The following is a 144,179-nucleotide window of genomic DNA, read 5'->3' as shown; positions in this document are numbered from 1 at the left end:
AAAAAAGGGAAACACTACAGAATGTTCAAACTATCGAACAGTGGCACTCATTTCACATGCCAGCAAGGTAATGCTCAAGATCCTGCAAGGTAGACTTCAGCAATTCATGGAGCGAGAATTGCCAGATGTACAAGCTGGGTTTAGAAAAGGCAGAGGAACTCAGGACCTAATTGCCAATATCCGCTGGATAATGGAAAAAGCCAGGGAGTTTCAGAAAAAGATCTATTTCTGTTTTATTGACTATTCTAAAGCCTTTGACTTTGTGGACCATAACAAATTGTGGCAAGTTCTTAGCGGTATGGGGATACCAAGTCATCTTGTCTGCCTCCTGAAGAATCTGTATAACAACCAAGTAGCAACAGTAAGAACAGACCACGGAACAACGGACTGGTTTAAGATTGGGAAAGGAGTACGGCAGGGCTGTATACTCTCACCCTACCTATTCAACTTGTATGCAGAACACATCATGCGACATGCTGGGCTTGAGGAATCCAAGGCTGGAGTTAAAATCGCTGGAGGAAACATTAACCATCTCAGATATGCAGATGATGGCTGAAAGCGAAGAGGGACTGAGGAGCCTTATGATGAAGGTGAAAGAAGAAAGTGCAAAAGCTGGCTTGCAGCTAAACCTCAAAAAAACCAAGATGATGGCAACCAGCTTGATTGATAACTGGCAAAGAGAGGGAGAAAATGTAGAAGCAGTGAAATACTCTGTATTTCTAGGTGCAAAGATTACTGCAGATGCTGACTGCAGTCAGGAAATCAGAAGATGCTTAATCCTTGGGAGAAGAGCAATGACAAATCTCGATAAAATAGTTAAGAGCAGAGACATCACACTGACAACAAAGGTCTGCATAGTTAAAGCAGTGTTACTGCTTTACATACTACTAGGTAAAGCAATGGTGTTCCCTGTAGTAACATACGGCTGCGAGAGCTGGACCATAAGGAAGGCTGAGAGAAGGAAGATAGATGCTTTTGACCTGTGGTGTTGGAGGAAAATTCTGAGAGTGCCTTGGACTGCAAGAAGATCAAACCAGTCCATATTCCAGGAAATAAAGCCAGACTGCTCACTTGAGGGAATGGTATTAAAGGAAAAACCGAAATACTTTGACCACATAATGAGAAGATAGGACACCCTGGAGAAGATGCTGATGCTAGGGAGAGTGGAAGGCAAACGGAAGAGGGGCCGACCAAGGGCAAGATGGCTGGTTGATATTCTAGAGGTGATGGACTCGTCCCTGGGGGAGCTGGGGGTGTTGACAACCAACAGGAAGCTCTGGCATGGGCTGGTCCATGAAGTCACGAAGAGTCGGAAGTGACTAAATGAATAAACAACAAAATAGTAATAAAAGACTATCAAGAGATTCCACATTTCTTTGTTGTAAAGAGCCTCTCCTTAATAATAATTTTTAAAAATGGTGTTTTAGAAATGGGGTGGGCAACTTTTGAGTCCGTTTGAGGCTTCAGCATAACTTGGGAAAAGATGGCACCCCCTGCCTCCCAGCTGCTAGCTTACCAGTTGATCACAAAACACTATTTTGTGGTCTTCTGGCTGCTTTCAGCTGTCCAGAGGACATATGGGGTGATTCCTGGGGTTCTCCTTAATCTGGAGAACACTTCTGGGCTCTAGGAAGACTGAGACTGCCTTAGCCCAAAAAGTCGTATTGCCCAGTCAACCACAGAGATTGCAGAGACATATCTCAAGTTGCCAATCCCCCACCGGAAGTCCATAGTGAACAATTTACATATTTGTGGAGCTGCTACAGTTGCAATACTCCAAGGAATATTTCAATTCCATTGCAATTTAGGATATTTGCAGCTGTTCCCAGCTACCCTTGGTAAGTCAGAAGTGAGAAGAGAGGATAAGCCTGAGATCAATATATTTCCATATGGAGTGAACAGTCAACTCATCATTTAAGGCAGAGATGAATAACGTGATTGTGTGATTACAGGAACTCTACCTGGCATGCAATGGGACAGAAAAGGTGGCGCTGTAAAAGTTGGAATGCTTATGACATTATCATCCATCATGGACAATGATATTATTAGGGGCATGTCATGCATAGTGCCCATGTCTACATTCCTGTGGTTAGAAGGAAGAGTTAAAACCTGACTAGGTTAGCTCTGTAGCTCTGTTGCTACAGGGTTTTGAAAAGGTGGATTATTTGTTGCACCAGATGATTGATATAGAGATACTGTGCTGTAATTCCTATCACTGAAAGCAGAAATATGGGGGGATTGTCATAGTTTTTGGCTCACTTTCCTTCTAGGAAGCCTGGTTTGAGGTGTAAAGAAAATTGGATCAAGTTTTGCAAATTGGATCATATTTTCCATTTGATTGGCTTTGCATGCGGTCTGGTCTGCTTTCCTTAGTGGCAGAAGTTGCAGAGGTCAAAATTCCTGCCACCTTCTGGTTTAAGTGTCACAATGGGTATTATTGATGTATTATTCTAGAGCTGTCTGCTTTACCTGCTGAAACAATATATTTTACAAAAACAACCATTTGTGTTTGGTTTTTCCCCCTCCCCATACTGGTGGAACAAATAGAGGATGTCAGTGTACTAGCTGTGACTTTTAATTTACCAGAGATGCACAATCTGAGGATCTAGGATTGCACATGGTACTCAACAGTTTCGAGTGTGCTGTTCCAATAAATACTGTAAAAATGGCCACCACCTTTTTTTAGGTATTGGTAATTAATTATATTAGTTGTATTAAACTTTTAATTAGAAGTACATTTAAATTTAACATCAAGGCCAAAGAGCACAGTTTTATTGGCATAACTAAGCTTTGAGGTGGGAAAGACAAGAATTTTGAATTTCAATTATTTTGATGGGCATTTATCTATATTACTAATTTCTTCTTGTTCATTTGAACAAATACTGATGTTTGGCATATCTCAGATGTGTGTGAGAGGGTATGTGTGTTCACTCTCAGGATATCTAGTGTGCTATCACAGATTTTTCTTGATAGTGTCAGCCCTATGAGGTAGATCAGGAAACTGACTTCAGGGAAGATTAGAGCTATATTTTATGAGATTGGCTGTAGTAACAGAACTTGCAAGCTTGATCGTGCTTTACCTCCTCTCCCTGTTAGTGAACAGGAACCTGCCTGAGACTCTTCCAAACACTATCTTGCTCCCCAGGACTTAAAGAATGTTTCAGCCCTCTTTTCTTATGCAACAGTTCTTACCTATTTCGTAGGGAGACTCCCTATTTGTAGAGAGGGAGTAATCTCCCCCCTCTCTACAAATAGTAGCTTAAGCCAAAACCCATTTCAATAAAAATGAAAGAGGAAGAGGAAATAATCTTTAGATTAGGGGTATACAACTTACTTTGGTCCAACGGTTTCTCTTAGTCTTTGAGTGACACGCCTACCTTCAGTAATTTGAAGCAGGTTAAAAACCAATTTTGATCGCATTTAGATTTCAATGTAATTAAAATGAAAGTAACCCTATTAAGCCTCTTAAGTATATTATATACTTTCCTGCTTCTGCCACAATTTGGTGGCAAATTTTATATGTATTCTTGTCAACTCTTCGTGATAGTCCAGACAAGAAACATAAACCATGAATACTAACACTACCTTTATTGTAAGATTGCAGTAAGAGAATCTTGGAAAGTATCTTTCCTGAAAGTACCTTTCTCCTCCTTTACTTTTATTTTCCAGAAAGTGGGGAAGGTCCCTTCTGAGATGCTTCTCATGGCTCTTTTCCTTCTGTGGGCTGAGATATCATTTGCATGGTGGTTGCTTAGCCTGCAGTTCTTCCTCCTGTGTCCCAGTGCCATTCCCACATACCATTACAATTCCTGAGGCTGCATCCAAAGTTTTTGCACCTCTGTACTAGATTTAGGTGCCTAAATTTATATAGAAGATTTAGAAAAATTCACCATTCATGGATAAACATGTGTAGCACCATTCATCCATATATCCCAGTGGTAGAATATATCTGATATTTATTCCATGGCAATTCCAACTGCAATGGGAAGAAAAAAGACTACCTAAATTTTGGAGAGCTTAATCACTTCAACCTAAGTGGACCAGGGATATGACTCAATTCAAGGTAGCTGGATTCTGCAAAGTAGTGCTATATCAATGCACTGTATCTCCTCAGTACAGACTGTGGCATTGATCTAATCTGAAGCAGCACCTATATCTAGAGATAAGCTACTCTGTCTTTACAACTCAAAAAAACATAGAAGCAGGCTGGCATTTGAGTGCTTGTATGTCTGACTTATCATTTAAAACTAAGTCAACTCTTAAGATTTAGGATTGATAAAGGGAAACAGTTCTTTATGCAAAATATGGTCAGATTGTTGTATTTGCTGTCATTACATTCACTGACAGCTATCAATTTAGGCAGTTAGGCAGAGAGGTTTCAGCTATCAGGGGATACTGACCTTGGTGACTATTTCCTATGGCTAAAATCCCAGGTAGAATGCTTTGAATATCAGGAAATAACAGTGGAAGAGGACCTACACTCTTCTGTCCATGACTATGAGCATCTGAAGTCCATCTTCTTGTCCAATGGGTGGTACAGAATGCTGAACTAGATAGGCTGTTGGCCTAATCTAGCAGAGTTCCTTTTTATGTTCTTAAATATGCCATCATTTAACTAGTCAACCTAATGACTTCTGTACAAGTCTTATATATGTATATATACTGAAGTCTATGTACTGCACAAGCATCTTGCTGTAATTTAGATATTAATATTTCTATACCAGCAACCATTAGAATGAGTGTAAATGACTTTTTTCCAATTTTTAAATGGATAATATTCATCAAATGTTTATGAAGATACTTAACCCATAATGAGGACAAACATTCCACTTAATAAAGATGGAAGTTAAGAATCTCTTTTGGAATATGTAATCAGAAGAGTAAAGAAAATTGCATTAAAAAGATTTCATTATCCCATTAAGGATGTGAAATGACTTTTTCTATTCCATTTTAATTTTAGCATATTTCTCTTTTAAATTTCCTCGACACTTTTATGAGACGGGTGTATAAAAGCGACTTTGGCTGCGGTACCAAGAAGATTTCTGACTTTCCACTTTCCCAGTTTCAAATTTGTCTATTTCATTTATCATTGAAGAAAATCAACATTTTATCTGACTGTACATTATTGCCATGTTTTTTTTTTTGTATTTCACCTGAGGAAGAGAGAGATCTGCATGATCTGAACTAAAAGCTGTGTCCTTTAAGCTAATAGCCTAAAGCTTTTCAAGTCTATTCCCTCCTCTAATTACAGGGACTAGAAATTGGATGAACCAGTGCCACCACACTTTCTCCTTCCCTTATGTATTCCTTAATTGCCATTATCTACAGCTCCCCAATTCATCCCATTATGGAAAGAACTCAGAGTTTCATGAATGAATACACACACACACACACACACACTAGATCTTTCAAAAGGTCATACTTTTTTCCAGAATAAAAATCTTTGAGTGGTATGATGGGAGCTGTCCTCCAAAATGTGGGTTAATCTAAGGGCAATTCCACATGACAGTGTAACCTGCTTATCTCCTGGCCTGCTTCTCTCTTTCTGATTCTATTTTGCTTTTAAAGTCCAGCCTGGATCACAGCGCTATGGAGTCAGGTTGGTTTAGACTATAGCTAACACAAGCCCTGTTGGCCAGGCCTTCATCCTTCCGTCCCTTCCCCGCTTCCTCTTATTCATGAAGAGAAAACAAACCTCACTGGCAGCCCCTGTGTGGGCAGATCTACCAGCTCCTGCCTTCCCCTTTTGGGGGATTCTTCTTCTTTTTCCTCCTCCTCCTCCTCTTCTATGCTATAATATTTGAAACAAATATTTGTTTTCTTCCTTTGTTCTTCTAATCCACTGTGGCAAAACTGATGGCTTAGTTACACAGAAGCACAGCAGCATACGCTGAAACTTTGTAGTTTTATTCCAACCTGCCTAATCTGAAACTTCTTTTTAAAAAAAAGAAAATTTTATTTGATTCAATGGTGGATGGATGGATGGATGGAAGAAGGGAAGGAAAGAAGGAAGCAAGGAAGCAAGGAAGCAAGGAAGGAAGGAAGGAAGGAAGGAAGCAAGGAAGGAGAAGAAGGAGAGCAAAAGGGAACCACTGCAGTACTTGATGTGGGAAAAAAAATGGTTTTATTAAGCCAGGGCAAAAACCAAAAGACTGTCCACAGGAGATATAAAAGTAGAATGAAGGTGTGCGGGCAGAAGAAATGGGGAAAACATGGTGGCCAGGACACTTTATTGGACTCCATGGTCTTTGAATTGAATAGAGGGGTTGTGAAAGAAGCTGCTGAGTAGTTCAATCAATCAATCAAAATTCATTGATTAGCCCTTAGGCTGCTGAGTAGTTGAGAACATAATAATTCAACAGCCAAGGATGAAATGGTCATACAAGGCAGAGACCAGCTGTTGGAGGGGAGAAGGTATGGCATCTTCTGCCACCAATGAAATCTGGAAATGGTGCTAGACTGGAATGAAGTATGGTAGACTAACTGCTCAGAAAGACTTAAAACAATTTAGGATTAAAAAACAGTAGTTTTGAAGGGATGCATATATGATGGACTAGTTGCTGGTGGAGGATAATATCATCTGTTCCTGAAGTCAAGAACTAGTGGGCAGCTCATCCTGGTAATGGAGCAAGGAGAAAGTGTGGTCCTGGACTAGGAGAAGTCTACATCTAAATTTGATTATTTATATTTATGCTTACATTCAATCATATTTCATTTATATTAATATAAATAAATGTATATATTTACACTTATTACCCTAGTGACAACAATATTAGTTATTGTATGACTGATTACAGAAGGTCTTTACAATAAAGCATGAAACTAAAACTAAAAACAGAGATTCTATAAACAGTTAAAATAAAAAAATAATTAAATTAAAATAACCCCTGAAAAGCTTGTTTTAAAAGAGGCTTTAGTGTCTTTTTAAAAGCAAACAAAAAATTAGATGATATATCCATCCATCTGCCTGTGACAAATCCGTAGTTTTTGGAGTGACCCAATAATGTCCCCTAATCAATCCTATGCTGAGAGGTCTGAATAAATGGAATGCGACATATGTCTCTTCCTGTGCAAAATAAAACAAAATGAAACAAAAAACTCTCTTATAATGCTATTTATACAGCCCAACTTGTGAAAAATAGATTGTATATTTATCAATCAACTAAACAGTATTCAGAAGAGTGCTTAGTCAGCTAGATAATTTTTGAGTTCCTGGCTTTGACCCAGGACATGAGCATTTTCCTAACTTGGGGGTAGGGTGACCAAATAGTTTCCCCCCAAAAGCTGGCTTTTGATTATCCTGCATATTCATGTGACTAAATATAGTGCTCAGAAAGGAGGGTTAGATAATTTTTCCCCACTATTTATTTATTTATCTATCAAATTTGTCACCACCCATCTCCCCCGAATGGAGGGACTCTGGGAGGTTTACAGCCTAAAACAATAACTATACAATAAAATTCCAGTATACAATATAGACTAAAACAGTTTTAAAAACTACCAAATATAATAAAATCCCAATGGCTATGGTCTAGGAGGGGCACTTCAAGGCACTAGCCAACCCCAAGTATGATTATTCTCCTCCCTGTCCCAAGCCCGGTGGCAGAGCCAGGTCTTCAACTTCCTCTGGATGGCTAGGAGCGATGGGGCTAATCTCACCTCTGGGGGCAAGATGTTCCTGAGGGCGGACACCACTGCAGAGAAGGCCCACCTCCTGGACCCTGCCAGATGGAATTCTCTTGCAGAAGGGGTCCGCAGCATGCCCTCTCTGCATGACAGGGTGGGACGGGCTGATGAAGTGGGGAAAAGGCGGTCCCTTAGGTAACCCGGTCCCATGCCATGTAGGGCTTTAAAGGTGATAACTATCACCTTGAATTGGACCTGGAAGCAAACTGGTATCCAATGCAGCTCACAAAGCAAAGGTGTTATATGCGCCCTTCTAGGGGTACCAAAAATAGCCTGCGCAGTGGCATTCTGGGCCAGCTGAAGCTTCCGGCTACTCTTCAAGGGTAACCCCATGTAGAGTGCATTGCAATAGTCTATATGGGAGATAACAAGGGCATGAGTGACTGTCCAAAGGGCCTCCCGATCCAAGAAAGGGTGTAACTGGTGCACAACATGCAGCTGTGCAAAGGCCCTTCTGGCCACGGCTGCCACCTGCTCTTTGAGCAGGAGCCGTGAGTCCACAAGGACCCCCAAGTTACATATCAGGTATGTCTGGAGCAGTGCAACCCCATCCAGAACCAAAAATGACAAGGTCCTGGATACGGCAGGGCCCTTAACCCACAGCCACTCTGTCTTACCAGGGTTCAGCCAAAGCCTGTTGTTCCCCATCCAGACCCGCACAGCCCCCAGACACTCAGGGTGGTCACAGCATCACTTACTTCACCTGGCATGGAGACATACAATTGAGTATCATCAGCATACTAATGATACCTCATCCCATGGTGATGGATGTTCTCAACCAGCGCTTTCATGTAGATGTTAAATAGGAGAGAAGAGAGAACCAAACCCTGCGGCACCCCACAAAGGAGGAGTCAAGGGTCGGATCTCTCACTCCCTATCACCACCGATTGGAACCGGCCCTGGAGGAAGGAGGTGAACCAGTGCAGAACCACGCTGCCCACCCCCAACTCCCTGAGCTGACCCAAAAGGATACCATGGTTGATGGTATTGAAAGCCGCTGAGAGGTCAAGAAGAGCAAGGATGGATGCACTACCCCCATCCCGCTCCTGCCAAAGATCATCCATAAGTGTGACCAATGCCATTTCCATCCCATATCTGGGCCTGAAACCTGACTGAAAGGTCTCTAGATAATCCGTTTCCTCCAGAACCCTCTGGAGCTGTAATACCACCACTTTCTCAACCACCTTCCCCAAAAAGGGGAGGTGGGAGACTGGACAAAAATTAACCGGTACAGTAGGGTCCAGCGGTGGTTTCTTGAGGAAGGGTTGTACCAGTGCCTCCTTAAAGGCCATTGGGAACACCACCTCCCTCAAGGATGTATTGACCATCACCTGGACCCAGCCACATATCACCTCCCGAGCTGCCTCCACCATCCAGGAGGGACATGGGTCTAGATGACAAGTGGTGGCATTTACTGTCCTGAGGAACCTGTCCACTTTCTCGGGTCCAACAGGATCAAACCGTTCCCAGATAATATGGTAAGTACGCTCCCTTGGTATCTCCACAGATCATGTGTCACTCTTGGAGTCTAACGTAGAGCGGATCTGAGTGATTTTGTCTTGCAGATGCTCTGAAAACTCCTCTGCATGGCCCTGTAGGTGGGTCACTGCACCCACCTTTCCCAAAAGGGATTGAGTAATCTTAAACAGGGCTGTTGGATGGCATTCTGCAGATGCAATAAGGGCGGAGAAGTATTGGCGCTTCACCACTCCTATCGCCACCAGGTAGGCCTTAATAGCGGCTCTAACCAGTGTTCGGTTGGATTCAGTCTTTGTCTTCCTCCAGTGGTGCTCTAGACATCTCTTAGTCCTCTTCAAAACCCTCAGCTCCTCTGTAAACCACAGGGAGCATCGGGTACAATGAGGCAAGAGAGGTTGCATAGGCGCGATCCTGTCCAAGGCCCCAGCTGCCTCCCTATTCCAGGCGGCAGCCAGGGCCTCCTCTGGACCATGCAGCAGATCATCGGGTATAACCCCCAGCTTCCTCTGAAACCCTACCGGGTCCATCAATCACCAGGGCCGTACCAATCGAATGGGTCCTGCCTCCCTGCAGAGGGACGTGGCATAAGAGAATCTCAGGGCCACCAGGGTGTGATCTAACCATGACAATGGGGATAGCTCTCTATCTCCCCTCAGGTCACATTGCCACTGCTCCAACAAGAAAACCAAGTCTGGGGTGAGGCCACTGTCTCAAGTCAGGTCCTGAATAATCTGAGTCAGGCCCATGGCTGCCATGGCAGCCATGAACTCCTGAGCTGCCTCTGAGGTGCGCCCCAGGGATGGCAGGTTGAAGTCCCCCAGAACCATAAGTCTGGGGAACTCCACTGCCAACCCCGAGACAGCCTCCAGCAGCTCAGGCAGGGAGGTTGCAATGCAGCAAGGGGTCTGGTACAGCAGCAACACTCCCAACTGCTCTCGGACACCCAACTTGAAAAACAGGGTCTCACAACCAGCCACTTGTGGAGCGGGGGCCCTGACGGCCACCAGAGACTCCCAGATGACAACTGCCACCCCTCCTCCCCTGCCCTGGTGTCTCAGCTGGTGCCATGCCATAAACCCAGCTGGGCACATTTCCAAAACGGGCACCCCCCTTTCAGGTCCCAGCCAGGTTTCGGTAATACATGTCAGGTCTGCCCCCTCCTTAGTGATCAAGTCACATATGAGGGGGTCTTTGTTGTTAACAGACCTGGCATTGAGTAACAGCAGCCAAAGGCCAGGGCCCCTATAGATCTGCTGACCAGGTCCTGGGTCTGAGCACAGAGGGCCAGAACACGCCACCAGTAACAAACACTGGGGGTGTCTTCCCCATAGATGGCCCACCCTCTGGCTCCCGCCATAGCGTTCCCTACCCGTCACCATCTCAATAATATGACCTGCCCTGCACCCCCCGGAGACTCTCTTCAGCCCTACGCCTGCACTTCCAGAGTCCCCAACTTGGAATAGAGGTCCTTCCATTCACTTTACACACTCTTACACAAACACAATTATCCACAGGGCAATGGCAGGCCCTCTGACACACCAGTTCATGCTCTCAGCACCATCCGGACCCAGCCATCACCCACCCATTCACTCTTCAGTCATTCACTCTTCAGTCACAATGCTCCCTGTTCGGCCTCTCTCACTGGTTGGCCAGGGGCATCTCATTCCCTCCCCCTCACCTCCTGCCTCTCACTCAGGAGGTGAGTGCTCTCCCACACTGTCAGACACTACCAGACTCCCCCCTCATCTCTCACCGTAGGAGGGGGTCCTCATTCACACTGGAGGGGCCCCCACAGCTCTCCACCTCTTCCAGGCAGGTAGTAAGGGGATGGCCAAGGTCTCCGTGCCAAGCCCACTCCACATCCCCGAGGTCTGTTATGCCAAGGCCTGTGCCCCTGGGTCTATCCTGGGGTCTCCCTGGTTGGTCTATCAGTTTGCCGTCTTGCTGGTAGTAGACCCACTCCACCAGGCCAGCCGTCCAGGTCCGTTCTGCTGGCTCAGTGTGCTGCTGGTCCGCTGAGCAGACACCCCCCCGCTCTGCCTGGCTGGTCATCCAAGGTGGGTTCACAGGTCTATCTTTCTGCTGGTCTGCTGCACCACCAAACAGCTCCACCAAACTGGCCCTCCAGAGTCGGGCTGTCACGCTGCCAAGCCGTCCATCTGCTGTGCCGCTAAACTGCCCCACCAGGCCAGTCCGCAGAGGCTGGTTGGCCAGTCCGCAATGAGCCCGGTCCACTGCACCACCAGGCTGCTCCACCACGCCTCCAGGTCATCAGGCCACCACAGGCCCACCATCCAGCATCCCTGGGGGTCACTACGCCAATGCTCCCCATACTGCTCGAGTCCCAGCCAGGGTCAGTGCACCACCAATCTGCTGCACTGCAAACCTCACTGCCAAACCTCCGGGGCTCACTGCGCCACTAGGGCTCACCCAGACCCATCGCTCCATGCTGCTCCGCACTGGGCAGGGAGCTCCATCCAACCCTGACCCATAAGATATGAGGGCCGGGGATCATAGAAGTCCCCCTCCAAGCCCCAGCCAGCAACGGGACTTGCGGGGAGGAGGTGAGACCCAGGGGTTTTCCTTCAGAGCAGTGACTGACGTCGGTGTCTGCTCCCGATTGCTATCTTGGATGAATTCATAGTTGTAGTAAATATTCTCTTTATCTATACTCTCACGAATAAACTCTGGGCATATACCAAATTCCTAGAACTTATTCTAGCAGATAATATATAACTAGTTTGGATGATGTTACTGCTTGATTAAGATTTGGATATGAGCATATGTTCTTTCCTGAAACTATAGTTATATTGATGAGCTCTGACTAATGTCTTGGTACATTGCATATAGCTACTAATTGGTGAGATGCACACAACAAACAGTACATTGGCTTGTGAAATAGTCTTGCTATTAGAAACATTAGCTAGCATAGAATATCATGATCATGGTAGGGGTAAAACTGGACTTTGGTTGAATTTATGACTTACTGGCTAAAATGTGCCGAAGTTGACAGATACTGTCCTTATTAGCAGGTAATGTGGCACATGGATATGACTAAACCTGGTAATACAACTTACTCTTTCTCTAACTTACTAAAGCATTATGGAAATGCCTTGATTGGCCAAAGCCATGATGGGCAGTGGGTCAGTCTTTAATGGGACCATTTGATGACAACTGTGACATATGGAAGATGGTTACTTAGAATTTAAGGAGTAAATGGTGAACAACATGAATTACTGAATGAAATAAAAGAAAGAAAAAAAATGTGTGTGTATATATGAGAAACTAAGGGAAGGAGAAATGATGCTTAAGATATGAATGGTGGTCTAATCTTGTGGAATGAAATTGATGAGTACATTCATGGAGCCAAAGGTGCAGAATTAATTATGAATGAAGGGGTTAAACTATATGTAAGAAAGCTTGAACTTGTGTCATCTAGATTGTTGTGGGTTCTACGAAAGTGGGAATTAGATTGGTTCTTGTTTAGGTTTCACATTATGTTCCAATACAACTTTTTAAAACGAGTTCCAGAAGTCTGCAGATTACCTTGTGTTATATCTAAACCTATTATTGAAAATGTTATTGAAACATTCTATAATATAATAAAAGCAATATAATGTATGGGGATATGTAGATCTAATCAAATGAAAAATATAGATGAATATGATTAAAGTAAATACATGTAGTCAGAGAGAAAATGGAATGATTAAGATTAAAAGAAAAGAGACAAAGAAAATGCAGTGATTTTGATAGAAATAACAAGCTTTTCGGGCATTGTGTGAAGAGAGCTAAACAAGGAACTCCCAGCAGGGTGATTGGTATTAAAAATAAAACGTGATGAAATTATTTGGGATGAATCTGAAGTGAGGGAATGCTGGAAGGCGTTGTTTTTAGAGATTTGTGTGGGAATGACAGTGATGTGTCAAAGAAGAAATTAACAAATGTTATAAAGCTTAATGCCCAATACTGAGAATGTATCTCTACCTGATCACTGAAAGAATGCCAGTGTTGTTCCCCTATATAAAGGGAAAGGTGGCCAGAGTGAATGTACATATTATAGGTATTGAGTATACCTGAGAAGGTGTTTGTCATAATCCTGATTGAAAGGATATAAGAGACAGTAATGAGCAAAATTTGGGAGGTGAGGTACGGGTTTATGGCAGAGGATATGGTCACCAGATTTTGCTCTTCAGTAGGCTGTTGAGGAATGCATGAACATGAGAAAGAAGGTTTATTACAGATTTGTTGATTTAGATGAAGCATATGATAAAGTTAATAGGCTTGAATTAGGGAAGGTTTTGCACAAAAATGGAGTAGGGGCCTGAAAATTAATTTATCAAAAACTAATTGTATGAGAAGAAAAATAAAATTTACAATTGCAAGTTACACTAAATTGTCTTTTTAAAAAAAAAAAAAAAAAAAAAAGCAAAGTAGAATAATTTTTGTTCATTGGTAGGATGTTTATCAAAGATGAGAAACTGAATGGAGACATTTTAATATGGGGAAATGCTGGTACAAATGTTGTTGGTGTTATGTAGTGTGTTGCAAGGACTGAATGACTGTCAAAATATACTTCTGCCCAGTTTTTATATTTGTCTGGAAATGTCAGGAGAAACCTGAAAGTAAGCTGAATTAAATGGGAATGGGTTACTTAGAATGGAGTACACGTGTGTTTACAACAAGAAAACATAGGATCAATAATGAATAGGTGCTGGTGAATATGTATTGAATACAAAGGTGAATGGCTAGTATTCAAAAGAAGTACATTGAGGAGGGTTGATCATATACAAAGAATGAATGAGAATCAGATTGCAAAACAAATGTAAATAGAACAAATGAAGAGGTTGAGAGGAAGGGAAAACAGAAAAGGAACTGATGAGATCTTCAAAAAGTGAAAGGTGAAAATAAAGAATAATTGTGTGTCTGCCTGTCTTTGAGTTGCCTTCCTTTTGTTTTCCCTCTATGTCTATTTCACAAATAAGAACTTTCTATCTAGAAATGTGGAAATATGAGAATTTCTCATTATTATCTTTTTACCAATTAGACAGTTGCTCCAAATCTGTTATGCTGTAGATAAGAAGCTCTAAAACATCTTACTTTCTATTGTTCCTTGGGCTTCTATGAAAGGAAGGACTAAAGCTCAGGTTAGACTATGGGGTCTCTAGAGATTCAGCCTGACTGGTGGCTGCCTCCTGTATATTTTACAGGAGAATCCTTGGAGAGAGGGGTCTGCCACTGAGGTTTTAAATTGTCTCTTCTCCCAGTTTTTAACACTTCCATATTAACAATTACAAACTAAATCTTCAGGTTCTGCATCTTGGACTGAAATCTTCTCATGTAGCATAAAAGCCTGAAAGGAGCATTAGCCCAAATTCTAGAAATCTGTTAGAACAGCCAGTGCTAAATGAACCAATATCAGTACATGGCAGGTCCTTACATTAATCTGCAGTCATTCTCCATCTCCATCTCCATCTCATAATCAAAATATGTTTTATTAATTTTATTGGTATTTCAGAGAAAATGTTATTGTACTTAGAAATGTTCAAAGGTCATTTGTCAACCAAGCAAGGAAGAGTTTAGAAGAAAATAGCAACCAATTTGACCATTTAATATAATTTCTATAATAAATTGTCTATGATTTTTGTACACCCTGTGGATGTTTGTGTGAATGAACGAATGAATGAATGAATGCATGAATGAATGAAGTGTGTGAGAGTCAGTGTTGCTTTGTATATTTATTTATTTATTTATTTAATTTCTATAGCTGCCCATCTCAACAAGTGACTCTGGGTGGCTTACAACTGTAAAAACCATAAAACAGTTAAAATAATTAAAAACAATTAAAAGTACAAAATAAATACAGTATATATGGTCACCAAGTAAACAATGCATGGATGTTAATAAAGCCAAGAAATGGGGCCCTTGACACAATGCATTTGGATACACAGACGAGAAATTGTATTTGATTAAAAATACATGCTAATTTGATGATCTAAAATCCTCACTCAAACTGTGTAGTATATTCAATTATTATATGTCACCCCATGATTTATACATGCAGCAAACTAAAAGAATGATAGCAAAATGTTATCTGCAGAATATAGTTCCTTGGGCTGCCTGGACACCCTGATGTTTAGCCCTTTTCAAAGATTTACTTTAATATTAAGAATGTAAAGAATACATTGGGAAGGGTAAGGATTAAGCAACCACTTACAAGCCTCAGGATAGTAGCTACGCATAAGTGACATATGTGTTCTTCAAGTTTTTTTTTTTTTAATGTCCAACAATCTATCAGGAGTTCCCAATTGGATTCAGAACTTAGCTCAATATCAAGGTTCCCAGTTATGTGGAATTCCATTTATGTATTCTTTGATTCATTTATTTGTTTGAATTATTTTTGTCTTTCTTCCAGAATACAGTGTGCTTATCCTGACTACAAGCCTGTAATGTACTTTGGGTAGGGAAGCAGAGACCAGTCCCAATTCACCCAGTAAAGCTTCATAGCTGAGAGGAATTTGAATCTGGATAATTCCTGGTTCTAATCCAATATTCTAACCACTGTACCACACACATTTAGAATTTCAGATCTTTGATAATGAAGGAGGCAATTATTGGTCTCTACAAATATATTCATATTACCTGATAAAACCATTATCCAAACATGAAATGATATGGATCTATCACAATTATCAAGTACTTATTGGCATTAGTACCTTCATATAGCAATGCAATTTTTTTGCTTATGATAGGCAATGAAAGGCTAACATGCCTAGGACTGATCTTACTGAAAATGCTGCTTGATCTTTTAGACAAACATTATAAATTTCATGCCAAAGAACACTGTCAATTTATGCAATTCATAATTGCTTTTGGTACAAAAATACATTAATATTCACCTTTTCTGTAACAGCACTTCATTAAAAATAAACTAAAGCATGCTAGTCTTTTATCATTCATCACCAAGGTAACCACACACCAAATCTTTTGCAGCCTGAAACAGACAGATTCTATTATCAGATCATGAGACGGTACCTGAACTGATGCAATCCTGTCCTCACAGTATTGATTCAAACCATGTATGATTCAGTTTAGCTCACCAGTTTAGGGTGTGGCAAGGAATCCACAGCCAACAACATTCTCCAAATTGTGTATATCATTAAGCAGATTAGGATCAGATGTAGCTGTGGAAGGACTCCAGTTGAAAATACCTATAACATGGACTTCCGGTATGAATCGTGGCTGACTGAAGATGTCTCCACAAACTAGTGGAGATGACGACTGCTGTGTAGAATGAAAGCTTGGTGAATAGACCAGTCCTTTGAATTTCACTGGAGAAGGAGAGATCAGGAGATTGCCCATAAGTGCTCTGAATGGCTGTGCTTCATGAGAAGACCATAAAACAGTTGTCTCCCATGGGTTTGTATCCCAGGAACTGAGGGAGACAACATCTTTGCTGCAGCAGTGGTGGAGCCTTTCATAAGGAGACAAAGCCAGTCAAACTCACTTTCTAATCACTTTTGGGAATGTTCAGTTTAATCACTTTATGGATATTAGAGACCGTCAAAATGGTGAGCTTAATTTGACACCTGATGAGTTTTACCTTCTTCTTCAGATTTAAGAAATTTTAAATAAAGTCTCAAAATGTTAAAATAATATACAATTGACAAAAAGCAGGGGAAAAGAGCATTTTGATTTAAGAAAGTTTTAAATGGGTTGGGAGACCAGAGAGATTTGGATTATTTATTTATTTATTTATTGTTCACATTTGTATGGCCACCCATCTCACACAAGGCAACTCTGGGCAGCATACAACATGGGTTATTTTTGCTGTAAGACTTGAAAAACAAGTAGATAATTAACTAATATACTTGTGGGAAATGACTGAAATGGAACTGAATCCATAGTATGAACTGAGACTTAATAAAGGTTGCAAATAGACACTAGAGGGACCAGGCAGAAAAGAGTTAAAATAGCTAAGCTGGCTATACATTTTCCATATCTTAAAGAGTTTTTTACATGGGCTGAAATATTTATAATATCTCAGAAAGGATACAGATTTAAATGGATTAAGTTTTAGAAGATTATGAGAAAGATTAAAAAAAACACCTTTATCTGACATACACATTATAGAGTTTGAAGTCATGAAAGACAAGAAAATCAAGATTACCAAAATGGGAATACAAAAGACAAACCAAGAAAAAGACATGGAACAGTTGTGACAAGAAATTTTGGGTGATGAGTCTTTATGGGAAGAAAAAGATCTGGATATGGAACAGCTCCAACAAGAAATCCTGGATGATGCCTCTTTATGGGATTTACAGAGTAGGCTGGTGAAAGCTTTGAAGACTTTTTTTAAATATGAAAGAGTGAAGAAAGATCAAATCCTGCAATGCCATAGGAAGGATTTAAAGGACAAGATTGTGCAGAGCAAAAAGAAGGAATATAAAGTTGGATTATTTGACAAGGGATAAACAATTTGTTTGATAAATCTGGTAACTCCGAATGGACTTATTGCTGAACTAGGATTGAAAAGATGATGATTTCTTGATTACATATAGATAAAAGTTAGGCTATGGGGAGAAGTGTTTTTTTTAATTATTTGTAACTTTAAAAGAGGGTGCAAAGTTAATACATTAGCTTATGCTCTGTGTGGTGAAGGTTCAAAGCCACTTTTTTATTACTGTCTTTGTTGTCTTGTCTTTTACTTTTCTCTCTTTTTTTCTTGTTCTTTTTCTTTCTTCTGCACTTTCTGCACTTTTTAGATTTTTCTTTTAGTTTAGTTTGTATTAGTTTTTACTATGTTTATTAATAATAATAATAAAGTTATCTTTATAAAAGAAAATACTTATAAAATATGGAAATTATCAACTAGGAACAAGAGCCATTTTGTTCCTAAGAGGGATGGTTTCTCTTTATTCAAGAAGCTGGGCAGTTCACAGATCCCAGATGGTGGGGGAGAAGATACATAATATCTGCTGCTGCCTTTGAAAGTGGAGTTTTCATGGCTAATAACCAATAATAGATCTATTGGCCGTATAGATGATCAAACTTCATTTCAGAAACACTACATTCAGCTTCATACAACACATTCTTCAAAGCTAAGATAGGATCAAGTAGTTTGTTGTTTAGTATATTGTGTAAATCAGACCATCATGTTAAAAAATGTTATATTAACCCAGCAGTTCAGATTTTAGCCATAATTTCAAAGTGTAGTTGAAGAAAGGGAGGAAGGGATTCTTTAATGCTGTTGCTTTCAGTTATTGAAAAAGAGAGGTACTTTTATAACACTTAATGTGTTTAATATCTCAATCTGGCAAGGTAGTAACCAGTGGTTCCCAGTCTAGAAAGAATGGTTGTGGATATCAAGCTGCCCAAGACCATCAGGAGAACCATCTGTTTAACACTGGAATTCAGTTTTACATAGTTTTCTGCACCTGTAAACTTATAGACTATAGGGATGAGAGAGAAAGAGAGAGAGAGAGAGAGAGAATAGATAGCAGAAGGACTCCACACCTTTATCCCCTTTTTTGGTTTTTGGCTTAATTTGCATGTAATACTGTATATTTCCTATTGATTAGAATGAAATTTTCAAGGTTTTCTTCACGACCTTCCTCTCTCAATTCAATCTCCTTTGTCTTTTGTCTCTGACCTGTACAGGTCAAGTACTTACCTGACTCACTTTTTTTCCATAATGGAGGAGAGCATGCTACAGACTCATAGCTATAGATAGACATAAGTAACTCAGTCTTTCCTTTTACCACATTATTTCCAAAAAAGTTCCTTGAAACTTGTCATTTTTTTCCCTCTCACACAAGTACTAGCCTCAAAAATAATTTCTTATAAAAGTTATTTCCTTAACTTTAGTGTTCGTCCTTTCAAACATTTTTCCACTGTATAAAACTATCTGTAGTCGAATTAACTTAGAAAAGCAGGAAGAAAAAGGCCAGAGTTCAAACTCTGGAGCATGGAGTTATATGAAGGTACACATGACTTCATTCTTTTCTGCATTAAAGAAACTAATCTAGCCAAGTTGTGTCTGAGAGTCTTCTGCCAAGCAAGCCTATTCCTGAATAAGGAGTTAAGTGTCTGGAGACCCAAGATTTATTGCCAAGATCTGGTATGAAGCCCAGCAACAGATATATGTACTGTAAGTAATCACCCAAAGTAAAACATTCTAAGCTTATTCCAAGTACAAGCAGGATTTTCATGATACCTAACAACAGAACTATCCAATATGCATGAGTAATGTTATGTATTGGTCATGATGTGATCTCAAGACATAATAAAAAGACATATATTGTTTGTAGTTGTTGTTTATTCGTTTAGTCGCTTCCGACTCTTCGTGACTTCATGGACCAGCCCACGCCAGAGCTTCCTGTCGGTCATCAACACCCCCAGCTCCCCCAGGGACGAGTCCGTCACCTCTAGAATATCATCCATCCATCTTGCCCTTGGTCGGCCCCTCTTCCTTTTGCCTTCCACTCTCCCTAGCATCAGCATCTTCTCCAGGGTGTCCTGTCTTCTCATTATGTGGCCAAAGTATTTCAGTTTTGCCTTGAATATCATTCCCTCAAGTGAGCAGTCTGGCTTTATTTCCTGGAGGATGGACTGGTTGGATCTTCTTGCAGTCCAAGGCACTCTCAGAATTTTCCTCCAACACCACAGTTCAAAAGCATCGATCTTCCTTCGCTCAGCCTTCCTTATGGTCCAGCTCTCGCAGCCATATGTTACTACAGGGAACACCATTGCTTTAACTATGCGGGCCTTTGTTGTCAATGTGATGTCTCTGCTCTTAACTATTTTATCGAGATTTGTCATTGCTCTTCTCCCAAGGATTAAGCGTCTTCTGATTTCCTGACTGCAGTCAGCATCTGCAGTAATCTTTGCACCTAGGAATACAAAGTCTTTCACTGCTTCTACATTTTCTCCCTCTATTTGCCAGTTATCAATCAAGCTGGTTGCCATAATCTTGGTTTTTTTGAGGTTTAGCTGCAAACCAGCTTTTGCACTTTCTTCTTTCACCTTCATCATAAGGCTCCTCAGTTCCTCTTCACTTTCAGCCATCAAAGTGGTATCATCTGCATATCTGAGATTGTTAATGTTTCTTCCAGAGATTTTAACTCCAGCCTTGGATTCCTCAAGGCCAGCTTGTCGCATGATGTGTTCTGCGTACAAGTTGAATAGGTAGGGTGAGAGTATACAGCCCTGCCGTACTCCTTTCCCAATCTTAAACCAGTCTGTTGTTCCGTGGTCTGTTCTTACTGTTGCTACTTGGTCGTTATACAGATTCTTCAGGAGGCATACAAGATGACTTGGTATCCCCATACCACTAAGAACTTGCCACAATTTGTTATGGTCCACACAGTCAAAGGCTTTAGAATAGTCAATAAAACAGAAATAGATGTTTTTCTGAAACTCCCTGGCTTTTTCCATTATCCAGCGGATATTGGCAATTTGGTCCCTAGTTCCTCTGCCTTTTCTAAACCCAGCTTGTACATCTGGCAATTCTCGCTCCATGAACTGCTGAAGTCTATCTTGCAGGATCTGGAGCATTACCTTACTGGCATGTGAAATGAGTGCCACTGTTCGATAGTCTGAACATTCTGTAGTGTTTCCCTTTTTTGGTATGGGGATATAAGTTGATTTTTTCCAGTCTGATGGCCATTCTTGTGTTTTCCAAATTTGCTGGCATATAGCATGCATTACCTTGACAGCATCATCTTGCAAGATTTTGAACAGTTCAGCTGGGATGCCGTCGTCTCCTGTTGCCTTGTTATTAGCAATGCTTCTTAAGGCCCACTCAACCTCACTCTTCAGGATGTCTGGCTCTAGCTCACTGACCACACCGTCAAAGCTATCCCCGATATTGTTATCCTTCCTATACAGGTCTTCTGTATATTCTTGCCACCTTTTCTTGATCTCTTCTTCTTCTGTTAGGTCCTTGCCATCTTTGTTTTTGATCATACCCATTTTGGCCTGGAATTTACCTCCAATGTTTCTAATTTTCTGGAAGAGGTCTCTTGTCCTTCCTATTCTATTGTCTTCTTCCACTTCCGCGCATTGCTTGTTTAAAAATAATTCCTTATCTCTTCTGGCTAACCTCTGGAATTTTGCATTTAATTGGGCATATCTCCCCCTATCGCTGTTGCCTTTTGCTTTCCTTCTTTCTTGGGCTACTTCTAGTGTCTCAGCAGACAGCCATTTTGCCTTCTTGGTTTTCTCTTTCTTTGGGATGTATTTTGTTGCCGCCTCCTGAACAATGCTGCCAACTTCTGTCCAGAGTTCTTCCGGGACCCTATCTACTAAGTCCAGTCCCTTAAATCTATTCTTCACCTCCACTGCATATTCCTTAGGAATATTAGTGAGCTCATATCTAGCTGATCTGTGGGTCTTCCCTAACCTCTTTAGTCTGATCCTAAATTGTGCAAGAAGAAGTTCGTGATCTGAACTACAGTCAGCTCCAGGCCTTGTTTTTACCGACTGTATAGATGACTGCCACCTTTGGCTGCAAAGGATGTAATCAATCTGATTTCGGTGTTGTCCATCTGGTGAAGTCCATGTATAAAGCCGTCTCTTAGGTTGTTGGAAGAGAGTGTTTGTTATGCAGAGTGAATTGTCTTGGCAAAATTCTATCAGCCTGTGTCCTGCTTCGTTTTGTTCTCCCAGGCCATACTTATCTGTAATTCGAGGTGTCATTTGACTGCCCACCTTAGCATTCCAGTCTCCTGTGATGAAAATAACATCTCTTTTAGGCGTGTTGTCCAGTAGGTGCTGCAGATCCTCATAGAACTGCTCTACTTCAGCTTCTTCAGCATTTGTGGTTGGGGCGTATATTTGGATCACTGTGATGTTAGATGGCTTGCCCTGAATTCGAATTGAGATCATTCTGTCGTTTTTTGGGTTGTATCCAAGCACTGCTTTAGCCACTTTACGATTAATTATGAAGGCTACTCCATTTCTTCTGTGGTCCTCTTGTCCGCAGTAGTAGATCTGGTGGTCATTTGATGTGAAGTGGCCCATTCCAGTCCATTTCAGTTCACTGACGCCCAGAATGTCTATCTTTAATCTTGACATCTCACCAATAACCACATCCAATTTGCCCTGGCTCATAGATCTTACATTCCAGGTTCCGATGGTGTGTTGATCCTTAGAACATCGGATTCGCCGTTCACCACCAGCACCGTCGGCCGCTAGCCGTCCTTTCGGCTTTGAGCTAGCTGCGTCATCACGTCTGGGGCTAGTTGAGCTCATCCTCTGTTCCTCCCCAGTAGCATTTTGACCATCTTCCGACCTGGGGGTCTCATCTTCCGATGGTATACCGACATATCTCTGGTTGTACTGATCCATTTAGTTTTCACGGCAAGAATACTGAGGTGGGTTGCCATTACCTTCCCCAGGGATCGCATTTAGTCTGACCTCTCTGTCATGACCTTCCCGTCTTGGGTGGCCCTTCACGGTTTAGCTCATGGCATCATTGAGGTGCTCAAGCTCCAGCACCACAACAAGGTAACGATCCTTTGCTGAAGACATATATTGTAGCTATCCTAATTAAGCTAATTTTTTTCCAGAGGGAAATAAATAAATATATATATATATATATATATATATATATATATAGAGAGAGAGAGAGAGAGAGAGAGAGAGATGGTTCAAGACAAAATCCACATAGGAAAAAAGATATGTATTTAAATACAGTCTTTATGAACTTTTAAAGTAAAAAAAAAAGTAGCAGATGAAGGCAGAAGCTGGATGGAATGGACAAAAGGTGGGGGTAGGGATGTAAAATAGAAATGGCTGGATTCTTCCATCCCTCACTTTTAACTACCACTGAAGTATAGTTATGATGTCAGGATAAAAACAAGTAAGTATAAAAATGTACTGTTGTTCAGTCCTAAAGTAGCAGCCCCTTAATAGCAGCTTTATAGGTTAATGCAGTTTAATTCACTTTCTCCATTAGTTTGGAGAGTAAACAACATTCCAGGACTAAAACAAGGGAATAAGTAACACAAATGCTCTGTCAAATAATGACAAAATAGGACAACTCAGCAACTTTATGTTACATGAAAAGAGAACCAGCCCCTCCTGGGCATCCATATCACCAGAAAGACAATGAGAAAATGATACTTAAGACTTCAGATCAGAAAAAGTGACATCACTTAGGGCTAATGTGAAGTGTGTTCTCCTGAAGATGTCTCCTGTATAAGTCTCATGAAAATAAATGGCACAATACAAAAAGTGGACTGTATTTATACAAATAATGCTATTCATTTGCTTTTGGATGGAGTAGGCCAAAAGTAGCAAAGGTACACATTGGACAGGGAGTTAGTATATGGCAAAATGAATTAGTTGAAAATTAAAAGTCTTCAAACTAAAATGATATAATCATTATAAATGCTAGATAACTAAGTCTAGATCTGTAAATGATAGTTATACATTCAGAGATATAAGAACATTAGGACAGTACTACAGAATGGAAAACATTTCCTGTGTAGACATTTATAAGGCTGACTTATTTTGACTGTATTGCAAGCTGATACTTTGATGTATGACACAGAGGATCAGTCTAATTTCACAATTTTTCCTTTTCATATTTTTTCTGGCCTCAGATGAAACTATACAGACACACACACACACCCCTTAGAATGTTCTGGCCTTATAATTCAACTTTTCCTCCTCCCAGGTCTCTGGTGATTCCATCTTAATTGTCCATGTAAATTGCTTTCTATTTTGGACATCATAGCTATCTTGGCTGTCTTTCTGTTTTGCCCTTCTGGGCATTTCCAGCTGTGTATGAATATCCCCTAGAGAGGAAAATAAAAACTCTTTCCAACTTTTGAACATTGTGAATGTGAAATGGATGGTACAATAAGACCAGCAAACATGCCATGCTTTGGCCATGAGAAAGAAGGATCTAAGTCAAAGTCATTCAATCTGTTCCTAGACCATCTTCTTTTACAAGGCTGCATGAGCTTGGTGCTCCATAGATAATTTTAGTTTTCAATGTTGAATAAATTGGAATAATCAATTTAGTCAGGAAGAAGTACAAAATGACACAAAGCACTGGTAACTGAAATACCACCCTCACCCCAGAGAGCTCAGCATAAAGAGTTCAGCAAAGCTAAATACAGCTAAACCTCCTTTTGTTGTTTTGAAACTAGCTGATCCAAAACATAGAAAATTCTTTTACAACTTTGAATGTAGGCTGTCTTTCACACTGGGTTGTATCCAGCCTAAGATAATACTACAAAACTTTCCTAGGAAGTATCACAGAGTTCCATGGGATTTACTCCCAAGAAAAATTAGATTGCAGCATTGTTCCCTTATTAGTCTCACTCAAGTTAATAAGAAGTAATTCATGGCTGGCTCTTGTTACATATTTTACAATACCTGTTGTTGTTGTTTATTCATTCAGTCGCTTCCGACTCTTCGTGACTTCATGGACCAGCCCACGCCAGAGCTTCCTGTCGGTCGTCAACACCCCCAGCTCCCCCAGGGACGAGTCCATCACCTCTAGAATATCATCCATCCACCTTGCCCTTGGTCGGCCCCTCTTCCGTTTGCCCTCCACTCTTCCTGGCATCAGCATCTTGTCCAGGGTGTCCTGTCTTCTCATTGTGTGGCCAAAGTATTTCAGTTTTGCCTTGAATATCATTCCCTCAAGTGAGCAGTCTGGCTTGATTTCCTGGAGGATGGACTGGTTTGATCTTCTTGAAGTCCAAGGCACTCTCAGAATTTTCCTCCAGCACCACAGTTCCAAAGCATCTATCTTCCTTCTCTCAGCCTTCCTTATGGTCCAGCTCTCGCAGCCGTATGTTACTACAGGGAACACCATTGCTTTAACAATGTGGACCTTTGTTGTCAGTGTGATGTCTCTGCTCTTAACTATTTTATCGAGATTGGTCATTGCTCTTCTCCCAAGGATTAAGTGTCTTCTGATTTCCTGACTGCAGTCAGCATCTGCAGTAATCTTCGCACCTAGAAATACAAAGTCTTTCACTGCTTCTATATTTTCTCCCTCTATTTGCCAGTTATCAATCAAGCTGGTTGCCATAATCTTGGTTTTTTTGAGGTTTAGCTGCAAGCCAGCTTTTGCACTTTCTTCTTTCACCTTCTTCATAAAGCTCCTCAGTTCCTCTTCGCTTTCAGCCATCAAAGTGGTATCATCTGCATATCTGAGATTGTTAATGTTTCTTCCAGCGATTTTAACTCCAGCCTTGGATTCCTCAAGCCCAGCATGTCACATGATGTGTTCTGCATACAAGTTGAATAGGTAGGGTGAGAGTATACAGCCCTGCCGTACTCCTTTCCCAATATTAAACCAGTCCGTTGTTCCGTGGTCTGTTCTTACTGTTGCTACTTGGTTGTTATACAGATTCTTCAGGAGGCAGACAAGATGACTTGGTATCCCCATACCACTAAGAACTTGCCAGAATGTGTTATGGTCCACACAGTCAAAGGCTTTAGAATAGTCAATAAAACAGAAATAGATCTTTTTCTGAAACTCCCTGGCTTTTTCCATTATCCAGCGGATATTGGCAATTTGGTCCCTAGTTCCTCTGCCTTTTCTAAACCCAGCTTGTACATCTGGCAATTCTCGCTCCATGAATTGCTGAAGTCTACCTTGCAGGACCTTGAGCATTACCTTACTGGCATGTGAAATGAGTGCCACTGTTCGATAGTTTGAACATTCTTTAGTGTTTCCCTTTTTTGGTATGGGGATGTAAGTTGATTTTTTCCAATCTGATGGCCATTCCTTTGTTTTCCAAATTTGCTGGCATATAGCATGCATGACCTTGACAGCATCATCTCGCAAGATTTTGAACAGTTCAGCTGGGATGCCATTGTCTCCTGCTGCCTTGTTATTAGCAATGCTTCTTAAGCCCCATTGAACCTCACTCTTCAGGATGTCTGGCTCTAGCTCACTGACCACACCGTCAAAGCTATCCCCGATATTGTTATCCTTCCTATACAGATCTTCCGTATATTCTTGCCACTTTTTCTTGATCTCTTCTTCTTCTGTTAGGTCCTTGCCATCTTTGTTTTTGATCATACCCATTTTTGCCTGGAATTTACCTCCGATTTTTCTAATTTTCTGGAAGAGGTCTCTTGTCCTTCCTATTCTATTGTCTTCTTCCACTTCCGCACATTGTTTGTTTAAAAATAATTCCTTATCTCTTCTGGCTAACCTCTGGAATTTTGCATTTAATTGGGCATATCTCCCCCTATCACTGTTGCCTTTTGCTTTCCTTCTTTCTTGGGCTACTTCTAGTGTCTCAGCAGACAGCCATTTTGCCTTCTTGGTTTTCTCTTTCTTTGGGATGGATTTTGTTGCTGCCTCCTGAACAATGTTGCGAACTTCTGTCCATAGTTCTTCCGTGACCCTATCTACTAAGTCCAGTCCCTTAAATCTATTCTTTACCTCCACTGCATATTCCTGAGGGATATTAGTGAGCTCATATCTAGCTGATCTGTGGGTCTTCCCTAATCTCTTTAGTCTGATCCTAAATTGTGCAAGAAGAAGTTCGTGATCAGAACTACAGTCAGCTCCAGGTCTTGTTTTTACCGACTGTATAGATGACTGCCACCTTTGGCTGCAAAGGACGTAGTCAGTCTGATTTCAGTGTTGTCCATCTGGTGAAGTCCATGTATAAAGCCGTCTCTTAGGTTGTTGGAAGAGAGTGTTTGTTATGCAGAGTGAGTTGTCTTGGCAAAATTCTATCAGCCTATGTCCTGCTTCATTTTGTTCTCCCAGGCCATGCTTACCTGTAATTCCAGGTGTCATTTGACTGCCCACCTTAGCATTCCAGTCTCCCGTGATGAAAATAACATCTCTTTTAGGCGTGTTGTCCAGTAGGTGCTGCAGATCCTCATAGAACTGCTCTACTTCAGCTTCTTCAGCATCTGTGGTTGGGGCGTATATTTGGATCGCTGTGATGTTAGATGGCTTGCCCTGAATTCGAATTGAGATCATTCTGTCATTTTTTGGATTGTATCCAAGCACTGCTTTAGCCACTTTACGATTAATTATGAAGGCTACTCCATTTCTTCTGTGGTCCTCTTGTCCGCAGTAGTAGATCTGGTGGTCATTTGATGTGAAGTGGCCCATTCCAGTCCATTTCAGTACACTGACGCCCAGAATGTCTATCTTTAATCTTGACATCTCACCAATAACCACATCCAATTTGCCCTGGCTCATAGATCTTACATTCCAGGTTCCAATGGTGTGTTGATCCTTAGAACATTGGATTCGCCGTTCACCACCAGCACCGTCGGCCGCTAACCATCCTTTCGGCTTTGAGCTAGCTGCGTCATCACGTCTGGGGCTAGTTGAACTCATCCTCTGTTCCTCCCCAGTAGCATTTTGACCATCATCCGACCTGGGGGTCTCATCTTCTGATGGTATACCGACATATCTCTGGTTGTACTGATCCATTTAGTTTTCACGGCAAGAATACTGGGTTGCCATTACCTTCCCCAGGGATCGCATTTAGTCTGACCTCTCTGTCATGACCTTCCCGTCTTGGGTGGCCCTTCACGGTTTAGCTCATGGCATCACTGAGGTGCTCAAGCTCCAGCACCACGACAAGGTAAGGATCCTTTGCTGAAGTTACAATACCTAGTCTAGATTTAACTCATGACTTCAACACAAAATTACAGGAGAAAAATTAATTGAAGGTTTTTAAGAAAATGGAGGTTCAAGGTAAGTTGCTGTTCAATTAAATATTAAATTCAAAAGAGATCCTAGCAGGCCTCCCCTCAGAATGGGTAAAAAATAAAGATGGTGGCTGTGACAAAAACATTGAACACCTGAAGAAATCTTGACTTTTTGACCCACCCTGAGGATACCCCTAGATCATAGGTATATTGAAAAGGTATGATTTGTTATTATTGTATAATAATAGAAGCTTTCCTTTGCAGCATGCCGTCTTTCCATTTAATCATCATTATAATGAGTGGTGTCAACCCATGGATACTATATAAGGACAGTATAGCTCAGCTTCTTCTTTCACTGTTTCCACGGTACAGTAAGTAAAGTGATGCTGCTGATTTCTGGTGCCTAGAAAATGAAAATGAACTGTATCACTTCTTTATCTTCTAAAAGATGTTAAGGGGAATATCAGTCGAAATCTGACCTTTATTTTTTGAACTGATGAAAAATTTAGCCAAATTTTTTAATAATGAGTATTTCCTCTTATGCTAAGCATGATACAATGCAAAGTATTAGGCTAGTTATCTCCCTGTTTAAATGGAATTGTCTAGTTGTATTTTTGTGTTGACATGGAATTTATAATCAGATCTCCTGTGCTGTGTTTTCTTGCCTTCCATTCACAATTCCAATTATGGCAGATATTCCTGTAAAATATGACTTTGACAACAATTGCCTAGAATTCTTAGACATATTTATGCTTGATTCAGGAAAACAAACAAACAACAAGAAGAAGAAAACCCAGGGTGCATTTATTACTATCTTTGAGAAGAGAAGATTAAGAAAAGCTATGATAGCTGTCTCCAAATAACAAAAATGCTGTCATATAAAAGATGAAGTTGACATGTTTTCTGCTGTTCCGCAAGGCAAGACTAGTACAAGTCCATAGATATTGAAGAGAAGCAGACTTCAGCTAAGCAATGAGAAAGACTTCTTAATGATAAGAGCTGTTCATCAGTGGAACTGAATGCCTTGGAAAGTAGTGAGCTGTCTTGTGCTGGAGGCATTTATTTAAGCTGGACAGCCATCTCTCAGGGTTGCTGTAGCTCCATCTTACGCACAGATCCTGTATTGGGGGAGGGGGGTTGTCTCTCTGTGGGCAAGAAAAGCTTCAGTATTCATTTTGATGATGAGGAGGACGATGTGTTAACTTTTAAGGACCACATGGATAGAAAATATAAAATTCCTTGTACTACTATGCTAAAATCTGCACTGCAGGTTCCAAATAAAAGTTCTTCCTATACAAATGAAACTCCTGTTTTTCTTCATTATTCTCAGTGGCATTTTTTTTTTTAATTCTTTATTGCTGGAGGTGGCAGATAGTATTTTACTGATGTTATTTTCTGTTACACATCTTTCCATCAGACTGAAACTTCTTTGGCTGCCCATACTTTCCTCCTGATGCCTTTCTTTGGGAAGTTATAAGAGAGACATGAATTCTTTGGGAACTTATAAGAGAGACATGAATTTAGACAGTTATATAGAAATATAGTTCAAGACAGGGTCCATCAACTTATATTTAATTAGATGTCTATTAAAATATTAACGATGTGCCCTTAAATAACAAATATATCAGGATGAATAATCAATTATTGACATATTGAGAAATAAGATTTTTAAAGTAAAGTCTGGAAACAAGCAGATCCATAATAATAATAATAATAATAATAATAATAATAATAATAATAATAATAAGGCTGTGAAAGTCTTTCAAGGGTTGTTGCTTCACTGCAATGAATGTCTGAGTAAAGCACCCCTTTAAATTGTTTTACAAAGCAAATTTCTAAGAGGATAGCAAAGGGACCATGTTGCTTTGCATTGCTATGGTTTGCCGATCCTCCCAACCATCTGCTGTAGTATTAGCTGAAGTGCCTCCAGGCTGGAGCATTCTTGGCAGAAGTCTTTCAGACTGAATTCTGCTGTTTTTTGTTTTTTTTTCCTTCCAAGTGATTTTCCCGCAGGTGCAGGGTCCACTTTGTTTTGGATCAACCAAATGTTGATCCATTGGTTGTGACAAGAATTGACCAACTGGCTTGTTGCCCAGGCCTGACATCAAGGGCTGAGAGAGAGTGACTGGCCCAAAGTCACCCAGCTGGCTTTCATGCCTAAGGCGGGACTAGAACTCTCAGTCTCCTGGTTTCTAGCCTGGAGCTGCAATCACTAACCAAACTGGCTCTCCAAACTCTATGGCATTTGGATTCCACAGTGTATTCCAAAGATACCCAACCTGGAAGCTTTTCAGCCAGTGTAGGAGGACAAAGGTAAGAGAAGCCTTCTCCTATAACACCAGCCCAAAGCAATTTGAGGAAATGTGATCTCCTTTGTCAATGTGACTTTATTTATTGTATTTATTTGGAGAAGAAAATCACATTGCCCCAATGGCAGAAATCTTTTAATCAAAACAAATCTAGCCCTGTAATATGCAATAATATATTTCTTTCCATCAGAGGTACCTTTTTCCTTTTAGATGGAACATGCGAAGAGAAAACTCAAAGAAGAATTTCTTTGTATATTATAATTAATCCCTTCACTGCAGGGGCAATATGGTGTGACTGTAAGGGCAATCGTTTCCCCCTCCCTTTTGCCTATAGCCTTTTCCCTGTTAAGTCTCCTTTCCAAGAAATCAGGAAAATGAAACTCTTACAAAATTGCCTTTCCATGCTGGGAAAAAAGCCCAGATGGCAAAGCATGTGATTGGGGTAGCACAGATGAGAGCTATATGTGGCCAGGAAGGATGAATCAGAGAGCAGAAGGAGGAAAGAAACAAAACGATGCCTGTGGTTGTTCATAGAGGTGGATGCTTTCCAAATTTCAAAAGAAGAAGAAGAAGAAGAAGAAGAAGAAGAAGAAGAAGAAGAAGAAGAAGAAGAAGAAGAAGAAGAAGAAGGAGAAGAAGAAGGAGAAGAAGAGGAAGCAGCAGCAGCAGCTTGTATGTCCTTCTTGGAGCATACTTGTGATAGATTTAAATAAAAGGCCTCAGTAACGTCATTAAAACAATTTTTCATATGATAATTCTCCAAGAAAGGAACATTCTAGAAAGCTTAAAAGCTACGTTGGCCTACCAACATAGAATGAATGATATTTTCTTTTTAATGGCAGATGAAATATAAATTGGATCATTATAAAAATGGTTGTTAGAGTGACCCTCTCAAAAACTGATTCAAGGGAACCTAAGTATTTCAGACAGAAATAAGAAATGGACACAAAGTATACGTTGCAAAAAAGGTGGTCACAAGTAAAAAAAATTACATTGGGTCAGTTTCATTAAAACAGGATTTATTAGGAAAGGTTGTGTACACAACTACCAACTACGAAGAATGCCACTTATGACCTTCCTTCCTTCCTTCCTTTCTTTCTTCCTTCCTTCCTTTTTCAGAAATGTGGGTGGAACTGAATATTAAATAAATCACTGAGGCAGTGATGTGGATTGAATGTAGATGGATCTATCCATCCCAATTAGCTATATAAGATGAGCTACTTTGAAGTGTCATGTATTTTAATGGGAAGCATAAATATCCTATTATCCTTTTCTGGGGAGGGGGGAACTAATATAATAGACAAAATGTATTTTATTGTTATATATTGATGTCAACATGCAAGCTTAGCAGAACTACAATAGCTTAGTATGACTAGTATGACCTTATCCTTACACAGTTACAATATGGTTCAAATCAGATGGGTTTCCTAAATTCATGAATTCAAGTTTAGTTATTAACAAGACACATTTAATTTGGGCCAGCCTATTATCAGAGAACAGACAGGTACACTTATCCACTTTGCAGTCACTATACATAAACTTGAATGAGAACATACTGAACATCAAGATTCATAGTGTTCATAGTTCCACAGTGAAAAAAAAAGTTTGTGTCCATGCATGTGTGTATAAAAACTACTTATGTTAGAGAAGCACATTAAAGTGTACACAAAAATGCATTGCAGTACTCAAAAACCCTTGTAAAAAGTGTTTACATGAAGGAAACATGGATACAAGTATGCATAAGTTAAATACGGACTTCTTAATGCAGAATGAATAAATCTACTGCTGGAAAAAAATTAGAAAATGAGCTTTATGAAAATTGATAGATTACCTCATGCTGTCCTTGAGCAGTTTTACAAAGTTGTACACTGTCATTCAAGAAGGGAAATGCTGTGTCAGAAAATAATTGTTATTTTTACTTACTATATTTAAATCTATCATCATTTCAAAAACTTAGGACTAAGCTAGGTCAAAAAGACAAATAGATTGAAGCCACTGTTTGCATTACTACTATAATCTAAACTTTTCCACATGATCATCTGATATAAGACAACTTCCCTTTTAAGCAGTGCTAGAACCCTGATCTGTTCAGTGAACAATATAATTACCCCAAAACTTAGTAACAGTTTAGGTTACAGCATATGAACTTCTTAAAAAGGGAAAAGTTAAGAATTATTTCCTGATGCTTTACTCAAGATCCTACATAGTTAGGACCTGGGTGCCTTTGGGATTGCCTGCTGCCAGTGGTGTTCTGCCCACCAAGTAAGAACAAGGAGGGAGGACTCTTTCTTGTCCCTACTTTGAGATAATGTTACCATCAGGGAGCTTGGAATTGGGCCATTTCTGCATCCCTCATATGAAACAGGATTCCCCCTGTGATTAGAGCAGCTCCAACCATTTTGGGATTCAGGAAGCCTTTGGAGAGTGAAATGGAGATAACACCTGTGGAGATTATTTTTGTCTGTTGGAATAATGTTTTCTTGGCACATTAGGGTGTTTGATTATTACTGTTGATGGTTTGTTTGTACTGTTTTAACCCTGTTTGCAGAGATGGTGTGTATTCCAGACATGACTATGTCAGCTGATAAGACCGAGCAATCAATCAATCAATCAATCAATCAATAAAATATTGGCTTTGGTCCATCCATTTCTGACTTTGGCTTCATACACCTCTGGCATGTGGCCAGTGGCAGATTGCCTTCAGTGAATGAAGCCCTTAAAAAGAAATGTTTTTCACTTCTAGCATATAGATTCTGAATGGAATGTCACATGTCCTCATGCTGTGCATGAAGCTGTTCATAACCTTTTGAAATTCTCTATCCAACTAATGGGCAGAGAAAATGGTGGATATTTACTATAAATATCTTGAGAGGAACTCAAAGTTTATAATGATGCCTCAAGAGCACAGCTACCCATTAGTGGTGATAATAGCATCACTACTGAAAAGGCTAGTGGGAGGAATTTCTTCAATATATCTTCCTTGAGGCTTAATGGAAGCAATGAAAACCAGGAAGCTGCATATTGCTGGGAAGATGTTTCTGCAATGAACAAATCTTTCACATATACCCCTTTGGTCAGCTCATAACCAAATAACTACAAGAACACTTCATTCCATCTTACAATCATTTCTCAGAAATTCTTTCTATTTGAAGGAATATATAAAGCAAATTTATTTCATAAAATTGAATAAAACTTGGTAGGAAAAAAATACCAAAGAATTAACATATGTGAAAAGTGAGAACTGAAATTGCTTTTCAGTGACTCCTACCACATGCACATTTTAATGCATCACTGTAGCTGCACATAACCTTGCCTAGCACACAATGCTGGTAGCAACCCCCAGGCAATGAGATGCAAAGCTTAAAAACCCTCTTTCTTTATCATCTCCTGAGATTCGGACTCAGGTGAAAGCTGTCTGCCACATCTCTCAGTCTATTACATAGGCCAGCAGAAGAAAAAGCTATTTGAACTTAGAATTTAAAAAGTAGACTTGCCAGCTTGTTGGCCTGGAGGATCTGCTGGACTAAAACAATTCACAAGGCTTGCTAGAATGATGCCATGGTGAAACAAAAGGGTATTTTCTCCCTTCCTGGACTGTTGGAGAAGGTGAACAGCAACTGGCAGCACTGATTGGCTTATTCAGGCTGTGGAAGACTAGGCTAGGCTGAAACTCCTCCCTGTGAGTTCTCTGCTATGTCAAGTATATTTGGGGACCACAGATGGTGTAGGGGAAATGTGTGTTGGGTTTAATGTGTTTTCAAGGTGCTTTGCAAACAAAATAATTGTGATATAACAGATCTCAGTTTATAAAATGCATTATAAGTCTTATTTCATATTACCTTAGGAGAATACATTTATTGTTGTTGAAAGAACATCCCATTTCTCATAATGCATCTTCTGAGAAACACAAGGATTTTATCTTCTATCTTTCAGTGAGCATTCACATTAATTAAAGATGGTGTTAAAGTAATGCTAAGGAACATGCCGATGTCTCAGTTTCATACTACCCTTTTGTCTCATGATTAAAATGAAGAGATTTCCGTTGAAAGATTTGTACCAGGTAAGAAAAGGTGATGGCTATATTGCTAAACAACTCAGTGAAAATGTTATCTTAATGGTCACAAAATGAAAAAAAACCACAGACTTTCAGATTCAAATAGGTACAGTATCTTATTTAATTTTAAAAATATCATAAAGACATGCAGTTGCGTTTGTTTGCTCCTATCCATGCTTTTGATTTCTTGCTTCTATGTCAATATTTTTTATTCTCATGTAATGATATTATATTGAATGGGGAGAAAAGGTTCCCAAGATTCAGTTATGAAATAGTCAATTGGTCAATCAGTCAATCAAGATAATGGGCAGAGCCCAGAAAAGCCCTGGGCAACTCAAACTCTAAGCAACCAAACAACAGCAGAAACATTTTCTCTCTCCTTGGGAGCTTTGAGGAAAGGAAGAACCATCTTCATTTTACCTTTCGTCTTTATGTTCCATCAAGGAAGGCAGGACTCTTTCCCAGTTGGTTTGCTGGAATTAGATAGATGAGAGAGAGAGGGGGGGGGGTGATAAATAGATGATAGAGATAAATAGATGATAGACAGACAGAGAGACAGACGTTAGATAGTCCTATTTTGTTCTACCTGTTTTGTGTGTGTCTAAATGCATATTCATGCTAGCAAATAACTCTGGGTTAAAGCCTCCTACAGGATACATGAGACTTTCCCCTTCATTTTTCCCACTGTGTTCAATTATCAGTTAGCTTTATAGCATTAAACTACAAAATAAAACAACTTTTTCTGAACTCTGTGTCTTGCTTTGACAGGGAATTTAGTTTATCATGCATCCCAGCTTCTCTGTTAGCTACTGAAATCCAAGAGTTTAGAGGAGGTCCCACTCATTACCTCCTAGTAATGGTAGATTGTGAAATTTCTCTGTAAAGAATTGTGATGGTAGTCACTAGACAGACCCCACTCCCTAAGTGTTGCAGCAGGAAAGGTTGTGTGGAAAGGGCCTAGAGATTTCCCCTTGAGGAAGCCAGAGGTGCCACACATCACATCCCCATGCAAGTGTGTGTTCTATTTCAGTTATATAATACCACTGATCTTTGAAAATGGTGTCACTGTTGGAGGGACAGGAGCAGATCTAAAGTTTTCTCCCAGATCAGTTGGCAGTCCTATTTCATTTCCCTTTCTTTTGCCATTTGCATTACTTCTTTTTCTCTGAGTTGCATACAATCTTTTACTTTCATCTAATTTCCTCATACCCTCTAATTTAGTTTACAAGATCTTTGGAACTGGGCCCTGTTCCTTTTACTTATGATTTACTTAACTTTGTTAATCAATAATAGTATAAATAATATAACTGTGATCTGGTGTGCTCATATATTCTTGGTTAATCTTTGGTCCTTATCTGCTGCCTTCTTTGTCGTTCTGACTTCTGGCTTGCTTTAACTCTGCCTCCTGGCTCAACCTCTACAGCTCTAGTCCTGACTACTGACTGATCCCACAGCTCTGGTTTTTGGCTCTGGATCATTATAATTTGTTGCTCAGAATATCTTATAACCATGTAAGAAGAAATTGTGATGGTGATTATGATACTCTATATTTCAATTCAGTTTTGCTTTCTATAGTTTGTGTTTTACATAATTTGCTATTTTTCCCTGCCTAAATGTGTTCCATACTTCATGGTGTTTTATGACCCTTAGACTGAATGTTACAGAAAATTAAGAACCAGAATTTATGAAGTGCTGAGTCCCCAGTAAAACCTGATATATTGGCTAGGAGTCTCCGATTTGCAGTCAATTTCCCAGTAGAGCAGGAGATATCTAAATTTTACACACCACTCTCACAACCAGTGCTAATGATCTCATCCATTGTCTGTTTTAACAAAAATGTTAGTGAGTTCGAATTCATCCCTACATAAAATCCCTGAAGAGCTATACTGGTGTGGATTGACATATATAAATCAACACACACAGACACAACACCACACACACACACACACACACACACTTAAATCTGTTTCTTTACCATAGCAGATATTAATTTTTTTGTGGAAATTGTAATGGGAGAAATAGGGAAAAGATATGAATCAATTACAGAACCCAAATTTTACATTCAGGAAGTTCCAGGGAAAGATTCTGCTAATCTGTAATGCTCTCCTGATATTTTGACATGAGAAATGCAATACATTGGGAAGGTGCAAGATTCTTATTGCTGGTATAGAATATACTAATCTTGATAGGCCAATGGTCTGGCTTGGGTGGAAGACTACTTGAAATATGATCATACAGATCGTTTCTTGTTAAGTAGCCTAAGCCAGAAGTCCCATTGCTAAATCATGGAAATAGTTACATTTGCAGGATTTGATATTTATGGAATTTCAAATGCATGTTTATTATACAAAAATAACCACACTATCCCAAACACATTGGTTAGGAAATAAGATTAAAAAATAAATATTATTACATGAATACCAATAGCCTGTAAGGATATTGCCATCTTGGTTGTGAGTATATATTTAGCTTAAAGGTTAATAGAACTCAATCAAACCCATGTTGAATAAACTTCCTTGGCTTCATCAGAGCTATGAGTTTGTATCAGGAGAGAATTTAGTAGGGCAGGACAGTGATCCGGATTTGAAGGGCAAAATGTAATTCAGAGTGCATGTGGCCACAGATGTAACAGCTGTCAAGAATACCTTAAACCAAATACTTCTTTTCCTGAGATGACACCGTACAATTTTACTGAGACCCCACCATTCCTCCTGTCCTCAATCTTTCTTGTGTCACTATTGAGTGTATTTAATGTGCACTATCACGCACACACACGCACACAAGGAAGGCTAAAATCAAATGTGGATGGCATTGTTTACAAGGAAAAAAAGAGGAGAAGAAAGCGAATAGAAATTATCTGCACTGTTCAAAAATAGAAGCTAATAAGTAATGACTAATTTGCAAGAAGGTTAAATGAACAAGGGAAGAGGATTAAGCAAAAAGAATTACTGCACCTAAAAATCATCATGTAACACAAAGAAATATTAGACTTGGTTGTGAAAGGGAATAAAGAAAACAATTGGAACAGAAAAGAGAAATGGCAAATTGGATAAAATTGGATAAAAAACTAAAATGGGAATGAGCATCATCATCATCATCATCATCATCATCATCATCATCATCATCAATTGGTTGTCATAATTGAGACTGCTGCTAAACACAAGCACATAAAAAGAAATCCTGAGCAACACTAAATTGTAACTGTACTGACAACAATCTATTTCCATCCTCCACAATATTGTCATCTGCCATGTATCTTTTAGTCCTCAAGCTTGCCCTCGCTATTGTGAGTAAGGGGAGAGAGGTGATCACCTGGATTAGGGATCCCTCTACATTAGGGGGAATTTCCATCAGTCTTAAAGAAGGTTCTGATACACCCCCTTCTGGAGCCAGAGGTTTGGGACATTTGCCATCCAGTCTTCAAACTTCCTTTTTTAGGGAAAATTGTTGAGGCAGTGGCATCACACCAGCTTTGCAGCACTCTAAATAAAACAGATTATCTGCACCCTTTTCAGATAGGAATCAGGTCTGGTTATGGGATAGAGATGGTGTTGGCCACTCTTCTTGATGATCTAAACTGGATCTTGGATGGGGGTGGTGCTCCCTTCCTTATCCTCTTGGACCATTTGGTGGACTTTCTGGAACCCTTATGAGGAATCGAAGCACTGTTTTGCAGTGGTTCTGCTCCTTCCTTAGTGAGCACTTTTAGTCAGTGATGGTGGAGGAGGGCAGATCACCCAAATGGCTTCTAATATGTAGAGTGGCACAGGGTTTGTCTCTCTCCCTTGCTTTTAAATATCCATATGAAGCTGCGGACACATTGGTTCAGGGTACAGGGTACAGCATCAGCAATATACTGAGGATACCCATCTTTACAATACTGCCACAGGCCATAAGGGAGATGCTGTGATGTCCTATCCCAGCGTTTGGAGACAGTAAAGGTCCAGATGGGACAGAATAGATTGAAGCTGAACTCAAGTAAGACAGAATTACCCTTTGTACATTTGGGTTCTCTGTTGATGCTAGTCTTGTCTCTGGATGGGCAGGCAGTACTCATGAAATAACAATTTCATCATTTTGAGGTCCTTATAGACACACAGTTCCTGCTAGAACAGTAAGTGGAGGTGATAGCTAGAGAGGTCTTTGCTCAGCTGTGGCTGGTGCACCAACTGCAACTCTACCTGGAACACTACCTGGTGCAGGAGGACTTTCAGCACCACCTGGCTGGTCTACTGCAATGAACTTTACATGGTGGTGTCTTTAAAGACTATATGGAAACTACAACTGCTCCAGAATGCAGTAGTCTTTTTTTAATTTTAAGTTTGAAACAAATATAAAAACTACAAAAAAGCAAAAAAACTACAAAAAGAAAAAAAAAGAAAAAAAAAACTAAAGAAGTGTGAAACACAAGAAAAAAGAATTTTGAAGATTGCATAAAGAAGTGACTTCTGACTTTCAACAAGAATATACAGCAATTTCCATAATCAATTCCTTCTCTATATCAAACCAATATCAGATTATTTCTATAAATCCTTCCATTAGCACATATACAAATCACTAATGCAATTGCTCCTTCCCCTTATATATTAAAAAGAATATATATATATGAATATGAATATGAATATATATATATATATATATATATCAACTTACTTCTCCCATAAAACATTTATTTAGTTATTTCCTTCCTACCACTATTCTATATATTTCTGTCCACTATAATAGAAATCAAATTATAAAAACCTATAAATTGTCTACTTTTATAATTAATAATACTACAGCAATCTTAACCCTATTAAACCTAAAATCAAGCAATTATTATTATACCTTATAGATACCTTATAAATCTTACAAATCAAACAAACCTTTAAAAAAGTCCAGTAAATCTTAACGCAAATCATTAAGGAGAAATGGAATCATAGTAGCCTCATTATCAATCCAATTATGCATTCTTAAATTTTTACCCTATTTCATAATATACCAAGATTTTAAAAAAACATATCTCCCTATTGCACACAAGGCATTTTTCTTGCAAAAATAAAACAGCCCAACTGCCCCCTTAAAAACTCAGACTTCTCAGCAAAAAAAAAAAAACCTCCCACAAAGCAGATTATTTTCTGTCCCATAACATTCCCTCAGAAAAAAACAACTGCCCTTATAATCTGCAGCTCAGACTGTCACTTTAACCCCTTTCGCACCAAAATGTACTCTTCGTCTGGCATTACTTCAGTCTCACTGACAGTAGAAGGATCTCCATCCTTGTCAAAACCTTCATCTTCTTCCATAACATCTTCAGCCAGATGATGCACTTTAGAAATAATATCTTCCCCAAAGTCCCGAATATTCTGCAGAATAGCCTGACAGGAATCTGACAAGACCTGTTTGTAGGTCTGCTTAAGCTCACAACGGAACTCTGAAAAAACCTCTTTGAAATCCTCCATGTTTCAGGCAGTAGATTATAGCACCCCCTAGATAGTTAATTTGTGCAGATAAGAGCTAATGAGTAAAAAAAAAAAACTTCTGAGTGAAATTGAAGCAAGAGAAAGTGTGCTAACAAGCAGGCGTCAGGGAAAGTGAACAGACAGCTAAAGATTCAAAACAGCAAATTCAACATGTAGGAAAACGTTGAATCTTTCAAATTCAGTACAAAAATAATAACAGGGAGGCAATTATTTATTCTCAATTCTCCTTAGTCTTCAAATGGGAAAAGAAGCCAAAACTAAAAAAAAAAACAATTAAAATTTTAATCCAGAAATAATGATAAGCACCAAGAGAGTCTGCTTCTTCTAACTGTAGAAAGCCACTCATAGAGTACAAAAATGTTTGTTGTTGTTTATTCGTTTAGTCGCTTCCGACTCTTCGTGACTTCATGGACCAGCCCGACCCAGAGCTTCCTGTCGGTCGTCAACACCCCCAGCGCCCCCAGGGACAAGTCCGTCACCTCTAGAATATCATCCATCCATCTTGCCCTTGGTCGGCCCCTCTTCCTTTTGCCTTCCACTCTCCCTAGCATCAGCATCTTCTCCAGGATGTCCTGTCTTCTCATTATGTGGCCAAAGTATTTCAGTTTTGCCTTTAATATCATCCCCTCAAGTGAGCAGTCTGGCTTTATTTCCTGGAGGACGGACTGGTTGGATCTTCTTGCAGTCCAAGGCACTCTCAGAATTTTCCTCCAACACCACAGTTCAAAAGCATCGATCTTCCTTCTCTCAGCCTTCCTTCTGGTCCAGCTCTCGCAGCCATGTTACTACAGGGAACTAAAACTATTGCTTTAACTATGCGGGCCTTTGTTGTCAGTGTGATGTCTCTGCTCTTAACTATTTTATCGAGATTTGTCATTGCTCTTCTTCCAAGGATTAAGTGTCTTCTGATTTCCTGACTGCAGTCAGCATCTGCAGTAATCTTTGCACCTAGGAATACAAAGTCTTTCACTGCTTCTACATTTTCTCCCTCTATTTGCCAGTTATCAATCAAGCTGGTTGCCATAATCTTGGTTTTTTTGAGGTTTAGCTGCAAACCAGCTTTTGCACTTTCTTCTTTCACCTTCATCATAAGGCTCCTCAGTTCCTCTTCACTTTCAGCCATCAACAAAAATGTTTAAAAATATATAAATTGGGTGATTTAGAAATAGGGTGGCTCAACCTAATGTCTCTTTAAGGCTACAATGAGGGTTGGAAATGGTGATGTCCTTGCCTCCTGTCGTCTCTTACCAGGTCATCACGAATGCTGTTTGTGTTTCTCTGGCTACAAGACAGAGTTTTGGAGAGCAGATGGGCTGTTTCCAAGCTTTTTCTTTATTCATGAAAAACCTCTGGGCTTCGGGTAAAAACTTGCCCAAGCCCAAAAAAGACACTGCATTGTCAGTTCTGTCCATGGAGCTGATGAACACAGCTGTTCAGTCAGCTATATTCCCCACCAGAAGTTCCAGAATGCAGTAATGTATATACTTGCTGGTCCCGCTGATGGGAACATAAAACATTAATTCTATGGGCTCTGTACTTGTTAGCAATAGACTTTGGATACAATTTAAGGTGCTGATGTTGATGTACAAAACTGAATGTGAAGCAGGACCACCTGCTCCAACCTGAATTGGCCCAGCCTATTAGATTTTATAACAAATAGCTGCTAGTGATCTTACACTTCTAGAAGGTGAGGGAACCAAGACTAGGAGGTGCTGCTTTTCTGCAGTGGCATCATTGCTTTGGAATGTTTCCCTTTAGAGATTAGACTCACCCAATTCCAGCTGGCTTTCAGGAAGTTACTGAAAACCACATTATTTCAGAGGGAATATTCTTGACCTACAGTACTGCCCTATTTTTTATTTTATTTTATTTTATTTTATTTTATTTTATTTTATTTTATTTTATTTTATTTTATTTTATTTTATTTTATTTTATTTTATTTTATTTTATTTTATTTTATTTTTATTGATACTGGTGTTTTTACTCAGGATTTTTAAATTTTATTGCATTGTAAGCCACTGACCTTCAGCAAAGGATTGTTACCTTGTTGTGGTGCTGGAGCTTGAGCACCTCAACGATGCCATGAGCTAAACCATGAAGGGCCACCCAAGAGGGAAGGTCATGACAGAGAGGTCAGACTAAATGCGATCCCTGGGGAAGGTAATGGCAACCCACCCCAGTATTCTTGCCGTGAAAACTAAATGGATCAGTACAACCAGAGATATGTCGGTATACCATCGGAAGATGAAACCCCCAGGTCGGAAGATGGTCAAAATGCTACTGGGGAGGAACAGAGGATGAGTTCAACTAGCCCCAGAAGCGATGCCACAGCTAGCTCAAAGCCGAAAGGACGGCTAGTGGCCGACGGTGCTGGTGGTGAACGGCGAATCCGATGTTCTAAGGATCAACACACCATTGGAACCTGGAATGTAAGATCTATGAGCCAGGGCAAATTGGATGTGGTTATTGGTGAGATGTCAAGATTAAAGATAGACATTTTGGGCGTCAGTGAACTGAAATGGACTGGAATGGGCCACTTCACATCAAATGACCACCAAATCTACTACTGTGGACAAGAGGACCACAGAAGAAATGGAGTAGCCTTCATAATTAATAGTAAAGTGGCTAAAGCAGTGTTCGGATACAATCCAAAAAACGACAGAATGATCTCAATTCGAATTCAGGGCAAGCCATCTAACATCACAGTGATCCAGATATACGCCCCAACCACAGATGCCGAAGAAGCTGAAGTAGAGCAGTTCTATGAGGATCTGCAGCACCTACTGGACAACACGCCTAAAAGAGATGTTATTTTCATCACGGGAGACTGGAATGCTAAGGTGGGCAGTCAAATGACACCTGGAATTACAGGTAAGCATGGCCTGGGAGAAAAAAACGAAGCAGGACACAGGCTGATAGAATTTTGCCAAGACAACTCATTCTGCATAACAAACACTCTCTTCCAACAACCTAAGAGACGGCTTTATACATGGACTTCCCCAGATGGACAACACCGAAACCAGATTGACTACTTCTTTTGCAGCCAAAGGTGGCGGACATCTATACAGTTGGTAAAAACAAGACCTGGAGCTGACTGTAGTTCCAATCACGAACTTCTTATTGCACAATTTAGGATCAGACTAAAGATATTAGGAAGACCCACAGATCAGCTAGATATGAGCTCACTAATATTCCTATGGAATATGCAGTGGACGTGAAGAATAGATTTCAGGGACTGGACTTAGTAGATAGGGTCACGGAAGAACTATGGACAGAAGTCCGCAACATTGTTCAAGAGGCAGCAACAAAATACATCCCAAAGAAAGAGAAAACCAAGAAGGCAAAATGGCTGTCTGCTGAGACACTAGAAGTAGCCCAAGAAAGAAGGAAAGCAAAAGGCAACAGTGATAGGGGGAGATATGCCCAATTAAATGCAAAATTCCAGAGGTTAGCCAGAAGAGATAAGGAATTATTTTTAAACAAGCAATGCGCGGAAGTGGAAGAAGACAATAGAATAGGAAGGACAAGAGACCTCTTCCAGAAAATTAGAAACATTGGAGGTAAATTCCAGACCAAAATGGGTATGATCAAAAACAACGATGGCAAGGACCTAACAGAAGAAGAAGAGATCAAGAAAAGGTGGCAAGAATATACAGAAGACCTGTATAGGAAGGATAACAATATCGGGGATAGCTTTGACAGTGTGGTCAGTGAGGTAGAGCTAGACATCCTGAAGAGTGAGGTTGAATGGGCCTTAAGAAGCATTGCTAATAACAAGGCAGCAGGAGACGAGGGCATCCCAGCTGAACTGTTCAAAATCTGGCAAGATGATGCTGTCAAGGTAATGCATGCTATATGCCAGCAAATTTGAAAAACACAAGAATGGCCATCAGACTGCAAAAAATAAACTTATATCCCCACACCAAAAAAGGGAAATACTACAGAATGTTCAAACTATCGAACAGTGGCACTCATTTCACATGTCAGCAAGGTAATGCTCAAGATCCTGCAAGGTAGACTTCAGCAATTCATGGAGCGAGAATTGCTAGATGTACAAGCTGGGTTTAGAAAAGGCAGAGGAACTCAGGACCTAATTGCCAATATCCGCTGGATAATGGAAAAAGCCAGGGAGTTTCAGAAAAACATCTATTTCTGTTTTATTGACTATTCTAAAGCCTTTGACTGTGTGGACCATAACAAATTGTGGCAGGTTCTTAGCAGTATGGGGATACCAAGTCATCTTGTCTGCCTCCTGAAGAATCTGTATAACAACCAAGTAGCAACAGTAAGAACAGACCACAGAACAACGGACTGGTTTAAAATTGGGAAAGGAGTACGGCAGGGCTATATACTCTCACCCTACCTATTCAACTTGTACGCAGAACACACCATGCGACATGCTGGGCTTGAGGAATCCAAGGTTGGAGTTAAAATCGCTGGAAGAAACATTAACAATCTCAGATATGCAGATGATACCACTTTGATGGCTGAAAGGAGAGAGGAACTGAGGAGCCTTATCATGAAGGTGGAAGAAGAAAGTGCAAAAGCTGGCTTGCAGCTAAACCTCAAAAAAACCAAGATTATGGCAACCAGCTTGATTGATAACTGGCAAATAGAGGGAGAAAATGTAGAATCAGTGAAAGACTTTGTATTCCTAGGTGCAAAGATTACTGCAGATGCTGACTGCAGTCAGGAAATCAGAAGACGCTTAATCCTTGGGAGAAGAGCAATGACAAATCTCGATAAAATAGTTAAGAGCAGAGACATCACACTGACAACAAAGGCACACATAGTTAAAGCAATGGTGTTCCCCGTAGTAACATATGGCTGCGAGAGCTGGACCATAAGGAAGGCTGAGAGAAGGAAGATCGATGCTTTGGAACTGTGGTGTTGGAGGAAATTTCTGAAAGTGCCTTGGACTGCAAGAAGATCAAACCAGTCCATACTCCAGGAAATAAAGCCAGACTGCTCACTTGAGGGAATGGTATTAAAGGCAAAACTGAAATACTTTGGCCACATAATGAGAAGGAGGACACCCTGGAGAAGATGCTGATGCTAGGGAGAGTGGAAGGCAAAAGAAAGAGGGGCCGACCAAGGGCAAGGTGGATGGATGATATTCTAGAGGTGACGGACTCGTCCCTGGGGGAGCTGGGGGTGTTGACGACTGGCAGGAAGCTCTGGCGTGGGCTGGTCCATGAAGTCACGAAGAGTCGGAAGCGACTAAATGAATAAACAACAAAGCCACTGACAGTTGCTTGATTGCAGAAGAATATAAATTCAATCCTCCAGTCAATATTTTGACTCATTTTTAATGTGCTCAGTTGCCAAACCACCTGGCATAAACAGAGCTACATATAAGAATTTGAACTGGAGGCAGGTCAGAGGTAAAGCCAGTGTGGTACATTGCTTAAGTGTTCAATTAGGAAAAATCCAGGTTCAAATGTATTGTTAGCTGTGGAAGCTTTCTGGGTGATTTTAGCCCCATCAGTCACCCTCAGCCCAACCAAACCTACAGGATTTTTGTGGGAATGAATTTTAGAAATAAGTGTTGTGTATGCTACCTTAAGCTTCTTGACAAATATGGGATATAAATTTAACAAGTAAAAGTAAGTACAATAAAAACAAACTCTCCCTCATCTTTTATAGAAAGGTCCATGTTATTTTCTTAATTAAATAATGGAACTGGTATGCTATTCACTTCAGGATTTTTTTCCCCAACCTCCTAGGAATTCTACAACTCTGGCATTTCCTACCAAAGATTTAAATAGGTCCAGTCTTGGTTAGTTTTTTTTTTTTTTTTGAAATAGCCAAAATGTACTAGGTGCTTCTACCTGCTGAGACTAAGTTAAAGACCACTTCAACTCACTCCATTCCACTGTGGGTTCAGAGTTCATGCCAAGACAAGCATAGCTGTAATTATTATTACGGATTCTCTTTTCCAGAACAAAGCTAGCTCTTCAGTATACAATTGAATTTGGTATTCATTCAACTTTATGAATCATTTCTGTATATTTTATAGAAAGTGTACCATGTGCAGCAGATTGATCAAGATTTTCTTGTGAGAACAAAACAAAATAAAATATAAATCAGCTTTCCCCAATCTGGCATCTCTGGAGATGTTGAATTACAATTCCTATCATTCACGTTTTTTGTTGACTGCCATTCTGTGGTCATAATAATACAAAGATATGTGTTTACCAAAACACTGCAAAAATTGCATGTTTTAAACATAGGTCTCTGCAAGAATTGTTTATGGAATATGTCAACCTTCCTGATCCTAGTGCTGTCAAGATGTATTGGGCTACAATTCCCACCATCCCTGGCCAGCTTCTGAAATTTAGATTTAGAAATTTAGCTTTCATGGGTATAATTGAAATGGACTGAAACATGCCATGGAAGGAGTCCCACTTTTGAACAGCTTCCTCATACAAGTGTGTTTGAAGCTAAGTAACATGATAATAATGTAATATATATATTGAATAATACTATACATTCATCATATGTGCAAAATAGCTCTGGCTATATAAATCAAAATGCTTTCAATAGGTCTAGCAGGTGTGTTAGGATTAAAGCTCATAGAACAGCCATAGTCCACAATGGATGTGAATTGTAGGAATTGTCCAGGGATTTGTCTCCTCCCCTATTCATTGTAAAGTTTTTAGACTTTATCATGGTTTGTAGAAAAAAAAAAAAAGTTTTAATCCCTTGTGGAGTGTAGGTAGAAGTAAATTCTGATACTGAAATCCAAATCCTTTTCCTTTTCATGTGCCATTCCTTTCTTTGATGTGTGTTCAGTAGACATAATTCAGGGTTTCTGATCACACATTTAAACTGTAAAGCCCCCTCAGAAGAAGTCTCTCTGCAGATGAATGTGAAAATAACAGTTTCAGGTATTTTTATTACAGCTTTTGTAGCAAGGGTGATGTTTTCCTCTCCTCCATGCTATCTTAACAAAAATTGATGACTTTCAACTCAGGTATGAAGTTTCTTTGGAGTTCATGGTGTCTTTTAAGTGTTTCAGTCAAGTCTTCACAACAGATGCACATGGCTCTTGAGGGAAACATCATTCTTTCAAGCATGTGAACATCTTTTCCTCCACGACCAGATTAAGGAAAATCAATGTTTTCTTTATAGCATTTTAAAAAAAGCAAAAAAAACTGGTGTTTGCTTTCCAATATACCTTTCATCTCCTAACATTCCTCTTTTAAATAAAGAAGTCTATTTTATTTTCTCTCTTTTTCTCTTTCCCCATTCCTTTATACTGTAGCTAATTAATACAAAAGGGTACCCCCAGCTTTATTCTGCTTCAACCACTATTTCTCATCTATATATCTCAATTCAGGAAATGTATATAATGTATATAAAAAATAAAGACGATCAGGGGAATAAAGATCGGGGGATTTTTTTTTGTATCTTTTGTATCTACTAGGTATATACAACTTTATAAGAATAAAAGGAAATAGCAAGTAAGAAGGTAGTTTAGAGAATCATCTTCTCTCTCTATAGAAATAAATGAACTAGAAGGAATAAAGAATTCACATTCTTAGTGTTAACAATCCAGACTTAAAGCAAAGTATGTAAAATATGCTTCAGTGCAGGATGGGGAACTGCTCTAAAGAGATAAGCTTTATCTTTTGGTTCTGAAAACTGTAAGTTATTGAAAATTGTAGTTTGTTCCTCACCCACTATGTTTAAAAAAGAGTTCTCCCCACTCTCATCATACACACACCAAAATACTTTTTTTTTCATAGTTTGTGAATGCAGAAAGATCTTGGAAATAGCTTCTGCTTTGGCATGATTGCTGTTTCCCACATTTCCTCTCTCACTTTGGCTGCATCAGGAAAGAGTAGGAAAGGTGAACTTGTTGTACAAAGATGGGTGAAGACAGGGAGAATATTGGCTGTTACAAGCTGAGATAAGTTTCAAAGAGAGGTGAACTCTGATTTGTAACAGCTGGGAATTTTCAAATCCTCCCATACAAAATATGATGTTGCAAACTCCTCCCCCCACCCTGCCAAGACAGCACTTCTATTTGAATGCTTGCAAACAGGGCAAACACCGATCTCCTTATGGTCTGTATTTATCTCAATCATTAAGTTACTTTTCCTGTTTCTCCTTTTCCTATGGTACTGGCCTGCAGGACAGATGGGGTGGATCCATCTTGCAGAGGAATGCTCCTTGGTGAAGTCATTCAACCCTGAAGCTAAGGGTTGTTTTCCCCCTTTTTATTGGATAAGTATGGTATTGCATTTGACATTGTATTACGTTTTTTATTTTTAATTTGATTACCGAAGGAGGCATGTGAGCCACTCAGTCACTTGTTCCTTAAAGCAGCACAGCATATAACAACAACACTAAGAGATCTCCAGACAAAGAGAAAAAGAAAGAACGAAGAGTTAGAAGGATATACAAGCTGTAGGTGCACGAAAGGGAGGGAGGGAGGGAGGGAGGGAGAGAAGGAGATAAGACTCAGATGTCCAGCTTGACAATGGTGTAATGGTTAAGAAAAACAAGAAAAGGAAGTCTAAAAACAAGGAGTTAAAGACTCAAACTGGGAAGTCTTTTGTATCTCTGAAACAAGAAGGAAACAAATGTGGATAAAGCAAATGGGAAAAGGAGAAAGCACAAGCTTTTCTCACTGCAGCATTCTGCTCAGCAGGGGTTCTCCTCTCTGCAGCAAAAAGGAAAGAGAGAGCATGACAGGCTCACCCCTGAGGAAAGGGCCTGTTGGATCAGCTGGAGGATCATAGCTAGAAGAACCAAAAGAAGTAGACTGGATCTGATGGGCCCAGATGGAGAAGATCCAACCCATTAAGCAGGATAGAGCAAAGAGAATAGAATCCAAGAATGAGAAAACTGCTACAAGAAACTTCTGCAGAACCAGCTTCTGATTTGGGAAGGGTTGGTTTGGTAATATGTCCTGGGCTTTTAAAATCTGGGGTTTGCAGAGGTGCCATGTGTGCATGGCTGGCACCTAAATCAACAATGTGTCAGCTAATCTCTGCATCAACTGAAGCTTCCAGACCAACTGCAAGACTAGGCCCATAGTGAGTTCATTGTAGTAAACTGATCAATGTTCCCTGGGGTGGGCGGGATATAAGAAGGGGAACCACCACTGAAAAGGTTCTCCTCTTCTTTATTTGAAGTCCTTGCTCCATCCAAAGCAAGGAGTCATGATAAAGCAAAATAAACAAGCCCATGAATACCTTTAAAACAAGCACTTCAGGGCCTTCCAGTGGGAATGGCGGACTGAATGGCTGTGCCCACTGGTTCAGCGGGCAGAGCTGACAAAGCAGTAACTTTTCGGGGGCTCAGGTAGGTTTTCCTGAAGCCAAGGAATGTTCTCTGGATCAAGAAGAACACCTGAAGTATCTGTCCTCCAGACTGCTGCTTGTAGCCACAAGATTGCAAACAGTGTTTTGCTTTTGACTGGTAAGAGCCAGCTGGGAGGCAGGGACTTCATCACTTTCCAAGCCACTCTGTAGCCCTAAAGGGACACTAAGACCAGCCACCCCATTTCTAAATCATCAATTTGTAACTTTTTAAAGTATATGTACCCCAAGAGAGGCTTTCTACAGTGAGGAGCAGCTGGTTCTCTTGTTGCTTAATGTTATTTTTGGGATTACCTTTTTGTTTAAACAAAATTCTTTTAAGTTTTGGATTTCATTTTCCTTCCAAAGGAAATTCCAAAGATTGAAACAATTGTCTTCCTGTTGTTTGTTTTGTATTAAATTTGAAGATATTAGCATTTTCCTACACCCTGAATTGGCTGATTTGAACCTTCAGTTTTCTGTTCTCACTTTCTCTTGAGAACTGTCTGCTATCTCACTCTCACCTTATGTAAACACACTCTGGAACTCTTCCATATCTTCCAGTTTTGTTGGTTAAGTTCCTAGGGGCCGCAGTAACCTGCTGTGTGAGACATGGAGGATTTCTAACAGATTGTTTCTGACTTCCACCAGGATTTTGAACAGAATTCTTCTGACTTCTATTAAACTTTTATGCAAGATATCCAGGACATTGTGGAAAATATGAGATCTAAATGTATCATCAGGTTGGGGATGTGGTGGATGAAACTGAGGAATTTAAGAGTGATAGAAAGGTTTTTTTTTAAGACCGAGATTGGGATTTTTATCAAGATGCTGTATGAAGATTGGATAATGGAGTTGGAGAAATCAAAGGGAGAGAGTGATCTTCAAGCCATAAGTAAAATCCATCTCCTGGCCAAATGCCATGAAAAGAACCTGGAAACTTTGAGGGGGGCAGTTGGGCTGTTTTATTCTTTCAAGAGGAAAGCTCTGTGCATATTGTGGGGATAAGTAACTGCTTTGATTTATTTTGAAGTGGGATAAGTGTTGAAGAATGTTCATCTGTTTTGCTTTAGGGATTTGATTGATGCTATTTGCCTGTAAAGATTTGGATTTACTGTTTTGAATTGGCTTTGTTTTTTGGGTTTATTAAAATGAAAATTATTAAAACTATTGTATTGGGTTTAAAGAATGTTTATCTAGTTTGCTTTAAGGATTTCATTGATGTTATTCCCTTTTAAAGGTATGGAATTACTGTTTTGAATTGTCTTTGTTTTTTGTTTTTATTAAGATTGGGATTATTAAAATTGTTGTACTATTAAGTATAATAGCAGACAACTTATGTGCTTTTTAATTTGATTCTTATTATAGCAGACAGAAATGAATAGAATAGTGGCAGGAAGGGAATAATTAAATGTGTTTTATCTTTCAGAAGGGAGAAAGATGTTTAGGAGGTTTATATAAACTTTTTTTCTTTATTTTAATATAAGGGGGAGGAGTAACTGTACTTAGTGATTTTTCTTATGTGTTAAAGTGGAATGACTTATAGAAATAATGTGGTGTTTTGGTTTAATATAGAGTAAGAGATTGATTATGGGAATTTTTGTATATCCTTGCTGTTAAAAGTCAGAAGCCACATCTTTTTGTAAATTAAAAAAAAAAATCTCTTGTTTTTCTGCACTTTTTAAATTTTTCTTTCTTTGTAGTTTTTTGTTTTTTTGTAGTTTTTATTCTTCTCTTGAAACCTAGTATAAAATTATAAATTATAAATTATATATAAATTATACTAATTTAGTATAAAAAAAAAAACCAAGGACCTCGGATTACAGTTGGACACTAACTGATTTTTTTGTTGCTTTGATCAAACATGTAGCGTTCTTGCTGACAAGTTTGTGCAAGTTTTTGAGCAAAGTGTGTCCTGGGACACCTGATTACTTACGTCTCTGAAGAAATTGCTGAAGATCCATCGCTGTATTGACACTCAGTGGATATACTAGGTCAGCCTTTCTCAACCCTTTGACCCTGGAGGAAACCTTGAAATATTTTTCAGGCCTTGGGGAACTCCTGCACATTCAGGCTCAAATATAGGCCAGAAATTACTATAAATACAAAAATTATTACATTTGTTTCTTGGGTGGGTCTGTATATACAGTATGCATGAACAGTGTTCTAAAACTGAAAAGAAAGAATAAAACCTACCTCTTTAATGTGAAGTTCCCTGAATTTGAATTTTTTTTTTAAATAAATCATGATCTACCAGGGAACCCCAAATGACCTCTCATGGAACCCTGGCTGCAAAACCCTGTGCTAGGTAGAAGTTAAAGCCAGAGGAGGGGGAGAAAATACAATGGTATAAATAATAATGTGCATAAAATACACATACTGACTGATATATTTTTTCTTCTTCTAGAAGCAGTGATTCATCTTTCTTCTTGAATTGTTCCTTCCATCTAGTTTCTGGACTTATTTATTCAAATCTCACACTTTTGGTTTACAGTATGTCAGAAAAGAAATTGTAGGTGGGTGGGGAGATGGGACAACTTTTACATCTGTGTTTCCTTTGTCGCTCTTCTCCCACCAAAAAGAATAAATATATTTAAATTATACATGTTCTACTGATATTGTATTCTTGTTACCTAGAAACAAAAGCCAATGAAAGAGTATTCAAACATATATAAAACTGATTTGTATAAAAACCCGTTTTCTTTCTTCTATACTATACTTTTTTATAGGGACGCGGTGGCGCTGCGGGTTAAACCGCTGAGCTGTTGATCGGAAGGTCGGCGGTTCGAAACCGTGCAGCGGGGTGAGCTCCCGTTGTTAATCCCAGCTCCTGCCCACCTAGCAGTTCGAAAACATGCAAATGTGAGTAGATCAATAGGTACCGCTTCGGCGGGAAGGTAACGGCGTTCCGAGTCGTCATGCTGGCCACATGACCCGGAAGTGTCTATGACAACGCCGGCTCCAAGGCTTAGAAACGGAGATGAGCACCGCCCCCTAGAGTCGGACTCGACTGGACTTTACGTCAAGGGAAACCTTTACCTTTACTTATACTATACTTTCCCCCCCATTTTTTTTTGTTTTTTGTTTTCTTTCCTTAAGAAGCAGTTTAGAAAGGTATGCATTTTTCTGTCACATCACACATAAATTACAAAAACTATTAATGGGATTTGCTCTAGGAGTAAGGAAAGTATTCCTTATCCTGTATTATTTCTGTAGCTCATTCTGTCCTAGGTAGAGAGATTTGAGATGGTTCTGTATAAATTCTGATACATGCTAACCTGATCTGTACCACCCTGCTAACATGATGATCAGAACTGAATTATTCTCAGCTTTTATAACTCTTTAACATTACAATGCAAATTTCAGATTTTTAAAAAAATTCAAAAAAAAATCTAAAACATATTTTGAGAGAAACTTCACATATAATGCAATGCTCCTTTTTTTAAAATAGAGAAATATAATATATCACTGTTGTTGTTCTTCAACATTTTTAAAAATGTCACTGACATAAATGATTAAGTGATTACCATATAGTATTTACTGAATATTGTAATTTTAAAATTTTGACATTTTTTTCTAATTTGTGTGTAAAGTTTTACTAAGATGTCCATGCTTTGTTGCACATTGATTAAAAAATAATCATAATAATCTGAGCATGCAATCATGTTAAGTTTACTTCTTTGCCTTACCTTATGACTATTTAAATGTGCTAATGTAATTCTAAAGCTTCAAGCTTCAAGCTTTAGAATCACTATAGCAAATTGTGCCATACAGGTTTCATCACAGCATAATAAAGAAAATGCCTCTTTATTGGATTTAATTTACAGATGGATGTTAATTCTTTAGACATAATCTATTCTTCGCCACTTGGATTTTATATGTATTTTATTTTTATTATGTTGGCTGTTTGCGTTGTAATTTATGTGTTCGATGGTTTTTAAATTGGCAATTTTATTGTAAACTGCCCAGAGTCCCCCTTTTGAGGGGAGATGGGTGGTGATAGAAATTTGAACAATAAACAAACAAACAAACAAATAAATAACGAAATCCAATTCTCCTTCCTCAAATGGCCCCCTGATATACATTTTTTGGGGGATTCATTCATATGACTGCATTAGGTTTTCCAAATAACAAAGGTTTCCCAAATAACTTTTCCTTTCAAAATTCAGAAGAATGTAGACTTCTTTTTTTAACATAATCACTGTCAACAGCATTTCACAAACTATAGGACGACAGGCACCTCTTCTGAGGAGTTTACAATCTAAGTTCCACTCAAGAAAATATCAGAAGAATAAAGGAATTAGGAAAGAAGTAAAGTAAGAAAGAACAATGGCCTTTGTCTCTTGCTATGAACCTCTTCTGGTTTCAGTGGAATAGGATCTCTGGCAAATTTATCTGGCAGTGGGATCCCAATGACCAATCATAGCTATTTTCTCTCATTTTTTTGTGTTATTGCTATTCCTATTTATCTTCCTCCATCTGGCCAGCCTTCCTCCAGTCCTACGCACAAGCAAACACATGCACACACCAAGCCTTTATTCCATGAGAAGAGAAATGTCATAATGACATCAGGGATGTGTGGGAATACACATTCTGAAGTCCACAACATATTGGGCTGTCATGCAACCCACAGACAGCTTTAAAGGGAGCTAGTGCACCATCTGTAGACAGTTCGACTCACTACTACTCATCTCTGTAGCCATCTGTTAACTTCTCAGTTTACCTGCTCTGCAAAGTAAAGAGATGGATTCCCAGAAATTCCAAGAAACAGGACATCCTCTGGGTCTGGGGATTAATGGACACCTTACTGTTAGCCAACAAACAAACAAAGCAACACAAAACCAAAATTGTCTTGATTAGAGCACTTCTCACATTTTTATTGGTCAGGTTTTAGATAAAGCATATGCACAAACTAGTACAAATTACATCTTCTCTTTTCCAAGGCTTAGAATTCAAAAGTACTTTACAAAAAACTCCTTTTTCCTAAATTAAAAGACATGAACCAATGGATTCAAGCCCTGAACCACAATACAACATTCTGTTAAACATGACAAAAGTCATTGAAATAAATGGATTTATTAATTGCCTTCAGCAGTGTCATTGAGTGTTTGCCCCATTTATACCCACTTAGCTTTGAATCTGCATTTACAGCTATATCTCTTAAGAGGTCTTCCAGATGATGATGTTCTAATTCTCATCTTCTCCCATCTATGATCCTGTCTAGCAGCATGTTGGCCTGATTAAGTAAAGAGCTCAAATGCAGATTTGTCAGCATGCAGGAATTAGGGGGTTGGAAATCAGATTAAATTGGTCACCATGCCGAGTACTGAAACATGGAAGAATACTAGAATTTTTTTTAAAAAAAAATGATGTTTGGTTTTATATAACTGTTGTGAGCTGCCCAGAGGTGTGGTTCTAAGATAGGCGGCCATACAAGTCTTTTAAATAAATAAAATGTTATTCTTCCTTCTTTTTGAACTGGAGGAAGGGATATGTGTTCAGGCAAGGACCCAAAGAGCTGGAATAAGAAATGTAGTTCCTAGTGGCAAACTAGCACTGACTGGCTGATGTCATATTCTCTGCTCATGGCCTGAAAAAACAGAATCTATGATTAGTGGTTCTGAGCTCAACTTGCAAACATGTAAACTAACCAGTATCAATAGTGTCTTGATGTACAGATAGATTTGAAAAGAAGCAAGTAGTATGGATTAATCCTCATGCATTTTAAACTGGATTCATAAGTATTGGAAGATGGGAAAGCTAGTTACCATGAAAACCTGCTGAGGAAGTGTGTAATTGCTAAAGCCATGTTAAAAAATTAAAATACTGCTTTTCTAAACACTTGTTGGACCACTGGAGACAAATTCAAATGATCCTGAAATCTTTAAGCCTTTTTGTTCTTTAAACTGGAAAACAAAACTCTTTTTCACTCACAGTGGTAAGAAGCTCTCTGTGCACAACCAGACAACTATATTTTCTCTTTCTCAAATGCCTGGGGAGCAATATGCCAATTTTCATTAGAGTGGGTATTTGAGGAAAGGGTCTGTCCCACCTCCAACTTGTGCACATTTAGAGCATCTGGTGATGCATGTTTTTATCTTCTGCCCTAATCCTACTTGATCAAAGATACATCACTTTTTTTCATTTTGAAGTGTTATGATATAATAGGAACTTGCTTTTTTTCCTTAGAGAAAGTTGAATATGTAAAAGCTTGGCAATTTCGCTGTACTTATAATCTGAAGTGACTGGCCCATTCAACATGTGTATTTCAAATCAAACCAGCTGTGCCCAAAAAATCCAAATGTCCTTCTGATTTCAACTTTATTAAAGACTCGGTCTTGTAGAAAAATTGATACACCTAGTTCCTGGCACTGCTGACTCTACTATGAATTACGATGAATGGCCACTTTATTGATTGATTGATTGATTGATTGATTGGTGCTCAACTCACAATTGCAACTCTGGAAAGCACACATAGGATTAAAACCAAACAACAACAGCTACAGCAACAATTAATAATAAAATGGTGTTTGAGGACAAACCCAGCACAACCATAAAAATACACAGACCCACACTGACAAACTCACACAACTCCCTACCCCCTGCCCAAAGGAACATCTGGGTCTTCAAGGGCTTGCAACATTCTAGTATACCCTCCATGAATCTCAGGGGAGTATGGCGTCCCAGAAGGCAAGTGCTGCAACAGAGAAGGCATGCTTCATGCGGCCTGTCAGATGACACTGTTTAATAGATGGGATCTGGACCTAGTGAACCTAGTGGATCTGGTTGAAACAGTTGGAGAGGAGCAATCCTGCAAATAACCTGGTCCAAAGCCACAAAGGACTTTATAGGTGATAACCAGCACCTTGAACTGTACCTGGAAGACTGCTGGGACTCAGTGCAACTCATGGAGCAGTGGTTAATATGAGTAGGAAAAGTAGATGAAAAAAAGATGTTTCACAAGAAATGTTAGTGTTGGTCCTTATAGGTCAAAGGAGACTCACACAATAGCATGCATTTACTTATTTATATTTTTTTAAAAGTTGGTGGGGGGAGTATGCCTTTCTGGGCATATAGTCCAAAATCAGATTACCCCTCCACCCATAAATTCAAATATGGTGATGATGAAAATAATTTCTTGAATGCAAATGTTGCCTGACTCCCAGTGACTATGGGAGATTTACAATTGTTAAAAGCATTTAAAAACAAAGAACAAAGAGTCCCCTTTTCAAGGGAGATGAGCGGTGATGGAAATTTGAAATATAAATAAAAAATAAAAAAAATAAACAAGACAAAAACACAAAAACAAAAAGCACAAGACAAAAGAACAAAGATGGCAAAGAAAACAAACCCGAAAGGGAACAAAGAAAAGAAAGAAAGGGGTGTAATTTGTCCTCACCAAAGACCTGGCCCTTCAAAATGCCGGGGTGGTGGTGGTGGTGGTGGGGCTGTTCAACTCTTGGGAGGAACCTCATTCCAGAGAGCAGGCACTGCTACAGAGAAGGCACTTTGGGCATCCTGATAAGTGGCCTTGTTTAATCAGAACATGCCAACCCTGCCAGATGAAACTATCTGGACAGCTTCAGTAAACATTACCACTAATTGCATGAACATCACAAATGAATTCTAGAACTGCAGCATAAATCATACTAAAAATGAGATTTTAAAAAAAATGTCTAACAATGTATGTTACATTTTCTCCTGTTTGGAGGTTGGTGACTTTCATGAATGAAGTCATGGCCTATATGGGAATTTACTGCAAGTGTACTCCCTGGTATGTCTGCATGCAGAGATAACTGTGAAAAAGATCTTCAGGGCATTACAGTACAGGATCTGCCCAAAGTGTTTTTTATCTTTTGAACTCTTGGCTTGATCCAAGTTGAGGCCTCCATGGCTTCTGCCTGAGTTTGCTATCTGTGTTTCATGTCTCCTCCCCCTTCATATACTCCAGTGAATCAGGGACACATAAGTCTGAACCACTTCCAAATATTATCTTGTTTTTCAGGACTTAAAAAATGTATCAGGCCCTTTGCCTAGGTTCTTGCATATTTCCGTCAAGGTCATCTTCCTTACTCTGTTCAAGTGCTCTCCTCCATATATTTTTATTCTGCGTGAAGGATGTGAAATGTGACCACAACCCAAAGTGTATGTTAATACCTTGCCCACTATGGCCCTTGACCCACCAAAATATGTTAAAGGTCCCCCTTGATCACTTACAAGTTGTCTATTCCTGACACAAGGAAGTATCTTTCCATAATAAACCAAGGCAATAAATTAAATTAAAAATACCTTTGCTTCTTGTTTGCTGTCTTTGCTTCTTGGCAGGAGCAAAGATGAAAACACCTGTTGGAAATTACATAAATCAGGCATGCTAAATTAACACACTTTAATTTGCATAATCACCACATCAATTTGCATGTTATATAAAATGCATTGCTTAGTTTTGAACTGTGGAAAGGGTATATGCATCAACCTTTTGATTTAACATTGTATGGTGGTGTTGTAAAAGCATGTGCTTAGTTCTTACTGTATTCTTTTTTTTCATATTGTCTTTCTGTGCTGCTCAGTGAACAAGGAAGCAACAGTTTCCAAGGCAATGTTTTCTGAGGCAGAATTAAAAATTTTACATTAAAAAAGGAGAAAAAAACCTATCAGGTGTGAAAAGTTGTTTTTTAAATGGGTTTCTTTTTGGTTTTTGAAGGTGTTTAATATGATGGGATTAGAAAAGAATTTCAGAAGATGGTATTTCAATCCAACATGCTGAACATTGAAAGCACAGTATATAAACACTGTATTGAATTCAGGACAGTTGTCAGCCTCCCAGGTAGACCAGACAGGAAAAACAACAAGATGAGCTAATTCTACTTTATGTAAAGCTACATTAACAGAATCTTGCAAGTCTGAAAGTACAAATCTCCTGCTATCTCTTTTTACAGCCTAATAAGTCAGGATGGATCCTCCCTAAGTTTCTTTTTGTGTCTGTTATGCAGCTCCGGGCTCCTCCACCTTTTATCTGATCCTTTCCTAGGCAGCATCTCTTCCCCTCGCCTCTCAAAGTATTTCCCACATGCCATTACAACAGTGTAATGGCTAGAGTAACAGCTTGGGATAAAAACATTGTAAATAAATAACATGTTCAATCTTTTCTGAGATTTTCTGAAACCAATATATTTTAAGCAATTTCAGAATTCAATTAAAAAAAAACATACCCTATAATCAAAGACTGTTTTTGAATTGCTTTTAAAAATGTGTTACCAAATGCAGCATCCTCCTACCTGAATAGGCAACTGAAAATCATTACGAATATTGGAATGCACGTTTTCTAATGGCCAAGCTATTCCACTTTTCATTAGGAGTAGACATTAGGTAAAGAGGTGCACAATACAATGATATAGTACATGTTTCTTATGTAGAAATACTCTAGTTCAAACTCTAGCATCTCCAAAGCTAAGAAATACTCTTCTGTGAAGACTAGAGAACTGCTCCAAGTAAGTGTAGGGGGTTATGAGCAAAGTGGACCAATAGTTAAATTTATTAAGCAATTTATTATTTTGCTGTGTTCTTGGGAGTTTTACAAGTATAGTATGGAGGCAGTAATTTCATCCTACGGTTTGTTCCATTCATCGTTGTTGGTGTAAAGATGATGGGAGTGTATAGGTGGGGCAACATGGGTGATTAACTTAGTATTGTGATAGCATGATGCAAGCTCCAGCCCTTTTGTCCATGCATTGTGATATCACACAGACATATTTAAGGGGTGGGGCCTGTGTCTCAGTGCTGTGATGCTCATTTTGTCATTTTTAAAATAGATCCATTCTCCACAATTCATCTTTTTTAAAGTTGCAGGCTGTGGCAAATTTCATAATTCCCTATCATGTAAAGTCAGGATATTTCATAAAATATTAATCTTGTGCTGAAACTGGTCCTCCAATTTCCTTTGCAAAATAGGCTTCTGCTCATCTACACATCTCAAAGTGCTTTAGAATTTTTTAAAGAATCTCTTAATTGTTTTTCACTTACCTTGTTGTTATAAGATAGCAAAATATGATGCTGTTGCTGTAATCTTTCTTGTCATTCTCAATCACACTGAAACAAAATGGAAATAATTCCTTTGGGATTATGCCTCCCCTTCCCTGTCCCCCTGTATTTTTGTTAAAATATTTAAGTTGCTTAAGACCCCTTTAAGACTCCTTTGGTGGCTACTGTTAGACCCAGTAGTTTATTTATTTTTAATTTTGTAATTAGATTTATAACTTCATCTATTATTACTTTTATTGTTTCTGTTCATCTGATTCCTGTCCTGAAAAAGACAGTGCTAGTGTAGGCATCTATTCTGTATCCATTGATGTAGAAAGAAACAAAAACTTGCAGTTCTCTGCAATTTCCCAATAATTCCCAGTAATTCCCAGTGGCTCAATAGCCTTCCTAAACTAGTTTCCTGATTTAACTATACTTACTTTCTATTCTTCTCTGTCTTGATGTTCATATGCTTGTCCAAGTCTTTTATGCTTGCCCTCCCAATTTCTTGCCTCTAGATGATTGCTTGCCTCCAATAGTTTTGCTGATCCTGCTTGTTAATCACTCTGATGTCCTCTCCAACTTTGTGCTACATTTTCTGATGTGAAGTATATATTCTACCTGAGCAATTTTAAATAATCTCTAAGCTTTCTGAAGAGACTTGACCTTCTTGACTCCCACTTACAAGTTTCTTTTTTCCAATCCTCTCATTTTTTGGAAGTTTGCTCTTTTGAAGTCAAGTGTAATTATGTTTGACTTTGAATTGCGTAGGCTAGCAAAGAAATGTTTGCACAGTGAAAGTTAGGACATTCACATAAAACCCCCAGCCACCTCATAAATCAGGTAAGGCAAGAAACCTATTCTCCATCAATGAAAATTTCAATGAGATGTTATCCTTGGAAAAAAATAATAATCTGGAAGCAATTTGTTTTTCTCCATATTGAAGAAAAATAGCTGACCAAAGGTGGGGGGAGGTAAGGGGGGAAGATACAGCATTCATGAAAACATGCAGTGTGACTTCTCTTACACAGTTTTAGGGCAGGATGAATCATCCATGCAGGACTATGGAGGTTCACTCAATTTTTTAAAGCTTCAGCGACATCAAAGAACATGAAAGACAACGCAAATGCAAGAGGTGTATTTGAGATTTTCCTTCAGATATTTTGCGGAACCCATGCACAAATATAGGAGGTAGCATTACATCTATAGTTTAATTATTGGATAAGATTAATAATTAATCAAATACAGAAAATTGCCCAGAAAAAGCATTTGAAGCAAAAAGGTTTCTGGAAAGAAAAAGCTTGCAAGCTAAAATAAAAAGCATCTTCCTTATTCTGAATCTGACCTTGATATCTACTGACACTCTATTAGTGGATCTCCAAACCAGCAGAGACTACAACACCAGGGGTGTTAAAATAATAAATTCCTTGTTCAATTTTTAGATAGGCAGGCTTCTGGAAAATGATAGAAAAGTTGTTTAAAAAGACATTGCACAGATAATTCCAGTTATTGGGAGGATGGGTTTATTTATGTAAACCTATCCCAGGGAGATATACATTGAGAAAAAAATTCACCTAAGATTATTTAACAATTTGGGAGAGAAGATGTTGTTATCTGAGTTTATCTGCCCATAAATATCTGTCAAACATAAGATGTGAATAATGAAGTAACTTATATATTAGGAAGAGTATAAAAGTGAGTCACTTCACTACCTGAAATGGGCAACGCAGTCATTCTTTCTTACATATGATTAATAATTTACTATACATTGTAAATGGGTTATTTGATTGTGTGAATATTATGCTATGCTAAATTAACTGTAATCTTCCGATCCTATTTTAGCCTGCTTTAATGTGTAATAAAATTATATGTTCAGAAAAAGAGAGAACAATGCCTTTTGCCTTCAATAATTATTTAAATATAAGTATCATGGATCTAAGATTCTAAGAGATTAAATTCAGTGGAAGTTTGGCAATATATAAAACCAATGGCTTAACTAAAATCAAGAAAAAAGGCACCTTCTTTGAATATAGAAGAGTTGCTCTTATGTATTCAAGTTATAGAAAGTTGTACCTGCAGAGCAATATAAGTCAGAAATCTGGTATGTATGTATGTGTGTATGTATGTGTGTGTATGTATATGTATATGTGTGTGTGTGTGTGTGGGTATGTGTGTGTGGGTATGTATGTGTGTGTGTGTGGGTATGTATGTGTGTGTGTGTGTGTGTATGTATGTATATATCTGAATATACTAGGGGTATCAGCCAAGATCTGATTCTCATTTGAGATTTACAGATGACACAACATGATTTCAATGGGTGATTTGATCTTCGAAGGCATGACATTCAATTTTAAATTATTTTAAGATTTGACAAATTGAAAAAAGATTCAGCTATAGGGTATAATGGGGAAATAGCAAAACATTTGCAGCAGCTTCATATTTTTGGCAGAATGGGATACAGATGGCAGGAATAGTAGAACTTTCAGGGGTCATTACCCCTACAAATTTTAAGTCAGATAATTTCAAGGATTGCAGTGTTGAATATATTTTTACAATCTTCTGCCTGCCTCTTTTAAGAAATAGATTATTATTATTTCATTTCATTAGTTTCATTAATTTAATGGGCTCTGGGTGGCTTACAAAATGTAATATTAAATTGAAGAAAAACACTTTCTCCAATCATATTCTTTAATGGCTTGACAGACTTATTGGCATGGCTCACTAGCAAAGTTAGCCCCTTATGGAAAGGATGAATTATATGCTCCTTGTGCAACATATAAAAAAAAAGTATGAAAAGTCTCTGTGTCATTACTACTGTTTTCATACACACACACACACACACACACACACACTACACACACTTTAAATCTAACAGCAGGGACAATTTCTCAGACTCACACATTGAATAAATCTGAGTCCTTCTTCTCTCTCCCTTCCACCAGAAAAAGCTACCTAAAAAATAATAGAAGTGTAACTGAAGAACCATCCCCCAAATACACTGAGAGGCAGGGTTTAAAATTCTTCATTGGCTGGTTGCTCATGTCAATATCAGAAAATGTATCACCCAAAGAGCTCAGCTGTCCTCAACTTTGTCCCTATGTAGAAAGAAGCTTCATTAATGTTTGAGAATCTGCCAGGCCAGATAATCCATCAAAACTGAATTGCCTTTGAATCTCTCCTAAAATATTCAAAGGCACCTGATTTGATTCAAAGCCTCAAATCAATTTGAAGGTTTGATTGAAAGGGGTGATTCAACTCTTTCTCTTTCACAGTGACTCACCTATTCAAAACTTCTACGGAGTTTTAGAATATAAGGCTATATATAAGCATCTTTAGTAATCCACATGAATGTTTTGTTGCTGTTGTTGTTGGGAGTCTGATTGTGAGTCTTGATGCTCTAGAGTACCCTTCTCCAAGATGTGGGTTCAGCTCCCAGGATTCCCAGCCATCTGGGCCATAATAATTCTGAGAGTTAATGTTTACACATATGAAAGGCAGTCAGCATGAGGAAAGCTGGAGTTCCTGATCTCCCACAGTTTTATGCTGATAGAGGCTACAGCCAACACTGGTGGACATCAGGTTACCTACCTCTGGTCTTAATCATGTCTATCTGCAGGTCAGCCTTAAATACCTGGCAGCTGTTTTTGGAAGATGGCTCCATTATCATTGGCTGTTTGTTTGTTTTATACAACTCATTTGCTAATCATGCAGTGTGTTGTGTTTCTTGATCCTATTTTATGGATTTACTGAATTCTTGATGTTTTGACTATTCAGAATGTACAACAGGAAATGAGGATTCATAGGTGCTTACTGAAAGCAATAATTTATAACAATTCAGGACATAGGAGTTGATGTTTTCAGCTAACACATTAGTGTTCCTAAATAATCCTTCACTTTTTAAAAATTTATGTTAGTTTCTCAGGATTTATGTTTGTCTTCATATATTAATGTAGGGTGGTTCAATTCCTCAATACTGAGACCCCCTAAAATGACAAATGAATTTGTGTTATATCTCACATGAACAACACAAATGATTTTACTGGGGTTTGGGTTGGGCAGGTCACTCATATTGGTGTCATGGTGTCAGAGTCTGCTTATTAAAGACCAAGGCTGCCATTTTTGTAGCTCTCAGCCATTGAAAAGTTGTTTGCCACTGGTCTAGAAGAAGATGTGCTATCATAAAATACATTTTCTCAAAAGTAAAATATATTTCCAACAGTTCTTTTCCAATACTGGAAATTACTTTAACTATTTGAAAATTTGCCAGGCTCCACAATATTCCTAAAAGTATTCTTTATGTAAAAGATGTTTTAAAGGAAACCTAGTAACTGAGGACCAGTGCAATTATAAGCATGTGTTTAAGAAGAGAGCAGTTGCATCGGTCCCAACAGAGACTGCCTATAGTGATTTGTAGTAAACAGCCTCAGGATGGGAATAGTCAAATCACTGATCCGTTCAACTCAGTAACATCACTACCAAGCCTGGTAGCAACTCTTCAGTGTTTCAGCAAGAGTCTTTCTAAGTGGAACTGAACATGTTGGGAATTTACACCGTGTTAAGTATGTGTGTGCTAATGCTACGCCAAAATTGGCTTGGCAATTTTATTCTTCCATGTGAATGAAACATCTGTTTTCTACTTTATTTTCAAAATACTTGAGAATTTCTTTCAAATTTCTTTTGATGCCTTCTTTAAACTTAATTTATTGTTGAAAGGTGGAGGATGCTGCTGCTGCAGTGTTATTCTTTTCTTTTAAAATCCTGCCCAACATTTGGAAGACTCCCTGGCTGCCCCCATTTCACATTCTGAGAAAGCCCACTGGGAAGAGTTCCCAGTTAGGATGTCTTTCCTCCATTATTAAAAGTGTAGGAAGCCAGGGAATCTGCAGACAGCTATACAATAAAAGAGAGGGGCATTCACAGAAACACCATTGGTCACTTGGTAACTAAATGTGTGCAAGAGTACTACATCCCATCTATGACAATTTCACCAAATTTCCCTTCTCCTTTGCAACATTTAAAAATAAAAATTATTTCATCAAATTGGATGAGAGCTAGTAGAACTGAAAACAAACATGCCAAATTTTCTGCATGGTGTTCCTGTTGTCCTCACCCTACACATTACTCAGGTTGTTTAATGATGTGAAACAATATAGTAATTCTGTAGGAAAGACGACTCAAGAGTTTTTCAAAAACCCTTTTCATTCAATAAAATGTTTAAAGACAAGACATACTGTACATACAGAGCCTTAAAAATGACCAGTTCTGACTACATGAAATAATTAAATCACAATGCTTTAAACTGCCAATGACTGAGCATCCATTCTTGTAACAATTGTCTAATCTGACAATATTGAGCATAGAAATATTCTGGATCTTTCCCAACTGAAAACAGTATTTTATATGTAGTACTTATTTTTGCCAGCAATGAGCAGAGCAGTTATTAATGAAATGAGAGGGAATGGAGTCAGGGACTCTGAAAAGAAACATTTCCTGCTTCACATTCATGTGGATCAGAGCACTGGAGGAGGGGTTGGCTCATCTTTCTACTCCCCAGAATTATATTGTAATGAAAAGATAAACATCTACTATAGCTCCAAGCTGCTATAAGAAGGAGGCCAATTTTTATGTTTCTGAGGAAATGAAGAAGCACTGAATCCAACATTTTTATGACTAGCTCTCTGGAACACTACATTTTGGCACCAATTAGTGGTTGTTTTTGTTGTTTATTCGTTTAGTCGCTTCCGACTCTTCGTGACTTCATGGACCAGCCCACGCCAGAGCTTCCTGTCGGTCGTCAACACCCCCAGCTCCCCCAGGGACGAGTCCGTCACCTCTAGAATATCATCCATCCATCTTGCCCTTGGTCGGCCCCTCTTCCTTTTGCCCTCCACTCTCCCTAGCATCAGCATCTTCTCCAGGGTGTCCTGTCTTCTCATTATGTGGCCAAAGTATTTCAGTTTTGCCTTTAATATCATTCCCTCAAGTGAGCAGTCTGGCTTTATTTCCTGGAGGATGGACTGGTTGGATCTTCTTGCAGTCCAAGGCACTCTCAGAATTTTCCTCCAACACCACAGTTCAAAAGCATCGATCTTCCTTCGCTCAGCCTTCCTTATGGTCCAGCTCTCGCAGCCATATGTTACTACAGGGAACACCATTGCTTTAACTATGCGGGCCTTTGTTGTCAGTGTGATGTCTCTGCTCTTCACTATTTTATCGAGATTTGTCATTGCTCTTCTTCCAAGGATTAAGCGTCTTCTGATTTCCTGACTGCAGTCAGCATCTGCAGTAATCTTTGCACCTAGGAATACAAAGTCTTTCACTGCTTCTACATTTTCTCCCTCTATTTGCCAGTTATCAATCAAGCTGGTTGCCATAATCTTGGTTTTTTTGAGGTTTAGCTGCAAGCCAGCTTTTGCACTTTCTTCTTTCACCTTCATCATAAGGCTCCTCAGTTCCTCTTCACTTTCAGCCATCAAAGTGGTATCATCTGCATATCTGAGATTGTTAATGTTTCTTCCAGAGATTTTAACTCCAGCCTTGGATTCCTCAAGGCCAGCTTGTCGCATGATGTGTTCTGCATACAAGTTGAATAGGTAGGGTGAGAGTATACAGCCCTGCCGTACTCCTTTCCCAATCTTAAACCAGTCCGTTGTTCCGTGGTCTGTTCTTACTGTTGCTACTTGGTCGTTATACAGATTCTTCAGGAGGCAGACAAGATGACTTGGTATCCCCATACCACTAAGAACTTGCCACAATTTGTTATGGTCCACACAGTCAAAGGCTTTAGAATAGTCAATAAAACAGAAATAGATGTTTTTCTGAAACTCCCTGGCTTTTTCCATTATCCAGCGGATATTGGCAATTTGGTCTCTAGTTCCTCTGCCTTTTCTAAACCCAGCTTGTACATCTGGCAATTCTCGCTCCATGAATTGCTGAAGTCTACCTTGCAGGATCTTGAGCATTACCTTACTGGCATGTGAAATGAGTGCCACTGTTCGATAGTTTGAACATTCTTTAGTGTTTCCCTTTTTTGGTATGGGGATATAAGTTGATTTTTTCCAGTCTGATGGCCATTCTTGTGTTTTCCAAATTTGCTGGCATATAGCATGCATTACCTTGACAGCATCATCTTGCAAGATTTTGAACAGTTCAGCTGGGATGCCGTCGTCTCCTGTTGCCTTGTTATTAGCAATGCTTCTTAAGGCCCACTCAACCTCACTCTTCAGGATGTCTGGCTCTAGCTCACCGACCACACTGTCAAAGCTATCCCCGATATTGTTATCCTTCCTATACAGGTCTTCTGTATATTCTTGCCACCTTTTCTTGATCTCTTCTTCTTCTGTTAGGTCCTTGCCATCTTTGTTTTTGATCATACCCATTTTGGCCTGGAATTTACCTCCAATGTTTCTAATTTTCTGGAAGAGGTCTCTTGTCCTTCCTATTCTATTGTCTTCTTCCACTTCCGCGCATTGCTTGTTTAAAAATAATTCCTTATCTCTTCTGGCTAACCTCTGGAATTTTGCATTTAATTGGGCATATCTCCCCCTATCACTGTTGCCTTTTGCTTTCCTTCTTTCTTGGGCTACTTCTAGTGTCTCAGCAGACAGCCATTTTGCCTTCTTGGTTTTCTCTTTCTTTGGGATGTATTTTGTTGCCGCCTCCTGAACAATGCTGCCAACTTCTGTCCAGAGTTCTTCCGGGACCCTATCTACTAAGTCCAGTCCCTTAAATCGATTCTTCACCTCCACTGCATATTCCTTAGGAATATTAGTGAGCTCATATCTAGCTGATCTGTGGGTCTTCCCTAATCTCTTTAGTCTGATCCTAAATTGTGCAAGAAGAAGTTCGTGATCTGAACTACAGTCAGCTCCAGGCCTTGTTTTTACCGACTGTACAGATGTCCGCCACCTTTGGCTGCAAAGGATGTAATCAATCTGATTTCGGTGTTGTCCATCTGGTGAAGTCCATGTATAAAGCCGTCTCTTAGGTTGTTGGAAGAGAGTGTTTGTTATGCAGAGTGAATTGTCTTGGCAAAATTCTATCAGCCTGTGTCCTGCTTCGTTTTGTTCTCCCAGGCCATACTTACCTGTAATTCGAGGTGTCATTTGACTGCCCACCTTAGCATTCCAGTCTCCTGTGATGAAAACAACATCTCTTTTAGGCGTGTTGTCCAGTAGGTGCTGCAGATCCTCATAGAACTGCTCTACTTCAGCTTCTTCAGCATTTGTGGTTGGGGCGTATATTTGGATCACTGTGATGTTAGATGGCTTGCCCTGAATTCGAATTGAGATCATTCTGTCATTTTTTGGGTTGTATCCAAGCACTGCTTTAGCCACTTTACTATTAATTATGAAGGCTACTCCATTTCTTCTGTGGTCCTCTTGTCCGCAGTAGTAGATCTGGTGGTCATTTGATGTGAAGTGGCCCATTCCAGTCCATTTCAGTTCACTGACGCCCAGAATGTCTATCTTTAATCTTGACATCTCACCAATAACCACATCCAATTTGCCCTGGCTCATAGATCTTACATTCCAGGTTCCAATGGTGTGTTGATCCTTAGAACATCGGATTCGCCGTTCACCACCAGCACCGTCGGCCGCTAGCCGTCCTTTCGGCTTTGAGCTAGCTGCGTCATCACGTCTGGGGCTAGTTGAGCTCATCCTCTGTTCCTCCCCAGTAGCATTTTGACCATCTTCCGACCTGGGGGTCTCATCTTCCGATGGTATACCGACATATCTCTGGTTGTACTGATCCATTGAGTTTTCACGGCAAGAATACTGGGGTGGGTTGCCATTACCTTCCCCAGGGATCGCATTTAGTCTGACCTCTCTGTCATGACCTTCCCGTCTTGGGTGGCCCTTCACGGTTTAGCTCATGGCATCATTGAGGTGCTCAAGCTCCAGCACCACGACAAGGTAACGATCCTTTGCTGAAGCCAATTAGTGGTGGTAGACCCATATCCATGGTCAGCTGTGAACTGTTGAAACTGATACATTCATTCTTTCAGCAAAACTCTTCACCAACACTTTTCAGCCAGCACTGGGGAATCTAATACCATGAAGCATCCTTTATTTTAATACATCTAGTAAATGTTTGTAATGCTTCATCTCCATTCTGTAAAAATAATAATTTTATAATATCTACCAAAGATTCATTGTCCGTAATAGACAGACAATAATAAATGTATTGTCCTATGTCCTGGTCGTAGAAGCAAATTTCAGTGTAACTTATATATACAGTCATTGTGATCCACACTATTGCAATAATAATAATAATAATAATAATAATAATAATAATAATAATAATAAAAATAATAATAATGGTTCTAGAGTTTGTCATCCAGCTTACAGCAATATTTTCCAGTGACAATGTATCCTAAACAATGCAGATCATCATTAACTAGCAAATATCAGGAAAGATTAGTGTTCAGTTGTAACATATATGCTTTGTATGTGAAAGGTATCATGGATATTATATAAAAATATGGATTCATTATCTTCCCAAAAGTATCCACAACCTTGTTTAGTATATTTTTATTTTAACATGTTGAGTCTTTCTGAACCTTGTAACATTTAGCTATATATTAAATCTCTGACTTCTAAGCCTTCCATTGTAAATTGAAGTGCCAAATTAGGTTGAACTAATCTATCAAACTCAGGCATAGAGGTTGGTTAAACCTAAAATTGGTTCAGGCAAGTGGCTACATGAAACATTACATGAGCCAACTTCCATTCATGCAATGGAAGATCTGCTTGCTTTCCAGCTGGGAACATAGAAGTATCTATTACCATAGAAATTCATTCTTCTAGGGGTTGGCAAAAGCATTTTCTAGAAATCATTTAGATTCTTGATCTAGATTGGGATTTGGTAACTCGTATTAATATTGTGGGTGGTACAAGCTAGCAGACCTGTGAGCGCTAGCAATCATATGCAGTATTGTTTTTTCATCCATTTGTTCAAATGTTGTTTTCAAACTTTCACATAACTACAAATACTGGCAAGGCAGTGTTTCTAATTATACTCTATAATGTGCTTACTGGCCCCCTGCACAGTAAACAAACTCTGGACAGTGGCTATAGTGCAGCTATGTAAAAATATTTTAATGAAATGCAGTCTGGTTTAATAAATTTACCAGTGTGGATAAATGTTCAAGACAGAGAAAAGTGTAATATTTAATAGATTTATGGTAACATAAGGAGCTCTCTGAATGCTAGCTACATTTGGATCTGTCATAGAGTAGGGGATATACCTTCTCTATAGTTTTAGTCAACATGTTTTATTAACTTCAGACCATTACCAAATTGTCTTGGCCTTACTGGCATGGTAATCTAAAATTTCTAGAAGGCACTAGAGAGCCTACTTCATAATAAAATAAAGCTCTAGACAGATATTAAGCCTCTATGGGCAAGGATTAAAAATGTGGTGTGGTGAGAGCACAGACTAGTTTCCAGTGTTTCTGAAAATCTAGTTCCTGTGCACATATTGAACATCAAGATCTACAACAGGTGTTGTAAGCAAATTCAATTAAATATGTTTTCAAGCTTTCACATGTCTACAAATACTGATAAGGCAGGTTCCACTTATAGTGAGGTTTCTAAATGTATAATGTGCCATAATCTGCCCCCCAAATAAGTGTGAACAAATAAACAAACAACCTATGAACAGTTATGTACTGTATTGGGGATGTTCTTGCTCTGGATTTCCTGGCAAATTAACCAGATTGATTCCTCCACCAATTCTTTGGATTAAATAATCCTACAATGGAAGAGTGGAAGAGTTAGAAAAATGCTTTCCAATGTTGTTTTTCTTCTCCATTCACCACACCGAGATTTTGTTTCCATTACAGGATCAATTCATGTGGAACAGTTAACTTGTGGCCAAGAGCCACATACAGCATAACCTGAGATCCCTTTTCGCACCCCTCAAAATGCCTTCTGATCGTGATTGTTGAAGCCTTAGCCTAGTTTCCTACTACTCTGAGGTAAATGGGTTTGTTTTTTGACATCTGGCTTATTAATGAAAATGGTATATCAGAATGGTGGTCAACATTTCTAATTTCAGAGAACTTTATTCACATCCACATTTAACAGAAATCCCTGGATAACTAATATTTGCAAAAGTATGCAGAAAGTGCATAGGAAAACATTTGGTAGGTAATGTGCCATGGTATAAATGTTTGAAAATTCTTGAAACCTTCAAACATGAAACAATTAAAAGATATAGCAACCATTCATAACTGGATTTCAAATTAAAACAAATATCTGAGGCTTCTTTTGGAATCACTTATTTAAAAAGATGACTGATAAATCTGAAAATGTTCACCGACTGAATATATGTGAAGATCAACTGTACTCCCTGTGAATTCTTGTTTGACTTGTGCCTTGACTTACAAATTTCCCTTAAACGTTTGATAAAATAATCCTTTGCCTGATTATTATAATGTTGAAGAATTCAGCCTAAAATAGCAAAGGATTTTTCTGAACTCAAGAAAAGGAGATGTGATCAAGTTCTTCAAGATTGTATTGTACTTTATGGTAAGGTGATGGTGTAGTTTCATGGTCTTTTTTCTTCTTCCTTCCTTCCTGGCTTCCAAAAATGTGTGAGAATGCATTTATTATGCATTCAAAAAGAGGAGACAGTCCAGATCTTAGCTGAGACAAGTAAAAAAAGGAGCAATTGTGGCCAGTGAAAAACTCTGGACTTGTATCTGCTTGTTGACTTATTCCACATCATCCTGGGCATCTTCTCTACCTACATGTTTCATTTTGAGGCTGTAATAATTTCAAAGGAAACTAATGTAAGTTGATATAAGATTATAAAGACCTAAGCAGGTGTGTGGATTGGAAGGGGAGAGCTGAATCTGACTTCATCCTGCTGCAAAACTGAATCACTTTGTATTTTTAGGTGCAAACTTGTATCTTGGTGGTTTTCCTAGCACTGGTTTTCCAGGAGGTGGAGGGACGTCTGGGCACAGAATATAAAATGGCTGATCATACAATCAGTGATTATGCAAAATGTTTATTATGTATATCCTTCTGTTTCCAGTTTCTTCATTAACCAAATCTATGTCAGAGTGTGAAAAGCTGTGATGCATTGAATTAACAGGCAGCAGGATAAAGTATGTTGAAAGTTATATGAAAATAAAACAGCACAAGGGAAATTAATTTGCAGGTTGCAGATTCTTTCATGTTGCTTTCAGCAATTGCTTCCTTTTTGCAAAAATATTTGCTGTCTCAGACATCCTGAGCTCACAGTATTGGGAAACAATCGTATATGGGCTACCTGAAGCTGTAGAATCTGGGTCCAGCTTGGCTACTGAAATTTCGACCCTAGAAACTATTTCAGAGAACAGAGCAAGGTAAGAGAAGTCCAGCCCTAGTGAAGAATAATGACAGGACCAATCTAAATTCAGTGAATAACAGATCTGAGAACACTAGAGTGCAAAGGCAAGTCACACAAATCATTTGCTAAGTGTGTAGCAACTATGAAAAGAAAAGGGAATATCCAAAATAAAACCCTCTAATTGTGAGATAAAAGTCTGCTTGAAGCCAAAATGACAGACACTTTGGTTTTGTTTTTTATTTTGTTTTTCAAACCACTTGTTCTTTTGCCTTTATTTCAGTTCTTTTTATGTAGAGGGTTTTTTTTCCCTTTGTAGTCTGTAGTCTTTTTCTGCCTATCAAACACTGTTGGTTGTCTTCACTTGGGCACTGTTTCTCTAGGAAGCTACATTTAGTAATGTAAATGTGTTATCTTTCCCGGGAGCAGAAACAAAGACAAAATTGCATAATTTTCTCTGTGCTTGCTTCAGATAAATATTAGAGCAGAACAGAAGGGCTCTGATAGCTGCAGTAAGAGAGTACCCTGAGAATGAAATCTTTTGGTACTGGATTACAACCTGCTATCTACCCTTGTGGAATCAGTTGCCCTGCTGTGCAAAACCATAATTAAAAAACACAGGCCTTCTGGGTGAATGAAGGGCATAGAAAATTGGTTGCATTACTGTGCTATTCTCTAGCTGTCAAAAAAGTATGCCAGCAAAAACTGTGCTGCCATCGTTTCTGATCTTTGTTCTGCCACTGAGTGCCAAAGGATACCATTTTGATGTAATGTGGAGCAAGTTAAGGACAACCACTGGTGGTTTGCTCTGGCTTTGTTCCTCCCGCTAAGTATCACCTGTTTGTGAGGAAAAACAAGCAAACAAGCCCAACAGTTACTCTCCTTAACATGTGGTGGGCAAGGTTAGAACATAGGTGAATGCTTAGTACCATAGGTTTAGCCACTTTTCAAGGTGTCTTACTAATAGATTGTGGGCATGTAAGTTCTCCATTAGTGTGACATATTAGTTGGGCTCTTTCTAAACATGGGATTAATACTCTTCTGAGAATGTACTAAACCCATGTTCAAATGTAACCTGGCTCACAGATATAGAATAAAGGCTGTGGGATGGATCTCCCCTGATGTCCCTGCTCCATGATGCTCATCCTCCATGCCTCAGACATGTCAGCCACACTACTTTTAAATATGAGTTTAGTACTTTTTCAGAAGAGTGGTGGATGCAGGCAAAGAGAGAACCAGCATGGGAATGAAGTGGGAAGGAACTGTCAACAATGAGCAACTCCATCCTATTGTTGCAAAGAAATGGTTATGATGGAAGTGAACCTGGTGAATCTGGTTCTGTCTTTAAGGGTGGCAGCACTTGGAAGTAGCATATTAGTGGCCATGGAGCTGGTATAGAATATGCAAAGTAGATCCTCCCCACCCTGCCACCCCTGCATGCAAAGTAATAAAATCAGAAAAAAATCTGGTCACTAAAATGTCTTGTTGAAAAAGCAACAGAAAACCTATAATGTATCACTCTCTTTCCTGGTATAAATAAATACTGTGCAGCCCAGTAGCAGCAAAGAGCTAGTTCTATTTTAAGCACAGATCTAGCACTAAACCTGTGATTATAAGGAGCCCATACAAGACCCAAGAAATGCTTCAGGCACTATATTGGCAGACATCTCTGTGGAATTCAGCTTTCTAGTCTTTTCTGCTACTGAAGTCAAAATGGGCTTGGAGACAGTTCCCAGTGCATATCTGCAATAGCCTAAAGTGGCCACTAGGACCTCTCAGATCCGATTCCTGATAAGGGAGTTCTGTCAGCAAATTAAAGAAAGGTCCTGCTAGAATTGGGGTTGAAGGGGTTCAAGTGAAAATTACCTGCTTTTACAATCTTTCTTTCAGGGACATGCAAAACTCTGTGTTTTCATCATGGATACAATAGTAATTGCTCAAGAAATTGAGAATAACTTTTGTCTTTCTATCAGAACTCTTTTAGACATTATTGTAATACTGGATATGGTGGAGTATGCTGGTGTTAGGTTACATGTTCTTCCATTACTCTGAAGCCTTGTTTACTTACTTTGTGAGCCTGAAAAAGTGTGTTTCTGCTTTAACAGATTTCTTAAATGAGTGGCATCCTTTTTTCAAGCTTATGTAGAAACTTGAAAAAAAGTTGGGGTGCTTAACTTTAACACAGAGGTGCTGTGCTCCTGTGAGGTCTGCTTAATGTAGAACGAGCATGTCAGTCACTTACAAAGCTGTGGGTGTGGAGTTCTAAATATGTATCCTGTCCTTAGATAAGCAAAATGCAATTGACATCCAGTGACTTCTCTATTATTTCTATGTACTGAAAGAGTCATAGAGAAGGAGAGAGCAGCATTTTTCAGATTTATCATGATTCTCCTCTCACCACTGTCACATGTTAATTTTGGCTATTCCCCTAAAGATTATGTTAAGTGGTTTTAAGGTCTCAGAAGTAGATACTTAATTGCACTGAATGTAGCCTAGGCAAACTGATTAGCTTTAAAATATGACTGACGAAGAAATAATTGCCAAAAGATATGCAAAAGAATTGTCAGCAAGAGATGATAAATGATATTGATTTTCATGCAGTGCAAAATTTAACGAACAGTAGAAAACAAAACAGCCACATGGATTTTGCACAACTTTGTTGTCTCATTTAATGACTCATATTTGTTATTTGCTCAGACAAAAGAAAGCTAATAATCTTGGATGGTGGATGTTATTTCAACTGCTCTGACAGTCACTCTGGATTTAGAATGAAAGTATCTACTGGCCACTGAGGAATATATAGCCAGGAGCCTATCCACTAAACTAATGCTTAAGTAGCAGATGCCGCCATGTATGTAGGAAGCAATAATTTCTATCAACTTCTACACCCATTGAAAATTGTAACATTATGCAGTATGTTAGCATTCATATGGGTCTTTGCCTTTTGTCAGGGCCCCTTAGCTAACACTCCAGGAATCATAATTTGGGCCCTTACTTCTATTCAAAGGCCTATGCTGTTTCTACGCCAGTTGTCTGTCCTAGCTATGTGGTAGATTTCCACTTATGTATCAGTTAAAAGTGAAAATATAACTCTTGTTTTGCAAATTACAACTATAGAAATCATTGCTATAATTTAAATGAGAATACAGTATATCTTACCATAATGATTAAGTGATACATAGGTAGCACTCTTTGTTAATGACAGAGTGCTTCAAAGTCCTTGCTGGACTCTTCATATGTAAACTGGAGTTGGATTTGAAAGCCTTTCAAAAGATAAGATTGTCTCTGCAAAGATGGGAATATGAACATTCTGTTATATACTTTACTCTATTCATGATCAATGGTCCATTGAGCTTTGTGATAGCTTTTTGAGTACTGTTTCTTAGAAGACAAACAGAAGGACAAGAAATGATAAATAAGTGAATCAGAGGGTGACTTCATTAAAGGCTTATTTACCTTTAAACTCATAGACCACTCTTCTGAACTTTTGTGACCACAAGAATCACACCAATTGTGGGGAATGGAGATTAGATACTACAGATATGCATGACTCATATAAACATACACTCACTGAAACACATGATCATACTTATCCACGTGCACATTGTATATTCACACACCTCTGTCATTCTTTTCCTTCTTTTCCATTATTCTTCTTCCAATAAGCCACCACAAATCACATTTTCCTACTACCATTAGCACCAAGAAACCACCAATTTGGTCTCCAATTATCTGGTGGGAAGAATTAGACTACTTGGTTTCTTGTCATTAATGGCAGCAACAAACAAACATAGTGGGGGAAATGGGCTGCACTTTTCATGGCTTATGGCTGTGAGACAGCAGAATGCTAGCCCTTGTTATGGAAGAAAGGCAGAGGCAAGTGGGGGAGAAACAATTTAAGGGGAATATCTAAGTATTAAAACATATGATATATCATGGAGTTGAGAGCTATGAAAGAACAAAAAGGCAATGGTGTAGCCATGAGAGAAATAATACTAGCAAAGAGGGGGAAATCTTATTAAATGTAAAAAGACTGAAAAGATATCCATTTGTTTCAATTGAGAAAGGAGGGTTCACTGAGTAAACCTTATCCTTGCATCAGCCAAATGCCCATGTTGGATTAGAAAGCAAATGAGATGGTTAATAGATGAAATGTGTTTTAGTGGATCAGAAGGTGAAGGTAATATGGACAAGACTGAATGTATGAGGTCAGCCACAATGAAAGCTAAAGAATGCAAAGATCTAATGGGAAAGAAAGACGGGAATACATGGAAGAACTATACAAATACACTGAAAAATGATCAATGGGCTTTTTGGAAAGTGAAATTAAATAGTTCTTAAAAAATATTGTTAACAATAAAATCTGCAGAATTTGTTAAGATATCAGCAGAATTGTTTGAAATCTTGCAAGATGATGCTGTTTAACTGCTGCTCACAGTTCCTAAGCAGGTATGAAAACCACAGCAGTGGCCAGAGGACAAGAAAAGTTAAGTCTAAATATCAGTACCAAAAAGGAAAGTCCTAATGGATATTCAGACTATAACAGTTGCACTTATCCTGCATATTAGTAGATAACGCTTAAGATTTTGCAATCCAGACTTGAACAATATATGGTAGAAGAACTATGAGAGGTACAAGCTGACAGACAGTATTGATGAACTGCTGCCCATTGAGTCATGAAGAGTCAGAAGTGGCTGAACAGCTGAACAACAACCCTAAATGACACAACTTTATTTAATGCATTATAACTCAATTTGTAAGAAGCCAAGATATCACAGACTGCAACAGAACTAGGAGTAACTTCCAGTCCTTCCTCATCTGTGTCATGGGTGATCTATACTCTGTCGTAGGCATAAGCACTTTACTTCTGCTTATGTTCAGCAGGCCAATATTTTTTTCCCCTGTGTGTGTGTGTGAGAGAGAGAGAGAGAGAGAAAGAGAGAGAGAGAACTTGCTGAAATGCAAATTAAATACATAATGTGTAGGAATATGATGTGCATAAATGTGTATGTATGTAGAGTGGAAAATGTAAGAACAAAAGATGGAAGAAGAAATTGACATCGCATTTGGCTATTTCTGCCTCTTCTCTACACTACTGAACAATCTGGGCAGCATAATCAGAAGACAGGTACTTAACTCACTTCTGTTCTCCAGTGTCTGGCACCCCAATGGAAAGTCATTTGTTTTCTGAGGTTTGATGCATGGCTCTTGCATGCAGCTATGCAAATGACCATTTTGGGAGCCTCTTGCCTCAGTGAGCTAGGACAATTATTTATTTAGATTTCTATATGCTAATTCCTTAGCTTAATTGATCCCAATTCTTTTGGCTGACAACAAAGATTAATCTGTTGATAGTTTTCTATTTGCATTGCTTTTAATGTAAGCACTCAATATAGCCTATTGGTTATCTGCTTGTGTGTAGGAGAGAGACAGCGTGTGAGAAAAGGGAGAATGCCTCTTTCAAGATGACTGATATTTGCATAATCTAAAAACAAAATACACAGGCTTCATTAGAATTATGGCAGCCTTCTCTAAATGGGTACTCTATTGAACTGCCTGCCTGAAGGTTAGATTAACAAAGATTGTCCTGAGGTGTTCCTTTTCTTCAAATATAAATGGACAAAGAATGAATTGATTAAAGACTTGATTGTCTAATACTCAGCCAAATTGGACAATAAACCTAAATGAAAACATTGTGAATCAATCTGAAATATTGTAATACTGCCCAGTTGGTAAAGTGGATGAAAAAGAATAAAATAGTAGTTTAATCCTGGTATCACAATCTATTTTATTCTCCCTAATATGTATGCATGTGCATGAAGGTAGGAAGGTTGATAGCCATATCTGTGTAAGCGTTTCTTAGTATGCATCACTAATGCTTTCTTGGAGACAAAGATTGAAAGATGTTTAAGAAATGTCTAATTAAATGAAAACTATATTTGTGTGCAGAAGCCTCAGACACTGGTTGCTATGTATCTGGTAGTGAAAGGAGAAGGGTTTTGTTCATGTTTACTTTTTCTTTCTTTCTGGTTTACACTGAAAATATGCCAACAAAACCTCATTACTCAGAAGTCTTTGAAACAGGCATGAAACATTAATTCAGCAGCTACTCAAAAGGGAAACTAGAACAGGAGAGTGTGATGTCTATTGATGAATGTATGGACAGATAAAGACATAAAAGCAGTGAGCTGTTTACAGATCTTTCTATGCACCACTGTTTTCTGAAATATTTTTTCCTCTCTAGCTAGGCTACTCCAATTAATGTGGTGGCCCCATGCTCCCTTTTCAAAAGTTCTCAGAAATTAGCTCCAGACCAAATTCTCCAGAGTACCTTTCACATTTGAATCTTGATGGCAAACTAAGCAGGCTACACCCAATGGTATAAAATATGAAAATGAACCAGAACTGGTTAATATTTTCTTGCAAAAGAAATAAGAAAAACACTGAAATTGAGCTGTGTTTTAAGATTATCATTATCTCATTAGCCTTTGTTTGGGCAATCTGAAGATGTGAGCAGTGTGGTTTTTAGCAGCCTTCACCTTTGTAATACCCTAAGGAATAATTAAGGATCTGCTGAAGATAGAAGAAAGCTATGTGAATTGTAGAAGCATTTTGAGAGAGGAATAAATAAGAAATGGAATCAGTTCAAGAATGAAGAGTACCTGCTGACAGCATTCAAACCTCTATGAATGGCTGTTTTCTAAACTTTAAATCAATACCCAAAATATCAAGACTCCTTTTAAGTGAATCTCTGAGGGAAAAACCAGTCCAGTTCAAAGGTTAAAATATCTCTTGCTGATTTTCTGTCAACACAGGGTACTTTGGAATATACTGTAATTTCCAAAATGTGGGGGCAAATTTAATGGTACTGAGGAAATCAGCTATCTAAGATAAGGCATTGTAGGGAAAATGTATTAGCCTATGGTAGCAAACCTTCAGAATTATTCTGGTAGCACTTTTCCCAACTAACAAATGTAAATTTTCCTGAGCTGCAGCTCACTTCATCAGATGCACAGAGTGGCTAGACTCATCTAAGATTTAAATTGGGCTGCGGTGGGGGAGGAAAGGGAAGGGAAGACCAGTTGGTTATACAGCTGCAGGTTTCTTGTGAGACAGATTACAAGTACCTTATTAATTAACAATTGCAATCTTTTTTTTTAAAAAAGCATTATGTTTGTTGAGATCTTCTGAAATTGCCTGAAACCATCTGATGTACATGTGAATTCAGCAATCTCTCACTCAATGTATTAATACAATTTATATTTTATTTTATTTATTCAATTTATATGACTCTGAGTAGCTAGCTAACAATACCTGAAAATAAGATAAAAACCACATAACAAACATATACTATATAGCAATTGAGAAAAACCAACCAACAACAACAATGAACGCAACCATTATATGGGTTCAGTCATACATCCAGGGGCCCAGGCTTGATAACAAAACCAGGTTTTCAAGGCCTTATGAAAGGCCAGCAGGGTCAGGGCCAGTCTGATCTCTGGAGGAATGATGTCCTAGAGGGTGGGCACCATGACAGAAAAGGCACTCCTCCTAGGTCCTGCCAGATGATCCTCCCTAGCTGACGGGCCTTGGAGCATGTCTTTCCAGCCAGATCTAACAGGATGGGCAGATACAACTGGGTAGAGACAGTCCTGCAAGAAACCTGGTCCCAAGCCTTGAAGGGCTTTAAAGGTAACTACCAGCACCTATAATTGAACGTATGGTGAAGTTAAACTCTTGTTATTCCAAAACAGTCACTCTAAAGTCTGACATGGCATCTCCTGGATGTCAAGCTTACAAGGTAGACAAGGCAGGAAACATGACCAGTTGAGCCAATTCTACTTTATTGTAAAGCTACATTAACAGAATCCTGAAAGTCTGGAAGTACAATTCTCTGCTCTGTCTCCTTTACAGACCTAGAAACTAGGGAGGGTCTCTTCTGAGCCTCTTGCCCCATGCAATATCCAGCTGCTGGTTATGCTGTCCCTTATGTGATTGGCAGCATCTATGTAGAATCCAAGGGGGCTGTGCTGGCAGATGATAGAATATATCACACTAAAGGAAAAATATGTAAAGGGACCTCTAATCTTGTATATGAACTTGTTGCGGTCTGTAACAGTGCTGTTGATGTAGATGTGGGGGAAAATAGACATTTGGATTTGTTGCAGGATCTGGTTCCCATATAAGTGTTACTCCACTGCTGTTTCTTGTTGCTTGGGATACTGTGCTTCAGATTTGGTGGCTGTCAGTATGCAGGTATGGGCCTGCCACCCAGTGCCTGAGAAAATGTAGTGTCATTCCTCAGTATGGGCTGTAGCTTATTAATAATGGATGAAACAGATTATCTAGACCCCTTTCAGTCAGGTTTCAGGTCTGGTTGTGGGATGGAAATGGCATTGGTAGCACTTATGGATGACCTCTGGCGTGAGTTGGATGGAGGCAGTGCATCCATCCTGGCTCTTCTTGACCTCTCAGTGGCTTTCTATACCATCAACCATGGTCTCCTTTGGGGCCGGCTCTGGGAGTTGGGGGTGGGTAGCGTGGTTTTACATTGGTTCGCCTCCTTCCTCCAGTGCTGGTCCCAATCGGTGTTAATAAGGAGCGAGAGATCCAGCCCTCGGCCCCTTCATTGTGGGGTGCCGCAGGGCTCAGTACTCTCTCCTCTCCTTTTTAACATCTGCATGAAACCACTGGGTGAGATCATTGGTCACCATGGGATGAGGTATCATCAGTATGCTGATGATACTCAATTATATATCTCCAAACTGGGTGAGGTAAGTGATGCCGTGACCACCCTTTCTAGATGCCTGAGGGCTCTGGGGCCTGGATGGGGAACAACAGGCTTTGATTGAACGCTGGTAAGACAGAGTGGCTGTGGATTAATGGTACCTCAGGTTCTGGGAAACTGTCATCTTTAGTTCTGGATGGGGTTGCACTGCCCCAGACAGACCCAGTGTGTAACTTGGGGGTTCTCTTGGACTCACAACTCCTGCTTGACCAGCATGTGGCAGTTGTGGCCAGGAGGGCCTTTGCTCAACTTCATGTTGTGCACCAATTATGCCCTTTCCTGGACCGAGAGGCCCTTTGAATGGTCACTCACGCCCTGGTCATTTCCCATATAGACTACTGTAACATGCTGTACATGGGACTGTCCTTGAAGAATATCTGGAAGCTTCATCTGTTCTAGAATGCAGCCACATGGGCAATCTTGCATGCTCCAAGGTTTACACATGTAACACCTTTGTTGTGTGAGCTGCAATGGGTTCCAGTTTGCTTCTGGGTCCAATTCAAGGTGTTGGTTATTACCTTTAAAGCCCTACATGGCATGGGACCAGGTTATCTGAGGGACCATCTCACCCCCATCACATCGACCCATCCCACCCATACAGAGAGGGCATGTTACAGACCCCATCCATAAATGAATTCCATCTGGTGGGGTCTCGGAAGCATGCCTTCTCTGCAGTAGCTCCCACCCTTTGGAACATTCTTCCCCTGGAGGTGAGACAGGTCCCCTCTCTCCTGGACTTCTGTAAAAAACTAAAAACCTCATTTTGCCAGCAGGACTGGAATGGGAAGGGGACTAGCCAGTCCTGGGGATGGCTAGCATCACAGAATGATTTTAAAAGGACCTGTTATACTCATGGACTGATAGAAAACTCTCAGTCATCTAGATTCTATTTCATTTTTACTCTTATTGTATTTATAATTGTTTGAATTTTAACTCTGTTTTATTGTAAACCGCCCAGAGTCCTTCCTTTGAAGGGGAGATGGGCAGTGATAAAATTTGATAGATAGATAGATAAATAAAAAAATAATCTGTTTGAATGGTTTGAGCTGTAATAATTACATTTCTGTAACTCCAGTTATTACAAATGAACTACTTATTTACTTCCATTATGAAAGTTGTCAGTTTAAACCTATTCTCTCTATATCGTATATATTTCTATTGGTGAAGGTCAGCATGACTTCCACTCAGAACAACCACCAAAACTATCATCTATAGTCAGGTTTTATGTTACAATCACATTTGTTCTGACCCACTTGACAGAGATGCTCAATTGATGAAATAAAACCAGGCATTCAGGAGACTGTACTGCCTATCCAACAAGATCAATAGACAAATCAAAACAGCCACATCAATTCACAGGGTAGACCTATTAAAAGACAGACCACAGAAACAAACAACAGAATACTACTGGTTGTCACCTGCAGCTCACAGCTCAGACCACTCAAATGTCCATTTACATTAATAACACCATCATATTCCTCAACATGTACACATAAGATTAGAGGTACTTTCACATGTTCTTCCTCTGATGTGATAAATGCCATCATTTGGAATAGATCTTTAATATATTACAATTGTTAATTGACGAGCTACTGTAATATGTTTCAGATGTAACCTGCAGTTGCATAACCAATCTGTCTTCTCCCTTCCCCTGCATCTCAGCCCACTTTAAATCCTACATCCTTCTAGCCATTCTATACTATGCATCTGATGTGAGCTATGGATCACAAAAGTGTATGCCTTTTAATAAAATCTATTAATCTGAAAATGTACTACCAGAGTCCATCTGGTTCTAAAATGAGGTGGCAGTCTAATCTCTCACTTTCTTAATTTAAGATTAAGAAATTTCTCCTTCTATCCTCCTTCTCCTTCTCTGCCTTGTTTTTGAGATTACGTCTTAAAATGGCCGCTGATCATTCTGTTTACTAAAATTCTCTCTATATAACCCCATAGTCTGTCTGTTTCTAATGAATTCTAGTAGCACCAAGAGTATTTTATGTAAACTCCATAACTCCATGTTGTGGAAGGAAATTTTGCTAATCAGAAAGAAAGATTAGCTCCACACCTCCATGAAGAGTGACCCCACTCCAGATCAAGCCACTATTTTTGCCTTTGTTTTATAAAAGAGGGAAGCAACTCCATGATATCCTTTTTAGACAAAAGTTTAGCTCTAAGAATGAACCTACTCTTGGAGCAAATCAGTATAAAAGAAATCACATTCTATCCCATGATGCTAATGCTGATTGGTCCTGTTCACCCGGTCACTAGGAACCCTTTAATTTTAAGTGTTGCTGTTTGAAATCTTATATTATTTCCATCACTTCATTTCCCATCCTTATCCCAAGTGGCTTTTCTCACAGCTTTGCCATTGTGCAACAATTTGCGGTGGCCCAGAATGTCAGAAGTACAGATTGGACATTTCTAAAAGATCTGTCCAAAATATCCTGCTTCAGAATCTGAACATGCCCCTAACACAAACATACTAAAAGGTATGTATGTACTGTAAGTACGTATGTATGTATTTATATGCCACCTTTTAATTTTTTAAGCCCTGAAGTGACTTAAATGCTTATAAAAGCATACAATAAAAAAAAACCAATTTTTAAAAAAGAGATAATGGCTGTGGAAAGCCAAGATAGATGATTAGATATAGATATAGATATAGATGATATTTATTTATTTAATTAAATTATTGCACTGCCCATCTCCCCCCAACGGGGGACTCTGGATGGTTTACAATAAAATAATAATAAAAACATATCCACCTAAGTTATAGTTAAAAATAAATAGGAAAATAAATATAAAATCCAAGCAGAGATGGAACCATAATCAGTAAAGGGTGCTATGGCGCCAGCCACCCCCAGGTGGAACTATCACTCTCCCCATCCCATGCAATATAAATGATATAGATATAGATATAGAATTACTAACATGTATCAAGTTTGGAAGTGGCTAAAAACTGAAGAGAGGTGGTACCAGAGATACTGGCTTTTTCTTCATTGTGCCATAGATGGCAAGCCACAGAGTGAAGAATGGAAATTTCCCTGGGGTTCATGGGTGCCTGGAAAGGTGATAATTTAAAGTCATTATTTCAAGTAATCTGGCCCAGAATTGTTAACGACTCTGTATAATAATCCTAAAACCTTGAATCTGGCTCAGTAGCAAATGTAACCAGTGTAGGTTTTTAAACACAGATTATAATATAACCACTAGCTAATCAGTATCCTTATAACCGCATTCAATAATACTTCCAGGCTCTAAGCTGGTTTCAAGGACAACCCTACATAGAATATATAATATTAATCCAATAATATATTATTGATGTATCAAGCTCAGCTGCCAATACTGTAGATGCTCCTACCACAGAGGTCACTTGGACCCAATAACAATGAGGGATTCAGAAGCACCTCTAGATTATAGTTTATCTATCTATCTATCTATCTATCTATCTATCTATCTATCTATCTATCTATCTATCTATCTATCATCTATCTATCATATTTCTACACTGCCCATCTTGACAAACAACTCTGGACTTATTCCTTCAGAAAGAGAGAAACCAGCCCTTTTGAGAATGAGCAGTTCCCCCAATTACAAAGGCAAATTCCTTCCATACTCCACCTGCAACCCAGACTAAATTGTATCTGGGTAATCTGTATCCTCCAAGAATCATCTGTAGGTTGAGTCATGGCAACTGGATTTCTTTCTTTTTGGTTGAAACGTTTCACTGCTTGTCCAAGCAGCTTCTTCAGTCTGGACAAAGGTTGGTAAGGGGACCCCATATATGACTTCCAGGGTGGAAGCCACTGGACAATGCAGCCACCCTGGAAGACATATATGGGGTCCCCTTACCAACCTTTGCCCAGACTGAAGAAGCTGCTTGGACAAGCAGCAAAACATTTCAGCCAAAAAGAAAGAAATCCAGTTGCCATGACTCAACCTACAGATGATTCCACCTGGATGACTGAGAATCTTCATCGACATCTTCCAAGAATATTTATAATTGGACTTACTTCATCTTCTCAAAACTTACTACAAGGCAATACAAATTATAATCTTTCTGGTCCAGGGAGATCTTTTTCAGAAGTGATCATACCACTGCCTCCTTAAGAGCAGGTGTCCTCATTGCTCTCTGAGCACCCTGATCCTAACCCTAACCCAGTCAGTGTCCCATGGTTGTTTTGAATTAACCATGATGGACTAAAGCTGAAACTTAACCTACAAAATTTGAAAAACAGACTGTCATGTTCACTGTTTCCATGTAGTTCATATTTCATAATGTTTCACATGCCATGGCGCTGTCGTGCATATCTGTTTGGGAGGGAGCTGCTGTGAAACCTTGTACCAAGCTCTGTATGTGAAATCAAGACAATGGAATGTGTTTGGGTTATTCTTTCTGTTCAAGGACTTTTCCCTCAGACCATCAGAAACTGTTAGGAGCACCTGGGATTGTGGACTTGGGAGGATTCAACGGGGGGAGGGATCTCATTTGCACTGAGGGGGTTTTAGTTTGAATTTGCTGAGCTTTCATCATTCTCAGCTTTCTTTGCGATCCTGCATACTATTCTTCAATAAATCAGATATCTTTGAAACCCTGATTATGAGTCTGATGTATATTAGAATAGGCAATCATTATATAAAGCTGAGAATCCCAAAATTATACCGTTAGCTCCTACCAAGATTAGTTTCTTGTGAGGGAAAATAGTTAATGATGGCTGAGTTGAAATCCACGACTGGGGGACTCAAGGAGACAGCTAGCTTGGTGCCCGAGTCAACGGTCAAAAGTGGAGAACTGAACCTCACCACAGAACCTTCAGAATCCCGAAACCTGTCAAAGGATGAATCAAATTCCAATTCTGATTCAGAAGAATCTGACAATGGGGAAGAGCCAAAGCAACCAGCACCCAGCGAATCACTCACTGAGTTGATCATCTTGGATGAAGTGGGGGACCCCCAACCAGGGACATTGGGGATGTCCTGGAAGTATTGGTTCCCACTAACCCCCAACAAAGAATCTACTACGGTGTTGACTGAGAAGAAACCAGGCACCCGAAGGAGAAGGGACTCTCAACCCCCTGAGAGGCTATGAGTGATGGAAGCCAAAATGGAATTGATAGAGTACATGTTAAAAAACTTGTCTCTGTCAATGGAGGGACAGGGGAGATGCAGAGGAGATCCCAGCCTTCCGCAACCATCCCCCATCCTCCCATCTAGACCACCAGCAGAACAGGGCCAGAGACGGTTCCGGGATGAATCTCCACCCTGCAGAGCCTGGCCATCAGTATCCCCACCCCATAAAGGTAAAGCTACCATAACCTGGGGGCAAAACATTCAAGCGCCTACTGGGTCTACTCCAGCAAGAGGCAGAGTGAGAGATTTTCTGTCAAATTTGATGGGGATCCAACAAAGTTATCCTTCTTTTTGACTAATGCTAAGAGTTATATGAGAGAGTTTGGGGGCATGCTTCCCTTCTGAAGAGTCTAAGTTAAATGCCATTGCCACCAAGTTGAAGGGTCGAGCAGCTGACTGGTATGTTTAATTACTTGATGCTGACTCCCCTGCACTAGATTATTTCAATGATTTCATCTGGGAGTTAAAACTGCATTTTGAAGATCCTTTAGCCAAGACAAGAGCCAAGAAGGCATTGAAGGATCTTACCCAGGACCAAATGTCAGTAGCTGATTATTCTCTAGAGTTTAAAGCTCTGGCTGGTAAAATCACTGACTGGTCTGAGTCAACTCTAATAGAACTTTTTAAAGAGGGGCTCAACCAAGACGTCCTGCACTGGGCATTAGGTAGAGATGACCCTGAGTCATTGTATGACTGGATCTGTCTGGCAGGGAAGGCTGAGAACACCAAGCATACCTTCCTGCAAACCAGAAAATCCAAAAAAACACACGCCACCAAGAGAGGACCCCGAAGTGCTGCAACTGCTGTCCGGCCAAGCCACAGACCCTGGGATGAGGAGAGAGATCGGTGCTACATGAGAGGTCAGTGTCTCAGATGCGGAAAGGAGGGCCATCGAGCAGCTGATTGCCTGAAAGCCAAAGCTGGATATCGAGCAGGGAAGCCACCAGCCAAATTGCCCCTTGCTTCACGGCGAATGACAGTGGCCAAAGGGACAGCCGACGCTGAAGAATTAATCTACTTTTCGGGAGAGACTGAAGATGAAATTAAGGAGCCAGCGGGAAACGCCAGCCACCTGCCATGAAGGGTGCCAGCTGACAGGTGGGAGAGGATGGGCGCTAAGATGCTATGGTGAGTGCTGACTGTCCCACTTTAGCAGTAAAAGTGAAGTTGAGTTCCTGCACAATATCTACTGAGGTGTGGGCTTTAGTTGACTCTGGGTGTTCCAGGTGTTTAATTCACCCCGATTTGGTTGCCGCTTTGGAACTGCTGAGTTTTCCCCTCCAGCATCCTTTGATCTTTACACAGCTGGATGGTTCAGCAGTGGGGGGGGGCAGCAATCCATTTCACTGGAACTGTGGTAATGCAAATAGGCAGCCACCGTGAGACTTTGACATTCGTTATAGCCCCTGTTGGCAATCCCTTGGTCATCCTGAGGATCTCATGGCTGACCTATCAAAGTCCCTATATAAATTGGGAGCACAGGACTGTGACATTTAAAGATGGATTTTACCAAGCTCCTACCACAGAGATAGTTGCCCTTGCAAGGTGTGGAAGGGCAGCGATCACCATGCCGTGCCCTGACTTGCCGCATTTAGAAGGCTTGCCCGCTCAATACCAAGAATTTGCAGACATATTTGGGGAGATGGAAGCAGATCAGTTACCCCCTCACCAGAAAACTGACTGTGCAATGGAGTTGGTCCCCAGTGCTCAATTGCCCAAGCCAAAAAATTATCTGATGACTCAGAAGGAGCTCGAGGCACTACAGGACTTCATTGACAAAAATCTGTCGATTTATTGAACCGGCCAGTTGGGGCTCCTGTGTTATTCCAGGAAAAGAAGGATGGCATGCTTCGGCTCTGTACAGACTATTGAGGGTTAAATTCAGTCCCAATTGTCAACAAGTATCCTGTTCCCCTCATGAAGGACATGTCAGCTCATTTGTCGAAGGGCAAGATTTTCTCCAATCTTGATCTTCGTGAAGCCTACTTTCATATTTGCATAAAAGCTGGGGATGAGTGGAAAACTACTTTTAATTGCCCACTAGGAACGTTTCCTTCAGCAAAGGATCATTACCTTGTCGTGGTTTCCGACTAAACTAGCTAAAGATATATATTAAAACCCCTAATGTAACTCCCGATAATTTTGAACTCTTATTTTACTATTTATTTCTAAATATTCACTTCTTTACAATAAGAAACCCAATATCATTACTTCATTTTCAACAATTGAATACAGGTAATCTAGAATTGGTTGCCATGTTTCCTTAAATTTTAAAATATTATTATCTTTCATTAAACATGTTAATGTTGCCATCTGTGCTAATTCAATGAGTTTTATTATCCATTCTTCCATTGTTGGAATAGTTTCCCTTTTCCAATACTGTGCATATACTAATCTGGCCGCTGTGATCAAATAAAGCATCAAATTAGTATAGTTTTCTTGTTGATCGCCATCAAAGAGACCTAATTTAAAAAAAATCTGATTTTTTTCCAATCTATTTCTTAAAAATTTTCTGAAACATTTCATGAATCTGTGACCAAATTTTTTTGGTTTTGCTACAGGTCCACCCTTCAGCAAAGGATCGTTACCTTGTCATGGTGCTGGAGCTTGAGCACCTCAATGATGCCATGAGCTAAACTGTGAAGGGCCACCCAAGACGGGAAGGTCATGACAGAGAGGTCAGACTAAATGCGATCCCTGGGGAAGGTAATGGCAACCCACCCCAGTATTCTTGCCTTGAAAACTAAATGGATCAGTACTACCAGAGATATGTTGGCATACCATCGGAAGATGAGACCCCCAGGTTGGAAGATGGTCAAAATGCTACTAGGGAGGAACAGAGGATGAGTTCAACTAGCCCCAGATGTGATGACGCAGCTAGCTCAAAGCCGAAAGGACAGCTAGCGGCCGACGGTGCTGGTGGCAAACGGCGAATCCGATGTTCTAAGGATCAACACACCATTGGAACCTGGAACGTAAGATCTATGAGCCAGGGCAAATTGGATGTGGTTATTGGTGAGATGTCAAGATTAAAGATAGACATTCTGGGCGTCAGCGAACTGAAATGGACTGGAATGGGCCACTTCACATCAGATGACCACCAGATCTACTACTGTGGACAAGAGGACCACAGAGGAAATGGAGTAGCCTTCATAATTAATAGTCAAGTGGCTAAAGCAGTGCTTGGATACAATCCAAAAAACTATAGAATTATCTCAATTCGAATTCAGGGCAAGCCATCTAACATCACAGTGATCCAAAAATACACCCCAACCACAGATGCTGAAGAAGCTGAAGTAGAGCAGTTCTATGAGGATCTGCAGCACCTACTGGACAACACACCTAAAAGAGATGCTATTTTCATCATGGGAGACTGGAATGCTAAGGTGGGCAGTCAAATGACCCCTGGAATTACAGGTAAGCATGGCCTGGGAGAACAAAATGAAGCAGGACATAGGCTGATAGAATTTTGCCAGACAACTCACTCTGCATAACAAACACTCTCTTCCAACAACCTAAGAGACGGCTTTATACATGGACTTCACCAGATGGACAACACTGAAATCAGATTGACTACATCCTTTGCAGCCAAAGGTGGAGGACATCTATACAGTCAGTAAAAACAAGACCTGGGGCTGACTGTAGTTCAGATCACGAACTTCTTATTGCACAATTTAGGATCAGACTAAAGAGATTAGGGAAGACCCACAGATCAGCTAGATATGAGCTCACTAATATTCCTATGGAATATGCAGTGGACGTGAAGAATAGATTTGAGGGACTGGACTTAGTAGATAGGGTCCCGGAAGAACTCTGGACAGAAGTCTGCAACATTGTTCAGGAGGCGGCAACAAAAGAAGAGAAAACCAAGAGGGCAAAATGGCTGTCTGCTGAGACACTAGAAGTAGCCCAAGAAAGAAGGAAAGCAAAAGGCAACAGCGATAGGCGGAGATATGCCCAATTAAACACAAAATTCCAGAGGTTAGCCAGAAGAGATAAGGAATTATTTTTAAACAAGCAATGCGTGGAAGTGGAAGAAGACAATAGAATAGGAAGGACAAGAGACCTCTTCCAGAAAATTAGAACCATCAGAGGTAAATTCCAGGCCAAAATGGGTATGATCAAAAACAAAGATGGCAAGGACCTAACAGAAGAAGAAGAGATCAAGAAAAGGTGGCAAGAATATACAGAAGACCTGTATAGGAAGGATAACAATATCGGGGATAGCTTTGACGGTGTGGTCATTGAGCTAGAGCCAGACATCCTGAAGAGTGAGGTTGAATGGGCCTTAAGAAGCATTGCCAATAACAAGGCAGCAGGAGACAACGGCATCCCAGTTGAACTGTTCAAAATCTTGCCAGATGATGCTGTCATGGTAATGCATGCTATATGCCAGTAAATTTGGAAAACACAAGAATGGCCATCAGACTGCAAAAAATAAACTTATATCCCCATACCAAAAAAGGGAAACACTACAGAATGTTCAAACTATCGAACAGTGGCACTCATTTCACATGCCAGTAAGGTAATGCTCAAGATCCTGCAAGGTAGACTTCAGCAATTCATGGAGCGAGAATTGCCAGATGTACAAGCTGGGTTTAGAAAAGGCAGAGGAACTAGGGACCAAATTGCCAATATCCACTGGATAATGGAAAAAGCCAGGAAGTTTCAGAAAAAGATCTATTTCTGTTTTATTGACTATTCGAAAGCCTTTGACTGTGTGGACCATAACACATTCTGGCAAGTTCTTAGTGGTATGGGCATACCAAGTCATCTTGTCTGCCTCCTGAGGAATCTGTATAACGTCCAAGTAGCAACAGTAAGAACAGACCATGGAACAATGGACTGGTATAAGATTGGGAAAGGTGTACGGCAGGGCTGTATACTCTCACCCTACCTATTCAACTTGTATGCAGAACACATCATGCAACATGCTGGCTTGAGGAATCCAAGGCTGGAGTTAAAATTGCTGGAAGAAACATTAACAGTCTCAGATATGCAGATGATACCACTTTGATGGCTGAAAGCGAAGAGGAACTGAGGAGCCTTATGATGAAGGTGAAAGAAGAAAGTGCAAAAGCTGGCTTGCAGCTAAACCTCAAAAAAACCAAGATGATGGCAACCAGCTTGATTGATAACTGGCAAATAGAGGGAGAAAATGTAGAAGCAGTGAAAGACTTTGTATTTCTAGGTGCGAAGATTACTGCAGATGCTGACTGCAGTCAGGAAATCAGAAGACGCTTAATCCTTGGGAGAAGAGCAATGACCAATCTCGATAAAATAGTTAAGAGCAGAGACATCACACTGACAACAAAGGTCCGCATAGTTAAAGCAATGGTGTTCCCCGTAGTAACATATGGCTGTGAGAGCTGGACCAGAAGGAAGGCTGAGAGAAGGAAGATCAATGCTTTTGAACTGTGGTGTTGGAGGAAAATTCTGAGAGTGCCTTGGACTGCAAGAAGATCCAACCAGTCCATACTCCAGGAAATAAAGCTAGACTGTTCACTTGAGTAAATTATATCAAAGGCAAAACTGAAATACTTTGGCCACATAATGAGAAAACAGGACACCCTGGAGAAGATGCTGATGCTAGGGAGAGTGGAGGGCAAAAGGAAGAGGGACCGACCAAGGGCAAGGTGGATGGATGATATTCTAGAGGTGAGGGATTTGTCCCTGGGGGAGCTGGGGTTGCTGACGACCGACAGGAAGCTCTGGTGTGGGCTGGTCCATGAAGTCACGAAGAGTCAGAAGCGACTAAACAAATAAACAACAGGTCCACCACATATGATAGAATGTTCCTTCCATTTGCTGACATTTCCAACATATATTTGAGGTATTATTGTACATTTTTGCTATTTTTTGTGGTGTCAAGTACCATCTAAACGTCATCTTATAAAAATTTTCCTTTAAATTATAACATAATGAAAACTTTAAATCTTTCGTCCACATTTTTTCCCATTTTTCTAATAGAATGTCATAACCAATATTTCTTGCCCAGTTAATCATGCATGTTCATTTTAGCTTGTTCATTTTCTTGATTTAGCTTGTTCATTTTCTTGATTTGTTTGTAACAAGATTTTATAGATTTTTGTGATAATATGATCATTATTTAAATATAATTGTTTTTCAAATTCTGATTCTTCTTTTTTAAATTTTTAGTTCTTTTTATCTAACTTAAATGGTTCATTTAATTGAAGGTAAGTAAACCAATTACATGTGTGGCCTTCATTTTGTAATTCTTCCTGAGATTTTAGAATAAGCAGACCACCTTAATCAAATTTTAATAGATTTTTATATCTTAACCATTTAATCTGGTCCCCTATGCTTTCTCTTCTTGATAGGGCTTCTATTGGTAATATCCAATTTGGTATATTTGGAAGTAATCTTCTTTTGTATATGTCCCAGGTCTTAAGTAACATATTTCTGATAATGTGATTATTAAATTCTTTATTAAATTTTACTTTTTCGTACCAGATATAAGCATGCCAGCCAAATTTAATTTTGTGTCCTTTTAACTGTAAAAGTTTTTGATCTTCCAATGTTAACCAGTGTTTAATCCATAGAAAGCAACAAGCTTCCAGATATAACAAGATCAGGTAATCCCAGGCCTCCTTTCTCTTTGGCATACATTGATTTAACCCATTTTATAAAATTATCTACAAATCTTCTAAAACTTTAAACAAAAAAGTCCTATTCAAATTGTCAAAAGCTTTCTCTGCATCTAAGAAAATGTGGCTTGTTTTTCATTATGTTGCTCCAAATATTTCAAAATATCCAACACATTTCTAACATTACCTTTTAACAGTCTTTTGGGTAAAACCCCACATTGATCCTGATGAATAAATTCTTGCAAAATTATTTTCAGTCTATCAGCTAGGATCGTTGTGAACAACATATAATTGTTGTTCAGTACAGATATTGGTCTGTAGTTTCTTGCTAAAGTGAAATCTTGTCCCTCTTTGGGTATGAATGTTATATTAGCCTTTTCCCAAGTCTCTGGCATCTTTTCTCCCTGTAAGATAGAATTCATCATGTTTTGTAAAGGTTGTAAAAGTTTGTCATCAAAGCATTTATAATACAGACTCAATAATCCATCTGGTCCAGGCACCTTTCCTGGTTTACTCTTTTTCAATAACATCTGAAATTTCCTTTATTATTATAGGTCCATTTGTAATTTGTTTGTTCTTCTGTAATCCTTGGTAAGTTTTGTTTTTTAAGATATTCATCTATTTATCCAATGGCATATTTCCTTTACACAAATTAGAATAATAATGCTGAAATGTTTTTGTATAGCCACATTATCTGTTCAAACAGTATCTCCTTCTTGTAATTTCAATATCATTTTCTTTTCTCTTTCTCTTTGCAATTTATAAGTCAGTCATTTCCCTAGTTTGTTTGCAAATTCAAAATTTCTTTGTTTTGCATAATTCAATTTTGTTTCCAATTCTCTTATTGTTAATATGGATAGCTGTTGGTGTAAAATCTTAATTTGTTGAGAGATACTTGCATCTCCTGGGGAGTTCTCCAATTCTTCTTTTCTTTTTATCTCATCCAATATATTTTGTGTTTTCTCTTGCCTCTTACTCCTAAGTACAGAATTACGTTGTATCAGATAACCTCTAATAATGGCTGTACTTGCATCCCAAACCATTCTCAGATCAGTACCTTTGTTTAAATTATGTTTAAAAAAATCTTATAGTTTCTTTTTGTAGTCCTCCACTATTGTTTCTTTCTGTATCAACACTTCATTTAATATCCATGTAAAAGAGCTAGATTTTTTTTTTACAAACCAAACTCACAGGATTGTGATCTGAAAAAGCCTTTGGTAGAAGCTGTACTTTAGAAACCAAGTCAACAGCCAAGTCTCTTGAAATCCAGATCATGTCTATTCTTGAAAAGGATCTATGTCTTTCTGAAAAATAAGTATACTCTCTTGAACTACTATTTTTATGTTTCCATATATCAACCAATGCTAAATTGTCCATCAAATTAAAAAAAAAAATCATTGATAATTTACCTTGAGTAATTTTTTATATTTTTCTCAGAAGTCCTATCCAGTTGGAGGGAGATCACTCCATTCCAGTCACCCATCAAACACCAACTTTTGTAAGAAAAGTTTATTAATCTTCCCATAAGTTGGTTGTAAAACATCAATTTATCTTCATTTGGGGCATACATTTCCACCACCATAGTTTTAACCCCATTTAAGTTGACTTCTATCCCAACAAATCTGTCATGTTCACCAATCAGTACAAGTTCTGGTTTTAGTTGGGGCTTAATATACATAACAATTCAATTTCTCTTTTTAATGTCTGCTGAAATAAATTCTTCACCCAGTTTTATAGGTCAAATATTTTATATATTTTTTCCTTATACGAGTCTCTTGCAGGAAAATAATATCTTGTTTTAATTTTTTCAAATAATGATTTTTCCCCCTCTTTTGAGGAGCACTTGCTCTACTTAAATTCCATGTTAAGCATTTGTAATCCATAGTCAGGCTGAAAATTAGAAAAATCAATATCTGTAGCACCTAATTCAGTATCATCCTTTTCTAGTTCCTGTTGCATCTGTTGTGATTTTTGTGTAGTTTCCTTGGAGAACTCCATTTGTATCTCCTTCAATTCTTCTTATATCTTTCTAAAAATCCTCTTGCCTTTGAACATAACTCAGTCTAAAGCTCTGCTGTTTGAAAGTAAAAATCACATCTTCCAATTTATCTCATTGAAATGGGAACTTTCTGTTTTAATTTTTCAGCCAAGAAAGTGTATTCTTTTCTTTTATGTAATATTCTAATAGGAATCTCTTTCAAAACAATTATATCTGTATTATCCTCTTTCAATCTTGGAGTAAATGCTGCTGCAGAACTTGATCCCTTTTCTTCTTTCTAAGAAAATGCACCAAAATATCTCTTGGGACATTTCTTGTTCTGGCAAATCTGGAATTTATTCTATAGACTTTATAAATTTCTGTCTCCACATCTTCCTCCTCCCAATCCATAAAATTTGCCAAGACCTTAATCCATTCTCTAATATCTTCATCTGATACGTCTGGAACAGCTCTGACTCTCAAACAGAATTCTTTCTCTCTCAATTCCAGTAAAGCCAGATTATCTAATTCTCTTTCCAATTCTGTCCCTTGAACTTGTCTTACTCTCTAAAATTTTCACTTTATCTTTGATTTATTTTCCCTCTCCAGATACTTGCTTTATAGAATTTTCCATCTTTTTAATATCTTCTTTTATCTCCTCTCTCAACTTTACAAATCTTTCATCCATTCTTTTTTCAAAAGCATCCCCTTTATTTCCCATCTGTTTAGATAATTTCTGTAGCATATCTGGTGTAACTATTTTTTTCTGCAGGTTGTTCTAGCGAGCCCCTCCTGCCCTCTCATGCTATGTTTCTGATAACTGCCATTGTACATTATAATCGAGTGTCTGGATTATAAAGTGTCTCAAGCAAGCAAAAGGAAAAGACAAGCCTCTCTTTTTTTCTATTTTCTATTTTATCTTTCTGTGGATTAATTCTTTCATTTTAGTAGCTCTCCATACTTTCAAGCCACAACACATGTCTCCATGGCAACTAAACATCAGAGTCCAATATTGTTATGTACAGTTTGCCAATTAAATGCACTCTTTAACAGTAAACAGCAAGCATTCCCACAAAGGTCTGGTCTCTTTAACTGGCTTAGTGCAAATTAATACCAAAGCACTTACATCAAAAGTAAAAATGATAAAAATAAAAAATAAAAAAGAGTTGTCCCTTATCCATTTTAAAATTTGCTTAAACCTTCTCTTAATCAAGCTTTTTGCAAAAGATTCTTGAATCTTTAAATCAAAGTCTCTTTTTCTCATTTTTTTTATAATCTCAAAAGAAGATTTAACTCACTACAAGGAATCTTATTTTGCTGAAAGGAAATTTCTCTATATCTGTAGATTAATTACTTCCCAATGCAATTAATAAATGAGGAAGGCAGGAGAGCGTAGTTAATACTGCAGTTAGGAGCGTAGATGGAATTCCTGGACTCCCGGCAGCTCAAACTGCAAAAACTCTCATTTCTGCAGTTTACTCATGAGAAGCTGCCACATGGAGTACAAAAGGGTTATTTCATGATCTCCCTTTGATCTGGGGAGATTGTGCCTGCCGGAATCCATCTTCCAGCCAGTATTCCTGGCTGCGGGGTCTCTCTGCTCCTTCAGAGATGTCAGTTCGGTGTAATTCCCCACCGGTAGCCCTCATGTCAATTTATTACAATACAATTTCAGAATAATTCTTCATTAGATGGTTTTAGCTAGGGTTTTCATAAAATAAATGGCTACCTGTTTTATAAATGGTTACTTGGAGGTCATCTGCTACTGTAATTAAGAATGGAAAATCTGGAGCTCTGTAACCCTCCTAGCAGAAATAAGATATTAAGATTTTAAGAAAATTTGAGAAAACAGAAATCCTCACAGGAAAGGCAATCTTTTCCATTAAAGTGCCTAAGGCTGGATTTCCAACTCTCATCAGCCTTAGTAAGGCCAATTGTCAGTAATGATAAACACTATCCACAAAAACATTTAGAGAAACACAGGTAGGAGAATCTGTTCTAAAACCTTAAGTACTATATGTATGTGATGTAAAACCTGAACATAAGCCTACAGTTTTCATCTGTCTCTAATTTTAGAAACATTGGTAATCAAAAGGGCTTAGTTGAGAAGACTTTGATTTCTAAAATAAATGTTTGGTTCTCTGTTGTCAAAGAGTAGAGCTGGGCATAGATAGCCTTACAATATTCTCCACTAGAGCCAGTGTGGTGTCGTGGTTAAACCATCAGGCTAGAAACTGGGAGATCGGGAGTTCTAGTCCCACCTAAGGCACAAAGCAACCTGGGTGATCTTGGCCAGTCATTCTTTCTCAGCCCTAGGAAGGAGGCAATGGCAAGCCACTTCTGAAAAACACTGCCAAGAAAACTGCAGGGATTTGTCCAGGCACTCTCTGAGAACTGGACACAATTGAATGGATTTAAAAAAAAAATAATTACAGTAATGGGTAACAGTAATAGAGTGTAGTATATTGAATAGTAATAGCATAGACTATAATATAAACATTGGCATAGTAATTGAATACTAATAGTATAGAGTATAGTATTTGTCATAGTTATAGTAATTATCATAGTAATATTATATAGATAGCAGTAGAACAGAATATAGGAAGCACTCACATACCACTTTTATATGTTTGTTTTTACAAAATAAAACATTTCCCCAATCCTTATAAGGAGATATAAAGAAAGCACCTGTCCAGCATCCAATGCTTTTTTGTCTCTCTTAAGTCTGGGTCAATTTAATTGGGCATGGTTTAAAAAAGAACCCATGACAGACTATGTAAAGAAACGTAGGATGTTCATTTAGATCCTTGGTTATTTAAATAAGAATTGGATCACTACTCTTATTCCCGATACTTTTCCGCATCTGAGAATTTGCTTTGAAAATAATTTCAAAGCAAATTCTTTTTCATAAAATTGAATAAGAATGGGTTAAAAAAATGGGAGAATTTTAGTGTGGCCCTAAAACCTACAGTACAGTTGAATCATTCTATTATTGTGATCAGCTCAGGAAGCAAAGGCAATGCAATCATAGTCAGCATATCAAGCAAGACAATGGCATTCTTCTTTGTTTCAGAACAGTCTGTTGTTGAACAATTTGGACAATGAGACAGAGAAGTAGTGGTGTGTGTTTTCTGATGCTTACATTGTAGCAATAACAGAAACAAGTAATCATTTGTGCAGAGGTGCTTCTGTTTCATAATGTACAGTGTAGCTTGGCCATAACAGATTCTTTCTGTAATAAGAAAGAAGAATAAGTGCAGTTCCCTAGAGCCAGAATTTCTGAATCATGTAGGCATCATACAAATATTTTGCAAGATAATTGGTGACAGTCAACAGAAAGAGTCAACCTTCAAAATAGATTGAAAATTGAGAGAATTAACATGAGCAAAATTTAGCCATGGAATGAGACATTCTAGCAAGTGTGTCCTTGCACAACCATGTCCAAATCCTGTCCCCACCCCATCTCTCCAGATCGGTATTGATATTTCATTCTATCACTGAGCACCAATTCTCCAGGCCCTTCATGATAGCATAAAATGTTTGCCTATAGGTACAAGTTAAATAGCTGGATGATCACATGCCATCCATTGTTATAAATCTCCTGTTAAAGTGGTATTGGAAGCTCAGTAAAAACCTTCGTTAACAACAAAAAAATAAATGCTAGCCAGCACTGTGAAACTTAAATGGGGTTGCATGGTTGAAACATTGCATAATTGCTTTGCAAGAGGTCTATGCTCAGCAGACCCCAAAACATTATCAATTCTCAAATACATTCAGTCTTCTGAGAATCAGCTTTTATCCACATAGACAATTAAGGGTGAAGCTGCTGAGGTTCTAGACTCAGCTGAATTCCTCTAGTGTTCCCATTTGTACTTTCTCTCTCTCTTGCCCATTCACCCTGAACCATGCTGTGATAAATCGCAGCAGCAGCTTGGAAATCACTTAATTTATTTCCCTACAATGTCCCAGAACCCTGACATGTGCTTTCTGTGGAAAATGCACGTAAGAAATGGCTTTCCAGATTCTGCCATTGCCATAAGTAATTTTAAGACTGAGGGAAAAAGCAAATGGACAATAAGCAAGTACATCAGAATGACCCTAGGAATGGAGTTGACCCAAGTTATTTTGTCAGATGTTCTCTTTAACCTGTAGCTGCCCCTGTGTATGTTACAGCACGAGTTTAAAGCTCTATCACTATTGGTGGGATGTGATTTTAATATTTTGGCTTTGGGTGCTACCTTTTATGTTTCATAGACAAAATTCCAAGAAATATGTAAAATCTCCATAAAGAGAGATTTTTTCCCTAGTAAAAAAAGAGCAAATGAAAGAAAAAGGTGGAACTGACTGTTTGTGAAACGCCATTGTTCGTTATAAATGGAGCAATGATTTGGAAAGGCCTATATGTGCATCTCCCCAACCTTAGCTTCTACAATGGGAACATCTATAATAAGGCCATTTACCAATACATATTTCCCTCTTTAGTACATAATGGTAACATGAATAAAAGGTTTGAATTACAAAGCAGGCTAACCCAGCACATTCTCTGAGCAATGACTGTTATTTGTGTCAAGAAAATAAAGAGGGTTGTGGGAAAAAGCAAGGGACTGAACAGAAGTGATTGTGAGAGAGCAACTCCTGAGAAGGAGTCAGGAGTTGCCGACTTATCTAAGTCAAATGAAATAAAAGGTACAGCACTGAAAATTACTTTTTTTTTTAATGTACTACTGGGTACTCTATTTCAGCTAGCAGACAGTGTTAACAGGATTAGGAAATACTTTAGTAACTTTTATGCCGCTTTTAAAGGGGTATATTCTGTTTTTTTATGAAGGCAAATCCATAACTGTGGCACAGCTGAAGTAAGTTTTCTCAGGGGTAAAACTACTCCTAATCCTTCCCCAGTTTCAGAATTCCCAGTTGTAATACTAGCAATGCTGCTCAGCATCTGGAAGGGTTTTTATCCTAACACTGTTGTCAGCAAGTCCTGATTAGTGTTGTAAGATTTTTGTCCTACCAAAAAAGATGGAGCTATTGCCATTTGTTCTGTATGAGTGTATGTAGATGGGGAAAATTCTTTGAAAAGCTGCTGTACTAGCAGAATGGATTGATGAAGATAAAGATAAATGAATCTAGCATGAAAGCATGAGAAATAGATATAATGGATACTCAAGAAGCTGAAACAGGATGTTTTCAGCTGAAATACTATCCATACTTTCCTGAGACTAAGTCCCATTGACTCAGTGTGCATACTTCGAAGTAGACATGTATAGGATTATAGGGTTAATGAATAAAGAATTTACATCTAAGAGATCTTGGCTATTGATAGATAATATACAGGTATATATATTTAAAAGCATTTGCTTAAGGAAGGGGATTGGATGAGGACTGAAACCATAGTGCTTATCAGTATGTTTGCCTTACTGTACACACATATAGTTGTGTTTTGTATTATTATTTCAAGGAAAGGCAGAAGTATTAGAGACTTAAAACCTGTTCAAGAATAAAAAGAATGACTGAGATGGCTGCAGAGAGGAATGGAATCTATTAATAAAATAAATTAAACTTACTTCCTGAGGAATTTGTAAAGGCCTACCTGAGTGTAAATTACCATCCAGACCTATAACCCATGGTACCTGTAGATTGGCCATTTTGGAACCTTGTTGTCCAGTCCTACTGGGAGAAAGAAAACAAAACAAAACAAAATGAATTAGTTTACATTTTAATGTAGTGTTTATTTATTTATTAGATTTTTCCACCATCTTTATTTTTGGTCAGCTCAAGGCAGCATACATGCCTAATGCTCCCACCTCCTATTTTCTCCACAACAACAGTTCTGTGAAGTGGGTTAAGCTGAGAGAGAATGACTGGTCCAAAGTCACCCAGCTGGCTTTCATCCCTACAAGAGGCTAGAAGTTAGCATTTTCTGTTTTTAGTACCTTAGCTGCTACACCAATTGGTTATTAATATTACCACGTCAATTCTGTATGCAAATCAAAAATGGTTATTCCCCAGTATTCACATTTCAGAATTTTGTTATATAATTCTCCATCCTTCCATCCATCCATCAATCAGTCACATATAGAAAAAATATACCAGAAGAATTTCAGCCAAAATAATGTCAGAAGCTATCAAAAATTTCAAATTGAAATTCAGATTCCTCCATGCCTACCAGGGTTTTTGATGTTTGTGTGTGTGTGTGTGTCTTTGAGTTGAAGTTGATGATTATAAGGAGAGTGAAAACTAAACCCAGTAAAAAGAAATTGAAAGAGCTGGATATGTTTAGCCTCTAGGAAAAAACAACAACAGTTGAGATGGGATATGATATCACCCTCCAAATACCTGAAAGGATGTCTTATAGATGAAGGTCATGACTTGTTCTCTCTTTCTTCCAAGTCTGGGATGCCGAATAGTGGATCAAAGTTGCAGGAAGGCAGCTTCTGAATAAATGTTAGGAGAAAAAACAAAACAAAACTAAGTCACGGATTTTCTAGGGTAAGCTCAGAATCCATCTGCCAGCCTTTCTTCCTTCCTCTGTCCCTCCCTTCCTCTTGTCTGCAGGACACTGAATTGGGTACAAATTTCAATGGATCTTTGGAAATACATTTAATTTTGAATCAAATTACTAAATATTGTTGGAAGGAAAAATACTATATAAAAGAGAATTATGCTTATTTCTTATCTTTTATTCAGCTCAGTTTATTTATGTTGGTGCCTGACTAGCATAGAATATAAAGTAGACAATACAAAATTAATACTGTAATTTTGTATCTGTAATGGTAGATGTTAATAACCTTAAATAAGTTTACAATAAAATACTTATACATTTAATCTATAAACTAAAAACTACAAGTAAGTAAATATATATGTCTCAAATCTATATTTTATGGTAAGTCTTAAACTATAAAATAACAATAAGATTAAAGTCTACAGAATTAAGAAATATAAATGAATAACTTTCCCATTCTAAGATCTATGAGTTATTTTAATTTTTTCTGAAGCAAGTGATTTAAAATAACCTGGCCTTAGATCTAACCCTAACACTGAGATAGTATCTAATAAAATTAAAATAACTGCTATCTGCTACTTAAAACAGTTTACAATTATAACAGATACTAAGATTGAAATTACAAATATAGCATGCAACCCAATTAACACTTACTAGACACCAATTCCCTTTGTACTTTATACACTACTGCACAGAATTTGGCTACATTATAAGTAATAGAAAAGTCATTATCCAAAAGTAATAAAAAATGTATAACACTGATTTGTACAGCCTGGCATCTTTACAAGTAATGGATGAATGAAAAAAGCTGTGAATATCTCTGCAGTATGTATAAAGGAGCTGGAAGACTGAAGGACCAGGTTGGGGATAGACCCTCCTGGAGAAAATCTGTGTGGTTGCTAATAGTTGACATTGACTTGATAACACATAATTAATCAACCAATGTATAATGGAGAAGGACATATTCCATAATTTCTCCTTGGCCATCATCATGCAGAAACAAGCTGTCCATAAAAAGGATCTTTTATATTTTCATTCTAGCACAGGTGAGGGGAAGGCACTGAAATGTGCCAAGGTACCTTCCATATTTGGGCATTTCTGACCATGTTAGATGGGAAGCAGATACTGCCCTAGGTTTGAAACTTTTGCTAACAGGAAGATTTGAGACTCTGGACAGGTCAGATTTCTGTGGTATGTAAATTATATGTTCTCTTATGAGGCTGTATCTTGGTCATATTCCTTTGGGAGTAAATGGGAGGGGGGATAACCCCAATATAGACAATTTATTCAATACAGTTATTTTCCATGAAGTTTGTCAGTGTTAGCATTTAATGCAAAATATTAAATAACTTTGTTTAGAAATTCAGCTTGGTGGACTGCATTTTTTTGGTAGGGCTGGACTTAATCTTAAAACATCTGTTATCAATATTTCACTTTCTTTCCTATTAACTTTTGTTTGATTTCATCTGACAATTATATTACTTATATGTTCCTTGCATGTTATTATAATGATTATGAACATTTGCTGTTCAACATTTTTTTCTGTTTTTCTCATTATTCTTACTTTCCCATTTTTCAGATACTTATTAATGAATTTTTCATGATATGTCCTTTCATGCTTTCCCATCTCCTTTTTCACTTTCTCTTCTCTTCTTTTACTTTCTTTTTTCCTCTTTCACTTTCTTTTCACTTCTCCCCTTCTCTTGCTGCTTGGTACTTTTTCACAGGTTGTTTTTGATTTCTCTCTCACTCTTCCTTCCACCTCTCGCTGTCTCTCTGGCCAAGTTGTATTACTAATATACGGTAATGGTTTGGTTGGAAACACATTTGTTCTCCCCCTTCCTTTTCTTCTCTTTCAGTTTTTCTTTTTTTTCCCCTGCAGTATTATTAAAACTGCTCCATCAACTGGCTGTAATGGGAACATCTGTATTTTCTCTTTCACCTCTATTCATGACATGACATAATGCCTGCCCTCACTAAGATGCTGTAACACCAAGATAATTGAAACATAACTCACTGTAAATTACAGGCTGCTGTTCAAGGCAAGGGCCCAGCCATGCTTCCTAGGGTACATTCCTTTAAAGGGGGATGCATAGACAAAACAAAGCCATTTGAAGTCCAGTCCAAACATGGTAGTGGAACAGGATGAATGAGTTTTGAAATCCATATAGAGAGCTAGTTGAGGACAGCCAGAAATAGCTTTAGCTGGAAAGAGATAAAGGCTCAGTAGAAATGTGATCATGGTTGGCATTAGTAGCTGATGATTCTTAGGCAGTTAGCAATAGATGAGCTATTTGTTCTAATTGCAGTACTTTGGAAGCTGTCATCCCAAACAGACAGGCATAACACCACTTTTGTTTATTCTCTTTTTTCCTTAGCAGAAAGGGATTACTAATTCTGAGACTGGAAATGTGAGAAAGTATGATACCCTTAAACTCAGCAAGAAAATATATACCTAACTTATAGGTATAACCTAATCTTCAATTAGCCTGAAAGTAAATATTACTGAATTTAGTAGGGACTAGAAAACTTACACAGATGAAGTCGTTTGAAGTTGTTTTGTTTTGTTTAATGGTTATGCAAATGATGATGTAGAGGGACTGAGTGAGAAACACAAATGGAGCTAGAATATTATTGAGAAAGGAAGATATGGGATACTCCCACATACCAGAAGTACTGTATGGATAATAATTATTACCTCTACAAGTAGGTTTTCCTATTTACAGGGAGGGAGGAAGTCCTGAGACAATTTGGGGAAAAAAAGCTTGCAAAACACTTCACCTAATCTGAAAGTCAGACATTTCCCTGTAATGTCTGAGAACTGCTCCCACTATTCATTGTGAGGGAAAGGTTTTATGAAGGTTGGGAGAGAGGTTCTCCAACAGTAATTTGAACCTGGGGACTTCTTCAAGTGTTTATGTGTTTTGCAAACTTTTCCTAGAAGTCTATAATGAAGAAAATATTTTGAGCATTGTCTCTCACTCCCCTTCCCACCTCCATTTGCAAGGATAAAAAATGTTAGAAACCTCCTGTGAAAAATGCATATGTTCAGAAATAAGGCCTAGTGAATTCAGCAAGATAAGTGGGCCTGGGACAAGCAGCCTTTCTCTTTTTCTTTCTTTATGTGGATGCAAATGTGTATGTGTATATGTATGTATAAAATAGCAGACAGTCATAAACCCAAGACTTGATAGAAACACTGCATGATTCCCAGGGCATATCCAAGCCTTTCATAACCTAGTCAGCACTGGGGTTGAGCCTTTAAAAACCATGACTTGAAGAATTAATTTGCTTTCTGGCAGCTAGATAAGTGTGCTCATGGGCATATGCCGTCTGCTGGATAGATCAACTCAGGATTGGAGACTGCAGGTGACACATGTTTCTGAAAACTATTTCTGCAGGGCAAGGAATGAATTTGGAGGTGGGGCTAGGGAGCAGAAGTTAGCTTTCTGATGAATGGGAGAAATCCAGAATTTTTTAGCACATGCAATTTATATCAGAGGCTACATCCTGTTGTAAACAAATAAGGTCTTTCAGTAAGAGAAGCTTGTAGTAGACAAAATAGTACATCAGTCTAAGAATATGCTATACAATAGAAATACTTTTTCATGAGTGATAGCCTTATAAAACATAGGCAATTTCTTCCATATATATTACTGTATTGATCTTCACAATTTGCAGCACCTCCATTTACTCCTTACCTCTGGTATTCCCATGTTGGGTATGTATCAATTTTGATCTGGGGTCTCCTTCGAAGACAGTTTTGTATTATTAAAAGAATTGCCATAAATTCTACACATATCTAATGTCATGTCATGTAGGAAGGATAGTCCTGAAAAACAACTTCACTTTCAATTATATCAGGCTGGGCAATGGAATTATCCCAATCAGATAGGTGTTGTCTCTTGGAGCTGTAGATTTTGCCTGAAGCTTTTGACTTGACTCATGACTTTTAGTTTTCTATAATATCTATATTTTTTATGCTTATAAATTATTTTGATATACTGCACCATAGAAACATCTACTTTCTGTTTATGGTGCATTGTTTTATGAATTATACAGCTATGTCAGAATAGCCCAATGAACAGCAGTTTGAAAACCCAGAAATTAGGGAAACAGGGCCAAACAGTAAGCTGAGCTTCAGGAGGGAGAAGCAAGACTCAAAAGCATGTCTGGAATATAAACCAATTGTTAGAAAGAAATGAAACACAAGTAAAATAGAGCCACAGCACTGTTCAAGATTGTCTTATTAGTCAAGCAAACCTCTTCTGGAAACAAAATCTCTTTCATCCTCCTTCCTCCATAGAAGGACCCAACATAATCTTCCAAGTCTTGTGGAGATATAATTTGTAGTAATTCATAATTAAATAGAATTATATTTTTATAATGGTGATGATAATTGTGCCAACAAGTCAGTATTAACTTTTAGTGACTATGTAGATAGATTTTCTCCAAGATAATCTGTGCCCAACCTGGTCCTTCAGGTCTTCCAAAGGTGCACCCATCACCACTGTAATTGGGTCCATCCATACTGGTGCTGTTGCCTTCTTCTTCACTTCCCTCCACTTTTCCCAGCATTATAGAATTCTCTAGAGAGCTAGGTCATTTATGATTTATTCTATGATCCATTTGCTTGTTTTATTGGCTATTCAAAGTATTGTCAGGAGACTACTCCAACACTTAAATTCAGAAGTATTGATACTCTTTCTATCTTGCTTCTTCAAAAGTCCAACTTTTGCTTTCATGGAGTGTCACAGGAAAACCATTGCCTACTTGATTCTGATCTTTGTAGGTATAGACACTTCTTGGCATCTGAATATCTTTTCAAAGACCTTCATGGCTACTCTGCACCATACTTCTTGACTGCTGGTTTCTTTACTGTTGACGTTTGGCCCTAAAAGACAGAAAATACCTATAACTTTGATATATTCATTGTTAAGTCTAGGGCTGGTTCTTGTTCCTGTTATCAGTAATTTGGCCTTCATTATATTTAATCTTAGTTCTGTTTTCTTTTCACTACACTCCTTGACTTTTTTTACTGAGGTTGCAGATCATTTGTATTTTCAGTCTGTTCAATCAGTCAATCAATCTCTTCTGCTCCAATAGAACAGAAGCAATTTCTTCTGTCACTTGTCATATTTCTTACTTGGTAATGTTTGATATCTTCTAAGGTATCTTGGAGGGACGTGGTGGCGCTGCGGGTTAAACCGCTGAGCTGCTGAGCTTGCCGATTGGAAGGTCGGTGGTTCGAATCCGCGTGATGGGGTGAGCTCCCGTTGCTAGTCCCAGCTCCTGCCAACCTAGCAGTTCGAAAACATGCAAATGTGAGTAGATTAATAGGTACCGCTTCGGCGGGCAGGTAATGGCGTTCCGTGTAGTCATGCCGGCCACATGACCACGGAACTGTCTATGGACAAAGGCCGGCTCTTCGGCTTTGAAATGGAGATGAGCACCGCCCCCTAGAGTCGGACACGACTGGACTTAATGTCAAGGGAAACCTTTACCTTTACCTAAGGTATCTTGGAGGGAATATTTTTACTGTATCTTGCATGTTGTCAAGTCTACCATACAGAATTTCACCATTCCCTTCCCACCAAGGTACCAGACCTCTGTCATATGTTAAGCCCTTAACCTAACCCATCCTAGCCCAATGCTTGAGAAAAGAGCCAGGTCTTCATGGCCTTCCAGAAGACTAAAAGGATAGAGACCCCTTGAATATCAGGTGGAAGGCTTGACTCACTCCTTTGCCAATGGGAGCCAGTCTGTCTCACCATGCTCTACCTATACTATTCCTCCTGACCTGTGTGCCAGGCCAGCTATGGAGAAGGCATGCCTATGAGGTCCCATTAGGTGACAACATTTGAGGGAAGGGAACTGAAGCACACCCATCCTATTTAACCTAGTGGCATGGGTAGATACTCTCAGGGAGGAGTGGTCCAGCATATAACCTGGCCCTGTGCCATGAAGGGCTTTAAAGATGATTGCCAGCACCTTGAATTGCATCTGGAAAGCAACTGGAAGCCAGTGTAGCTTATGCAACATCAGTATAACATGGATGAACTGTAGAGCACTTACAGTTGCATGTGCCACTGCATTCTGGACCAGTTGCAGCTTCTGGATGGTTTTCTGAGGGCAGTAATCCAAATGGGAAGTGTCTAAGGTATGAATGATGGCTCACAAGTCCTCCCAGTCCATGAATTGGCACAATTGGCACACAATATGAATTTGTGCAAAGCTCCCCCTCACCCCCGGGCTCTGGGTTGCCACCTGCTTTTCTAGCAGGAGACACAAGTCCAGGAGGACCCACATATTGTGTACCAGTTCTGTCTAGGGGAGTGGTTCTCCATCCAGAGTCAAAGCTGCCATCTTTCCTGACCTCTGAGAGCCAAAATCCCACAACTACTCCATCTTGCTAGGGTTGAGTTATAGCTAGTTTGTCTCCATCCAGGAGACTTGCCTTGTTTTTCTGCATTCTTTCCATTCTTTCCATCTTCAATGACTTTACAGGTGCCATGCTTTTTGTCTCTTCTAACAGCTCTCTGAAATTCTTTGTTAAATTCCTTCTTAAGATCTTTGTCTTTATTGGCTTTGGCTTTTCTTCTCTTTTTGGCATTTTCCACACTTCATTCTGACATCCAGGTTGCTTTCTTCTGTTTCCTGGATTTTGGCAGTTTCTATTCACATTCATTCATAACAATTTATTTGATTTCAATCCACCATTCCTCTGGTTGCCTATCAATAAGGTTCGGGAGTTCAAAGCTCAACTGGGAACTTGCACATGAGCAGTTCAATCAGTCCCTGGCCACATCTTTGCTGTTATAATGGAGCTCTTCCACCTTCTTGCACCAATAATATAATCAGTTTGATTTCTGTATACTGCTTCTAGTGAGGTCCATGTATATAGGTGTTAATTTTTTTGTTGGAAGATAGTTTTAGCAATGAAAAAAAAATCCTCCTCTTTAACTCATTTCAGTTTCCTAGGGCATACAGTCCAAGTATATTTTACTTTTTAATATTACATACTGTTCCAGTCTCCAATTACAAACATCACATCTTGCTTGCATATTCTTTCAGTTTCAGATAGACTTTGAGGGTGGCATTAGTCTAGAAGCTTTTGTAACAAGACACTAATAACTATACTACTGATTACACTGGAGGATGGTTGGGTGTTTCTACCATTATGCTGTCATGTGTAGATCAACATACAAGGCAATGATCAGCCATGTCTTACAGTTAGTTAGCAGGGTATGTACAAAAAATTTAGGAGTGAAAGGTGAATCTGATTACTGTTTAAACACTGTGATTTACTACTGAAAGTGAGTTAAATGCAGTTTCATAACTAATCTAGCACAACTAGATTACAATATTTTCTAGTGAATCAAAGACTTAGCCATGATAAGACATTCTGCTCAAATGTGATCCATGCTATGATCAAATCACCTAGAATTTTATTTCTCAGTGTAGATCATATTTATAATATTGGTTGTGCGCAAGCTTACCCTCTCCAAGTTGAATTAAATAAACTATTCAATGCAGTTCAAAATTACATTGAGTTTCAGTATTTCAAAATGTATTTTCCACATTAAATTGCACAAGTAGGTTACTCCTGCAATATGCTGTCCTGTGTCCTGGAGTAGTCAACTAAATGGGTCAAAGGGAATCAGAGAATCAACCAGAGTATCAATCAAACAGAGAATCAGAGGAAAGAAAGTATCATGCAGAATTATTCTGGGTTTTTTTTCCCTGCTAGCTCTCACTTGATTTGTGAAAATGAATCTATTTTTGACATCTCCTCAAAAGAGAAGAGAATTTTGGCAATCATTCTCCTGATTTACTTCTAAGGCATAAAAATGAACATATTAATTAAACCTCTACAATGTATTCTTCCATATTTGAATTATTAGGTCACCAAACATTATATGTGAATGTCCTGTCTTTCATCATACAATCATTTCTCCAGTGAGGGAAAAAAAAAATCCCACATTTCATTAAATGCCAAGGAAAGACATCATGAAGGAATTCCTTCCCTTTGTATTTTCAAGAATGTGAAGGATGGGCAGCCAGGAAGACTGAAAATAAGGTGGAGTATACCCCTACTCCAACAATAAAGTAAGCTAACAAAATACAGCTAAATTCAAAAGAAAATCTGTGACTACTTGGATATGAAGTAAAAAAAAAAAAACTTTTTCACAACAGGAAGAAAACTTCTGAAAAAGAAAACCTAGGTATATTTCAGTGTATCATTAGGTAAAGATGGATGGAGCAAAGGAATATAGGTGAGATTAGGTTGACCAGCTAACTTGATAAAAATCATAAAAATACGCAGTGAAGAAAAAAATGGAACCCACAGTGGATACTTCATATCTGAGATAAAGTATCATAAGGCCCACTGAGTCATACTTCCAAAGTCTATTCAAGCCTTATTTAAGTCTTGAAATTCATAGTGTAATTAGGCATGTTACTTTTACAGCACGCTGCTACATTATCTTAGTATCTTGTTAACATTGCCAGTGATCTATTGAGGACGACCTTTACATCCCTTTACTTACAGGCTATGTCTTCAGCATACCTCAAGACAAGATTTCACAAAAACCCAGGAAACTGTGCCTTTGCCCCTGCAGTGCTCTTCCTTTGATAAGATTATGAGAAAAAGAGTGATAACGGACAAATGTAAGGGATCAGATGCAGAACAACTGGGTATCTTCTCGCAGATGCAATTCTACTTGTTAGCAGTGCTCTCTCTTAAACTCAGAAATGTTTTTTTAAGTTCCAAATTGTAGCAGTGGTTTTAGTTCAACTTTATTTATTTATATATTGAATTTCTTTTCATGCATGTTGCATTTCTATTATTATTATTGTTATTATTATACACAACAATGTGAAATCACAGCTGCCAGTTCTTTAGCTGGTGTTGGCCTTCATTCGCATCGAGTTCTTCCCAAGAACCTAGGCTGTCATAATGTATCGGCATAGCATACGTGCGGATCCAAGCAGTGTGGACTTTTGTAATTGACAGATGGCAATTTTGTCAATGTGCAGATTTTCTAAGTGCCATCCAGGGCTTTTTGGTATGGCACACAGTGTGGTGGTGGTGATGATGATGATGATGATGATGATGATAATAAATTTGCCTGTCATGCACTGTTGTTGAAATCAGGGGTCACACAATAAACTTAGTACTTGCTTACATTATCTTGGTGATCATTTTAGACTACCCTGATTTCATCATATCTACATTAGAAAGATACACTGTTTGGCCTCAGTCTCAAGTGAGTTCAGGGCTTGACATTACAGTATTTAGAGAACACTGTCAGAATAACATAAAGTGCATTTTGTAACTAGTAGCTAGCTTTGTATAACCTGTTCAACTTGTTACGGAATTAACCCATTCTCTGTGTTTGCATGATATACCGAAATAGAAATCAGTAAGAGAGATGGGTTTACAAAACACATTAAAGCCAAACAAATCTAATAAAGGTTCAAACCACCTGAGATTAATACTTTATATGAATGCAGCTGCTACTTTTAAACTGTCTTAATTAAGTGTGTTGTGTGAAAACAGCCACAGTATATTATGTGGGCAAAGTGTAGACACTTATAGTACACTTACACCATTGTATGAAGGTTCCTTTGACATAGGAAAGCAAGCCCAGTTGCTTTCATTGAGACAGTTTCCTGATTAACTCTTGATTAGAAATTGGAAAATTTTATTGACCTTGTGGTAAAGTCACTTTTGGATCTGATGGATAAACATGTGCAGCAGTGTGAGATTTACTGTGATTAGACTGCTTCCATGCTGTTGCCTATACAGTTTGAAGCATAGCAATTAAATTGGCAGCATGGTGGTTTCCAAGTCAACATTGTGCAATTCAGTGTTGTAATGTATCAGCTTAGCCACAGACATAAGTGATGGAGGACAAAATGAAATGGGTACAGTTATAGGGGGAGGGATTCCTTAATGTTAATTCAGTAGAAATGAAATGAAAACTCTAGAAAAGCCATTTTCCCCAAATCTTTCATAAATTAAAAGATCATTTTAAATCATTCTGCTAAAGGAATTCTCAAAAGATGTGTTTCCATTATTTGAAAACTGAGTGGATAGAAAATCTTCTGGTCTCTCTCTTTTCCCTTCTTAGGACATACCACTTCAGGAGTACGTTTTTTGGTGTTTAATGGAACATAATCTAGGTTGGATGGGCAACTAGAAGCTAACAAGCAGTGATTATCCCCCTGTATACAACTTAGATATGAAGTGAAGATCAAATGTGACTCTGATAGATACAGTTATCTAATGTCCTCTTTTATCCCCAGAATATGTACAGAAAAAGAGGTACATGATAGACAGGTAAATTATATAAACTGTTCTGCCTGTTATGCAGTCCTCTTTGTGCAGCTCATATGGTATAGTGGCAAAGATTTCTGATTTTCCTCGCATCTCCCTTTTGCCTTGCCTTCATAGATGTCTTTCTGGGATTCCTGCTGTATATCCCTTCAAAATCATTCCATCAACAGTTTCAGCCTGGATGAGACTTTGGTGCTCTGTCCCTCCATCTCTCCCTTTGGCATCATTGGTTTCTCTTTGTCCACTGGCAAACTGCCTGAAATGCTCAACAAAAAGAATGATTTCCAGTGCATGAAAAATCACCTCTTGTTTTAATTGCTACTGGCCATCAAATGAGAAGCAGGCATCTTCTTTTCCTGAACCTTTAAAAAAATAGATATTCCTGAAAATCTGAGTGAAAGTTAGAGAACAGTTGCTTTTATTGAGGGGCGAGTAGTTGTTGTTATTAGTGGTGGTGGGTGATTTAAATTTAATGTCCAGAATGCTTGGGAAATTCCGTTTGGGAGTTTTGTTTCTCTTACATCATATGCTAGAGCATCCTCCCTCTTGCTTTCTTCCTTGAAGGATGAGGACTTGCACAATCGGAAGCCACAGAAGATTCCTGATATGTACAGAGCAACATTTTTGCAGGGGAGAAAATGTTCCAGCATGTGTTTTAGGTAACAACATAAATAACATTTGTCAGTGATTTATAAATTGGACAAAAAAACATTACAAATCAGCATAGTTTGAATGTAAAACTGACAGCTACATTTATGTTTAAAAATAACTAGAAATTTGTAAATTGGTACGTTCCACTCTTTACAAAATGAACAAATCATAATTCTTACTCTACTAGATATCATGGTATATTGCCTCAACACTAATGTTCAAGTTGTCTCTGTCCCTTGTAGCTGTTATGACAAATGCATCAAGGAAAAAACAGAAAGCAAAAACCCTAAGATAGTTGCTATTAACACCATTAACAGGGCTGAAATTAGACTTTAACGAGCAATGCAGCTTTCTGTCTGAAAAGACAAATATCTCAGTTTTACTGATTCTTATATTCAGTCTTTTAAAATTTAAGTTCAGAGTTGATTATTGGAATTCAAGAATTTTTATAGATAATTAAAACAGCATTATTAAGTTTTCTGTACATTTATGCCTGCCAAAATCAAACTAATAAAAACTCTATTTTTAAAAAAGTCTGATTTTCTCTCACAGTTAATAATGTTACGTACTATTGAAATTACACATTCATTTTTCCCCAGAATTTAAATATTGACATTTGTTTCAGGTCTAGAAGTCAGATATGAATGAAAGGAAGAAAGGAAAGAAACAAAAGAATGAATGAAAACTGAGAAATTACAAAGGAAGAAACATTGTTGATGAAATAATGTGCAGATGAGAGTGTCTATCTGTTTAATACCAATAATCTAACTTGTCTGCAGCTGCTACTGGAAGAAAGAGGCTATTCTCTCTTTGTCTTTCTTTTCCCCCCTATTATAACTTCTTCTTACAGTTAGGATGATGTTAGCATCTAGGTTTATGCTGATGACACATCTTTCCATTTGGATGAATAGGCAGATTCCTTCCCTAAATCATTCCAGCATGATTTTAATAGTTGGCAGTGGTGGCTTTTGGATAATAAATTGATACTCAACCTTAAAGAGACACAGGCTGTGTCCTACAGAACAGATGGCAAATTGAAATGATGAAAGCTTGCCTCTTCACTTATTCTAAGCTTTGATTTGAAAAACTCTCATGAGAAACTGCAGATTTATACCCAGAAAATCAGGATGTCTAGAAGGATAAGGCATTTTAATTTACATATTGCTCTGGAAATGTGTTGATTAGTGAGTTGGAAAAAAAGGGAAATTGGATTAAAAATCATTATTACAATTAATTGTACTGATTAACTGTTGTGTTAATTTGTTCCATTTTGAATTTCAGAAATGCCAGACACACTGAAAGGATTAAAATATTGGGATTTACATACTGCTCACAAATTTCCTGTCTAGGAGCCTTGAATGGCAAGTGAGATGGTTCAGCCAAGCAAAATTGGCTAATCAGTGTTTTTAACATTGGCAGCACCCCACTGAAGGAAGATGTAAATATTTTCAGGGTAGTATGGGGCAGGGATAGATGTGGCATTATAAATTGTTGTATGAGGAAAAAATATAAGAGGTCCTAACTTATTTTAGATCTATCTTTTCTGCCATCACCATTATTGTGGGCCTGCTGGTGCTTTGCTTGCAATGGAGTTGGGTAACGGTATTGAACAGTTCATATTTTTATAGGAACTTAATTACATTTGAAAAATTTCTTCATAAATTGAATGGAAAGACCTTGATGACTTTTGCTTTTTTTAATGAATGAAAGGCAAAATAAACACAACAGAATTATTCATCCCTAGCTCTCAAATTCCAGTCCATTAAGACAAATGTAAGCATGCTGGAAAAAAGAGCTATCTCACTGTGAGAATCCACCCACTGGACTATTCCTATATTTGCATACCTAATCATATGTCAGAGTGTTCTCACTCATTCTTTTGAAACAAAGTCATCCTCCTTCTCCAAGGCAGATATGATACCTTGTTTCCTCAACATAATTTTCCTATTATGCTTAAGAAACATTTACAACTTCAGTGATATATATCAAAATACAGCTGGATGACCAAAATTAAATTTTAAAAAATCAGCACCAAATGTTTGTGAAAACATCCTGTGGGTCATTCTTCTGAAGTCAACAGTGAAACTAATTTGAATAAAAACTAAAATATACTGTGCCAACATGGATTTGATATATGCATCAGGTAAGTAAATGAGGAATTGTGCTCCTGGTAGATTTCTTTTGTCCAAATTTATAGATCAAAATAACATTCAGTCAAGTGTACTCTGATTCAAGTTTAACAAAGTCCATACTTCAGGTGGTCTGCTCCATTAATTTGATCAAACAGGCAACATTATAAGTAGATATGAATAACAAAAGTTATTACAATTAAATAACAAAATAACAAAAGTTATTACAATTAAATAACAAAAGTTATTTTGTGTGAATAACAAAAGTGTTATTTTGTGTGAATAACAAAAGTGAATAACAAAAGTTATTACAATTAAAACTATGGTTTTGACATGATGGGAGACAAACTTGTTCGTAAGTACTACAGATTTTAAAGATGAACTGTTGCAACCTCTTCAGAAAATGATGGATTCTATTTTGGAAAGAGGAAGTATACCTGAAAGCTTGAAAAGTGCAAATATAGCATTAATTCACAAAGAAAGTCAGGACCTGACTTTATCAAAAAATTATTGACCAATATCATTATTGAATAATGGTTATAAAATATTTACTATGATTTTAGATGAAAGGATAAAAAGTGTCCTGCAAGACCTTATAATGTGTCCCCCCACCCCTAAAAGACAGTTAAGAGATAATATTAGAAATATTCTTAACATCTTAGAATATTTGGAACATCATAATAAAAAAACAAGCCATGCTGATCTTTCTCTATGCGGGGAAAGCTTCTGACAATTTGAATTGGACTTTCCTATTTAAATTTTTGGAAAATATGGAATTGGGATGAAATCGATATATACATTACAAACAGCACAAATAATAGTTAATGGGGAATTGATAAAACCCTGTGTACTACAAAAAGGGACATGTCAAGGATGCCCACTTTCACCACTGCTGTTCATTTTGGCTTGTGAAGTTTGGAATAGAGACATAAGACAAGATGGGAGAATAACTGGGATGAAGGTTAAATGCAAAGTATATAAATTAAGGGCATTTGTGGATGGTTTTATTTTTAATTCAAGAAAATCCTATGGAAGGAATAGATATATTAATGGAAAAGTTGAAGGAATTTGGTGCATTAGCTGGATTTAAAATTAATAAGGAGAAAATGAAGATGTTAAAAAAATATGAGGATGGAAGATCAAAAGGAATTAATTTAAAAAAATTGTTTTCAGATTGAAAAACAAGTAAAATATTTGGGCAATGTTGTAATTAATAAGAATAGTATGTTATTTCAAAATAATTATGTTAAGGTAGGAAACAAAATTAATATGGACTTATTAAGATGGGGAAAGCTACAATTATCATTGTTTGGAAGAATCTCTGTGGTAAAATGAATGTATTACCTAGAATGATGTTTTTATTTCAAACAATACCTGTTTTGAAAAATGATGCATCTTTTAAGCAAAGTCAAAAAGATATACTGTATCTACATTTACTGTATATGGCAGGGAAAGAGACCAATGGTTAAATAATAAAAAAAAAAAATCAAGATACAAAGGAAAAGGAGGATTATAATTACCAGATTTTAAACTGTATTTTGCAGCCTGCTGTTTAGTTTGGATGAAAACAAACTAAACAGTGTTGCTGAGGTGTTGCTGAGGTAGGTGTTAGTGTTGAAATAAGAAAATGTTAGAATTAGAAGCACATAACCTGAGGTTTGGTTGGCATGACTTTTTATGGTATGATAAAGTTAAAGTTAATGTAGATTTTAAAAAACGATAATTTGAGAAGTGCCATATTAAGAATATGGAATAAATACAAGACCAGGCTGTGCCCAAAAATACCTGTATTGGTCTCAGCACAAGAAGCATTTTACAGAAAAGAAACAGTGGGCAAAGAGAAATGGTTAACATATCAAGACTTCTTAGTGAAGGAACATGGAGAACTTATGATGAAGTCAAGAGAACAATTGTCTTCAGAGGGATATAGTTTTTAATACTTTTCATATGCACAATTAAAATAAAGATTTAATATAGATAAAAAGGTTACTTGAATTGAACAACATTATACAGAATTTGAAACTGAATTATGTACAAATGATGAACATGTGATTGCAAAAATGTATAAACTTTTGCTGAGATTTGAAATGGAAGAACAAGTTAAAGACTGCATTATAAAATTGGCTAAGAATTTTGGTTACAACATACAGATGGATCAATGTGAAGGAATGTGGTAAAATTTATTTATTTAATTTATTTATTTTCTATCCCACCTTTATTATTTTTATAAATAACTCAAGGCAGCTAACATACCTAATATTCCTTCCTCCTCCTATTTTCCGACAACAACAACCTTGTGAGGCAAGTTGGGCTGAGAGACAGTGACACAAGGTCACCCAGCCAGCTTTCATGCCTAAGGCGGGACTAGAACTCACAGACTCCTGGTTTCTATCCCAGCATTTTAACCACTAGACCAAACTGGCTCTCAAAATGATTGAAATTTACATTGTTTTATAATTTAAGAGAGAATTTTTATAAAATGATGTTGGTATATGACACCAGAGGAAATTATCTAAGATGTACAAAAGTACATGGTCAGTGCTGGAAATGTGAAAAACATGAAGGGACATTTTACCATGCATGGCAAACTTGCGAAAAAGAAAAAAAAGAAAAAAAATGAATACAAGTACATATGATGATGCAAAACATTTTAAATATATATATTAAGATGAAACCAGAGCTTTTTTGACTGGGACTTATGGACAATCAATTAGAAAAGACATATGGAAGATTCATTTTATATATGGTAACTGCAGCAAGATTATTATATGTACAATGATGGAGAAACACTGAAATACCCACAATGGAGGAATGGATTGTAAAGATGGCAGAATTAGCAGAAATGGCAAAACTGACCTGCTTGGTCAGGGATAAAACAATAAGTACTTTTATAAAAGACTATGTATATGTAAATGTATATGTATATGTATGTATGAATGCATACACACACACACACAGACACACAGACACATGCGCGCACACACATACACACACATACACACATACATACATACTTTTATGGACTTTTTGTGGCAAATGGAAAAAAGTGAAATTGTGATTTCTGGATTTGCTGATTGAAAAAGGGATTGAGTATGGGATTGAAGGGATTTTTACTAAAGCAGTCTTAAAGATGGAAGAGGGATAATAAGCTTGTTTGTAGCTGCTGCAAAGAAGATCGGAAAAGTCACTTTATCTTTTTCTTTTCCTTTTTTATAACTGCATTACTTTTTGCACTTTATCTTTTATTTTTCTTTTTTCTAACTTTTCTTTATATACTTTCATGTTTATCTTTTATCTATGTAAAATAATCAATAAAAATTATATGCACACACACACACACAGACACACATACAGAGAGAGAGAGAGAGAGAGACTACACTTAAATAGGTAAGGACATTGTACTTTAGTAAAATATTGGAGTCATAGTCTTATTATTTCTGTTCCTGTCATTAGCCACACAGCAACTATTAAAATAAAGAATATGGAATCTTAACTCCGGTAGGAATACCTTTCTTTTTGACAATATAACTGTCATCCGTATACAGTTCTTGTGCTAAGCTCCCAGCCAAAACCGTCTCCATGGGCTCTGAGGCAATCCAAAATCACACAAACACTGAGAGAGACAGAAATACAGATACACAATCCACAGAAGAGCTGAACTGAAAGTGATGAAACAACCATTATGAAAAGAAAATGAAACCCCCTCCACCAGATATGCCAGGGACAAAGGTTTGTTTAACACATATTGGACCGTGTAAGTGTTCTGATCTCATGATTAAGCAGTATCAACAACTTAATCACAAGCCCAATAGTATTCTCTCCCACTTTCCCCCCCCCTTTCCCCTTTCCCCTTTCCCCTTTCCCCTTTTTCTTTCTTTTTTTCTTTTTTTGTTAGAAAGAACGTCAAGGTGGGAAAACAAAGTCTGTATAGCAGACTGTTTTCCCACCTTGACATTATTTCTAGTCTCCTGGGATTTAACTAGTACAATAACTTTTTGCTCTTTATTCTGCAAACAGTATTTTTAAAAACAAACAAACAAAGTTTTTACATCCACATTTTGAGTGGAAATCCAATTGTCAGCTAAGGCATCTTAAATAATTTTCCCCTGCAAATATCAAAATTAATCAGAACACAATAATGACAGTGGATCAGAAGATGTACCTCTTGGTATGGTTTCCCATTCTTTTGTTTAACTCTCCATTAGATTCATTTTTATAGTCAATTTTATTAGGTTTCAAGAAAAAAAAAACCTACAATGAAACCAAAAAAACTACAAAGAAAGAAAAAAAATGAAAAAGTACAGAAAAACAAGATAATTTTTTTTTCAAATTTACAAAAAGATGTGGCTTCTGACTTTTAGCAGCAAGGATATATGAAAATTTCCATAATTAATCTCTTACTCTATATTAAACCAAAACACCACATTATTTCTAAAAGTCATTCCATTTAACACATAAGAAAAATCACTAAGTACAGTTACTCCTGCTCCTTATATTAAAATAAAGGAAAAAAAATCATATAAACCTCCTAAACATCTTTTCCCCCTCCAAAAAATAAAATATATTTCCACTATTCTATACATTTCTCTCTATTATAAAAAGAATCAAATTAAAAATCACATAAATTGTCTGCTATTATACTTAATAGTACATTTTAATAATCCCAATCTTAATAAACCCAAAAAACAAAGACGATTCAAAACAGTAATTCCATATATTTAAAAGGGAATAACATCAATCAAATCCTTAAAAGAAACCAGATAAATATTATTTAAGCCTAATACAACAGTTTTAATAATTTTCATCTTAATAAACCCAAAAAACAAAGCCAATTCAAAACAGTAAATCCAAATCTATAAAGGCAAATAGCATCAATCAAATCCCTAAAGCAAAACAGATGAACATTCTTCAACACTTATCCCACTTCAAAATAAATCAAAGCAGTTACTTATCCCCACAATATGCACAGAGCTTTCCTCTTGAAAGAATAAAACAGCCCAACTGCCCCCCTCAAAGTTTCCAGGTTCTTTTCATGGCATTTGGCCAGGAGATGGATTTTACTTATGGCTTGAAGATCACTCTCTCCCTTTGATTTCTCCAACTCCATTATCCAATCTTCATACAGCATCTTGATAAAAATCCCAATCTCGGTCTTAAAAAAAAAACCTTTCTATCACTCTTAAATTCCTCAGTTTCATCCACCACATCCCCAACCTGATGATACATTTAGATCTCATATTTTCCACAATGTCCTGGATATCTTGCATAAAAGTTTAATAGAAGTCAGAAGAATTCTGTTCAAAATCCTGGTGGAAGTCAGAAACAATCTGTTAGAAATCCTCCATGTCTCACACAGCAGGTTACTGCGGCCCCTAGGAACTTAACCAACAAAACTGGAAGATATGGAAGAGTTCCAGAGTGTGTTTACATAAGGTGAGAGTGAGATAGCAGACAGTTCTCAAGAGAAAGTGAGAACAGAAAATTGAAGGTTCAAATCAGCCAATTCAGGGTGTAGGAAAATGCTAATATCTTCAAATTTAATACAAAAATAATAACAGAAAGACAATTATTTACTCTCAATCTTTGGAATTTCCTTTGGAAAAAAAATGGAATCCAAAACTTAAAAGAATTAAAAAAAAGGGTAATCCCCAAAATAACATTAATCAACAAGAGAACCAGCTGCTCCTCGCTGTAGAAAGCCTCTCTTGGGGTACATATACTTAAAAAAAAAATACAAACTGGTGATTTAGAAATGGGGTAGCCAGTTTTAGTGTCCCTACAAGGCTACAGTGTGGCTTTGGAATGGTGACATCCCAGTCTCCTGGTTGCTCTTACTAGGTGAGTGCGAAACACTATTTGTGATGGGTGGGTGCAAGCAGCCATCCGGAGGACAAATAGGATGATTCCTGGTATTCTTCCCTATCTGGAGAATGTTTCCGGGCTTCAGGAAAACCTGACTGAGCCCAAAAATAGTTACCGCATTGTCAGCTCCACCCTCTGAACCCAAAATGAGCAAGAGCACATCAAATTGGTCAAAAAGGTGTTAACCAAGCTTTGTGATGCTCAGCTATATGCCAAATTATTGAAATGTGAATTCCACAAAAAAGAATTAGACTATTTGGGATATAGGAGATAGAAATGGATCCTGCAAAAATTCAAGACATTGTAACATGGGAACCTCCATGCATGTGCCACCAATTGCAAGGCTTCTTGGGGTTTGCCAATTTTTATCGCCAGTTCATCCCTATGTTTGCACAGATTTCATTACCTTTGACTGACTTATTAAAAACAAGAGAGGGAAACGCAAAAGGTTACAAGTCCTGGGATGAAGTTAAATTGGACGGCTGAAAACCAAACTGCATTTGAATGTCTGAAGGCACTTTTTACAGCCAAACCCATATTAAAACATCCTGATCCTGAACTACTGTTTATAATCCAGGCAGATGCATCAGATATGGCTATGGGGGCAATACTCTTACAGTGAGACCCCCAAGGCACCTTACACCCCTGTGCTTATTTGTCTTGTAAATTTACTGACACTGAGCACAGATGACATGTATGGGAGAAAGAAGCTTTCACAGTGAAATCAGCCCTTGTGGCTTGGTGACACCTTTTAGAAGGAGCTTCATATCCATTTCAGGTATGGACTGATCATAAAAACTTAGAAGCTTTATGCACCCCCAGGAAACTAAATGCCAAGCAGCTTCGATAGGTTCAATTTTTCAGTTGATTCAATTTCACTTTAACCTACTTTCCTGGTAAGAAAAATTTCTTGGCAGATGCGCTTTCTTGCCTTCCCCAACACAACAGTCAGCAAAAGTAGATTGTAGATACGGTCTTTTCTTCTAAGCAGTTGGGGTTAGCTGCCATAACTCACAGTTAAACTGAGGCTGAGAAAGTGAAAGTGCTGGGCGAATTGCAACAAGAGTTGCGAGCATCTCTTCAATCTGATACTTGGCTAAAAAAGAACAAATCTACTTTGAGCTGAATGGATTGTGGTACTTTGTTGGCAAACTGTACATCCCTGAACCTTTATGTATTAAAGTTTTCCAATGGTCCCATGATGATAAAACGGCTGGTCATTTTGTTTTTGTCAAAACCCTACATTTGGTACGTTGCCAATTCTGGTGGCCAACTTTATGCACAGACTTCAAGGACTATGTGTCCAGCTGCCCCATTTGTGCTAGGTCCAAGAAAAAAATGAGGAAAACCTCAAGGGTTCCTCCAGCCAGTAGCTGAACCTGACAGACACTGGAAACAGCTAGCCATGGACTTTATTGCTGACCTACCTGAGAGCAAGAACAAAACTGTCATTTGGGTTGTTATTGATCTGTTTTCTAAACTAGCTCATTTCGTACCATGTACTAAGATCACTACAGCTCCCCAACTCACCAAACTTTTTCTGCAACACATGTACCATCTACACAGATGTCCTGAACATGTGATCTCAGACCACAGAATTCAAATCACATCAAAATTTTGGGAATCCTTTTTTGAAATTAATTGGCACCAAACAAGCTTTAAGCTCATTGAACCATCCTCAAATGGATGGATTGACTGAACAGGCTAATTCTGTTCTTGAGCAATTCCTTTGATGCTATATAAATCACCAAAAAGATAACTGGGTTGACCTTCTCCCTTTTGCTGAAGTCACTTATAACGATGCAGTGCACCAAAGCACTGGTCTCTCCCCTTTCCAAGTTGTTAATCATCAAGATTTTGTACCTATCCCTGAACTGCCTGTTTCCCCACCAGACCATTGTTCTGCTGCAGACTGGTGCACAAAGGTTGCCTTGGCTTGGCCGATCATCCAGCAAGCCCTGACTGATGCTCAGAACACTTACAAAAATTTTGCTGATCACAAGTGCTCTCCCAAATGGCCTCTAAAGATTGGAGATAAAGTTTATCTCTCCACCAAATTCCTCTGCTCACCTCAACCATTGAAAAAATTAGGATCAAAATTTATAGGACCCTTTCCTATCACAAAAATCATTAACCCTGTCACTGTGCAATTGCAACCTCTGCATAATTTGAAAAGAATTCACCCTGTTTTTCATTGCAGCCTTTTGAAGCCACTTTGTGAATTGCCACAATGGCACCCAGCAGCGCCTGCACCAACTCCTATCACGATTGATGGTGAACAGCATTTTGAAGTTAAATACATTTTGGATTCTTGCAGACATTGCGGCTCTTTACAGTACCTAGTTCACTGGAAACATTTTCCTGATAATGAATGGGTTTACAATTATCATGTTAATGAACCTGTTCTGCTTAAAAAAATCCATGCTAAATACCCCAACAAGTCTGCTCCTTAGTTTTCTCACTTACTAACTCCTTGAATCACTTTAGTACTTTTCTTGTTTTTAGTAATTATGTTTCAGGTTCTTTTTCAGGTGGGCGGTATGTCATACTCCCAGATCAAACATTCCTGGGACATCTGATCAGACTTGCATGCATGAATAAAGTCAACACATGTCAAGACTTGCGAGTCAGGAGAAGTGGGAGGGGGGCTATCCAGGAGTGTGAAAGCATCTTGTTTGGGCTAACTCTGGCATCCAAGGTCACGCTTTCGAGCTGTTGGAGACATCTGCACAGAACTGAATGAACTGGCACAAGAAGGGGGGGCTGCACACCGAAGAAGGTGGAGGGGGTTGAATTCATTTGGCTGTTTAAGTTAGAGAAAGTGTGGGAACTTCTATTCACAGCTTTTTCACTGTACTGCATACTACACTCCATTAAAGACATTTCTACTTCAATCATGTATGAATCAAAGTTAATGGTAAACTTAGTAGGCAGTCATCACACGCAGCTGTTCAGTCTGCCATTCTCACTGGAAGCCTCCATTATATTCATTTTGTTTTTATTTCTGTATACACACAAGTTTTGTCCAGGATATTATCCCCCAACAATTGAGTTTGCATCATATCTTCTCATAAGATTAATTCAGGAGGAAGAATCAAGCATCATAACATGCTTCAGAATTAGCTAATTATCCAAAAGCCAGCTCCAGATCTTCAAATGAGATCATTTCCTCTGTAAAATAGGAATAGGATGGTTGTGATTAGTCAGGAGGAAAAGAGGAAAGGAAAGGTGGGAAAGTTGTGCTTAGTTTTCTTCTACTTCAGAAGGTATAATATATTGCAAAAACCAAAGCTACCCAACTATTTTTAAGGAGAGTCTCATGGAAAGTATTAGAAATATGCAGAGTCCTAAAGATTATGAAAGAAGCCTGTTAAGACATCTGTTAATATTATTGCAGTAATTTGTTACACCAATTGTAATTTCCTGGAAATAGTGTGTGTGTGTGTTTGTGTGCATGCACACAAATGTACAGTATATGATAGATAGATAGATAGATAGATAGATAGATAGATAGATAGATAGATAGATAGATAGAACAAATGTTCTATATTAATTTGGAATCAGTGAGACTTAACTTCAGAGTAAACATAATAAACATGCTTAAGATTCAGATAATTAGATCAGAATATAAAGATCTAGAATATTGTCAAATGATGTCTGAATATATGTCTCTGTGTCTCTGTGTTAGTGTGTCTGTGTAGAGAGAGAATGAGACAGAGAGAGAGGGCAGGAGAATAGCTCAGCAAATGAAAAATAAATTCACAGAAAATGAAATTATTTACTGCAACAATATTAAGTTTAATAATCAAACAAATTACACTGATTTTTCCTACCAGATCTTCAATTATTTATTCCTTTGAGTTGGGGTCTTTTTTGGTAATGTTGTTAATATTGTTTAACATTTGAACATCTTCTGGTTCTAAGGAATCCCTTTTGTTTAAAAGCCCTGCTGACATAAAATTAATTAAAAATATGATTTAAAACTAACATACTAATGATAATAATAATAATAAAAATGATTCTTGCCCATATCAGGCCTCATCATAAGAAGGGTAGGGAGGCAAGAACTTAATTGGACTTAAGAACAATATAACAAAACAAAGATAATTAGCTGATTAAAAAAATATCTTGCCGTGCACTCTTGGAAGCCAAATAATCTGAACATCCTTTTGGTTGATAAGAAAAGCCAACAGAAGTCTGTATTCATTTTGACCTCACTGTGATGAGACAAAGCCAATCATATAGAGCTGTACCAGAAACTTCAACATCCAGAAGGAGAAGATCTATTTGATTACCTTTGTCATGCATCTGCATTATTCACAGGCTGCTCCCACATTGGAAAAAATCATTTTTTTAACAACTGAAATAGGAACAGTACCACAGTAGTTTCCTTTGCTTGATGATTCCGGAAGCAGTCCCCCGGTACTCTTCCCCTTGTCATGATATAAGAAGGCTATCTTGTCATCTCTATGAATTCCTGCTTATTGTCACATTTATCTCCTGAAAAAAAAATTGAGTATACTTTATCACTGTAAGATTTTGCAGATGTTCTCCCTGTTCACATATGTGATTAGGCAGCCAACACTGATTCCTGGATTTGACCAATTGTTTATTTTTCCAAGGAAGGACACCACACTTCCACTTTATCTTCTGTTTCTGATCTTTTCAGAAGTAGTTCTATTCAGTTGCCTATTTCAATTGTATTGTTGAATAATTGTCAACGATTTCCCCTCTTCAGAAGGGCAATAAAGCGGAGGGGGTTCAGATTGATAATACACAGAAGGAATTATGATCAGTAGGACCTTGACAACTTCTCTGGCAACAATTAGATAGTGTGCTGCTAAATGTGTTAGTAGACACCTGAAAATGTCTGTAGTAGGGTAGCAACAGAAAGAAATTGGGCTGCAGCATAGGTGCGCACACACAGAGGGAGGATTCTTGATGGCTGCCTTGTAACCCCTTGAGGTCTGTTGCCTGCTTTGGAATGACTCACACATATACTGAGACACCTGTAACAGGAAGCCATGAATTCAATCCTTTTGGTTTGCACTAGGACTGAACTATTATGGCTAAATTATTGAATGACCTCCCTCTTACTTGTCATATTTGTAGGATTCTATCATTTTAGATAATATCAGCATGTACAATGAACAACATTGCTGATTGTATCTGCATCCTTTCACATCATTCCATTCACACTCTGAAGGAAAGACAGTTGTCTGGTTTCTGTTATCTGTCTTCACTCTATGGTCACAGCATTGAGCTTCATGACTCTTAATATTTAAACTAACAGAATATATGATATATTTCTATTTCTAATGAACATATGAAATAGACCTCTACATGGGCAATGACAATTATAGGTGTTCTATTGGCACCCAACAAATCTTAGGCTAAATATAAGCAACATATACCCTGATTTATGGTGATTCTGTCATCACAGCATGGGGAGTACACAAGGTAATCTGAAGTGCAACAAATTCAGGACCCTGTACAGTACTGAAGGCTAGTGAGATTCTTAGCTTTTGTTCTAACCTAATGGTAGTAAAGGTAAAGGTTTCCCTTGACATTAAGTCCAGTCGTGTCCGACTCTAGGGGGCGGTGCTCATCTCTGTTTCAAAGCCGAAGAGCCGGCGTTTGTCCGTAGACACTTCCGTGGTCATGTGGCCGGCATGACTAAACGGAATGCCATTACCTGCCCTCCAAAGTGGTACCTATTAATCTACTCACATTGGCATGTTTTCGAACTGCTAGGTTGGCAGGAGCTGGGACTAGCAACAGGAGCTCACTCCGTCACGTGGATTCGAATCGCCGACCTTCCGATCGGCAAGCTCAGCAGCTCAGCGGTTTAACCTGCAGCGCCACCGCGTCCCTATGACCTAATGGTATATATCCTCAATTAATCCTGAAACAACTGTAATGCTATATTTTATATGCTATAGCTATATAGCTATATGCTATACTTCAAGAAGCTCTATTCCCCTTAAGTATGACATCTGACTTTTTTAAAAGGGCTATCATATTCTAGGGACTGTATTAATACTTTAGTATTTTTATAAAAAGAGAGCCACCTTGGTGTAGTAGGAAGGCATAAGGCTAGAAACCAGGAGACCAAGAGTTCTAGTCCCTCCTTAGGGACAAAGCCAGCTGAGTGACCTTGGACCAGTCACTCTCAATCAGCCCTAGGAAGGAGGCAATGACAAACCACTTCTGAAATCTTGCCAAGAGAACTGCAGGGACTAGTCTAGGCAGGCACTAGGGTCAACAACGACTCAAAGGCACCCCCCCCAAAAAAAAAAAAAAACAAACCCTCCCCCAAAGCTATAAAAACACAATGCAAATACTATAATTCATATTCTTTTTCCCATGTGAACTTGTTTTTTTTTTAGTTTTCTATATTGGATGACAGTCATTGGAGGTCGTAAGAGTACATAAAGTAGACTCTCCATTAACCAGACCCACGGGGATTGGTAGATGCTAGATAAATGTAGTTTCTGGTTGCTTGAGAGTTACCATTAAATTTTATTTAAAGTATTATTTATTTGATTTTTTGCCAGTTGCTTGAGAGTGAGTTCTGGTTGCTTGAGAGTGAGTTCTGGTTAACTGAGAGCCTCCTGTATTATTTATTCAATTTTTTTTCCCAGTTGCTTGAGAGTGCCAGTTGCTTGAGTTCCGGTTAACTGAGAGTCTACTGAATTGGTGGATATTCCAAACAGGACATTTTCAATAGCAGTTGTTAAGGAACTCTCTCCTTAGGTAAACAATATTGGCTAATAAAAACATACCAATATTTCATAACAAGTTCTGATTCTTTAATGATACTAAACTGATAAAACGCAAGGTGATGAAACTTATCTTACGGACTTCAGTATATTTTCACCATATCTTGCTTTATGCATATGAAAGGATTTTTTTTTCCTGTTATTTCAATGGTAAAGTAGAATGTGGAAGCAAGAACTTGACACTGACTATCTTGATTGTGTACTGTTAAATAGGTACACACTATATGTATAAACATGGAGTCATGTGTAGAGAACAATGAAGTTTTAAGAGCAATATGAAACACTGTCTGGAACACAACAAAGGCTTAAGTACTATTCATTCTATGGAGCATGAATCTGGTTGACTAACAAGACCAGTCTGAAGGTAAGTTTCTGAATGGCCAAATGAAGTGCAGCATTTTTCTATTGAAGCAATTAGCAGTTCCTCGGCTTTACATTACAATACTTACTTTTAGCCGGAGACCAGGCCAAGGTAATATTCAAACAAAGAGTCTTGGATATTAATGCCCAAACAGACATTGAGTCACTTGCACACAATAGGTCGTTGAAATGGCTGGCCAAGAATAAACTGTCCTTTCAAATAGAAAAGTACCTGACAATGGGTCTGATGCAATACCATAGGATAGCTCTTACTAGAGCAAGATTTGAGCAGTTAGATTCTATGGCCAAATATGGACGATTTCACCAAGTGCCTTACCTTGAGCAGTCATGTGTTTGTGGAGCATCCAAAGTAGAAGACCTTGCACATGTCCTATCTAACTGCCAACTATATGCCCCAGCAAGGGCTCAGTACCTTCAGACACTAATTGACAGAACCACGTACTGGGATCGTAACAAAAGACTATGTTACTTCCTCCAGGGCACAAATACATATGTGGTCAATAAAACTGTTACATTTATAGTTAGGGTTGTCCAACTGAGAACACAATTTATAGAACGCTTTGGGGTGGCATGTAAAGGTGATGAATTCATTTAAACTCACATTGTTTCTGTATTTTATTACCTGTTTTATTACATCTTGCATTTTTATCTTACAATTTTATCTCCATTTTACCCTACTGTATTTTATTATATTTTATCACACCATAGTATATTTTAGCTAATTTTATTGTATTTTAGTTGTTTTATGGCATCACATTTTATATTTTATAGTGGCTGATGCCCAACTTTCTGATATGGTCATTTGACTAATCAATAAAGTTATTAAAAAAAAATATTGAAGCAATTAGGATTAATATAATTCTGGCCAGTGAGAAGGTGATGGCCATGATTGTAAATTAATATTTTCCAGTGGCTACCCATGTACTCAAGTGTCAGTATTGATCAAATTTACCTCTGCTCAATTAACGTTGATAGATTCAGAAGCACTACACACTTGCTCATCTGTTAGCCAATTAAGATAAGCTCTGGACTTCTCCTAATAACTGTATTTATTGTCATCAGAAATATTGATATGTCTCTATGGCAGCTAACAACAACAAAAAGTGGTAAGCTATAACCAATACAAACTCAAACCATGATAGTTCTCCAAATTTCAATTCAGGCCTAATGAGGTGAACAACTGTCATTTCCCTCCCACCGATGAGGACAATCTTGATCAGCACCAAACTTTTCATGAATCTTCCTCCTCCTCTAGGCATACTGAAGCTGACAAAACAGGATAAAGAGTGATGTCCTTTATTGTGAATGACAGGGTTTTGCAGACAATGTGACAGAGAAGGCACCACATTTCAGCAACTGAACTTACTGGCAGTGTTGTAAGGCACTCAGACTACCCAATGGAGAATTTCCATAGATGGAGACTACCCAAAAGAATTTCTTAACAATGATGCTCTACCTGGTTGGTGTGATGTTTTAAAGACCTTTATCACATATATAGGCCAAATACAGTATGTCTCTGTGTGTGTGCATTTGTGTGTACACTCACACACACACACACAGACACACACACAATCAGTACTCTCCATCCAATGGTGCACAGTTACTAATCATGGACAGGTTTAAAAAAAAATCAGAAGGTTTCAAAACTGTAATGTTTCTGAGATTCCTATCCCCTTTTCAGTACACATTCTATCACAATGACATTGTTTTTAATTTTTTTTAAAAGATCCTAAATATGTGAAGATTTTATTGCTTGAAAATTAACTTTTTAAAAATGTACAATAGTTCCTCTTTTCATTTTTTATCAACTAATATAAATATCAAATACTGGCTGAGCCAGCTATTGAAATCTTCTATTATCATGCCCTCTAACTGAGCTATTATGAGAGATATTAGTTTGCCTGAAGGTTTGGGGAGTAGAGGAGGAGGAGGAAAAAGCAAGGAGCTAATAGTTATATGTTGATTAAATTTTTAGGTCAAACAATAAGATAATAAAAGTAGGCTATTCCACCAAAGTCAATGGTCCAATAAATAGAGTGTAGAGCTAATGCAAAATACTGAAATTACTCTGGGACCTAGGGTTATATTTTTACTGATCAGTGTTACTAATCTGTCTTGGAAGATAAAGGATGTAATCATTTCAAATAATAAAACACAATATGTGTGTGACACATCCCATGTCAGGGCAAGTTTCTCCATTCCCCCAATGTATGATCACTAATATGGGCTAGGATGAAGCAAAACAACCTCCCCATTTTATGGCAAAAAAAGTAAGGGAGCTTATTTTTGGTAAAATTCAGAGAGCAGAAACAAATGATTGGGACTGGGTCATGTGGATAAGAGAATATGGCAATGTCTTCTTCAGTTCATAGCTCCCACATATGTGTTTATGTGAAATTATACATATGTGAACTTGAGACAGTGCAGTGGATATACTTTCTCCAACTGTACCAGTATATAATCAGAATTTTTAAGAAGGGCCACAAGTGATACAGGTCAGGTAATACCAGTGAAACATGCTTTTTTTGTGTGTAATAACAGACTCCCAATTTAAGATTTAAAAAACTGATTGAATTGAAACATATAGAGTTCACAACATCTCTGATTAACTGACCTCTTCCCCCACTACCATAATTCCTGTGTTTCAACAGGCACAGATCTTTTACTGTTGTCTCTTTAATTTGATTTAACTCAAAAAATGTGTAAAGCCATTTGTTGGCCTCCAGCCTGCAAAGTGGGCATGAGTTATAGGCTAATATTTTACACCCTGTTGTGTCTTATTACTTAACTAATAACAATATTTGCCCAGGGTTTTCAAAAGCATTTTAGACATGTTTAAAGAAATCTTGATTAAAGAATGACAGCCAAAGTATTAGATATTAAATATAAATAAGAATAATATGAAGAGAGCTTAAGAATTGGGCTGTTGTGGTTTGCAATAAATCAGAGTAATGTGCAACTCACTTTCCCACTCAGGTTTCCCGATTGCCTGGGCTGACAGATGCTGCTGCTACCTGCTTTTTCTCAGCTAGAAAGAAAGACATTCTGGCAGAGCTTGTTTTTTATCCAAATATTCTCTTCAGTTCTAAATTAGATTGCAGAGTTATCTTACTGGAAACAGAGTTAGACCTCCAGCTTGGCCTTCAACCAGGACACCCCAGAAGGGTAGACTTTCACCCCAGTATCCCTCAGGCAACATGGCCATTGCTTAGAATTCTAGAAGCTGAAAGTTCATACATCTGGAAAATAGCCAGGTTGGACATCTAGCTCATATTTCCTAGCAACCCAATACAGAATTTTGCAAGTAATAGATGTATGATGATTGAATGTGTGTAGAGGAAGGACAATCTGTTCAAAGTAAAGCTGGTGGTAGATAAAGCCAGTGGAATACAGTAGGAATTCAAGAAAATGGGGAAAGTATACTTCCTAATGTACAGTCCTAGGCAGAGATTATTGGCAGAGACATAACAGAACAGCAGAAAATAAATGGAGTCAAAGATCAGGACCTCAAAGGGCCACACTAACCAATTTTTTTTTTCTGCTTACCTCTTTTTATTTCCAAAAAATTCAAAGGAATAAAAGTAGTAATAAAAGTAAAGGAGGACAATATTGAAATTGATTGTGACAGCAATTAATTTTTATTTAGATTTCATTGCAGAACAGTAACTAAAGGGAGATGCACTTGCTATCCCCACCCCCACCCCCTTTACAGGCCTTGTTTGAATTGCTGTATATCAAGATGTAATGTAATTCCAGAGGTCTTGTTGAGAAAATTTATGATGTCACACCTCTCACCTAAGTGATGACTATAGATTTTCTGGCAGTTTCAAACCAACAGTTAATTTTCCTTTTCTCTTTCTCTGTAGCACCACAGCTGAGAGTGGCAGTTGCAATTGATATGTTGCAATGCTATAATCAGTTTCCATCTATAGTGGACCTATAGGCACCTCTGCTTGCACCACTTGAATACAGAGGTAGCATTTTGCTTTGTAAATTGAGCCTTTCCAGCCAGGACATCCTCCAGATGTATAGAGATTCTCAGCAATGGCCATGCTAGCTTAGGAATCCTGGAAGTTGAAGTTGATATAACTGGAAAATCCTCTTTGTAAGGGAAGACTTACACAAACCATGGTACTCTATGCTTCATTTTAATTCTTAACAAAGTGCTTTCTCAGCTTAAATGGTTTGCAAAGATGCAACATGAGCCAATAATAATATTAATAATCCAAAGTAAAACTATCTTTTTGTTGTTATTGTGATGATGATGACAATGATAATTAGTTGTGCCAGCATCTCAGGGAAAAGGAGCCCTGGGCTGTGTACTTCTCATATAGAATGATGTCTAAATACACAGTTCCCAAGATACCTGATGTCCATAGTCAGCTTTCAACATTGAAGGTAGCAGAGATGCCTCCCAGAGATTCTCTTCAACTCTTGCTATAGTCACAGGGCCTTTCCCACTTGCACCTAGCCATAAAACAAAAAAGTCCCAGCAAGATGTTTTTTTCTGCCTTGTCACATGTTACTGACTTAATTTAGTCCCCTGCTCATTGTTGAGACAGTCCTTAGTTGCTGTCCTTAATTGTTCCAGTGTGAGAGTATTTTCCCCCTTAATCTGATGATGTTAAAGAGCAGCTGCATGGTGAATATTTTTTTTTTTTTTTTGGTTTTGCAGGGATTTGAAACACATGCAGTAGGGGCTGGAAAGGTAACACAATGGGATCAGCAACCTTCATGCTGATATATTTTCTGCTTACTCAAGAATGAGTGGAGAACACTTCAACTCAGCAATGGGAAAAGCCCATAGACATCTGAATTTGGAGAGAAGAAAAGATAGCAGCAGGAAATTTTGACAGCAAAGCACATAGTTATAAACTACTTAATTCTGGATTTCAGTGCCATCATCAACTCACATGGATTATGGTGTTTCCAATATATCCTTCAAACATGTAGAATTAAATTAAACCAGAACTTTTAGATGAATCAGAGAAGAATTATAATGGTCAATGAACAACTTTTCATGCTCTGCTTTAGCTTTCTATCATTCTATGACTTTGTTTATTGTCTCCTTTTTTAATCACTTCCCAAAATGTAAATGATATCATCACATTTTGTTTTCAATTGCATATGTTACCTTAACATGGAATGTATATCTTTGTGATTAATTACTGAGTTAGAGCAAGAGAGAAAATCTATATCAGGCAATTTCTTTTTTAAAATCAGCCCAGTAGTGCAATGAATATACAGACAATGAATAACATTATTTCTTAGATTAAATTATCTCCATCATGCTTAATAATAATATTTATCAAGATTCTAAAAAATAGAAGTCTCAGTGCAGGAAAGCCAACCTAATGTAAGAGTCTGAGAGAATTTTTTAAAATACTGTGGAATGTAGAAATGGATATGTATTTTTTTTTTTTCAATTTATGTCCTATTTAGTCACTTGAGTATTTAAAGCTTTGGGAATGGAGTTAAAAATAATTTAACATTCAGGTTAAAAAGAAGATAACCGGATGTGTAACAACAACAAAGTTCAAAACTATCAATATTGTTTTATCCTGCTTCTTCACATTTTTGCTTCCATACAGTGTCACAGGGAAAACCATCGCCTGCATGATTCTGATCTTTGTAGGACTAGACAGATTCAGATAACAATAGGTTATCAAGGTCTCCATTGCTCCCCTACTAATAGCTAGTCTTCAACATCTTTGATTGCTGATTCCTTTACTGTTGATAGTTGATTTTGAAAGACAGGAGCTATACACTACTTCATGTCTTCATTGTTAATTCTAAGGCTGAATTCTTTGCCATTTGTTACTTATTATTTTTGGTCATTAGTGATAAGGAACAAATGCTGCTCATGTATTACAAACTTTTTTAAAAAGAAAATAATCAGGATAGTGTGTGGTTTGAGGTGAGCAACTTGGAGTGAGGACAGTGTTGTGCACTGATACTTTACTTAATAGGATATACTGTTGTGCAAAATGTCTGTGAGAAATTAAATAAGAATTTCTTCAGATATTCTTCAAGGTCTACTGGGCTTTAATTCATGTTATTTTTATTATATTTTTTTAAACCAGAAGTGGGCACTAATGACCTTCTGAAAATTTCAACCAAATTTGTTTGCAGATTGGGTAGATATTTTTTCCCCAAAATTTTTACATTTTAAGGATAAATACTGTAAAGTTTCTCGAGCGCAGGACTCACTTTATTGGCATCACTGGATGGACAGTTGAAAAAGCCCAATGAGACATCTCATGATTATTTGGATTTAACTGCAGTATAGGAGGCTTACACCTGAGATAAGTAATGGACAATGAAGAACAGGAAATTACACATACACATGCGTATGAATACCTCAATGGACCACTGATATTTTTTCCCAATATTCTCTTCCGCTTTAAAAGTGATGTAAAATCATTTTCATAAAAATCAATGAGAATTATTAAAGAAAACAAATACAAAAACAGTTTTTTTTTTCTGCAGAGTGCTTTCCTCATTTAACAGTTTATGCTCTGAATTCCCTTCCCTCTGACCTATTAGCTGAGCCAGCAGTGGCAAATCATGGTGTGTGGCAAGGACATTATCTTCCTTTTCCAGCATGCTGCTATCCAAGACACCAGGTTATAAGTACAATGTACTTAGACATCCTAGTGTGGAAAATATACCTCTTTAAGGAATACCCTTAGGCAATCTAATTTTGAATTCAGACTTAATACCTAATTTAGTTCAAGATGGTGGAAATATTAAAGAAACTTTTTTACACTGGGAAATTCTAGATCACTCTATCTTAGCAGTGGTCTCAATAGAGCAGGAGTGTCTTGTCATTGCTTTGGGTCACATAGCTACAATTTTTAAGCCTCTTTGGTTGCCTTTGATTTCCCTCTGGCAAATTATTTTTCATCAAGCTGGCAGAGCAGGAACAAAATTGCAGGAAAAAAGTTACTATAGCTTTTATTGCAAAATTCTCAACATTGTTAAAGCATTGCAAACTATTATTGATCATAGGCAAGCAAGTGCAAATTCTTCATCTGGATGGGAAGAGAGATATGAGGATCCATATAAATCCATTTTTTTTTACCATCCATGTTCAAAGGAAAATATTAGGATCCATTTTATTTAATTGATTATGTGCCATCTAGTTGGTGTTAACTATTAGTGACAATATTGATAGACCTTTTCCAGGATGGTCTATCCCCTTCCTGGACATTCAGGTTTTCCAATGGTGCACCCATCACCACTATAATCAAGTTCACCCACTTTTCTGCTGGTTGCCCATTTTTTTTCTTTTTATTCCACCTTTCCCAGCATTTTAGACTTCTCAAGAGAGTGAGGTCTTTGCATGATACATCCTATTTCATGGACATTTTTGCCTCCAGTGAGCTCTTCGTTTTCTTGACTGTCCACAGTATTCTCAGGAGTTTTCTCCAACAACAAAGTTCAAAACTATCAATATTTTTTTATCCTGCTTCTTCAAATTTTTGCTTCCATACAGTGTCACAGGGAAAACCATCGCCTGCATGATTCTGATCTTTGTAGGACTAGACAGATTCAGATAACAATGGGTTATCAAGGTCTCCATTGCTCCCCTACTAATTGCTAGTCTTCAACATCTCTGATTGCTGATTCCTTTACTGTTAATAGTTGATTTTGAAAGACAGGAGCTATACACTACTTCATGTCTTCATTGTTAATTGTAAGGCTGATTGTTATAGCTGTTATCATTAGTTTGATCTTTTCTGTATTTAATTGTAGTGAAATATTTTTTTCACCATGCTTGTTGACTTTTATTACACAGTTTGCAGTTCATTTAAATTTTCATGTAACAGAGTAGTGTCATCAGCATTGTTGTTGTTTATTCGTTTAGTCGCTTCCGACTCTTCGTGACTTCATGGACCAGCCCATGCCAGAGCTTCCTGTCAGTCGTCAACACCCCCAGCTCCCCCAGGGATGAGTCCGTCACCTCTAGAATATCATCCATCCATCTTGCCCTTGGTCGGCCCCTCTTCCTTTTGCCTTCCACTCTCCCTAGCATCAGCATCTTCTCCAGGGTGTCCTGTCTTCTCATTATGTGGCCAAAGTATTTCAGTTTTGTCTTTAATATCATTCCCTCAAGTGAGCAGTCTGGCTTTATTTCCTGGAGGATGGACTGGTTTGATCTTCTTGCAGTCCAAGGCACTCTCAGAATTTTCCTCCAACACCACAGTTCAAAAGCATCGATCTTCCTTCGCTCAGCCTTCCTTATGGTCCAGCTCTTGCAGCCATATGTTACTACAGGGAACACCATTGCTTTAACTATGTGGGCCTTTGTTGTCAGTGTGATGTCTCTGCTCTTAACTATTTTATCGAGATTTGTCATTGCTCTTCTCCCAAGGATTAAGCGTCTTCTGATTTCCTGACTGCAGTCAGCATCTGTAGTAATCTTTGCACCTAGGAATACAAAGTCTTTCACTGCTTCTACATTTTCTCCCTCTATTTGCCAGTTATCAATCAAGCTGGTTGCCATAATCTTGGTTTTTTTGAGGTTTAGCTGCAAACCAGCTTTTGCACTTTCTTCTTTCACCTTTGTCATAAGGCTCCTCAGTTCCTCTTCGCTTTCAGCCATCAAAGTGGTATCATCTGCATATCTGAGATTGTTAATGTTTCTTCCAGAGATTTTAACTCCAGCCTTGGATTCCTCAAGCCCAGCTTGTCGCATGATGTGTTCTGCATACAAGTTGAATAGGTAGGGTGAGAGTATACAGCCCTGCCGTACTCCTTTCCCAATCTTAAACCAGTCCGTTGTTCCATGGTCTGTTCTTACTGTTGCTACTTGGTCGTCATCAGCATAGTGCAGGTTATTCATATTTCTTCCTCCAATTTTGAAACCACACTCATCTTATTCCAATCCAGTGTGTATTCAGCATATTGTTTTAGTAAATAAGGTGACAGTTTACAACCTGGCCTTGCTCATATCCCCATGTTCTGTCCAGGGTGTGGTTTCCTATCCTGCATACAGGTTGACATAGTCAATAGAATCTAAGGCCTTTCTATCATCAGTAAAGCACATAGTTACTTCTTTTTGTTCTTTGACTTTCTCAATTATATCATCAATAATGTATCTTGTTCCTCAGGCTTTTCTAAAACCAACTTGAACATCTGGCATCACCCTGTCCATGTAGAGCTGTAATCAATGTTGGATGATCCTGAACACTATTTTGTCTGTATGTAAAATTAAGGATATTTTACAATAGTTTGTACACTCCATTAGTCACATTTCTTTGGTGCTGGTATGTAGATTGACCTTTTCCAATATGCTGGCCACTGTGTCGTTTTCCAGATTTGCCAGCATAGTTTGTTAGAACCTGTTCTGTTCCATTACAAAACAATCCCTTCTGTCGCTCACTGTATTTCTGACCTGTAATAATTGGAGTGCTGATCTAACTTCATCTTCTAATACTAGAGGTTCCTGTAAATAGGGAATAACTTCTAAGGTGACTTGAAAGGAATATCTTTACTGAATCTTGAATGTGGTCAACTCTGCTGCACAGAATGTCAGTATACTCCTCCCATCTTTGTTTGATCTTATTTGAATCAGTTACTATCTGGCATCTTTTAGCATACCAATTCAAAATTGGATGCTCCTCCTGAGCTTGAAGATGTTTTGGAAGATTTCCCTTGTTTTTTTGTGTCTGTTTCCATATTTGATGACTTTATAGATGTCATTGTAATATTGCTTTTATTCCCCTTTCAACATCTCTGAATTTCTTTGTCATGTTTCCTCCAGAGTTATTGATTGATTGATTGATTGATTGATGGCTTCCTTCCTTTATTGGCAATTTCCACATTTATTCTGGCATCCACTTTGTTTTATTCTATTTCTTGTCTTTGGCAGTCTTTTTTCACATTCATCCTAAAAATGTCTTTGATTTCATTCTGCAATTTTTCAGATTCCTTAGCAATAGGATTTAGGACTTCAAAGTGATTCCTGATATTCTGCTTGATAGTGGTGGGTATATATTCAAGATCTTATCATGTAAATTGGTTGGTCTTCTTTTTTGGCTTGAATTGGAACTTGCACATGAGTAGTTCATGAGCTGTTCCACTGTCAGTCCTTGGCCATGTCTTTGCTGTTACAGTATAAATGAGCTCTTTCAACTCCAATCATACAGTTAATCTGATTTCTGAGTATCCATGTGGTAATGTATATAAGTGTGTTTCTGTGCGTGTGTGTATTTTGTGCATATTTTGATTGAATAGTTTGTTAACAATGAAGAAATCACTGGATTGGCAGAAACTGATGTTAGTCTCCTGCTATATTCAATTTCCAGCCACAAACAGTACATCTTGCTTGCATGTTCTATCAATTTTATATTGAGCTTGATGACAAAACTCATCAACTCCTTTTCTCCTGCATCAGTAGTTGGAGCATAAACTTGGAAATTTATCACATTAAAGGGTTTTCCACGAAGTCTAATTGATGTTATTGGATTATTTACTGCATTGTATCCTCTCTTCTCTACATTTTGCCTGACTATGAAAGAAACAGCATTCCTTCTTTGTTTTTCATGTTCTGAGTAGTAACTAGTATGATGTTCTGACTGAAAGTGCCTAATTCCAGTCCATGTCAGTTCTGTGATGCCCAAGATGCTTCTGTATATCATTTCATTTCATCTTTCATTATGCTGAGCTTTCATCTTTCATATGCTGTTTGTGCTTCTTAGATTCCATGTTCCCACTGTAATTCTGTCTTTGCATCTTTGGATTTTATTTCCCTGCATAGCGGCATCAGTAACTAGACATCCTGAAGGCTTTAATCGGGTCACATCATAGACACCATACTATTCCAAAAGATACTCAGCTCTTCCTCTGTAGCACATTGAATGCCACCCAGTCTGAATGGTCCATATCTGTTATCAATCACTTTATATTGTCTATATCCATTGTCAATCACTTTATCTTGTCTATCCATGTGACTTTCTTGGTAAAATAGAGTAGTGGTTTACCACTGCCTTCTCCTGCATGATATGAATGGATGCCATTGTTGTTGTAACTAAAGTGATCATCTACCTTCATCATTTTCCTGTATTAAAGCTGCCTGATATGTATGCCTGCTTGTGTTAGCTGGACAGTTGGGATACCTTCATGCTTTAGATGACCCTGCTGAATGTACAGACTCTTGGCATACACTACTGATGTTCTTTGCTCATTCCTCCAGGAACAGCCCCAGCCACAATTATGCAGTATAGTTGGGCTTGAGGGGGATCTTGTTTAACAGTGCTCCTTAGAAACAAAACAAAAACCTTTAAAAATCTAGATCCGTTTTTACTTTCCCAAACCTGTGACACATGGCTTCCCCTAATTTTTTTCCCTAATGTAAATGCCCCCAAACTTTTAAAATCAATTTTTTTTGTTATTCTTTTTTTACATGAATTTCCCAGTATCAGACATTTAAATGCAATTTTTCTTGAAGCACTTGTTTTTAATGCAATGTAGAAAAATTAATGGTAGTGAACAATATCACTGCTGTAGTGGATTCTAGTTTTGGTGAATCTTAAAGATCTATTCCCATATAATTCCATATTCTCCTAGATCCCTATGGTCATGTTCCCACAGAATATGAGGATGACTTAGCGAAGGCTTGAAGACTGATGGAAATAAGGAGCCAGCAGATCAAGTATGGAAAAATTGGTTCCTGTTACTGGGAGACCTGAAGCCCTAGATTATGACTCAGACTCCTATGAGCATTCTCCAGATCTATGAGAATAATGGCAATAATACATTGAGACCCAGGAAACTGAGAGAGATTGAAGTCTGAAACTGCAAAATATAGTCTCTTGGCAGTAACAGTCTATTAGGAAATTACTGTTGCTCCTGAATAGACCTGCATTCTGAACTGATCAAATGCAATCCAGCTAGGTTATAATTAAGGTTTGAAACCGGTACATTTAGCTTGCTGTTTGGAAGTGACCCACACTGGAAATAATATCTTCATTTTGTAAGCCATGATCTCTTGCCAGGTACCTTACCTTGGACTCATACTGACTACATGGACCCAGATACAGTTTGTTGTCTGACTTTGCTCTTTTCTTTTATCCTATGATGTTCAGAAATCTCTCATACCTTTGCTGATGCCAGAATTATTATTAAATGTAGTCTCAGTTTACTAAGATTGTTTGCTATTTGGCTAGAAAGAAGACTCAGGCTCAGTGAGCCCTATTTGTCTGCCAAGACTCCTATGGTGGAATACCTCTATGTTGGGCAGGGCCCCAAACCCACCACTAAATTATATTTAAATCCTAGATCCAGTCATTCAACTTTCCCAGAATTATTATTCAAGCATTTGCAGGTTTTATTAAAAAAAGGGAAAACACAGCCCATGCTAAATCTGCTGATGATATGGTATCTCTCTTCAAAGTATTCTATATGTTTTAGGCCTTGGAACTGTCAGCACCTGCTCATTCAAGCATTCACACAGACACAGTCAAGAAACTGGATTTCTTTGAACTGTTTTAATGAAGCATAATGAACGGTACAGAAGGCAAGCTGCGAATAAAGAATTCCCGCCAATACCTAATTTAAGCTACATTCTCTTAGCTAGTCCCCTTTCCCACGAAGCATGTCACTCCCCCTCCCATCCAGATGGTATTCCTGTCGTATCTCAACCTCACGTCCTTGATGTGCTCCATAGCCAAAACAGCCCCTTTACACTCCAGCTTCACACACCCCTCCCATCCAGCAACCTTAGAGAATGACGTGATGGGAGATGCCCTGATAAGGGTTTCTGTGAAACCTTTGATCAGAGAATCTGACAGGAACACATTTGTAAAGAACCCTCCGTGAGCTTGACATCAGAATGCCAGACAACAGGCCTCTGAACTGGGACTTCTACCATTGCAACCCATGTAATTTGACAATTCAAATTATACAAATTGTCTCTTTGCTGCAATTGTAGAATCACTAAGTGGAATCCATTCCAAGGACAAATGCCCCCTTAGAGTGACTGAGTGCAACAATCAGAAGCAGCAGGTTTCAAATAGCCAGTCACGTTGCAAGAAGAGGAAAGAAGACAGAGTTGCTCAGCCTTTTTTTTTTTTTTCCGGATAACAAAGCAAAACTATTTAACAAGGTAAAATCTTCTGAAGCTTTATTAATAAGCCTGAGACACCCATCTGCATTTTTAGAAACACTGCATCAGGAGACCCACTTAACATATTGCTCCATCTGGTCCTGTATATGGGATTCCAGCCATGTTTCTGAACCATGCCAAAGCTTGGACATATTCAGAGTTATTGGGTATCTTAGAGATATAGCTAATGCCTCTTGGTCCTATCTATCCTATGAGCCAAAGCTGCCCTAATTAGATTTTCTGGATCATCTGCACAGCAATGCACTGATATTATGAAGGAAGATACAAAAGCAGTTTCTCCAAGGGTGGGGAAAAAAAAAGGAAAACAACTAAGCCTTCTAACAGCTGGCATTGAGACAGTATCTTCCAAATCTTGCCAATCTCTTTTAAATTCCAAAGAGTCTCAGGCCACTATTGGAAGAAAATTTCTTGCACCTAGGCCAAGAGTGTAACAGCGCTTTCAACTGCCTCCTACATATATTCTGGGTGCCTTGCTACAATCTCATCACAACGTCCTCCTAGCATTTGGAATGGGAATAGGATCTCTTCACAATTCACTGGTTGTTTAAAAAGTTCTCTTTTTTCTTATTTAGAAAGATATATAAAGTGCACTTGGGGCCAGATGCTGTTTGAGAAACTTTTAGATTCCTCAAGGAGGGACCTATCCCTTTATGGAAACCGACCAGCTGATCAGGCTAGGGAGGAAGATAATTACCCGGTGGAGAAGAATGATTGGATGAGGGAAGCAACCCTATGTTAATTGCAAGGAAGTTAGAAAGTAGAAGATACAGTTAGCATGAGGAAGCTTAGAGGTGGCTCTCTGAATATGCTAATTAACCTGGATGGCTTCTGGGAGGAAAAGATGCTGACTGGCATATATGCATATCAAACTATTAGAATCATTGAAAGAAAAGGCTCTCTTAGGGAGGCAGCATGAGAAATTACGCCTTTGGCTTAAGTGGCTAGGAATAATGAGTCCTGTGCAGGCATTTAGCCCATAGATATGATGGCTAGTGGGGGGCAATAATGTACATTCAATCCCTACCCCATTAGCCACCTCCCTATCCTCCTTGTTCATTATAGCATATTGAGCAGCAAATTCCAGATGGGAGTTATTTTTCCAATTATTTAAATGTGAGCACAATACAATGTCATTATGAATTCTATTGAGGGGTCTACTTGGTTCAACAGTGAATAGGGCAAGGCCAGCATATGTGGGGTTATTTTGGCTAGGACTTCAGTATATAGGTGCCCTCATCCTGATTGTGCCATCCTTTCAGCTCTTGCTATATAAGCAAAATGCCTGGATAAGGGTATTATTTCCAGAGAAAGGCTGTTCAACCTCTCACTGTGATATCTAATCAGAAGTTCCTTGATGGTGCTGGTGGGGTAAGCAGATATTCTTGGTAATTGATTGAAAATGCACAGCACAATTAAGTATGGTTTGCTTCTGGATGGGGGAATCACCAGAGAATTCCTGGACTCTTGGCTAGATTGAGGAATTGAAAAAAAAATAAAATCCTAGAAGTTAGTGGCAAGCTACCTCCTTAAAACTACATGGATGGGTCTATGATGTTAGTGGGAGTCAAGCTTGACTTAAAAGGGACATCTACTTTTTAACATTTGTCTATGAAATAAAATTACGTTGAAGAATTCATGATTTTTTAAAACGTATTTTGGGCAACAAACAACTATCATAATTTTACAACATAAGGACCCCAAATCACTATAATGTATTAATTATAAATATTTTTTTTAAAATTATTCCAGGGAACTCTTATTTGCAGGACCACTTCTCCCTGAGGGTATCTGCCCATCCAACTAGGTTAGATAGGGTGGGTACACTCCAGGTCCTCTCCCTTGCCATCTGATGAGACCTTGGAGGCATGCTTTCTCAATGGCTGCCCTAGTCCTTTGGAACAGCCTCCCACCGGAGATCAGAGGGATCCCTACTGTAATGGTTGCCTACTCCAATATACTCAGTCTCACAAGCCCGAGCTTTAAGATAACTGATTTATTAAAGGAGTAGTGTGCAGATACAGACAAAGCTGAGAATAAAGCAAAAGCACGCGAAATACAAATAAAATACTGTTGCTTCAGTCCAACTCCGCCCCGCGCCCCACCGTAGCAACCACCCCAAGCCAGATGCTACCCAGCATCATAAACCGGCCTGGGAAAGTAACCTTGAAGAAAGACACCAACCCAAACATGCATTCCAGAGATTACAGCCTCGCAGGGCTGGAAATTTCCAACAGGGAAACACGGAGCAACAGAGTGACATGTGAAGCGTTACGATGTATGCGGAACATTGAAACAGAGAACATGACATACCACCCTCCTTAAAAAAAAATGCTAAGGTGCAGTTTTGGTGGGATAGGCAGCATGAAATTTAGCGACGAGGGTCGGGGACCGCACATCAGGAACGGCCACCCACTCAGGATGTGGGAAGTGCTTCCATCGGATGAGATATTGCAAAGTAGAGCGGCTGCGACGAGAATCAAGGATGTCCTTAACCTCAAAGTGTTGCAGAGCATCAATCATAATGGGTGGAGGGGGTACTTGTTGAGGATGCCAGCGATCCGACATGATGAGCGGCTTGAGTAAGCTGCAATGAAAAACAGGATGCAAACGTTTAAGATTATGTGGTAGATCCAATTTAAAAGTTACAGGACTGATTTGAGCAACAATAGGAAAAGGACCAACAAACTTAGGGCCAAGCTTCTTGGAAGGCTGGGGGGACTTGATAAATTTCGTAGAAAGGTAGACTTTATCCCCGACTTTAAAGGGAGGTTGGGAGGAACGCTTTACATCGGCATGTTTTTTATAAGAGGCTTGAGAATGGTGTAAGGCTTGTTGGATTTTCTGCCAAGAGTCGGCCAAGGTTTGAGCCCAATTGGAGAGGGAGGACGGCAGAGATTGCGGTTGCGGGAGTTCCGGAATTGGGACGAAATCACAGCCGAACACAGCCTTAAAAGGAACTTGCCCAGTGCTCTGATGGACAGCATTGTTATAAGCTACTTCAGCAAAGGGTAGGAGATCGACTCAATTGTCCTGTTGATAGTTTACAAAAGCACGGAGATATTGCTCCAAGGTGGAATTGACAGCTTCCATAGAGCCATCCATTTCCGGATGCCACGCCGTAGAAAGGGCTTGCTTAGTGGCTACTAGCTTCAATAAAGCCCGCCAAAATTGTGACATAAATTGTGAACCTCTGTCACTCACCAAACGGGAGGGGCTCCCATGGAGGCGGTACACGTGTATGAGGAAGAGTCATGCGAGCTGCTGCGCGGTGGGAATGGACACGCAGGGGATGAAATGTGCCTGTTTAGAAAAGAAGTCTTTGACCACCCAAATCACAGTTTTACGTTGACTGGGAGGTAAGTCTACTATAAAGTCCATGGATATCTCCTGCCAAGGGTAGGTGGGGCTAGCCACTGGTTGGAGCAAGCCGTGTGGCTTTCCAACTTTGCGCTTAGTTGTTGCACAAATTGGGCAGGCAGCTACATAGTCCTTAACATCCCTGAGAAGCACTGGCCACCAGAATTGCCACCGGATGAGGTGGAGGGTCTTAAGGTAGCCAAAGTGTCCAGCTAGCTTATCATCGTGGCAGTGCAGAAGGATGGTTTTTTGCAAAGCCGCAGGGACATACAGCCAATCATTCTTCCATGCAAAATCCCCACGAATGGTAACAGAGTTTAAGTTAGCTTGCAACCATGTGTCAGATTTGAGATGGAGAAGAAACTGTTGTTGCAAATCTGAAGAAATTGGCAAGTGTCCTGGAGCAGGAGAGGGAGGAGCGGCTGACTGCTGAGTCGCACGGGCGCATATTTGACTGCGCGTCATGGCCACCAACCCCAGTTGCTTTTCGGTCCACACTGTGCCCTGGACAGTTGGCGCAGGGCCAGAATCTTGGGGCCTGTGGGAAAGGGCATCGGCCAGAAAGTTTTTCCTCCCTGGGATAAACTTGAGCGAGAAGTCAAAACGGCTGAAAAATTCGGCCCATTGCAGTTGCTTGGCGCTGAGTTTGCGACTAGTGGTTAAGGCTTCGAGATTTTTATGATCAGTCCAAACCTCAAAAGGGTGAGAAGCTCCCTCCAACAGATGCCGCCAAGTGTCCAAGGCTGCTTTTACAGCAAAAGCCTCTTTTTCCCAAACATGCCATCGCCTCTCTGTTTCGGTGAACTTGCGGGACAAATATGCACAGGGCTTCAAAGCACCTGCCTGATCAGGCTGGAGCAAAAGGGCTCCGATAGAGAAGTCAGAAGCATCAACCTGAACCACAAACGGTTTAGTTGGGTCAGGATGCTTGAGGATGGGTTCAGTGGTGAACAGCTGTTTCAGCGCGTCAAAAGCCTGCTGGCAGGCTGGAGTCCATTTAAGGAGTGCGCCTGGATTCTTTGATCGCTGCGTGTCCCCCTGAGCTTTGGTTTTTAATAGGTCAGTGAGGGGGAGGGCGATTTCCGCAAAATTTTGGGCAAATGCCCGATAGAAATTGGCGAAGCCAAGGAAACTTTGTAATTGGCGTCACGTGCGTGGAGGTTCCCAAGCGACAATGGCCTCAACCTTCACTGGGTTCATTTCAATCCCCCCCTCTGAAATTC

At 38.6% G+C, this 144,179-nt stretch overlaps 1 long non-coding RNA gene across 1 annotated transcript; it reads right to left on the bottom strand.

The window, feature by feature from the left end:
* Positions 1-34,392: 34,392 nt before the first annotated feature.
* LOC134498367 (uncharacterized) lies at positions 34,393-99,488 on the bottom strand. The gene is made up of 3 exons (XR_010068029.1): positions 99,409-99,488; positions 57,245-57,298; positions 34,393-34,655 (listed from the first exon to the last, which is right to left on the bottom strand). It is a non-coding gene; the product is annotated as an uncharacterized LOC134498367 (long non-coding RNA).
* Between the last annotated feature and the right edge of the window lie 44,691 nt (positions 99,489-144,179).

The sequence above is a fragment of the Candoia aspera genome, chromosome 5 (assembly GCF_035149785.1).
Source record: "Candoia aspera isolate rCanAsp1 chromosome 5, rCanAsp1.hap2, whole genome shotgun sequence".
In the NCBI taxonomy this organism is placed as follows: domain Eukaryota; kingdom Metazoa; phylum Chordata; class Lepidosauria; order Squamata; family Boidae; genus Candoia; species Candoia aspera.
Note: the sequence above shows the minus strand (reverse complement) of the source record. Positions and strands in the feature narration are given on the sequence as shown.